General features: G+C 33.9%; 10 protein-coding genes and 1 pseudogene across 10 annotated transcripts; 4 read left to right on the forward strand and 7 right to left on the reverse strand.

Annotated features, from left to right (window-relative positions):
- Positions 1-5,532: 5,532 nt before the first annotated feature.
- On the reverse strand, positions 5,533-13,644 carry LOC122600880 (serine/threonine-protein kinase TOUSLED-like). Its single transcript, XM_043773656.1, has 16 exons — positions 13,202-13,644; positions 12,292-12,381; positions 11,913-12,101; positions 10,611-10,664; positions 9,978-10,085; positions 9,846-9,890; positions 9,627-9,739; positions 9,315-9,381; positions 8,705-8,771; positions 8,467-8,564; positions 8,209-8,388; positions 7,425-7,635; positions 7,081-7,345; positions 6,660-6,714; positions 6,285-6,446; positions 5,533-6,123 (listed from the first exon to the last, which is right to left on the reverse strand). The coding sequence occupies exons 1-16, from the start codon at positions 13,418-13,420 to the stop codon at positions 6,028-6,030; spliced, it is 2,019 nt and encodes a 672-aa protein (XP_043629591.1). The 5' UTR covers positions 13,421-13,644; the 3' UTR covers positions 5,533-6,027.
- A 1,893-nt stretch (positions 13,645-15,537) lies between these two features.
- On the forward strand, positions 15,538-21,308 carry LOC122600488 (J domain-containing protein spf31). The gene is made up of 9 exons (XM_043773210.1): positions 15,538-15,777; positions 15,995-16,085; positions 16,179-16,239; positions 16,860-16,937; positions 17,974-18,047; positions 19,651-19,764; positions 19,886-19,993; positions 20,565-20,603; positions 21,057-21,308. Exons 1-9 carry the CDS (start codon positions 15,680-15,682, stop codon positions 21,141-21,143), a joined length of 750 nt encoding a protein of 249 aa, XP_043629145.1. The 5' UTR covers positions 15,538-15,679; the 3' UTR covers positions 21,144-21,308.
- A 2,297-nt stretch (positions 21,309-23,605) lies between these two features.
- On the reverse strand, positions 23,606-26,679 carry LOC122601860. The gene is made up of 4 exons (XM_043774594.1): positions 26,018-26,679; positions 24,943-25,876; positions 24,430-24,827; positions 23,606-24,350 (listed from the first exon to the last, which is right to left on the reverse strand). Exons 1-4 carry the CDS (start codon positions 26,677-26,679, stop codon positions 23,606-23,608), a joined length of 2,739 nt encoding a protein of 912 aa, XP_043630529.1.
- Positions 26,680-29,894: 3,215 nt separating this feature from the next.
- Positions 29,895-31,358, forward strand: LOC122600477 (annotated as a pseudogene).
- Positions 31,359-32,415: 1,057 nt separating this feature from the next.
- LOC122600479 (40S ribosomal protein S11) lies at positions 32,416-34,394 on the reverse strand. The gene is made up of 6 exons (XM_043773196.1): positions 34,284-34,394; positions 34,145-34,185; positions 33,862-33,962; positions 33,214-33,358; positions 33,024-33,113; positions 32,416-32,668 (listed from the first exon to the last, which is right to left on the reverse strand). Exons 1-6 carry the CDS (start codon positions 34,293-34,295, stop codon positions 32,578-32,580), a joined length of 480 nt encoding a protein of 159 aa, XP_043629131.1. The 5' UTR covers positions 34,296-34,394; the 3' UTR covers positions 32,416-32,577.
- A 384-nt stretch (positions 34,395-34,778) lies between these two features.
- On the reverse strand, positions 34,779-40,229 carry LOC122599674 (protein IQ-DOMAIN 5-like). Its single transcript, XM_043772219.1, has 7 exons — positions 40,077-40,229; positions 39,098-39,222; positions 38,169-38,396; positions 37,184-37,408; positions 36,614-36,727; positions 35,571-36,039; positions 34,779-35,224 (listed from the first exon to the last, which is right to left on the reverse strand). Exons 2-7 carry the CDS (start codon positions 39,179-39,181, stop codon positions 35,175-35,177), a joined length of 1,170 nt encoding a protein of 389 aa, XP_043628154.1. The 5' UTR covers positions 39,182-39,222; positions 40,077-40,229; the 3' UTR covers positions 34,779-35,174.
- A 3,719-nt stretch (positions 40,230-43,948) lies between these two features.
- On the forward strand, positions 43,949-48,940 carry LOC122602293. The gene is made up of 7 exons (XM_043774996.1): positions 43,949-43,988; positions 45,477-45,665; positions 46,245-47,036; positions 47,550-47,587; positions 47,672-47,877; positions 48,642-48,696; positions 48,821-48,940. The coding sequence occupies exons 2-5, from the start codon at positions 45,582-45,584 to the stop codon at positions 47,859-47,861; spliced, it is 1,104 nt and encodes a 367-aa protein (XP_043630931.1). The 5' UTR covers positions 43,949-43,988; positions 45,477-45,581; the 3' UTR covers positions 47,862-47,877; positions 48,642-48,696; positions 48,821-48,940.
- A 6,378-nt stretch (positions 48,941-55,318) lies between these two features.
- LOC122602121 (serine/threonine-protein kinase-like protein ACR4) lies at positions 55,319-58,416 on the forward strand. The gene has a single exon (XM_043774848.1). The coding sequence runs from the start codon at positions 55,608-55,610 to the stop codon at positions 58,296-58,298; it is 2,691 nt and encodes an 896-aa protein (XP_043630783.1). The 5' UTR covers positions 55,319-55,607; the 3' UTR covers positions 58,299-58,416.
- A 4,192-nt stretch (positions 58,417-62,608) lies between these two features.
- Positions 62,609-63,166, reverse strand: LOC122601861 (F-box/LRR-repeat protein At5g02910-like). The gene has a single exon (XM_043774595.1). It carries the CDS (start codon positions 63,164-63,166, stop codon positions 62,609-62,611), a length of 558 nt encoding a protein of 185 aa, XP_043630530.1.
- A 13,020-nt stretch (positions 63,167-76,186) lies between these two features.
- LOC122600995 (eukaryotic translation initiation factor 2 subunit alpha homolog) lies at positions 76,187-80,479 on the reverse strand. The gene is made up of 7 exons (XM_043773773.1): positions 79,986-80,479; positions 77,501-77,557; positions 77,332-77,418; positions 77,093-77,239; positions 76,909-77,013; positions 76,695-76,793; positions 76,187-76,613 (listed from the first exon to the last, which is right to left on the reverse strand). The coding sequence occupies exons 1-7, from the start codon at positions 80,370-80,372 to the stop codon at positions 76,455-76,457; spliced, it is 1,041 nt and encodes a 346-aa protein (XP_043629708.1). The 5' UTR covers positions 80,373-80,479; the 3' UTR covers positions 76,187-76,454.
- Positions 80,480-82,481: 2,002 nt separating this feature from the next.
- On the reverse strand, positions 82,482-102,105 carry LOC122599985 (eIF-2-alpha kinase GCN2). The gene is made up of 29 exons (XM_043772616.1): positions 101,945-102,105; positions 101,797-101,865; positions 101,657-101,716; positions 101,457-101,562; positions 100,678-100,776; positions 99,463-99,801; positions 98,210-98,344; positions 98,049-98,135; positions 97,847-97,933; positions 97,433-97,547; positions 97,158-97,275; positions 96,721-96,775; positions 95,022-95,188; positions 94,675-94,859; positions 93,985-94,130; positions 93,052-93,301; positions 92,103-92,385; positions 91,844-91,937; positions 90,308-90,388; positions 90,165-90,221; positions 86,687-86,818; positions 86,516-86,599; positions 85,685-85,793; positions 85,460-85,596; positions 84,827-84,934; positions 84,594-84,682; positions 84,408-84,510; positions 83,824-83,946; positions 82,482-83,042 (listed from the first exon to the last, which is right to left on the reverse strand). Exons 1-29 carry the CDS (start codon positions 102,064-102,066, stop codon positions 82,932-82,934), a joined length of 3,651 nt encoding a protein of 1,216 aa, XP_043628551.1. The 5' UTR covers positions 102,067-102,105; the 3' UTR covers positions 82,482-82,931.
- Between the last annotated feature and the right edge of the window lie 1,485 nt (positions 102,106-103,590).

The raw sequence follows: 103,590 nt of genomic DNA on the forward strand, positions 1-103,590 counted from the left end.
GAGAAAGATGAATTCAATACTAACTTCTCATATCTCATTAAGTATAAAGTGAGTTATCCAAAAAGGATTTGGCTCTGCATTGGGCAGCTCTAGAGTAAAGCTCTTGGCAGTCATCCATTTCTTTCTTTTATGAACAATTCTATATTTTAGTCATTGTTTACCCACACATTAGATATCTCAAATTCAAGAAATCTGTAGAATTTTTATTTTAAGAAGTGAAAATGAGAGGCATTTAGAAAAAACAAAGGACATTCAGATTTTAAGATTTAAAACATACTCTAAAACATACACGTTTGACCAATACACTACTAAAGGGAAAGACAATAACAGACAAAAAAAACTAAAATATTATATGGGGTAAAATCAACTTAATCACTAGGCAGGATTTAAGATTTGCATAATCTTATTTTTGAAAAAAAAAAAAGAAAAAGATATAGATTAGCGGAGTCGTTATTGACACGGGGCTTTATCTTGGCATTGGCCGTTAAGGGTGAGTATGGTTCGGTTCGGTTCGGTTTTTGACTAAAGCTGAAACCGAACCGTTATAATTCAGTTTTTGTAAATTAAAACCATTGGGTTTCGGTTTTTTCAGTTTGGGTCAATTTCGGTTCGGTTTTTTGGTTTTAGTCGGTTTTTAACCACTTGTAGTTTACGTCAAATTGAGCTTTAAAGTTTATAAGTTTATACCTTATAATTACACCATAATTAATTTAACAAGTTTTCAAAACAATATTAGTAGCAATAACACTACAACAATGACAACAAATCCATAAAATTAATTTGTACAAACGTCAAACAAATTTTATATATAACTATTTATACGTTTTACGAGTTGTATAATTATACAACTATTAAAGCAAATCAATCTTGTTGTATATTTTCACTTAAAAAATATAAATGATATTATTATATACACCTAAGTTGCAAATATATTAACATATTTATCAAAAATTAATAATAAAGTGATATAAATATAAAATAAAGTAAACAATATATATTTTTGGTTCGGTTCAGTTTTTATGGTTCGGTATTTCATTAAAAACTAAAACCGAACCATAACTTTCGATTTTTAGAAAACCAAAACCAATGGTTTTTGGTTTTTCCGGTTTTTGGTTCGGTTTTTGCTCACCCCTATTGGTCGTTACCACCGCACAAGGATGAGTCCAAACAACTCCCCCAACCCAGTGGGACTCCCAAGAGACCAGGTTCGAACAAGAGAAATGTCATCTTAACAAGGCGCTCTTGAATCCATGCGATTTGAAAGTATGCGTACAGATTGATCTATGATCAATTAATTTTGCATATTCTTATTAACATGGAACCCTAACAATTGTATTGTAGAAGTATATTTATAATCATAAACCTTTATCAAAGTTAAGCGGTATACAAGAATAACTTTTTTGAGAAAAAATAGTCACAAAAAAACATAATTATATATTACACATTTATCTTTAATGAGGCCTCAAATTCGTTAGACTCAAAACCTTTGATACAGACTGATGCCTAAAATTTCTGATCATTTGTGGCATACCAAAATTTCAAGCCAATACTTAAGCAAAAATCAAATGGCGCGCGTCTAGTAGTTACTAGTTAAATGTCATGATTTTCTCATTAAAAATCTCAAGCTTGAACATTACTAGCTAAACATCTTACGATAATTAGGAAAAAGTCGGACGGTGCATGTACATAAGATACTTTAGTTAGACGGCGTACATCTGAGTAAAAGAAAAACTCAGTTTATCCAAATAACCCGAATATTTCAAAACTTATTACTCATATTTTCTTAACAAAATAAAACTACTCGTAATACATTACACACTTTGTAAAGTTAAGGTGTTCAAAAATAAGCCAAGATGTTATATAATATCATTGGTGATAGATAGATCTACTCTTATTTTTGATCATATACAACAATACAGACTTGGTATACAATTTCTAAAACATTGATCGTTATATAATATTAAAAAAATTGTTCTAAATTTATCATCACCCGCTATCCTTAAAAACAAAAATTGCATTTAAACCAAGAGCAGAATGGTACATAAGAAAAAGACAAAATAGACCAATTAAGTAACTGAAAATCTGAAATTCTGAAATTTAAAGTTAGACATAGAAAGTAGTCTACAAGAAAGAAACTACTATTATGATTCATTTGTTGCTGGTGCAGACGTCTACAGTTTCGGGCACAGGGTACATCACGCGAGAATGCAACCTATTGAATACAAAGACGTCTGTAGTACATACACTCCAACTTCTCATTGTTACAACAAACACAAAAGCAACAATTAATGTATACGGCTAAGTTAAGAGAGTTGTGTCAAAAGACCCATTGGGCGCACCCGGTGTATATACCGATGAAAGACGGGCCTGATCATAAGCCGCGGTTCCAAGCTAGCGTTGTTGTCAATGGGTCGACTTTCGATTCAACATCTTGGTTCACGAAATGTAAGGCTGCTTACAATGATGTTGCAGAGATTGCATTCAATCATTTTCTTACTCGTTCTGGTATGTTCATTCATAATCTCATACCATGCATACTACTACTTGCATTGTTATTAATATATTATTATTTTTCTAAGTACGAAAATTTCCAAATTATATGAATTTTATTACTTGTTCAGTTTTTGTATCTTTATGCATGTATAATGTATTATGTTGGGATAAAATGTTCTGTATGCTTAGTTTTACATTTACAATGTTAAGATAAAATGTTCTGTTTGATTTTTAGGTTGGCCTATTAACCATGAAGTTGTGGGTTCAAGTCTAGTTACAAACAAATTATAAATGTTTCTGTGAATGATCATTAGCTGCCTTTCCAAAATAAAAAATTAAAAAGTTGTTTGATTTATAGTTAAAATTGATTGATTCAAGTTGGAGATATGTTTTTAGGAAAAAAAAAAAAAAGAAGAAAAAGTTACATTCACACAAAACATTATTTGCTTTTTGGACATATATGTACAGGTTAGATGGTAAAATACTTCAAAGCTTACATTTTGGTGGTGTAGTTAATTTTTTGGTGTAAATATCATCTCTTAGTAGAGATTAGCTTTTATCCTGATATATAAAATTTGATTATGCTAAAATTAAAAAAATACAGCACATGAAAAACATATAATCAGTTCTTGCTAACTACTTCAAAGTGATTATTATGAGAACAGTTTGGGAAGCAAACACCCTCTTTGAACTAGGGATGGCAAAAAAAAAAAGTAAAAAAGAAATGCGTACCCAATTGGTAGATACTCCATAATTATATCGTTTACTCGTATGTGTTAAGCATGCAATTCGCCATATGAATCAACTCTCTTTGTTAGTGTTCCAGATTTAATGAGTGATTATTGATGTTTAAGACTTTGTTCAACTTTTAAGTAAAAAAAACATTACAGTAAAATCTGAAAGGATAAAAGGTAATAGTACTAACTTGTTGATCATAACTATGTTCTGTTATTTTGTGGCTGTAGAAATTGCCATTGAAGCCATGAAGAAGAAGAAGAAGAAGAAGACTAAGAAACGGAAAATTTCCTTCATGGGCGAGACTTCAGATCCTAAAACAGGTATGCACTCGGTAGTTCTTCTAAGTTTCTGACTTGAAAACTTATCTGTTTTTGATTGATCAACAACCTGTTATTCCCTCTGCAACTTTCATCCAAGAAATGCTACAAGCATGACATTTTGCTTATTTGTTAGAGATTAAACTTGTAAAGACATGGTGTTTAAAGTAGTGTACGATCAAGAAACACATAATAATTAACATATTTAGAGTTTGTGAAACTTACTGATAATGATGGATCAATGGTTGTCTATGAATCCCTTTTTGTTTACCTAACTTATTAATTCTTTATAACTTATATTAATTAGTGAAAGAAGATGTACCCGATGCTCTTTTCAGTATTTCGTCTTCAAATCTCAACGCAGGTATGGAGTCCATTTTTAAATTTTCAAGTCTAACGAAAGCTAAGTGAGTCGATAATAAAACTGAAAAGTACCATAGATTAGTATATACATGCTTGGTGGTTTAAACCTATGACCTCCTGTTTATAAACTTAATGGATGCAATGAACAGTCTGGCATAACTTAGTTTACAGTTCTTGTTATAACTAGTGATTACATGAAAATATATCACATCCGGCTCTATTTTATATACTCTATACTCAAGGACTATAAGTCACCTATCCATTTTCTATTCTGCTTATGCGCAAAAAATCAAAATCCCCTGTTCTATGTATATTAGGAAATGTATTAATTTGATCAAACTCAATTTTGTTATGTTTATAAGCTTTTTCCATTCTGGTTTAGGTGACGTAGATGTGATCAATGAGTCTTGTTTGCCTGTTTTGTCATCTAAGACCGCCACACAAATTGCACCTTCTGATCACTCCGCCCTCTCCAACAACAAGCTTGTTCCAAAGAAGTCTATGGTGGATTACATGCTACGCAACAAGGCCATCAAGGACATGTCGGAGAGTAATTCAAAGGAGCCTGTGCACCGTTACATGCTACGCAAAAGAGGAAACACGTCCAAGGGAACTGTGGTGCTACCCATTGCCAAGAAAAAATAGACCTTTATTAGCTTTGGAAAAGACTGACCTAATTTACCAAGTATCTGTATTAGTCTAGTGTGTTAACGTATCACTCCCCTTTAAACCTTCTGAACCAAGTTCTACATATAGACATGCTGCATGTAACTCATATGCTTACTTGCTATGATAGATTTAGGTATGATATTATATTATTAGTTTTAGGTATTTATGACTTTAAACCTACTGAGTTGGGTATGACATTGGTTCTTTCTTTTCCCTTTTTGAATCTACTATTTCTTGCTAGGGTGAAGAAAGAAAAGGAAAATACCAAATATAGTAAATACATGTTTAGGATCAACTTACTGAAATTCCATATATCTACCATGAAATAACTGTAAATGATGATTTATATCAGATAATACTAGTTGAACATTGGAAGGAACCTAGTGCTAGACTTGGTATAATGGAAACTTGACATATGGATAATGTATGTTGCGTTGAACATGGTTAGAGTCGAAGGCAGGCGCTACATGAGATGGTTTAGATTTTAGAGTACATCAGTGCACCTAGTATTCAAAGTAATGCCATTTAAACAAATGTCCCGAAAACTTCCATATATCTGTTGAACATATGTACCCATTTTCTTTGTTACTGCTAGAGTGCTAGTTAAATTGGTGAAGACGGACACTCTAGAATCTAGATGCTTGTCGAATATCAACTTTACTGCTTTAAGCAACAAAAAGAGCAAAGGTTAATGTCTCATCATCAAATAGTATTATTTTATAATTTAATTTTTCATCATAGAATTAAGGGAAAACTATCTGTATGTAATTTGTGACCAGCTACTATTATATGAAAGAAACTTTAGTCTGATTCATTGTATGTAAATAACATGTTAAAACTAAATAAATCATTTAAACAAGCTGATGTGGAGGTCTCTCATTGGGCCATTTATCAAATGCCTAGTGGTGCCACGTTGATTTCTTACACGATTCGTTCAGTTTTAGCAGGTTACTTACATACAATGAACTCGACTAATGTTTCTGCCATACAATAGTAGCTGATAACAAGTTACACACACAGCACTGGGTGGGGGGAACAGAGCTTTCATTGCCTTCCAAACACAAGAATAACTTGAGACATCGTTTGAATGCTCATACCAAATTCCCACTTCCCCATTAAGGTAAGGTCTCCCTTATCCTCATATTTACATCCAAAATGTTAACGAAACTCGTACAACAAAGAGTACAATTGTTTTGGTAGAGACTAAAGAAGAAGAAAAAACCCAACTTCTGGGTCAAAAAGAGAACTGAACACTTCACAATTTACTTGAGGAAATTTTCCATATTTGCTGTTCTTTGGACCTATGCCTAGGCTTTTTTGGATTCCTGTAGCTTTTTCAGCCAAAGATATTTAACTGCCACAACTTTTGGTAACTGATCATGGGGAAGATCAGCCAGTGGCTGCAAAAATCACTTATATCTATCAAGTGGCTGTTCTCCACTTGGAATCATTTCTTGGAGTATACAAGGTACGGCTCTTGAGCTATAGTTAGCACATCAGGTCTATCTTCCTGGTTATATGTTAAGCATCGCCGGATAAATTCCTGAAAGAAAAAAAAGGTTTTAGATATACAACAGAAATGCTTGTAACACCCCTGGTTAGTTTAGCTGTTACTTTTAAGGAACCCATATTTATGACTTGGGTACTGATGATATGAGTACAAATAAAGAAAACCACAAGGAGAACATTGGTTGAAGAGCTAACCTTTGCTTCATTTGACACAGAAGGTCTTGAAGGAAATTCAACTTTTCGGGCTTTGATTATAGTATCTTCACGCAATATCCGTTCTTGTGTCTGATCATGCCCGAAAGGACGTCTTCCAAAAAGCATTTGGTATAATAAAATACCAGCTGACCACACATCAACCTATTCTCAAAAGAAAACAGCTCATTGCTTAAACTAAAAACAAGTTAAAAGCAGTCTACAAAATAATTAAGCTATATGCCCCCCTTCGGACATATCACGCGTAAAAAGGCCTAAAATTGACCATTTTTTTCACAATTGAAAAGACAAGTCGATATTTGTTAAATGGTAACTTAACTAGTGTGAATAGAATAAAGTCAAATCTGTACCACTTACCTTTGACGAAATAAGGGGAATCTTGTTTAACTCAAAGCATTCTGGTGGGAGGTACCTGAGCATGATAGAAAGAAATCATCAATTGGCTGCCAGCCTGCCACCATAAAACATCAGTAGAATGCATGCCTTAAGTGAAGTACAATCATCAAGTCAACAAATGTTGATTGAGCTAACTAGATCATAGTCTAAACCCTCTGTTCAGCTTGTACTTTTGCAATATACAATCCAGAATGTCAAAGAAACCATATAACAAAGAACTTCAAAAATTCATGCACAACTGAACTTTATATTGATATATAAGGGAAATTATAAAATAGTAATGATTATGATAAAGATATAAAGAAAAGAATTCATATCAACTTCAAATTTTCCAACTTCATTGCAAAGGAATAGCTTATAAACCAACTAATCGATGGCTCACCAATATGTTCCAGCTCCCTGGGATGTGAGCTCCATGCCTTGAGAACCGACATCGTCCTCCACAATCTTGCTAAGACCAAAATCAGTAACTTTTGCAACACCAAATTCATCAAATAGTACATTCCCAGGTTTCAAATCATAATGAATAATCCTCTGGTTTCTTTTGTTCAAGTATACAAGTCCTTGAAATATCTGAAAAATAATTATCCTAGCTTCTTTTTCTGGTAGTATGGGGGTTGCTTTAAGAACAGCATCGAGATCTTTCCCTGTATACAGAACAAAAATAAATTTACAAAAGTTGAATGAACCAAGCCATATTGCAAAAAATGTTTAAAAAATGCATACCACTGCAATACTCCAAAATCGTGCAAAAGGTATTTTGATCTATCTCAAAGATGTCCCATAGACGAACAATGTGATGGTGTATCAAGGTTTTATGGATATTATATTCTCGTATAGCATGACGTATGTAACTTTGCTTCTTATCCTCACTCCATTGGGCGTTTAAGCCATGAAGCTTACATGCCACATACCTATACTCCACCAAATCGAATGCCTGATAAAGATAAGAGAAGTGATATTAGTACCACTTATTTTGATAGATTTACCACAACTATGCATTGCTCATCTGTACAGTCAGCTGTAAAATGTATACATTGTGGTACATCCATCAAAAATAGTGGTACAAATATCACCTCCCGAAACTAAAGAAAAAGGTTGCTTCAAATCACTGTAGATGGGTTAACTTACAAGCTTGTAGATAAGCGCAACAAATGAGACAAAGCAAGAGATGACAAATTGGGAGGGTTGGTGATAAGTTTGTTAAATTTTAGTATCCAAACTTATATATAATAAGCGTACCAAAAACTATATTAAAACTAGTGATAATCTAACTTTCTGAATTATATTTTTAAGCTTTACATAATACAATAATCAAACTTTGACCTATCTGGTCCATTGGAGATTTTATAAAAACCCAAATTGATCATTCATAAGCAAATGAGTCAATATTGCCACCTCTACATTTTTTTAATAGTTGGTGGTTTGTTGGAATGTGTAGCAATTGAATTACCATCCAAGCAGACTAAAGAAAATCAAAAGCATAGGAAAAAGGGAAGAAAAAAGAAACCTTGTACACCTCACTGAATCCTCCTTTCCCGAGAAGGTTCAAGAGGGCATATCGATGGTTTAGGATCTGGTAATTATTAAAACGAGAACCATCCTCATCTCTAATACGTTTCATTTCACGTATGAGGCGTCCCTTCTCTAATTCATATCGATCTCGTTCACGCACATAGGATTCCTCTTCCTGTTATATAAAACAATGAAATGAACACTTCCAAAACTAAAAAACATAGATTATCTGCTAACCAATGGGGGAACTTACACGCTTGATGCTGGCTAGACGGGATTTGTAAATTTCATCCTGGATGATGATATCTTCTTCTGAAGCTCCCGATTCAGCATCGCTTCCATCACCCTTATCTTTAGAGATAGATTCAAGGATTTTAAACTTGGTTAGAGCAAATATTCAAATTTTCATGATCGATATAACAAATAATTGCCACTCATAATTATAAAAATATCCAACTAAATCCGATATAAGGTATGGGAAGATTGTTTACCTGGCTGTTTTTTCTTTAATGACTTCCGCTGCCTCTCAACAGCCTCCCTCAACTCTAGCAAATGCCTCTAGAAAGCAGAAAACGATTGTAATGTGAATGTCAAAATCCACTTATGTATTATTTGATGCTTAAAGCATTATGCAAGAGGTCGCAATTGCAATTCTCAATTCTGATAGGTGTTGAATGATCCGAAAGTGGTAGATACTTAGTGGATGTACAGAACATATGTGTATGTTTTGCATCCATATTCTCTTACATGGAATAAAATGTGAGTGGTTTCTTTGTTTTCAATAAATAGTATTGCAGGTGTTACCATTCTAACCATATATTACAATTAAGTTTGATAATGTCCTGATTTCAGGCAATAGTTAAGATAGTTGCAATTAAAACGCTTAATTTAGGGAGTGGTTGCAATAGATATTAATTGATTCCTCAGCTACAGCTTTAAGTTCATTTAGCAATACCACTTTCCATTCTGTTATGGTTGATTTCTCATAAACTTTGGTCTCTATGTTATTTCTCAGTCGGCGGTGGGAAAAGCTTATGTCCAAGCTTCTATCAGCACAAAGGAAGCATAAAATTTTAGAATGAGTATCAAAATAGAACACACCTGCCGAGCATTAAGATCTTTAATGGCTTGTCCATCTTCCCATGTCTCAGATATGACTGTTCCAGCTCTGCAGTTTGACAAAAAAAAAAAGAAGAAGAAAGAATTATATATCAGATGCATTCCCAAAATACGAAAAGTAGAAGATATGCAGCATGTTGTTAGTCGAGAGATAACAGGCAAAAATTGCGATTTCCAAACTGTATGTTGGTCAACAAATAAGTCAACAGCTATTTGCCAACAAAAATTCTAATTTACATACACTTGTAACAATGCCGGCTGACTAGGCTGCAAAGATATCACCGGATGCTTTACCTGATAACTCCGACATTGCCAAGCCTCAATGAATCATGTCGTACTTTCATTCTTGCTTCTTGTCGCTCAGCTTTAGACACAGATATCAGCAGATCAGATATTACTTTCAGTCTCTGCGATAGAAAGAAGTTTAATGAACTTATTAGCAGAGTAATGAAAGGCATGTTCCTGTGGCAGTGCTACTTAATAAAAGTGAAAATACATCATACTGAAACTCACCTTTGGTTTAACCTGCTGTTCATTACTTTTTACCTCCTTAAGTTCCTGTACAAGAGAATAAAAGATGAATAGTGATGCTAAATTACTATATGGTTTCCGAATAGTTAATTAAGAAGCTGACAGCAACTAAACCTTTTCCAACTGTTGGCATAGATGTTGATATTCTGAGGCCTCTTGGCGTGCTTTACGTAAGTCATCCTCTAGGGTTGTTATCTTGGCGCGCAAGGATGTGATTTCCTCCTACATTGTTTATGATAAAGAATACTTAGGTGCGAAGAAGAATTATAGACGATAGTAAAAACAAAAAGCATGCTACTGCCTATAGTAAAAATTTAAAATATACAACTCATTTAGCCAGCAGTTAAGGGGCACTAATTTTTCCACTAAATAGTCCACATATTCATCCATTGAAAATATAACTCACTAGTCAAAAATCTTAAATAACATCGCTACTAATTCAACAACCTTCACACAAGAATAAAAATTGGCTTAATTTTTGCCCAGGAGATGATTAATCCACATAGATTTAAAAAATGGTTAATCTATACTTATACCTTATAGTTTATTTGGGGGTGTCTTGATTTCTGAAAATTTAAAGTTTCCTTCTTTACCTTATCATTTAATGTGTAAATTATTTATATACTAATTTAAATAATCATTTCTGTTTTTAAACATTCTATCAATAATAGGAAACACACTGCACAGGTAGACCTCTAGTTAAACATAAGACGTGCGTCTAGACAGGATGTAATTAAGAAAAAATACCTCTAACAAAGCACATTCATTTTGTCCAAAGTGTTCCTTCAGCTTGCTACTCTCCTGCAGTATTTTGAAGGGAGGGAGCGTCATTGACCAATCAAACAGAAAGGGAAAAGATCTAGAAGATATAAAAATAAGAATGACTAAGCACAATAAAACTAAAAAACTCAACGTGAATGGAGTTCTCAGTACTCTCCACCAACAACAAAAGTAACGCTGCAATCAATCCTATCATATCATAAATTTCTAAAGCATTTTAAACCATCATGGCTCAAAAACGTGATAAGTTAAATAGTTTATATGTTCACCATGCAAGTGTTAGTGAACTGTTACTCGTCTAACGTTTTATTATTGTCTCTTCTCAAATTTAAGTTCATTTCAAAAGGAAAAACAAAACTGTCAGATTAAGTTCAAAGATCATAAGAATTCATAACCATATACAACTGTTAAAGAACCCATTGAATCCTTACATGGAAAAGGCAAGAAGGGAGATAAATTTAACAGAATCATTTCAAATGTTCTCAATGTGATATACATGGATCTATTCATCTACTATTTCATTTCTTAGGGTACTGAAATAGTAGAAGTTATACTCCAGTTAGGTACCTGTTCTGTACTTTCAATGGCTTATCAAAATAATAACAATCTTTGGCCAGTAAACATCCTTGATTTCCAACTTATGCAAGATTAAGAGAAAAAAAAAGAGCACTCATCACCTTAAAATATCGTACGTATTATGAATTGGTATTTCTAACGTGGCCCTCTAAATATCTACAAAGTGGTTAGAACTTAGAACATATTATTTTTGTTGACAGTTTCCTAATGGAACTCAAACTCTACGTATTGTCAAAAAGACTTTTAACCACATGCACAGCATTGTGTCTGTCATTGATCTTTCTGAAGTATAGTATACAACCAAGCTTTAGGTTATCTTTTGGATTAGTCCTTTCCTTGCTAATCAAAAGGTTCCACATAAAACATAAACATAAAAATGAATTAACAAAAATGCCACCTAGACTTTCATTGTGATTGTAACAGGTGAGATGTGAAAAGTTTTGACACTTAATCTATCTAACAACCATTAAAAGGTACAAGTATACACAAACAGATAAGTAAAACACTAGATGGGATTAACAAAAATTATGTCCTTATTCATGGTTATCTTCTGTCAACAAACAAAAATGATGCACTTGCTAATGGCTATGCATTCTTGGATTACAATATATTAACGGAAACTAACTAGCTTTGGTGGTAAAGCTCTTAGAGCTTTTACAAGCAAAATCCAAGAACAGTACACAAAAAAGATACCTTCTGATGTGAGTTCTCGAGAAGGCCATTTGTGGCCGAGTTCTGTATTCTTGTCTGATCATTAACTACGGAAGCACGTCCTCTGGCTGGAGTAGAATTTCCCTTACTACGGATTTTTCTTCTATTTACATCTGAGCTGCTCTTAACCTCCACAGTTTCTGCAACCTTTTGCCTCACATCTGCCACTACCTAGATTTTTCAACAAGACAACAATAATGAATACCGAAACCGAATACATTTTGAAACCAATAGTAGGAGGATAAGGTTGCTTACAGGCGAAAAAAATAACATAAAGTTTAAGATATAATGTAATTGGACCGAGGGAAAGAAGTTTTGCATCACATAGATTGGTCACAAATTATTATAATAACAAATCAACCTTAGCTTGGTCAGATGCAGTTGAGTCAGCATCATCAGCGAGCTTTCTACGCTTCTGAAAGTTAGGTTGTATGAGAAACTCTCCCCCATTCTGAGAAAAAAAAATAATAATACATAAACAGAAGATTAGCTGACCGGTATGCTTATGATGTTCAAAAGAAAAGGCTTTCAAGAAGTCATTTCACATAAGAATAACTAGTCATTTTCCACTCCTATGAGGTTCACCTCTTAATGTTTGGTTTCTTTGTGACGGTGTAATTCATATTTAGCAGTAGTATCGAATTTCCAATGTTTTCAATTTTGTATAATATATATCACTTCTATTTCCTAAACTATTCATGCTTGGATATACTAGTATAAGAATTACATAAGAGAGGATTAAATGTGTACTTAGCATCTCTTGTAAACTTGTGGAGCTAGCTAGAAACATGCCCTGTACAACCCTATATGCTTAAAACCTTTTAATGCTCGTGTTTTTATCGTTAACACGTTGATCTGACAATTATCTAACTGAGCTTATTATTGCACCGAAGGGGAAATATTATTCTCAAATAATATCACATAAGAAGCCCCAAAAGCAAACGGCATAACTTTTTAGTTAAACTAAAAATATGCCAACCCCCCTAATTATACAACAATCGGAAATTCTAGCGCAAATACGTTAAATGCACTTGTTATGCTTAATTCCTCTAAAATTAAACTAGGGCTTCTAAAACTCGCACCCTAAAAACGCCTAAATGTATCAATAATCTAAAATTTGAGCTAAAAAACACATCAACATTGCTTCTAATACGATTCATTAACCTACATTGTTCTAAAATCACAAGCAGATATCATATAATAACTATATATATATGTGTGTGTGTGTGTGTGTGTGCTTGAGGAAAATAAAAGTATAGAGGATTTATTACAGAATCATCCTCTTCGGAATCGCTAGAATCTAACGACTCGGTGAAAACGGAAGCAGCGCCATTAGGTCCAAACTTAGCAGTGGCAACAGCAGAAGACGCGGAAACCGGCGTTGTTTTACCGACCATTCGAGCTTCAAGTTTGGCAATTTTGGATGGCAGTGATTGATCGGATTGATTTGATGAGTTTGATGTAAAGTGTAGTAGAACGTCTTCTGACATTTTTATTATTTTATTATTATATATCTTTGTATAATTTAGAATGATCGCATGTCAGAAAATAAGGGTTTCTGACAAGGATCGAAGGGAATGGAGGGAGTGTTTTTATTTGTGATGAATTTTAGGGTTTTTGTTTTGTTTTGAATTTTGAAAGAAAAAGAAGTGAGTTTTGGTTGGGGGTGTTGATGGAAGGAGGGAGAGGTCAGAATAGGTCGGAAATGAATCTTGAAAGGGGTCAATGGTTTGTTTAAGATGGTGAATGTTGTGACTTGTGAGGGTGCGTATTGAGTAAGCTATAGGATTGGTCCTTGAGGTTTGACTTACATTATAATTTTAGCTTTTAAGTTTTAACATTTCAAAACTATATACATAATGTCTTACTTTTGAAAGGCAAAATTATAAACTTTTATACTGCGTTCTTAACTTAAGATATAGAATAATAAAAGAGAAGATATGGAAGAGAGTTGATATATGAACAATTCTCAATTTTTACTGATATCGGATGTAGAAGTTTCAAATCGTACACAACCAATCCTTTTTTTCCTGATATCGGATGTAGAATATCAATAGCATTATGAACTAAAAGCATCAGACTCAATGAACTCATGAGTATATCATTTATAGTATATAATAAAACGACGATCAAGAAAAATTTCATACTGTAAAAAATAATTTTAAAAAATAAATCAAAATATTTAATCACAAACAATAACTACCGAATACCAAGACACCATTTCAACATTTGTTTCATTTAGGTAATAAAAGTGAAACATGATATTCTTTTTAAGTTTTCATTTGATCTGTAAAATGACTGAAATAATAAAAGGATGTGACATAATCTATAAAAACGGGTTAGTTTGGATTGATCTTAAACATTTTTTCTGCAAAAGAAACAAATCAATAACACAAAATAATATAAAAACTCTTTTAAATATGTATTACCAAAAAGAGGAACCCAATGGCAATAAGGAATGATTATAAATAACTTATCTATCTTTGATATTAATTATGTCTTAACCTCGTTACATAAGCTCATAGGCAAAATGATTTCCTTTTAATATCGACTCATAGATATCTCCGTTAAGTATGAAGTTAGTCTAATTAAAAATAAAATATAGAAAAATATAATTATAAAATATTAAAATAAAAAATTATTAATTGATTTGATATCTCCATAATTTTGTAAATGAGCAACTGAATAAAAAATTAAAAGATATAAATTATTATCTCATATAATTTGATATTTTATTAGATTTCATACTAAAAATCAGTAATCAAAAACATAATTGTTTAAGTTATATTTGATCAATACTAACATTTACTAATATGATGACGATATGAACAATGAAAACTTCAAATACAAAAATTCTCTCACCAGTCAAATACATTTGAGAATATGCAACAATACCCAAATTAGTAAAATCAAATCCATTTATCTCTTAAGTTAAACTTAATTATGTCATTCCATATCAGAAATATGAGATAAAGCTTATTCATTAATTAATTTTTTCAAAGATCTTAACTCTCTATATTTGTCAATATAAACAATCAAAATGACATTAAATGAAAATACAGTAATATATGCACTTTTGCTATATTGATGATGTATTTCTCCATTATAAATTTACATTCGAGAAAAATTAAATAACTCTATGATTTAATAGAAGAATCGTTGATTTAATAAAGTTGGGAAACTTGGGGTCGTCATCACTTATTGATGTATGTGTTCATCGAATAATTATTTTTTTATTTAAGAGATGGTATTTCAGTGTATTGTGCGGGTATACTGGTAATTTAAAAAAACGATACAACTATTATACTATTGTCTCATTGATAAATTAAAAGTTATATAATTTTAAGTTGACGAGCCACCTTGTTTAGCTAATCCCTAACTCAAACCCCTAGAAAATAAATTCGTTAGCTGGTTTGCAAGTCTACAAATCTTAACGTTGCTCCAATTTGACCTAGCTGGCGAACGATTCGCTGATTTCAAGTTGTGTCGAGATTATCGACACATACACAAAATACAAGGGCCAACCCTGGTAACTCCACTTCCCACAGGGTTTATCTAAAAACTTTTTACATCCAAACTACTAAAATCCCAATACCTCCGTTCGCCAAATATTAATCATCTATCTATATTCATCGGGTACCCGAAAACCCAACCAAAATCGCTGGAAACCCGATTATCACAGTCACTATAGAAATAAATAAATAATCAATTAAAAATTAGAAAAATTTGTGTGAGCAAATTGAAATACGATGGGAGAAGCCAATAATACATCAATCGAGGACGATTTGCTTCTTAAATCCTTCTACGCCGAAGTCAGCGAAGTTGAACGTGATAATGAAGTCGTCAGGTATCCTATCTTTCTTTAATTTTAATTTTATTTTTATTATTGCCCTAAATTAATTGAAAATTGATTTAAATTATTCATATTAGTTAGAGATAATAAATAATTCTAAGTATAAATAACTGGACACATATACTTATAAGATTCTAATTATTGTTATTATTACTCGTATTATCTAATTATTATCATATATTCTGGAATAATGATTCTATATATATAACAGGATTCTATCGTGCTTTAAGCTAAATGCGTTTGAGTATCTTAATCTACCGTTCGATTCTGCCCCGGAAGATGTGAAAAAGCAATATCGTAAGGTAATATCGTTATCCTTGTTGCGTGTATCGAATTATCGATTAGCATTTTTAATTTTTCGAGTTTGATCGACATGTTCTAATGTTGATACACAGTTATCCTTGCTGGTCCATCCTGATAAGTGTAAACATCCCATGGCGAAGGAAGCTTTTTCGGGTATGTAAAGTATCGTTTAACGTTAAGAGCCTCTGCATTTTCTTACTAGTGTTTTTTGTTTTGGTGTGAGAAGATTTTGGGTTATTGACAATACATATAGCTGACTGATTTTTTTATTTATTCATTATCATTATGCAATATATCTGGTTGTGAAAACTTAAAGTTACCAGTGGTTAGAGCTTCTGCCTTTTCAACCTAGAAGTTGGAGAATCGATATTTTCTGATGTAAATGTATGGTTTTGATTATTGATGTGATTTACATAAATTGGTTAAATAAACAGAGGGTCTAAAGGTTATAGCTAAGTACAATTTCACAGTTCATTGTAATAAACATCGAAAATCAGATTATTAAAAGTTTCTGATGCTTACATATCTCTGCAAAAGCTTACAAGGTTCTTAGGCCATGAGTTTTATTTTCAGTTGAAGGATGAAAAGTCAAACTTTGCTCTTCCGGTCGAAGTTACTTCGTATTGAGGCCATTAAAATTCACGACGATTTGATATGGGTTTACTGACTATGTGTTAGCATTTTGTTATTCTTTTTATGGTGTTATACATTTTAGAATTGCTTGTTATCATATCATTCACTGCTATAACAAACTGTGACGCTATTTTATGCAGCACTAGCAAAAGCCCAGCAGCTATTGCTCGATCCACAAGAAAGGGAGTATCTTGTAAACCAAATTAATGCAGCAAGAGGTTTGCACAAAAGCTAAATTATGTTTCTACTGTAGTAGCTCATTTCTGTATCTTATGATTACGTGACTCGTACTTAGTGTGTTCATGTATCATATTTGGTAATATGCTATTCTCATCTCAGACCGTATTACAACCGATATATATATATATATTCTGTGGTACTTTCTGTCATTAAGTTTTGAGGTCTAAAGAGTTATTTTTACTACATTTAGAACTAGAAAGCTTCATTGTAGTGAATAGGAATAAGGAGCGTTGTCGCGTGGAGTCTTAGAGTTTTCATAAGCTTGGTGGTCGTGGTGGAAGGATCTAGTCGAAACTTGAAAGTGTCTTGTGAGGCACATCATGTGCCTTTGTGGGTTTGGCGTATTGTGCAGTACATCTTTTACGTTGTCATTTAAAGCCACCATGTTTTGACGTTTTGTTTTACATAACATAATTGATAAAACATGTAATATGGATACCATTTGATGAATTGATACTGGATTTACGTATGAAACTTGGAACGTTACTAGATATTTTGATACTGAATTTTTTAAAGACTTGAAATACTGGAAGCAGTAGCATGCAGACAGATGTGTGTGCAAAAGTTGTTGTGTAAGTTAATACTGGAATACCTGGCCGAATTTGAAGTATGCATACTAGAGTCATAAGTCATTATTACAGATAAAGAAGATAACCATTAAAAATGGTAGACTAAACTGGATGCCGGAACTTTATTGGACCCTCATTCTGTACAACTTGAAAAGTAGTTAGAGCTCTAGAAAATTTGAATGCAGATTATGGATTCTATATCTTTATGGAGTTCATACAATCACCCTTGGGCTTTCACAGAAACTGGGATAGTCTTGACTGCTGGATACTAGATTGCATGTAGCAGTGTTGATTTCATAAATTAATGACTTGGTTCATGTTCGAGTATAGAAATGTATTGTGATGATAACTTTTTATGTCATACTGATATTCTTACTATGTTTGCTCCATATTATTTTGCTGTTCATTTAGTACGATAGTTTGAAATCTACTTAATCGTCTGCAGAGGAACTGCGGGCAATGAGGAAAAAGGAACTGAAGAAAGACATCGCATCTAAGCTGAAGTCACAAGTCGATGAGGTAAAACATACTTCTTTTTTGCATTTTAGGAACACTAATGATAATCCGAGAAAGAAGCAGTATTTTGTCACTTTTATGGCTAAGGTGCTTTTCGTTCATTCATGTTCGTGGTACACTTTTTATTCCAGGAAGCTGTATTCTTTTTGACATTTATCTGTAGATTAATTTCCTGAGTTTTGCTGTAAACCCTTGTGAAATTTGATATGGGCCGAATTTATTAGTTTTTTGTTCAGGTATACTAACAGTGACATTAGTAAGTTGGTAGATATAGGTTTACTAGTCTTGATTATCTACTACACTCCATATCTAAATGCTAATTATCAAATCCCAGAGTGTATCTTACTGTATTTAAACTTTTGAACTTATGCGAATTTTACACTCCATTATTCTTTTTGTATGTTGCTAGGATAGTGATATTGTGATACGAGTTCACGGGGTGTTTTCTCCATGTGTATGCATCTCGGAATCTATATAAAAACCTTTAAAACGAAAGATGTATTGTATAGTTTTACTAAATAAAAATTGGGAGACACGTACTACGTGTGAAACCTTACAACGTGTATACCTTTTGTGTTTTTTATTAGAAATGAAATACGTTATATGATTTGATATTGTTGACATGTAAGCTCTTTTATTTTAAAAAAGAGAAATGGAATATTTTTGGGATCAATCAAGTAGTATAAGATAACTCTACTAAAACTCAAACGTCTTTTGTGTTGCTTTCTTTACCAGTTATGGTTTATCTTTTATATAACAAAACTGGATTATTCCATATTTTGGATTACTTTAGTAGAAGTGTAAGTGCACTACTCTACATTAAGTTTGTGTTTCACCTTCAAGTTTATTTCTTTAGACAGTTGGACTTAAGTTACCCGTTGTGATTCTTCATTCTTTCCCTGGTTCCTTTCAGCATGGTGTGGTGCCGTGCTCCTTTATTTCCTTCATTTTTTCCCCTTCTTTTATCCAAGAACACCTTACTTCTTACTCTGCTTGTTACTATGATCTTACTACTTTCTGCAAATACATATTGTGATCCAGTTTTTCTGGTTACAACTTATTCAAATTTGAGTTAATTTCTTGTCATCCTCTGTTAATCTAATTATCTATACTTATATATAAAGCATTTCCATTACCCTTCTAGAAATTTTTAAGACTTCAATTGTAAGTTAAAGACAAAATTTTAAGTCATCCATTTTTATACTCATAGATCAAGACCATTCATCAAAACCATTCATTTTCAAGGACACTATGGTCATAACAAAAATGTACAAAATAAAAGACAAAAGGACAATATACAAAGGATATTGGACCATCCATTTACACATTCCTCTTTCCCCCTTACATTTTTCTCTATCACACGTCTAGCAATGCATCTCATATATCTCTCTTACTGTTCTGTAAAACAGCAATACGGTATTGAAAATCATAAAAAACTGATTACGAACAAGAAACTATTTGTTTCCGCCTCATTGTGCGGGTACCATGCTAGTATTCTTTGAAAGACAGCATCATGACTTTCTGAACTCGTTTCAACATCACTGCTATCTTAATGGAATTTTCCTGCAGAGTATGATATCATTCTTGTTCTTTGAGTTCCTTGCAGGGAAAATATGAGCAAGAATATGAAAAGTCAGATGAATATCAGCTTCAGCTAAAATTGAAGGTTCGGAAAATACTAACCGATCAAGAGTGGCGAAGGAGAAAAATGCAGATGAGAGTATGTTTGAAGATAACTTATTTTATTATATTTAATCTGTTTATACAATTATACCTAAGTGAATACAACACAAGATTCTCTAGTTTATGATTCTGACCTTCTTCCCGTGGTTTTTGTGTAGATTTCCGAAGAGGAAGGTAGATTAAAGAAGGACGAGGAAGAATCTAAAGAGAATTGGAAGCGGAAGCGTGAACATGAGGAGCAGTGGGAAGGAACTAGGGAAAACAGGGTTTGTATTCTTTCTCTATACTGTACTGTTAAAATGATGATCTACCTATGAACATCTTTAATGACAAGCCCTCAACCCATGCAGTAAGTTTGAAACTGACATTGTTTTTGTTGATTTAATCACATTAATGGCCTCTGTGTGTTACCAAAAATAATATAGTTTTAGTCCTTAGTTTGAACTCCTTCACACTCCATCCCTGACATGCTACTAATTACATGAATGTTCTCCCGCCAACCTAGAATAAATAAACTACCCTGGTGATTTGAAAACAAAATAAAACTTCAATTAGCTTTGTCATTTATATAGTTATATTTCTCATGTTATTTCGCCCGTTTTTATAATCACTATTATAACATAATAAAAACAGTCCCTAAAATTGCCTGCCGCCACCTAAGCAGCCACTCCAATTTTAAAAAATAATAAATATAGTTCTCATGAAATTAGTGCCAAGGAGATTTCTTGAAATGTATATTGTTTCATACTCAAATTTGTATCATTTTACATTCGACACACAGCTACATGAGTTTGTATTGATTCTGATCTCCCTGAGCCGACTTTCTATGTTAATCAGGTTTCTAGCTGGAGAGATTTTATGAAAGGGGGAAAGAAGGTATGATAATCATCTTGATTTTTCTTCCGTGTCTGTTTTGTTTTTTTTGGAAAATCCTAGCGGTGGAAGAATGGATTATTCGGGTAATGGGCTAAATGATTGGTTTATTAGTAATCCAATTTTTAAAATTAAATGATTTAGGAGGTTTTATGCATTAGAAGTATATTTTGAGCGGAGTTCGACCCTTTACACTCATTTGACTTTGTTAAAGATATAACAAAAGCTGAATCAGAGTGCAAATATAAGTAAGCGGATCGAAATCGTCACTTTTGGAATTAACTAAGTAGACTAGTAGAGTACAAATGGCTGATCACTGATGGATGCTGGATTGGTTAATCATGTGTGTAAATATAAGTAAGCAGATCGAAATCGTCACTTTTGGAATTAAGTAGACTAGTAGAGTACAAATGGCTGATCACTGATGGATGCTGGATTGGTTAATCATGTGTGTAGGTGAAGAAAGGCGAACTACGACCACCAAAGCTGAAAACAGAAGATCCCAACAAGTCGTATGTTCAAAGGCCTGTGAAGCGAGGTTAGGCGTGATTACAAATGATGTTATCTACTTAAGTATGTAACTTGAAAGAATCATCTAGTGGTTGAATACGATAACCTTGTAATTTCTTATTGTCATTTGTAACCCAGTATAAGAGCATTGTATATTGCATTTTATGCCTTCATAGTTACATTCCAATATTCCATCTACATTAGAACTTTTTACCTTTATTTCAAACTTCTTGATGTTTAATGCAAAGGGCAACTCCCCTTCTTTTAATCCCAACATATATGAATTGAAAAATGATAAATATGTCTAAATATAGACATATGCCAATGAATGTTTGACATTAGGTATATCCGTGTATGTCTTTTTCGATCTTGATCTTTGAAACTGTAATACATGTAGTCGATGTTGTATCATTGCTCTTACATGCAATAGGTGGTCTAATTGTTAGAGAAGAGAATGTTGCAAGTTGTTGATCCCACCGAGTATTAGATGCCAAATGAACATTAGTTGCTAGCAGCCCCCTTTACACCTGAAGTTTGACGGCAAATCATTTTACAAATCACAACCATCTTGAGTGTCATTTGTTGTCACGAAAGAAGTTGGTGTTCTTGAAATAAGTTATAGGGATAAATGCAGAAAATAGAAAGGACCTTTCACACAATTCACGATATTAGCAGTGACCTTTAAAACTTCACGTTATTAGAAACGACCTTTCATATATTCACGTATACAGCAACATTTGCCACGCGTCGCCTGTGACGTGGAAAATTTTAATGACGTGGCGAAAATTTACTGACGTGGAATATCATTATTATTTTTAATCCCTGAATTCGTTTTCCAGATCATTTCCCACCAAAACAAATCGTTTCCCCCCAACTATAAAATCCCCAAATCGATCCCAAAAACCAAATTAGGTTTTTTCTTACCCAAATCGATTACGGGTCATGTCTTCCTCCTCATCAGCATCGATCAAATTAGGGCTCCATGGAAGAAATCAAAATAGGGCTTCATCTTCACAACATCAATATTGTGAGTGTAACCCTCCGCTCCTAACAAAAGAGTGGACCTCTTGGACAAAGAAGAACCCAAATAGAAGATTCAAGAGATGTGCTAAATGGGTAAGTTTTGTATTTGATAATTCATTTATTTTTCTTGTTTTTTTGCTTATAAACGATCAATTCAGGGTACTGGAAGGATGAATTGTGATTTTTTTGCGTGGGTTGATCCTCCTCTTGATGAGAGATACAAGGAGGCAATGTATCAACTACATTTAATTACTAAAGAAAGCAGTCATGAAGATGATGAGAAGAAAGAATTAGTGGAGTCCATGGAAATAATGAAAAAAGAACTGGCAAAAACTAAAGCAAAATTAGTGTTTTATAAGGCATGTTTTGTTGGAATGTTGCTTTTGTTCTTGGTTTGCTTTGTTAGATAGGGTATTGTAATTCTCTAATGTATTTGCAGTTTATGATGAAATGAAATTGCATTTTATGGTTATAGGAAAATGGAGTTTATTTCTAGCAGTTTTGTACAAATATTTTGGAAAAATCACAAGAAAAACATGCTAAATAGGAAAACTTATAATCAGAATACATGAACTTTTAAACAGATGTTCATCTTTCAAAACAGACACATAATTCAAAATACATCATTTAGAATACATAAAGATGATAGCCACATTGTTCAAACAGACACATAATTCAAAATACATCATTCAATCCTGACAAATTATTTAAGCAGAGACTAAATTAAAAACAAACATCAAAATGCTTCAAAGAAGGGTAATTGGGTTATCTTCTTTTGCACCCTTTTCATGTGGAAGCAGTGGCTTACTAGGTCTGGGTCTAAGATTGTGCCTTTTTGGTGGTCGTCCATATAAACCAAACTTCCCTAACTTCTTATGATGGTCAAAGAAAGCCTTATGTCTTTTTTCAACATTTTTACCTTCCACAGCAGCTTTTGGAAATAACAATTCTTGCAAACCTATTTTAGTCTGCATCATAGCTTCAATTTTCTCTCTTGTCATTGTTTCTTCACCTTGTGGCTCTGCACCATCTTCACCTTGTGGCTCTTCACCATCTTCACCTTGTGGCTCTGCACCATCTTCACCTTGATTCAAACCTTGTGGTTCTGCACTTTTACATCCTTCCTGTTTCACCTTTTTAATAGTTTCCAAAATCCTGTCTGCATCTTCCATCATTGAGTCCTGACTCTCAAAAGCAGCTTCATTCATACAATCATCTACATTCAATGACTCTTGAGTGGCAGTGATATCCTCAACATGTGCAACATTTGGAGCATTTTCAGTAGCTTGTTGAGTGCCTATCTCCTCATTTGGAGCATTTTCAGTAGCTTGTGGCAAATCATTCACATCATTTGGAGCATTTTCAGTAGGTTGTGGCACTGGATTTGGTGAATGTTGTGGCCAAATTGGATGAAATTGGCCTCTTGCATCCTATTTACACATATATAAATAAGTAAATAATATATTTTAACACTAACATACAAAATAAAATAGAATGTAACTTACCCCTATGACTGTTTCACCAGTTTCAGGGTCAAATGTAACTCCAATTCCCTTGGGAATTTTGTGTCCTGCACCTCTACCAGTACCTCTTCCTGCACCTCTACCAATACCCCTTCCACCACTGCCAGAACCCCTTCCATTACCCCTTCCACCACTGCCAGAACCCCTTCCAATACCTCTTCCTGCACCTTCATTGAACTCACTTACTCTTGCCCTTCCAGCCTTTTTAAACTCCTTAGGTGGTGGCACCTTTGTTGCATTTTGGCAAGATCTAATGTTGTGACCATCCTCAAGACAGTTTGAGCATGTCATCACCAATCCAGTCCTCCTTGGCTTACCACTGGCCCTGTTACCTTTATCAGCATTCTCAATTGCATCTTTCCTTCTAGTGATCTTAGGCCTACTAGGCATCCTTCTTTCCATTGGTGGTAAAGGGTGAGGTCGATCAACCTTTGGCCAATCTCTTATGCCACTCATTGGATTAATGCAATAAGAATATGTACTTTGAAAAGTCCTAATTTTGTACCAGCTAGACACATAATTTTCTGGTGCCTTTCTAATGTAAAACAACATAGCAACAGAATGCGGACAAGGAATACCAGACAATTGCCACATTCTACATGTGCATTCTTGTTTCTTTTCATCAACTATGTAGCTTTCACATCCTTTAATTATCTCAAACTGAGCACCTCCACCTGGGACCACCTTCCAATTGCTGAAAATACAAATAAGGAAATACAAATAAGAGATAAGAAATAAGAAATTAGAAATTAGAAAAATAGATGGCAACTTACATCTGTTCATCCTTTGCTAGTTCCAATCTTTTCCTTATGGCTGGACAGATGTCATCATTCCATGTAGCCTGCAGTTTCCTTATTTCAACAATCAATGAGTTAAAACACTCACTAATCCCATTTTCTACAGCTTCACATGCTATTCCACTTCTAAAAAAGGCCCTACACCATGTTTTTGGTTCTCTTTTCATCAAATAATTGTAAGCATCAATGTGTGCCTCTTTCAACTGTTTCATGTTTTCATCAAATAAAGTAGGATGACTAGACTTGCAAATTCTCCAAAATAGATTCCTATACAAAACCCCATTAAATTTCTTCCTAAAGTTGGCATAAATATGCCTAGCACATTGTCTGTGCTCTGCATTGGGTAATATATCTTTCACAGATTCAATAAGACCCTGCATTGGGCAATATATCAATTATACTAAAAGATTGGCATAAATATGTACCTTATGGATTAAATGTACTAAAAGATTCCTATATAAGCAAATTGAAACACTAATAAGTATGTACCTTATGTTGATCTGACATCAATGCTATACCATTGCCACTGCCCAAGTCAAGATCATCTTTAAGCAAGTCAATGAACCATGCCCAGTTCTCTTTGTTCTCCACAGTAACAACAGCCCATGCAATTGGGAAAATATGGTTATTGGCATCCCTACCCACTGCTGACAATAATTCACCTTTGCAAACAGTTTTTAGAAAACAACCATCTAAATGTATGATTCTCCTACACCCAGCCTTCCAACCATCTTGCAACCCCTTAAAACACACATAAAAACCCTGAAAATATATTTTACCATCTGGATTTCTTGAAACATTCAACTTAACTGTACTCCCTGGATTTCTTTTGATCATTTCTGCTCCATAGTCCCTTAGTTTCTCATAATGCTTCTTCACTGACTCTTCATACTCATACTTTGCATGTAATCTAGCCCTGATAGCTTGATTTGCTGAAATACTACACTTAAACTTCTTCATGAATGCTTCTTGAATCTCTTTCAATTTAATATTGGGATTTTGCCTAATTCTGTTTGCAAACTTGTCTGCAACAAATCTGTAATTCACTGCAGAACAAGCCTCAAAATTTCTATAACATCTATGCTCATCAATAAGTGTCTTTATCTGAAATGAGCACTCTCCTTTCATCCAAGTAGCCCATAACCTAAATGGGCAGAATCTTTTACCAGTTGCCTCATCCTTCTTCCCACAAACAGCTAATATTCTTATGGTCACTATGCTCATTAAGATATGATATCCATTTGCCAAAGCATAGTTAGTCAAACACTGTTTGAGTTGCTTTGGGCTTTCATATCTTTCCAACAACACTGGTTTCATCACCTTCCAATGAACTTTAGGATTATGCCTAGGACCTTTCTCTGTATCATCTTCAATCCCTTCATCATTCTCTAAGTTTGCATTGTTTGTTTCCTCATTATTTAGCCTATGCAAATAACCTGAAAGATCAGTTAGAAACTCCTCATGTTCTTCAAACATGTCATCTGTTCCTGTATCTTTTGGATTTTGTTTTTGTTTCTTAGTGGCTTTCTTCTTTTTTTCATCAAAAAGAGCTTTTTGATGCAACATCCTTGCCTCAATTTTGGCCTCTTTATTTAGTCTCTTCTGCCTAGTCTCAATCACTTCTTCCACATCTGAGATATGATCTAAAGATGCAGTATCATCATCATCATCATCATCATCATCTGTTGAATAATCATGCCCAGAATCATCTCCTTCCTCACTTGACTCTTCAACATTTTCCATGTTTCCTTCTCCACCATTTTCTTCCTCAACAACATTTACTTCAATGTTATCTTGAATATTGTCCCCCAAATTTTCTTCAACTACATTTTCTTCAATATTAATCCCAAATTGTTCAATCAAATTAATATCCACTCTAATGAAATTACTCAAGTCATCCACAAATTGACTTAAAAAAACAGATACTCTTCTATTAGTATTCGACATATGATGAAGAAATATCTTCAAATCCACATCACCATTGATGATCCTAAGTCCTCCATTACTAAGGTCTTTACCAAGAACACAATAATAGATACTAGTACATTTTGTGGTTTTTGTTATTTTTAGGAAAGCCTCATTCAAAAATTTCATAGTGAGATTTCCTTTTATACAAAAATTATCGATTGTGTCGACCTTACCACCTACATATGATAAAGGGTGTTTCAGAAACATACCGGAATGATGAATGTCAAACGAGAAACCTTTTCTTGTAAAGGATGCCATTAGAACCCTTGATCACAGCCCAATCGCCCGTAATTGGTATTGGGTTTACAAACCCTAATTTTTATAGTTTAGGGGGAACGAGAAACGATTTGTTTTGGTGGGAAATGATCTGGAAAACGAATTCAGGGATTAAAAATAATAATGATATTCCACGTCAGTAAATTTTCGCCACATCATTAAAATTTTCCACGTCACAGGCGACGCGTGGCAAATGTTGTTGTATACGTGAATATATGAAAGGTCGTTTCTAATAACGTGAAGTTTTAAAGATCACTGCTAATATTGTGAATTGTGTGAAAGGTCCTTTCTATTTTCTGCATTTATCCCTAAGTCATATGCAGACCAATGTAATTTAAAACGACCTTCTCCCTAGAGATAAACCTGAACCTGAACATTGTTGAAAACAACGTCGTGTTTTTGCCGGTTGATTAGAAAAAGTGACTCAAAGTTAGACATATTATGATCTTTGGTACTACTTGGTTATCTCATCATATTAAATTAGTTTTCTATAATAATTTGATTACCTGGTGATCAAGTTAACCTTGACTTGATTTATATAGCTCGTTGTATTTCTTGTTTAAAAAATGAAGTCAAATAGAAATTTATTCTTTGTAGTTTGGTTGGTACTTAAAATGCAATAATTCAAAACTATTTTCGTGAACATTTGTGGGTTTTTCTTTAATTGTGATTTTATTAATTCTCATAAAATTACAACTCTTCTACAAAAATAAAACCTAGACATACCCAAGTTTACAATACATATATATATCCAATTCTAATCTATATCGTATCTAACATTTATAGTTTCATTTATACTGTATTCTTGAGTTTTTATTAAAAAAAAAAAAGAAAGGGGAAGATTGGATAGGGAAATAAAGGATAGAAAGTTATATAAGAAAAAGGCATTCTTGAGTTCAAAAGAAACCAAAATAAAATTATATAACTTTGATACTTTAGAACCATCCACACACCACCACCGATGGGAATCATCATCATCATCAGGTTTCTTTCTTTCTTTCCTATTATTCAATACTAATTATAATTAATTAAAAATTAATAAAATGGAATCATCATCATCACCACAACAAGAAGTCTGCTTTCACGATGGCAATATCACCGACTTCAATTCATTCATTAGTATTGAATAATATCACGATGGCAAGATCAAGAAAAAATCATACCTAATGATTGCAGATCGAAGGAGTCCAAAGTTAAAGTTCTAATAAACCCTTTCAATCAAGAATTAATTACTGAAAAGAATTGATACCTGATGAGTGATGATTAAGATCGAAGGAGGAGTCCAAACTAAGGAGTGAATATGGAGAAATTGTTGGTTCAAAGGGTGAGAAAACAATCATAGAAGTTTTCCATTCAAATATGACCAAAAATGGCCAGAAAGATTTTGGAGGAAAAAGCCCTAACTTTTCCTTCCTTACACTTTCTTTTCCATTAGAAAAAAATCTCAAGAATGCAAAAAGGTAAAATTTCTTATCTTTTCCTTTCTTTTCCTTAAAAAAAAAACTAAAGAATGCAGTGTTAGACTTAACATCGAGTCTAATAAATAATTGCATACATGAAAAGATCTATTGATACTTACAAAAAATTCATAAACTGTGATAACAAAAATATTTTATATTCTGGAAAATTACTAGTGGTTTGATTTTTTTAAAAACTAACTCCAAAAACTGTATTTACACCAAAATGCACCTTCCTGCATTGAACTCGTTTTCTCCTCCAAAGTGACATAGATCCGTTGCCAAACATTTCTGTGTACAGCAATAAAAAAGTGTTGATATTGCATTTAAAAAAAAACACAAACAAGATTTTAATGGTGACTTGAAATCGAGTAGGATCAGTGTTTGGAGCTCATGCCTCTGAAAACAGAGGTCATGGGTTCGATCCTCATGCCTAGCAAGGCTAGGCCCTTTTCTACCAATGGTAGAACCTGGAAGCAGTCTCTCTACTTTTGGTAAGGATAAGGTTGTCTACATATCAACATCCCCAGACACCGTCGAAGACGGTATTGAGACCCAAAACCCGTAGAAGACGTCATTGGGAGTTGCTTTTTGAAATCGTGTGATAAATGGCGAAATTGGTGAACCCAACAAATTGTTTCTTCAAGCTCAAAGGTATATCCGCTTCTTATATCCATCTTCTAATTTCTTCTGCTTCAACAAATACAATAACATCCGCTTAGTGCCGGCTTAACCTTTTTGGTGGCCTTAAGCGGTACTAATATAAGAGGCCTTTTTAAAAAAATTTTAACGAAACCCTTTTATTTTATTTGGACATGAAATCAACAAAAAGAAATTAAAAACTTATTAATAACGAAATTAATTGAGTAAAACAAATTTTTTAACAACACTATGTGTCTATATATATGCAAGTATATATAAAGTTATACTATCAAAATTTATAACATCTTTAAAAAGAAAAGATACGATTATTAGTATTAAAATTGTAAATTTTCACTCCATTACATAAACTATTACGGTGGGTCTAAATTGGTAAAAATAAAAGTAGAGGTGACTAAGTTAAATTTAGATATAGTAAAAGGACATTAAATAATGTAATCTAAGTACAAATGTATAACTGGTCAACTATACTGTATTGGGTCATCTTCAACCTCTATAATTTTCCTCCATTAAAACAAGATCTAAGTTTTTCATTTTTCTTCTATTTTGATTTCAGCAATCAACTTTTTAGCATAAAATACTTAGTTTATCTATCGAAAACATAATTACTAGCATCAAATTTTCGAAATGTAACATACCTATGCTCGAAAGCTAATAAAAGTTGGGGCCTTTAATATGTGGAGGCCTTAAACGATCGCCTAACCTTAATCTACTGTAGAGCCGGCTCTGCATCCGCTTTTCATTTTTCAAATCATTTTCATATGGATGAAATCAATTCCCTTTCTAAAAAAGTAAGTAACTCCCAATGCCGTCTTCCACGGGTTTTGGGTCCTAATACCGTCTTCGACAGTGTATGGGGGAGGTTGATATGTAGACAGCCTTACCCCTACCAAAGGTAGAGAGGCTGCTTCCAGGTTCTACCATAGGTAGAAAATGACCTCCAGCCTTGCTGGGCATGAGGATCGAATCCATGACCTTTGTTTTCAGAGGCATGAGCTCCAAACACTGATCCAACCCAGTTGGTTTTAAATCAATTCCCTTTCTAAATATCAAAAAGTTTCAAAGTTGGAAGATGCCTTGAACCTGTTCGATGAAATGACTCACAGAACCCCTCTTCCGTCTGTTGTTGATTTTACCTAGCTCTTGAATTCTGTCACCAAAATGAAACATTTTTCGCATTCGATTGATCTCTTCAATAGAATGTGTGCAATTGCTGTTCCTGTTAATCACTACACCACCGGTATTGCCATCAAGTGTTGTTGTCAGCTGCGTCAAACCAACGACGGTTTTGCACTCCTAGGCTTTTGCTTTAGACGATCTATTGTACCTGATGTCTACACTTTTAGTACACTTTTAGATGGGCTCATCCTTGAAGATAGAAATCTTGAGGCCGAAATCTTCTTCAAGAAACTCATCAGACTCAAACTCTGTGAACCTGATGCTGCTATGTACTCTACAATGATCAAGGGCCTTTGCAAGTTGGGTGATAATGTTACCGCCCTTTCTTTGCTTAGGCTCATGGATGAAAAAGGCTATAAACCTACTGTTGTTTCATATAATACTATCTTTGATAGTCTTTGCAAGGACCAAATGATTGATGATGCCTTCAAGCTGTTCAAAGAGATGGTCTTTCAAAAACGCATTGCACCTGATGTCGTCACATACTCCTCTTTGATTTCCGGCCTCTGTAAATTAAGTGAGTGAGATAAGGTGTATAAGTTGCTAAAAGAAATGGATGATTATAGGATCTCTCCAGATGTTTATATCTATAATATATTAGTTGATGCATTCTGCAAGGAAGGTAAGACGGAAGAAGCTGAGAGTATCATCAACATCATGGTTGACAAAGGCAAGAAGCCAGACATCATAACCTACAGCTCACTCATTGATGGTTATTGTCTGCGTGGTGAAATGACCAAAGCAAAGACAATTTTTGATTCATTACCGTTGAGAGGTCTCATCCCTACTGTTATTACTTATAACAGTTTATTGAATGGGTATTGCAAGAATTCAAACATAGACGAGGCCTTGCAAATGTTTAGTGAAATGACTAGAAATGGTTTGAAACCCAATATAATCACTTACAACACCATGATACAACGATTGTTTATGGCAAGACGTTGTGGCGCTGCACGTATGCTTATTGATGAAATGCGAGCACAAGGCCAAATCCCAAATGAATACACTTATAGGATAATTCTAGAGGGTCTTTACAGCAACCATCAAGTAGAGGAGGCTCTTTCTTTGTTCCATTTGATGGGTAATAACAAGCTAAATTCAGATGTCGTTGTGTACACTATCCTCATGGATGGGGCAAGCAAATGCTAAAAGTTCGATATTGCAAGGGGTCTTTTCCAAGACCTGATGGTTAAAGGTTTTCAACCTAATGTCCAGACATATACTGTCGTGATCGGTGGGCTGTGTCGGGAAGGCATGTTGGGGGATGCAAAGCAGTTGTTTCTTAAAAGGGAAGAGAGTGGTTGCCAACCAAATAGTGTTACTTACAATGTTCTTTTACAAAGTTATCTAAAGAACAAGAACTAGTTGAATGTGGGTGCTGCTAATATAATGCATACTAGTTGCATATTGTTTATGTAAACTTAGTATTGCTACAGGTTCTAGTAAAATATATAAAATATAAACTCAATTTGCCTTATTACTTTCGCACTCTTTTTAAAAGCAATTCCAAAAACAAAGTTATGAATACAGACTTAAATCCTAAGCACATTCAATCAAAGATTCAGTTAGTTTTATTCAAGGATTACAGCAAATCTTCATTTTATAGCAGATAAGCATATATTGAAGTCCCTGACCTACTATGAACAACATCACTAATGGTAAGCACATATTTTAGCCTGTATTAAAATTTTACTGACCATCCCATGAGCTAGGGGATCACAGAGACATCTCGGTTATCACAATAAAAAAATGAATATAAATAGATATAGTAACCATAGACACATTATAGGGACTCCAAAGTAAAGGTAAGAAGTAGAGGTGTTCATCGAAACCATCAAACCGCTTAACCCGGACCTAACCATGTTATTTGGTTTGGTTTGGTCGGATTGAATTGTTAAAGTCTGGTCCGGTGATTTAAGTTTTGCAAAACCGGGTTATTTGGTCCGGTTACAGTTTGAGCAAAGAAAAAACCCCGTAAAACCGGACCGGACAGTACTTTATACTTTCATAACTCGAAAAGAAAATTACTTTATCTAAAGTTATAAAGTTTAAACATTTTACGAAAACAAACACTTTTATGCTCCAAATTCCTTAGAGTTTCATTATAAAAACAAACTTATATTTTAAATATATAATTAATTATACATTTCTAACATAAACAAAAACTTTTTCAGGTGTTATACACTTCTAATTTTAAGTGTTTGTTATGGATCTTAACACAAATCTTGACATTTATATATAGAATTATATGAAAATAAATGAAAGAAAAAATCAACTTAAAAAACCGTCAAACCGTGGTTTGGTTAGGTTTGATAGACGTTAAAACCGTAATTGTCGGTTTGATTTGAGATTTAGTCATAAACCGGATCATTCCCCTAGTAAGAAGACAACGAACAGCAAGCAACACAACGAAACATAGACAGAAAACAAAGACGACAACAAATTTCTTAAGTAAACTCTCAAAAGTGCTGACATAATCCAAAAACAACTGCATGCATAATAATGTCGATGGAAAAATAAACTGCAGTTTGGTTCTTAAAAACTTTTACATGATCATGCAATAAAAGTTGAACACTACTATAATTTATATCCCTGTAAATGCTTTCTTCCCACCGCCTGAAGATCCTGCTGGGATCACCTTCAAGACATTGAACCTCACTGTCTTTGATAGAGGCCTGAAAAACAGACATTGGAAGGCTTTTGTCAGATCAAAATATCGCAACAAGTACCTTGGAATAATGGAAATATATTTATCAAAATAATGTCAAGGCTCCTTTCTGTTTTACACTAGGATATAGTTAGATTCAGTCATTATACTACAAACTTTACTACACAATCTATCAAGGAATAAATGTGATACTAAAAAGTTCTTTAAATGCCGAGCTGTTATCCAGGGTGGTTTTATTTGGGCCTTACTCGACCCTTCTCCCTCCAATGGTACCAGAACATAAAATCAAACTTACAGTTGCACACAGATGTACTATAACTCATGGAATAAAACAAGAGCAAGATTTTCAAATATAAACAAACCTGCATTGTCCAACAGTGACATGGTCGCCTTCCTTTACACGGAAACAAGGTGAGATGTGGGCAGGAATATTTGAGTGCCTCTTTTCATACCTGTAACAAATAAAAAACATATAACCAAACTTAGAAAAGCTAAACTAAAGCTGGAAAGGGTTAAAGATATGTCAAGTCGATTATGAATTTCCATCTATACCTTTGGTACTTCTTCACGTAATGAAGATAGTCCCTTCGAACAATGATGGTTCTAACCATCTTAGCACTGTGGCATGTACCAGCAAGAATTCGACCTCTAATGGATACATCACCAGTGAAAGGGCACTTCTTGTCAATGTAAGTCCCTAAAATCAACAAACCATACCAAATTGAGGCTATTACTTTCATTTATACAAGTACTAACTTTATTGAACTAAAACAATCCTAGAACAGTTACACACACATCAAGGTATCCAAAAAATGCTGTTTATCATCAGATATAAAAACATTTTACATTTCAAAAATATATAGCTATTTCCTTAAAAAGACTTGTATAGCTAACAAGCCAACGTTGGTTGAAGGCATGCTTTGAGGCTAAAAATACCCAATGATATACAGAGCATACTTCACCAAAACCAACATAACTTACTGTATGTGTATGTAATCTAATAACTTATTAAACCCATAAATCTAACCTCCCCCATACCTCATGGAAAACCGGAGTGGGTACAGTTGTTTTTTATTTAAAAACGCTATGAAATTGATCCACATTTACCAGTAACAGATAATAGCATCAAAATATCAACTCATTTCAATAATTCAAATAACAAAACTATTGATATACACGCAGATATGTTAAAGAAAATACCTTCAATAGCCTCTCTGGGGGTCTTGAATCCAAGACCAATGCTTTTCCAAAATCTGTTACCACCCTTTCCTGGTCGCTTTCCTTTGCCACTCTTCTTTGAGCTTTGTTCAATAACATAACAATAATAATGTTATAACAAAAACATTTACATTATATATATATGAAAATAGATATAATTAATCCATCATTTTTTCCAAATCAATTACATTTTAATCAATAATCAAACAAAAAACTTAAGAAACTAAATAGAAAATCGGAAGCAAATTTAGGTTTGATTTCTTACCAGAGAAACACTTTAGGTTGCTTCAAGAAAGCCTTTTCAGTCTGTAAACAAATTCAAATAAAAAATATATATATAAGAAAAGAATATATAAAATAATAACTAATGAAATAATAGAAGACGAAATGTGTGAAAGAAAAACCTGTTCAGCCATTGTTGATGAGGAGAGATTAGAAGTTTTGCAGGAGCAGCTGCAGCGGCGGATGTATAGATATAGAGATAGATAGATATAGATACAAACACACACAAACCCTAGTTCATAAGAGTTTTGCCCTTTATATAAACACGTCTTTATTTTAGTTCTTTTCCATACTGGGCCTTTGGGCTGGGCTGGTTATGTTGGATTGGGCTAGGGTTGGTCTTAGTTACAAATTGCATACTTGCATGTTTTCACAATGTTTTTACTTTTACTAAAACTTTGTCTATGTTTAGTAATCGATTTTCTTACGACTTACTAATATATGTTTGTTTTTCAGATAGTATCCCGGCTGACCGAATTGGGCTGGGCCTCCATCTTTTACTTAGTACTAGTTAGCAGTAACATATATTGGTTCATTATTTAGTCCCTACCAACTAGTTTGAGATGGTGCAAAAAAGGACCAACCACGACCCTAGATAAAATTACGTCCCATATCAATTGTAAATCAACTTGAAATGACATGTTACATACTTATGAGAAAAAGACAGCCTACAGATAAACAACATACAGTGAACGACCATTTTAACGCCTGTTATTTCTCCTCTTCATGTACCCGGACAAACTCGGGTGACGAAAGATACACATTTATAGTTACAAAACAATGAAGGAAAACCAACAATCACAACATTGCTACCAAAACACTACATAAATTATGACAACATGCTCAACTTATCGGCCTATAACGGTGCCAACACCACGATAGACTGGAAACAGGTGACTTGGTTCTAGCTCAATGTCACAAATAGCTCACGTATATACAAGCATCTGATGTTGCTTCACTTGAGAAGCAGCTGTCTCTATTTTGTCTTCATTTTGATTCGACTCCATAATAATTTATAAAGAAATCTTTCTGTTTGAGCTTCCAACACCTTTACCTGTTTTTCCTGATTAAATAGGCAAGAAAAGGTGAGAATCAGGTGTAAACTGAGTAGATTTTTATATATATATACAAATTGTTGCCAAAACTGTGCTATAGATAATGCACAATACTTCAAAAAATAAAAACGTATTGAAACCATACTGATCTTCTGTAATCATATTGACAAGCTAAGATTTTACAAAAATCTCAAAAAAGTTTGTACAATCGGGGCCAGGTAATTCCGACCCATTGACACAAACCCACCTTGGCCCGTTACTGCAAAAGACGAGTGCACGTGTATATAACTGACACTGTGTGTATATATATATAGAGAGAGAGAGAGAAAGAGAGAGAATGGACAATAGGCTAACCGTTAGAAGGCAGAGATAGGCGTTTCTTTCCTTGATTACCCAAAGTTGACGACCTCTCTCTAGGCTTGCTATGTGATCTTGACTGGATTGAATCCGAGAGCGGCTTTACCTTTGTCTTGACAGGCAATGATGTCAGAGTTTCTTGCATACTAACGGACTTAACAGGGGAAGAGCCGATGCCATCAGATTGAGATTGACTCCCTTTGTCATTTGCTAATTCTAAATGAAGATCTGATGCCACAAGTTTCTTGCCAACAGATTTCGACTGGTTCTTGATGCCATGTTCCTGCTCTTCTTTAGCAGCAGATCCGTTCTCCTGAATCTTCACTTCATCTCTAGTATTGACATCAAGAAAGCGATTTTCCCATGGACGAACTGCCATCCATCTCTCCAGCCAGTTCCAACCCCAGTTAGTTTTATCTGGTTCAAATCCAGAGGGAGCTACCTGTTGTTTGGATCCTGCTTGCCACTACAAGCATAAAAAAAGGTCACTTTTACAGGGTGGTCTAATAGCCGCCAAAAAAAAAAAATTGTTACTACAAGTGGCGGCAAAATAAAAGAATCAGGCAAGTTGGGTAACGCTCAGAACAAGTTCAGATCAAATTCAATCAACTCATGACTAAATGAGTCAAATTGTCATCTCTAGTTGTTACTCGTATACCTATAAAACCAAATTAGACATTTCCACTTCCTTTTCACCTTTGTGCTATCTATAAACTGATCCTCCTTTTGTCACACAAAAGTCCATGCTTGTTTAATACACAAAGTCCCCACTTCCTCTGCTTTTTGTTCCACCATATATCCAAGCATAAAAAAATAGTTGACTTTTTTAACAGTAGTTACCATACAACTGCTCTAGTGGCTCTAGAAATTGATAAACATTCACCGAAATAAGATGAGCTCATAACTTAAAATCCTTAAACGAAGAAATGGAAAGCAGTACAAGGCACTTGCAGCACAAATCTAGCACTTGAATAGAGTTAATACGGGATGATTTTTATGCATCTTTCATTTTCATGCAAGAACAAGATATTTCATATTACCTGGTGAGCAAGAGCATATGCCATAGCTCTTTCACGTTTGGCAGCAGCCTCCTGTTTCTTTATCAACTTTGCTTGGATTTGTTCAACGGATCCAACACTATCACACCAACCTTGCTGCGAATAAAAAATTTAGGGTAGAATCATAAATTAACAAAAAGTATGTGATAGGGAAAGATCTATACATTAGAAAAATTATAAGAGATCAATATTGGTAAATCATGATTCAATATGCCTTTAATAGTTTAATTATCCAGTGGGGGTATCAATAGATAACTGTTTGTACAAAAGACGGACAAACAATTCCGATATGCAGGGTAAGCGGGCTTCTTTTTATTGACATTTTCGGTTAGGCAAAGCAAAAGAAGAATCAACTCAGTTTTTCAGGTTCGCTTGTGGTACACGATTTTTGTTGCAGATGGTTAACCGAATATTTTACAATTCTATTTCTACATATTTAGGCCTATCAATCCTTCCATTAATGTAACTTAGCCCACATCAATTTATCAACAAACAATAGTTTATTACGAGTAGTTATTAACCCAAAGTAACTTATTAGCATACGATGTTCACCTCTATTTCTCGAACATGAGCTTCGTGTTGTTGTTGTTGAAGTTTCTGTTCGTCTGACTGACCTTCTAATGCAATGCGAACACGCCTAGCTCGAACACGTGCCTGAACCCTCACTAACGCTTGCATACAGCGAAGAGTAATTGCAGCTTGTTTTCTCACAGCATGGCCTCTCACAAGGGCCTGCAGTCTGACCAATCCCTTTAGAGCTCTTAGAGCTCGCCTAGCCTAGATATCATTATAAAGTAGTTCAAGGTCATATATAGCATCAAGCCATCAATGATGAATCATCGTAAGTAAAATTGCTAAAAGGTGGATACACAATCGCAACAAAATTTGATACTATTAGGCCAAATTTAACAAAATAACGAAGAAATTTACAACATATTTAAAGACTTAACAGTGAAAGAGATACAGTTTTAGCTTCAAACTAAGAGTATGCATGATGAATGAAGCCGATAAAAACCTGTCTGTCACAAATCACAACTATTTGTTGTTTCTCAGTTTTAATTTCATTATATATTTATCTAAATTAATCAACTCTGCTACACTCATTTTACGTGATTCTAGATAGCATCCGATTTGTAGGGTGAAATGTATGACTTAGAGCTGACAGGCAGCTTGAGTAAGCAGTCTAACTGGGTAATTTTATGTACGCTCCAGTTGTGTGACAGCCAATATTTCTTTGTCCCATGTTTTCTAAGCTTTAAAATATCATGTATTAATAAAGTATAGATCATAATCTAATGATTATACACCTTTGACCTTGGGCAACAATTAACCCGAAAGACCCATTTGACTAGTTTCATGAATAACCAAATTATGATATTTCACTCATTTGACCCCAATCCTAAACAGCTTAACCTAAACTGACATGTTCATATAAATGGGTTGAAATGAACACCTCTAGTAAACTAGTATTCTAAATATAAGTCTTTGAGCAACAAATGCAAAAACTATAAATCATTAATATTGTTGTAACTAATACCAAAAATCCTCGAAAAGCAGTTTGTATATGTGTAGCTGCCCACTCTTCTCTCATATGTTGCTCTATCTGAGATGAACCTTGCACTTGATGTGGAGTGGAAGAAGACTCAGCAACATCTTGGATTCCAGTGCTATTGCCATCTTCAACATTAAGCTTGTTTAGAAATATGTCACTATTTATCTCTATAGAACTATTTCTCCGGTGACGAAACTTTCCAGTGCTGACTTTCTGACATTAATAATGCAAAATGCAAGTGACGAGATATATAATGCCAACATGATACTATACATTCTATAAGATTAAAATGATAGTAAAGTATTTAATATATCATAACAAGATCATTCATTTACGTGCTGAGAACATTTCAAAAATAGTAGCAAATACATGTGGAAACAGTTGAAGATTAACGGTTACCTGATTATCAACTAAGCCCAACATAACTAATCAAGATTGTCCATGAACACATCGTAGGTCATAATAACTTAAATATCAAACTTCATATATAGGATGACCTCTAAAGCATCAAACATGAAAATCCCTGGCTACATAACTACACCTCAATTCATTACTTGAAAACAGGTGATATATATTTACCACCATAAGCATGGTTTGCCAAATTACAAATTAACCAGGCTTAGCTTTCCATTTTATTTCATCGGTAACTCCTAATAACAAGTACTTTGATAAACAAAGTATGTACAGATATCACTCGTGCACATTCTTTTCTTATCAGGCATAACTTTATTAAAAACCATAGATAAAAGACTTGACATTATTATAAAAGCAATTACAGTTTTTACCAACATGATGGATTGCCAATGTTTCATGAAGACGCGTTAGGTGGCAACATCTCTAATTCATAAAGAAAATGTGCATAACTTAGCTAAGTCATACAGTATTGAAAACAACAAAGCGATGGGAATACTCACATGTCCATCTTCTCCCGAACGTTGTGATTTTTCTTGTTTCTTCAAGCCAATAAGGGCTCTAATCCATTTTCCAGAAACACCCATGTTTGTAGAATTGTAGCCGATTCAACTTACCAGCTTTAAGCCTGACATGAAAATGTTTTTTAACTAATTTAATACCCGTAATATATAGCTTCAGAAATAAGATTAGTAAATGTTGCCATACCAAAATAAGTACTTCTGTGACTTATAACTTATTTCACTAAAACACTAAAAGCAAAATATCTTCTTCATGTTTTTTTATCTACCACCACCTTCCCTCTTAAACCCGAGCACTTCTCAACTTGCACACATTTCGGCAATTACCCCAATAAATGGAAAAAATAGAAATAATCTTTCTTACTTGGCAAAATTCCATTTTTCCATAAATTTTCAATAGCTAGATTTGCTAAACAGATACAACTACACAAAGTCATTATTGTGAGGGACACTTCACATCTCCAGACGTGTTTGGATGTTCGATTAAACTGATTATTAAGATAAATGCAAAATTACCTAACTTTATCAAATCGTCTACAATTCTGATTTTTCTAGCCACAATAAGTCCTTAAAAAATCATAACCAAACACCCTAAATCAACAATCTTTTATCATCCATCATGATACCCAATTAAGCCACTTTTTTACAGCTAATTAAACATATACTTATAATGAATATACATCCACAATCAATTATAAATACACATTCAAATTCCCTATAAAAGGCTCCTCTTTTTGATATTTTTATACAATGGCGAATAAAATAAAATAAAAAACTCAAATGGTGATGATTTCTGCAATGCATATATAATTAACCAAAAGATTAATAAGTGTAATTAATTATGTATCACTAAAAAAATGGATAAGAAAACTAAGAAAATATAATTAAAAAGATTCGGTACAAATATAAACCCTAAAAACACAATATATATATATATAGATATATGAGCAAGAAAAACAACCTGAGAAAAACAGAGAGGGGGCTTTAAAAGCTAATCATGGAATGTGTGAGTTTTTAGGATCTGAAATTCAGTGGTGGATTGAAGGAGAAGATGAAGATGGAATTTTTGTGTGGGGTTTGGATTTTGTTTCAAAGCTGTTGCATTTAATTTTTAATAATTACTGCAAGTGAAGTGAAAGTGTGTACAGAGATTTATTACATTTTACATTTACATTATTTAATTAATAAGGTTGACCACTAATTAATTAACTTTTGAGGTATGTTCAAAAAAAAACATCTATTTTTGAGGTCGGTGTGTGAAACTTTTAGACATACCAGCAACGCAGTACACTACACACATACATGGTACCACTTTTCTGAGTTTTTCTTTTATATATTTGACTATATCTGAAAAATAGAGTTACCGCAATATTTACACCACATATTTTAGTACTGTACAATTTATGATATTTGAATAAAATTTATAAGTGTTTAATATACAACTGAGGTATATTAATCAATATTAGTGCAAGATATCTTGAATAATTCTTGTAATGTAATGCAATTATTTATTGAACGAGTCATTCACTCATAATAACTAACCAAATACAAATTTAATAATTATGATGGAAAGATTTATACAGGTACAGGTAGCTCAATATTAGGATTGTAATATAATGTTTTATAAAAGCAGGTCGTAGTGGAGTATCGAACCCAAAATGACACAATAACAAACTAGATAGTGTTATAACTTTACATATGTATCATCAATTCATTTATACACATCCATTCAACTATATATCACTAAAAAATTATGCAAACAATATTAAACCAGTTAAACAATGAGCAAGAATCACACCAAACCAGAAAAATAGATTTTTGTTAGTATTTATAATGGGTTTAGCTTAGATGTAGTTAACTGCATCATTTATTGATGAAGTTACCTTGAAAATTAAGGGCAATTTTGTAATATATCAATTATTTATATAATATGTGTGTGTGACTGCATCTATGAACTTTTCAATCAACTGCATATTCAATTTTCATATTTGTAATTTGTAATAGCCAAATTTGTAGCAAACAAAGACAGGGGAAAAACATAACAAATCACCATATAAAACTTCAACTACGATAGGGGAAATGCATTAAACAACATTCGAATGTGACCGAATTGTAATTACATATTGCTCAAATGTCATATATATATAAGTCACTTAAAAGATTAATCGAACATAAATTTCTATCACACAAATGGGACATTAGTTCTACTTCAAAACTATTGACACAAAATCATTAGTTTTAAATCTGCAAAACAAGAATCACCCATAAATCCTTTGTTCTAAAAATCAACTTTTTAGTAACAATATTTTTTCAATATTTAATGCTACATTATAATATTAAATACACTATTAATTAGTCAAAACACATTCAAATTAGCTAAAATCATGAGATTAGGTCTCTTGGTTATTTATGATACAATGAGAAATGACATCTTATTTTGAGGGGCAAGGGTGAAAAGCTTTGATAAAATTTAGCAACAAATGTACCAATTGGAATATACCATGTGGTTGCAAACAAAAATTGCCAAAAGAAACCAAATATTAAATATAAATATATAAGGGTGCAGTGAGTTAAATGTTGCCAAAAAAAAAAAAAAACTCTAAACAAAAAGGAGAGAATCTTTGTGTGTTAATTTTGTTTGCCAATTTTTGCCACAATTGACTATATATGTTTGGTGGAAGAAGAAGCCAATGTATGTTGCCAATTTTTGTCAGCAGAGGGGGTACAAGGTTGTCAAAGAGCCAATGTTTATCAATAGAAGTTGTCAATCCATATTACCGACTGCATCCTTGCCTCTTGGATGATTAGTGTAAATTCATTATATAATATTTGTAACTCTTATATTGTAAACTCTTATAACGCTCTCTCCAAGTTTGCAGGAGAAGTTTGATAATAAAATTTACTTTTCAATATATATTATGGGTTTGACTTCTTGTACACCTTATGAAAGTTTTTCCTTGAGAATGTTATTCTGTGATAACCGAAATACTATAAAAATACTCACATAGTCACGTCCCGAAATAGTTATTGTTTTTCGAAATGAATCTTGTAAAAAAACTAAAGTATATATTAAATTAACATTATCAAGTAGAAAATTAACATGCTAATAATATCATTTTACTTATCTTTAACATAATTAACAAAGATCATTGTATAAAGTTGGTGCTTAATAAATATGGCACATTGTCACCCAAACTATTTATCCCATCATTATTTTTAATATTAAAAAATTTATTATTATTATTATTTCAATAAAACATAATAAGTCATTACATAAAAATAGAAAACAATCACTCAATAAAGTATGTTGCCAATTTTTTTATATAGCAAAACCGCAAATAAAGACATTTAAAACTATATTTATAGATCGTAAATCATAACATTACTATGCATGACTTATTGGATACTTCCAAGTAGTTCAGTCGTATCAGGTGCAAGAAAACCAAAGATATCAAATGCAAATGGTATAAACACGTGTAGTTGTCAAGACACACATTATCGTGTTTGGCCACACATGGTGCAACTTTTAAAGCAACATGACTTCTGTTAGTACCGCACACATGTTTCCGTTCAAGCCCTCAATAAAGCAAAAAACCAAAATGTTAGCTGGTACGAAAATAAGGGTGTTGGCATCCCACCTTCCTCACTTATCACTCACCTCCAACCAATCCTTTTATGTCCCTTCAACTCTACCGCTCACCCAAATTTTGTTGTAACCCACACTCACACCACACTATCCCTTACAAAAAAAAAGACAAAAACAAAAAGATGAAAAAAAAAGACAAGGGTAAGGAAAGGAAAAAGTTGTTCCACAAGTGGTTTGAATTAGTGGTAGAACCACTCAATACGTGGAAAAATGATGGCGGCGGTGTTTCACGAGTAGTGATCACTCACCCACCACCCATATAATGCTAACCTTAACACTGCATTCTTGAGTTTTTATTAAAAGAAAAGAGAAGATTGGATAGGGGAAGAAAGGATAGAATATCACATTAAAAAAGGGCATTATCGAGTTTGAAAGGAAACTAAAAAAGAAAAAGCTAACCAATTGGACCTTCACTTAACCACCACCTGCAACCACCACCTGAAACCTGCCTTTCATCACCTGTAACCAAATCGACTTAGATCTATAACGAAGTGTTCATAATAAGGAATCATTTACGAACAGGGCATCGTGTTCTTCATAAATATATATATGTTGGTTATTTGAGGACCTCTACTCAGATCTATATTTTATTCATCATTCAATGAGCATTTGCAGGTATTCATGTGCTTCCCATTATTCTTGGTTATATTGTGTGTGAAGACAGAGGGAGGGTTATAAAATTTTTGTAATTCTATACAAAGAATTTTGTTTTCCAATCTCAATCCGGCCAAAATTGGCAAAAAGATTTTAAGACAAAAAACCTCCAATATTTCTTATCATTTCCATTCTTTTCTTACAAAAAAAAAAACTCAAGAATGCAAAACATTTCCATTCTTTTCTTACACAAAAAAAAAACTCAAGAATGCAAAAGTAAAATTATTCCTATCATTTTTTTTTTATCCCTTCATTAAAAACTCAAGAATAAGTAGATATTACTTCCAACAGGTAGGTCAAAAAATTTACCAACATTTTTTTTAAGTAAAAGACTAAAATCTTAACACATCTAAAAATGTTTAAAAGAACTTTAAAAGTCACGCAATCGATCATGCTGACATAATTCTAGTATAACCTTAAAAGTTAAAGGGCTCTGGTGCAATTTTCTCTAAATTAAAATTTGGGGATTTGAATACCCAAATGAAAACTTTTGGCTCCTCTCAAAATTACTCTGTTTCACGGCCTCTTTTCCCGGCGAACAATCCCGTCGCCGGCAACAACTTCTTGTTTCCGGTATTAAGCACACTACTTCATTACTTACCCACTTCCATTTCCCATCCATCAATACTTACATACTTACTATTTTTAAACTGTGAATTTTTGTGAATATATAATTTTGTTTTTAAAAGTAAATGTTTGTATATATATGATATTGCTATGAAATAAGTCATGCAGGTAGCTTATATCTGATTTTTTTTTTTTTGTAATGTGAGTTGATATCTGTTGGCCAGATCCATATTTGGAATGATTTTGGTTTGAGGAAATTTATTTGAGTTAATATTTTATATGTGTGTGTGTGTATATATATATATATGGGAAAAGTGAATATGGTATTGTCTCACACCCAACTCAAGGTGATATGTTCTGAAGGTATGTTCACCTTTTGGTTCGAGCCTCATGTCCAGTAAGGCGGGAGGTCCTTTTCTACCTTTGGTATATGCTAGAAGCACCTCTTTACCTTAGGTAGGGGTAAGGCTGTCTACATCTTAGCCTCCCCATACACCGTCAAAGACGGTATTGGGACCCAAAACGTGTAAAAAACGGCATTGGGTGTTACTTACTTTTCTATTTTGGTTTTGGATGATTGTTGTATGCATATTCAAACACTTAACCCTAGTTTGTTTTAGTGTATGTTGTGTACTTGTGTTGCCGAAATGAAATCTTTGCTTTATCCAGTTTTCGTCATTTAGTCTATGTCCTGTTGCCTTTTCGTTATTTAATAACTTGTAGAAGTCTGCGTTACTTATATTACCATGTATGCAAGGGACATAAAAAGTAGAGTATATTATAACTTGTTCCGGAGATAGATTATTTGGTATATTACTATCAAGTATCAACTTTTAGTTTCTACTTTGCCATCCTTTAGATGAAGTTGTTTTTTAAGTTTGTAAGAGGTAGAAGTGTACATTGTAATACATGAGTACTGAAGTCTTTCAACTCCCAAATGATGAAGTCTTAAAAACCAAACTGAAATCATTATATGTGGTGACCTTTTATTTATATTGCAAAGTGAAATGTAGTTTAAGTAATATTTCTTGATTTTACCCGCTAGTTGAGTTTACTATGTCATAAATCGACAGGATTGCATCTATGTATGTTTCCGTTATTATTTAATGCTATGACTTTGATTATATGACAACATTTGTTGGCATGCGATTTTATATTGTGGACTATTGGGTGTGTTACAAGTGACCATGATTACTGTAGTAGGTATGTTTACGATTTACATTGTCATCAATCTCAGTAGGCCTTTTTGTTGGTAACTTGTTGACCAGTTACTCTACCCACCCATTTTCCACCTATAGCTCATAAGCTTAAGGCTGTATGCAGCATGCCAATCTAATGAAATGTCGTATATACCGGATTTCTCTGCATTACTTGTATCCGTTAAACCCCTAAATGCGCACCAGAGTACATATGATCTGTCTGAAAACTGATTATAATGCTATGATTGAGTCTGTGACAAACCTTGATAAACCACTAACTGCTTTAAGTTTATAGCAGGGTCAACCATAAGTAATGCGTTCAAAGCTTTAGTACTACAGTGGCACTACGTATTCTGATATATACTGGTTGAGGCATATCTATCAAAATATCAGCCAACTTATGGACAAGGATCACTTGCACGTTCAGTTTCAAACTGATAGCCACGGGCGAATATATCATATGGATAAGGAAGGCTATGTTGAGGTAGTTTCTCTTTCATTGTTCACTCTTTTTGAGTTTCTCTTTTGCCAATGACTGCTATATTTTATGATCAAGGCACTAAATATGCTATATATTTCTTTGTTAGAACTTAGAACCTTGTACATGTGAATTTTTGATGCATCAATATACTAATTGTTTTATTTTTTAGAAGCATATTTATGAGAGAGTCCTAGTACATGGATGTATAAGAATGTAAATGAGAGGGATAAAATGAGAAAAGTTATTGTCATAAATTTTTATGAAAGCTACTTAAATACTTGGATTAGTTTATATGCATCATAACTGAATAGTCATTTTTGTCTTTTCCACATATAGAGGCAATATTGAAGGAATATATCATTTGTCTAACATTTTCGACACTATTTATCAACTAAATGTTTTGAAATGTCGTTCAAAAGCGATGCAGGTCAACCCCACTTGACCCATTTTGACATGTTATGCAATTTGCCGACCTCCCTAGTTTGCCACCTTTAGGAAAATTACAAAGTCTCATGGTCATGCTAAATACAGTGATTAAAATGCAGGCCCTGTTTTATCCATTTGAGCTATCTGTAATTGCAGGTTCCGAGAGCTGAAGTTAAGACCTCTATCCGAAAATCACCGCGTTTACAAAGCAAAGAGAAATTATCACCATGCTTGCCAGAGGCTTATAAGTATACAGTTAAATCTTCCGTTTCTGAGTGCAAGATTCAGGAAGAAAATAGACCTTTATTTCAACATAAAAATGGTAATAGTGGTGTATTTTCATCTCACACTGCCTCCATGAAATCTTCTACAGTAGTGCCATTTTTTAAATATCAAGTTCATGCAAAAGATGGGATTCAGCTTGTTGTTGATCTGAATGTTAAACAATCCGATTGGTTGAAAAGTATGGAAAAAGAAGTTTGTACACGCCAAAATAATCTGAAGCCTGGATGTGAAAGCTTCCGGAAGGAGGTTGAATGTTTAGGATATAGAAACAATCTCAAGTTCAGCTCACCTGGCACTACCACTTTGGATACTAGCGTTTCTGTTGAAAACAAATTTTCACATAACCTAACAAGTATGAAAACAGGGAAATCTCTGACTTCAGCTATTGAAAAGGAAGTAACTAATGTAAGCGGTTGTTTGTCAAAGGTTGACCAGAGATCAGAGCTTGTAACTGAAAGTTCAAAAGTACATGAGATTGGCAGTCCTGAAGCAGAATGTCCAGAAATTGTAGTGTTTACCTCCGAGCAAGTTCAGTTTCCAGACTTTTCAAAACACCACAAAGGCTCGGTATGTTCTACAACCGGAAAGATATGTTCTGAAGCTTTGTTAACCAGCAATGCTGAGGTTGATCAAGTAACATGTGATAATCACAGGCATTCAAAGGTGAGTATATGCTCGACTAAATTGGGTGCAATGTGCATATTTTTGTTACAGTTGTAAGTATGTTGTGTTACGTTGCATATAGGTGAAAAGCAAACAGTATATTGCATTTTCTTCCAATTTTCTTTTCATGCCACTTGTGGATTTTCGAATTTCCGTGCTGAAAGTGTTTAGCAATAATTAGTTTCTTGCCTTCAGGTTATTTGGTCCATTCAGGCGTCAATACATAATTTAATTTTCAATGCGTCAAAATTGATTGTAAAAGGGGTACAATTAAACTACTTATATACCCTTATTCAAGTTATTGCCAAACACTACAACTTCATGCAGCTCACCATCCCCTGCATCAGATTTTGCTACATCAGATTATCTGATTATGATTATTCAATATCAGATATTATGTTTTTTCTATGCGTAAAATGGATACCATGGTCAGCATATCAAATATTCTGTTTTGAGTGTTGATATCTTATTTAGAAAGGATTATAAATTACATGACTACTATTTCATATGCAGGAAAGTACTAATTCTGCTGAAGGAATGCAAGTTTCTGGGTAACATATTTATCAGAATAGTTTTTGTTGTCATATATGTGTACCAAGTCTTTAGTAAATATGTTTTCTTTTTTTGTGTAACAGCAGAGACGAGATGGTATTTGTGACATCAGCATCTAATGATGGGCCTAAAAGAAAGAAATGTGACTACGAAAGCAATAACATTCATGGTCAGTCCCATGCAAGACGTTTGAGAAGCACAAAACTTTATGGTGGGCAAATCTTTGAAAGCGGTGGATGTCTAATTCGGCGATCCTCACGTCTACTTTCTTAGGTTTTTTCATTTCTTGGTATCACTACCCTCTTTATCATGCAAATTTATTATTCATGTTTATTTAAGTTAGTTATGCCAACAGTATTTATAATGTATTATTATAAAATTAACCACAATATCTAATTAAAAGGAGTCCAATTGAAGAGTACGATCACCCTTTGGTGTTAACAGTTTAAGCTAGTCAAATAGAAGAAGAAAGTAGAGATGTAGATCTGTATCTTTTTACTTATAATCCAATCAAATCGGGATATGGACTTATGGGTTATCCCTGGCAGGTCAAATAAATACCTATTTTGACCCATTAGTCCGTTACCCATCCTACATGTATTTCTATTTTATGTTCTTAGCTGTTGAGCCAGACTTTTTAAGTTATTAAACACCTGATCTATATTAAAGCTATGATTTTTGGATGTTAAACCCATCCTACATGTATTTCTATTTTATGTTCTTAGCCGTTGAGCCAGACTTTTTAAGTTATTGAACACCTGATCTATATTAAAGCTATGATTTTTGGGTGTTACACTTATCCTCATAATAAATCCAAATCCCTATGAAAGAAATCCTTTCGCTAGATGACCATCCGAATTTTATACATCCCTATAGTGCCAAAAATTGGCCATTATTGACTGAAAGCAGTCACAAAACATGATATTGTACTTGATTCAATCATCTTTCTTTAGTTGGTTAATACTTTGTGGAAGTTGTGTTTTTAGCAAGCCAGGTTTCTTTGTTATCTTAAGTTTTAAGCTGATTTATCTTTCATATTTCTTGTTTTTTCAGTGAGGAGGCTACATTTATAGATAACAATCTTTGCAGATATATACTCATGCTCCAGGTTAGGCTTGCAGATGTCATTTATAAGTTTTATAATATTGTACTTGCATTCTATGTTTGATGTTGTGTGCTAATACAGTGAAGAACTTCAATCAGCTTTCTAAATCTTGAATTTTGTTGTGCAGGCTTTTACACACACTGTAGATGGAATTTATTGAATTTTTGATGCTCAACTTATATTAGAGTGTTTTGTTACACCCTGAATGATAATGGCATGTTTCATACTTTCATCGCTTTTTTAATGATCTGCTTTGGAGTACTATTTGTGCTTGTTCAACTTTTATGTTTGGTTGGCAAAAGTATAAATTAAACATAGATGAGAGACTTATATTAGTCTTATGGTGTGTCAGATACTGATACAAAGTACATTCGACTTCTATCTACTCAAATAACTTGAGCTTTTTCCAAATAAGAAATACATATGGTTTGTTATGGAAAATGCTAGCATGTGGTTATATTATAAGGGCATGCTTGTTTGTATAGTTGTAGCCATGCGTTATTAAGTTTAAACTTTTCACACAATGTGACACTTTGAATGATTGTTGTTTTCAAATTTAGTAGGAATAGGATAAATTGACGTTCCAAAAAAAGAGATTATTGACGCTTCAAAATTTGGAAGGATATCGACATAATTATTAGACTTATACGAAACTTTCTTCGAAAAATAAAACGATTGATATGGTCTAGTACTTTAGTCGTCTAGTCGATACTCGATAGTGAACAAAACTAGGCCAAGTTTTAAAATAACATTTAGGATTTTAGGGCCGAGCCCAACAAATATAGTTGGTCCAGTCCAGTTTATTACGACTTATAAATTTTGTCAGCCCTTCAAATTTAGAATTCCATTCAAGCAAAACCTGTGAGGCTGTGACCTATAAAGTTTAAGTCCCAATTTAATTTCATTAATACCCATGTGACCAAATTAATAGTAGCAAAAAGTAGGACTTAAAACGCCATTCAGTTCGAATTTAATTCCAATAGTGTCAATGTTAAAGTTCATTAAAAGTATTCAGTCGTAAGGAAAATATTGAATTCAAGATCTTGTATAGCCGTACTGGTAATAAAGGAAACTAGAAAGTTTGAAATTCTCACATTATGGGCTTCCATTATCGTTTTTACACGTTTAATTTTTCAAAAATATAACCACAAACATAACATCGTAAATATATTTACTCTCATATTAATAATTTTGTAAAACATATTGTTTAAAATTCCCAAAAAAGATATAAAAATCATAAATATACTCCAAATAACCATTGGTAAACAAAAAAAGCCAAAAATCAAAGAAAAACCAAAAAATATATAAAAATAATGTTTAAAAACAAAGATGTTAAAAAATGTAAAGAAGGAAATAAAAAATTATTTTTATAAATGTAAAAATGAAGACCATACTTATAAATGGAATAGTGATATTGATATCATGATTTTTTATAAAATATAAGGCATAATCATTTTATATACATACCATATACAAGCACCTATTGTACTGATAAATATATGAAAATGAAACATGATAATATTGGTGCTCATATTTTCATCTCTAGAAGACAACAAACAAGACATGTGTCAAACCATGTGTAGATAGTCAAACTTCAAACATGTTTGACTCCAAGTCAAACCATTATTATGCGTAACAATACATCCATAACAATAACGTCTGTTTTACGACTACATGAGTCAAACCATTTCAAACATGTTGGTCGTTTAATCAAAGTGCCTGTAATAATATTATTAACTCACTTTTACTACTTTTATATTGTTTATAATTTATACTAATTAATAATAGGGTATATTAATATGATTGAAAAACAAATCAGAATTTGTCAATTATATCAATTAAGAATGACGAATACTTTGATTTAGACATACATGACAATCGCATTATCTTGACCGTTTTCTAAACTTTTTCTTAATCACTTCAAGATGATACCTGAAATTTCTTGTAAATACTGTATATCAAATCACTAAAACATCTTGAATATATTTATTGTTACGAGGTGACATGCATTAATTATTATAAAATAAAAATCCCTATGAAAATCAAACCTTTGAAAATGTTATGTTTTCCAACATTGTATCTATATAGATACCTGTTATTCATAAAACTATTCTTCATTCTTAACTTCTTGTTGATCTTGATTGTTTTTGTTTTTACAGTAATACTTTATCTGTACAAGTCTTACGATCACTAATAAATAAGATTTCAAACTTTTATCATAAAATTTAAAGTTTGAGCTTTTTATATAAAAATATATATAAAAAAAAGCAAGACACGCTAATGACTGCCCCTAGAGTTGTACTTATGCAAGCTAACGCCAAGATTTTTAATGAAGGATTATACCCAAATGTAGTAAAAGAATTATATATTCTTTATCATTATTCATATGACTTTTGTTTTCCACTAGATTTATCTAATATGATTTTTACGAGACATAATCTTTTAAATGGGAAAAGTGTTATAATAGAAATAGAATGAATGTTCATATTCTTTATTGAATTAATAAAAGATTAATTATTTGAAACATACTTTTTGTTTTCCGCTAGATTTATCTAATATGATTTTTACGAGACATAATCTTTTAAATAAAAAAAGTGTTATAAATAGCTAGAAATGGAATGAATGTTCATATTCTTTATTGAATTAATAAAAGATTAATTATTTGAAACATACTCCAACATTTTATCTACACTAGAGTTGTCCCTTTGCGTTGCAGCGATAACAGTCTATAGCGTTTCAGATGTCAGGTTACTTTCATAAGATGTGTCAATGCAACATCTAATCGTATCTATAATTAAAAAATAAGTCTCAGATTAGATTCAAGAACTAGTTAATAAAGTGCAAAAACTAGCCATAAAAATTAACCACTTACAATTGTATTCATACAATTGTAGGGGAAGAGGTCAGATCAATTAAAAAAAAAATAGTCAAAGATTAAAATTTAGTATGAATATAAAAAAGGATATAATTGGTTAGTAATTTAGTGAGTTATAAAAATGTAATTATTGTTTAAACATTTCATGATATAATCTATGACAATTAAGATGTTTTTTTCTTATCCATAGAAATACTTTCAACAATAATTTTAGAGTTGAATGTTTTTGTTTTTTAATCACAATGGGGTTTTTAGGTAATTGTGAAGGTTTTTTTTAAAGATAATTTCCAAATTTCAAGGATAATGTATGTGAAAGTAGTGCAATTTAGAAGGGTAAATTAGACAATTTAAAGGTAAATAGTTGAACGGGGGAGAGGGTAGTTTGCTTTAATATGGAGTATTGATAATAACTTCCAAATATTAGTGAAACCATTTTCCATTCTTGTTTATGTTATCTATTGTTTTATTTTATATTATTTTTACAGTTTGAAACAGTGGCGGAACCAGGATTCCTATTGACCCGTAGCACGAATTTTTTCCACTTGCTAGATACCCATGTAAAGTAACCTTAATGAATAAATTGTTACGATTTATAATCAATTTGTTAACAATATTTCGCTATTTTTAGCGTTTATAAGATTATTATCATTTTTGTTAGTTTTCGTTTCTAATTTAATGGCAAAATACAACTCTATAAGTTTTATTGTTATAAACGCTTTCAAAAGTTCAGAGTTATCCATATTAACGAGTACCCCAAATTTATTTGATCCGTGACACCATTAAAATATCTAACCTATATAAAAAAATTACACTAAATGGGTTAAACGGACTCGTAACCCGGACTACTTTTATTTGAAACTCTTTATTATTTTATCATTTATGATATTTTTTAGAAAATCTCGAACACAAAAAAGTAATTAGTTTTTTTGAACAAAAAAATAATTAATTAATTGATAAATATATCAGAATCATTATGTAGCTAGAAATAATATTTGATTATGAAATGCGAAAGAAAGCTATTGATCCATGTGGCACAATGCAAATAAATGTTGCCACATACTTTAAATAAAGGAAAAGAACAAATAATACCTATTCGAGATATTCAAGAAAGTGACATATTTGACAAATGTGTATGATGTTAAAAACCAATAGTGAACTGAGAAAAGGATATAGAACAATTTTATGAGCGAAGATATTTGAAAAAGATTAAGTCTAAATTTACGGTGGCTTCAAAGCTAGAGCCAAAATAATAATAATAATAATAATGTTCATGTAGATTTTTTCTAATTTTCTTTAATGGTTAAATATTATTCTTATTTTTTTTTCGACAATCATAAGTTTATGTCAAGTAGACTAATCTTACATTAATGTTAATCAATAGTCATAATAATGATAATACTTTTTTAACCTTGAAATTTTTATAGATAGATGATTTGAAATGATATGACATGTTTCTAAATCTTGTAAACTTTAAGTTAAATTTTCAAATTTTTACCTAGAAAAAATGTTTGAGACTTTGAGGTGGTCATATGCATCTAGTTTTCACTTATCAAATGAAATCAATACCCTTAATTCCAATTTTACTAAACATCCTTTTGAAAATATAGATACTCGAAGATGATTTACCTACGTTGACTATCACCTTTGTGGTATTTGAAGTCTGAATATTTTAACATATGATAGCTATCTCGCATATACCGTTATCATACTAATCTTAATGCAACGTACGTTTGTCCCGTTCAAAGATTGTTTTTAATAGATTACCAAATTAAGAAGTAGATCGAATACATGCGCGCGGTTGTCATTTTTGCTATTTGCTAATATTTAGGTGTTTTTTTTTTCTCCATAAGCCATCAATTACAGTGAGACTCGTTTTCATTATAATATAAGGTTAGATCAGTAGTAAATATTTTAACTTTTGTTTTTAGAGGTAATATTTTTATAGATAGATGATTTGAAATGATATGACATGTTTCTAAATCTTGTAAACTTTAAGGTAGGCACTGAAACAATACCTTGATTGGGTATTACGAGCATGGTACCCGCGCAATGCGGCGACGATGACATTAGTTGCGATGTGGTGATGTCGACGGATGGTGATGACGTCGGCGCTAAGTGGTGTAGGTACTTGATACAAAGATATTTTATTTTTATGGATAGTGAATATTTTTAAAAGACTATGGAATGATTGTATAAGTTAATTAATTAAGGGTATAATGTTAATTTGACATGTCCCAAAATTGTAAACTTTTCAACATAGGAACATAATTTTTATATAGTACTCCAGTATAGATGGGTAATGTATATTGATGTTACTAATCATGGACTAATCTTTTGTTTAAAATGGTCGGAGATTGTTTTCCTTGTAAAGATTATAACTTTTCCCAACACTTGAAAAAAAATAAAAATTCAATAATAGTATTTTTAAATCACATATTTCTGTATACCATCATTTGTTTAGTCACTAACAATATATGGTTGGCAATTCTGAGTCACATGCACACATGGAAAATAATTCGACTAGAAAGGTAAAAGTTTATAATATATGGTAATTTACATCAATCGTCTCTCTATTTTATCATTTTTCCACGAGCTACCACTTCAAGGAATAAGCTGAAAGACAAACCGTAAAGGTGTTTTTGAGAAAAAGGATGAATAAAAGACATAAATATCTTTCATGTGGCATCTAACGAAATATGTTAATATAGTTGGCTTTCGAGATGTTTTTAAGGAAAAAAAGACTATCATGAGGTCGTTTAATGTAATAAAAATTTCATATGATGGCTCGTAAAAAATGATAAACTAAAGGGTCAGTTGATAGAATTTACTTTTGATGAGTGAAAATGATTGAGTAGACCAATGAATCATCAATAATTTCAACTTATTGTAAATAATTTCAATTTATTGTAAATGGTAAGCATGTTTATCATAGATGAGTATTGATGCAATTGTAATTTGTTTGTCGTATTAATAAAACGAACAAGATATCGGCTACTTTTTAAGAAAAATAAAAATAAAAAGGGGAGTGATTAATCTTCCTAATTCGTTAGGCTAAAAATTCTCTTAACTAATTGGATGGTGACATGTGAAAATTCAAGAGAGAGATTAGGAAAGAGATTAAGGGGGTGTTTGGTTCAAACAGAGGAAATAGTAAGAATAAGAGAAATGTAATGAGTAAGGAATGCTATTATTATAAAAAGTTATTATATAATAATTAATAATAATAATAATAATGAGATGTGAGAAAAGAAGTGAGGTATTTTAGGAAGATCCATCATTTTTCAAATAAAAATCATGCATCGTTATAAGTATTAGTTTAAAAAGTTATACTCGTATTGATTAATAGAAAAAACCGAAAAGTTTGAATAGAGGAGGGGTGAAGGAGTATAAAATGAAGAGAGATTCAAGGACCAAAGCAGTGGACATGTGTGCAGAAATCCAGGCATGAAAAGATCAATTTTGCATTAACTTCAAACATTTAATGCATTCAACTACACTCTCTCTTTCTTTCCTTCCTTTGAAACTATTATCACCTCCTCCAATTACACACATTCATTCAATTCCGTTTCTACCACCACCACCCCACCCCCATTTGGTGTTTCCTTTTTCCAGTAAGTTGTTCACCACTCTCTCTCTTTCTCACTCTATATTTCTTGATATAAAAAATATATATATATATATACACACACAAACACGATACTTTACTAAAAAAGTTTTATTAAAGATTTGATCTTTTTCTTGTTGTAATGATATATTCCTAGCTGGTTTTGTATGATTCCATCTGGGTAATGGTTTTCTTGGAGAGTTTTTGAGATTTTAAAGAGTTATTTTGAGAATGTTTGAATGGGCTTGTTTGACTGTTTTCAGTCAACTGATGTTGGGTTTTTTTTATTTAATGGATGTTTGTGAAGTAAGATCTGATGAATGTGTTTTGGGGGAATTCTGATTAGCATTAGTGTTTTAGTATGTGGATTTGGAGGTGTTTTTGGTGGGAATTGATTATAGTTTTTATTTGACCTTAGTTAGTCAACTTTTGATAATGGGGATTTTAAGGTGTTTTGTTGAGGATTTGACACTACAAACTTTATTGTTTATAATTGTTGCATCTGATTTAAATGGTTTAGTGATTGGTCTTGGCTCAATGTCTTCCATTGCTATATCTTATGGTGAATATGGTACTGCATTTTGTGGTCTAAGATCAGATGGGTCTCACTTTGTGTCGTGTTATGGTTCGAATTCGGCTGTTACTAGCTCAACACCTTCACTTGTACAGTTTTCCGGGTTAACTGCTGGCAATGGGTTTGTTTGTGGGCTTTTGATGACTAACAGTCAGCCTTTCTGTTGGGGGAACAGTAGTTTTATAGCCATGGGTTTTCCTAGGCCCATGGCTATATCTGCTGAGTTCATAGAACTCAGCGCCGGAGACCACCATTTATGTGGTCTCCGGAAACCCCTGATGGGCATTCAAAGAAATATTTCGCTTGTTGATTGTTGGGGTTATAACATGACTAGAAGTCATGTTTTTGAAGGTCAGATCCAGTCTGTTTCTGCTGGCTCTGAATTCAACTGTGGACTGTTTTCACAAAACCGTAGTGCATTTTGTTGGGGTGATGAGACGAGCAGTGGCGTGATTAGCAGTGTGCCAAAGAATGCTAAGTTTCGGAAGATATCAGCTGGTGGTTATCATGTTTGTGGGATAATAGAAGGTATCGAGTCGAATGTTTTATGTTGGGGAACGAGCTGGGAGTCTCAAGAGGAAATTGCAATGGCATTGGCACGTCAGGGCCAAGTCAATGTTGACTTGGCCCCACTTGACCCGATGCTTTCTGTAGTTGGAGGAAGGTTTCATGCTTGTGGTATCATAAGCTATAGCCATGAGGTGGTTTGTTGGGGTTTTCGGGTTGATATGAGCACCCAACCTCCAAAAGGAGTTCGCCTTTATGAAATTGCTGCGGGGGACTACTTTTCTTGTGGCGTTGTGGCTGATAAATCGCTTTCTCCTGTTTGTTGGGGTGCTGGTTTTCCGACATCATTGCCGTTGGCTGTTTCTCCTGGAGTCTGCCGGTCAAATAGTTGTGAAGATGGTTTTTATGAGTATAATAACAGCAGCTCACCTTGTAAGTCACCTGGATCACGAATTTGTTTACCTTGTAGCCATGAATGCCCGTCTGAAATGTATCAAAAAACTGAATGCACAAAAGATGCTGACCGAGTTTGTGAGTATAACTGCTCAAATTGTACCTCAATCGAGTGTTCTTCACACTGTTCATATACCGACAAGAAAGCAGAAAGATTTTGGTCAATGCAGTTACCGGTAATCATTGGGGAAATTGTATTTGGGGTGTTATTAGTGATTGTGGTATCGTTGACTGCTGTTTTTTATGTACGTTACAAGTTAAGGAACTGTAAATGCTCTCCGAAAGGCATTAAATTCTTGAAAAGCAACGGGTTTCAGAAAGACGGTGGAAAGATTCAGCCCGATTTGGACGAGTTAAAGATCAGAAGAGCTCGAGTTTTTAGCTATGATGAACTTGACCGTGCTACTGGTGGTTTTACAGAAGAAGCGCAAGTCGGAAAAGGTAGTTTTTCATGCGTTTTTAAGGGTATTTTGAAAGATGGTGTTGTTGTTGCTGTTAAAAGAGCAATCCTTTCACCTGATATGAAGAAGAATTCAATGGAGTTTCATAATGAACTCGATTTGCTATCTAGATTGAATCATGCACATTTACTTAATTTGCTCGGATACTGTGAAGAAGGTGAACAACGGTTGTTGGTTTACGAGTTCATGGCTAATGGGTCATTGCATCAGCATCTTCATGGCAACCCAAAGGCATTGCGGGCACAGTTGGATTGGGTGAAACGGGTAACAATAGCTGTGCAAGCAGCTCGAGGAATCGAGTATTTACATGGTTACGCCTGCCCGCCAGTGATCCACCGCGACATAAAGTCATCAAATATTCTAATCGATGAAGAACACAATGCACGTGTGGCTGATTTTGGGCTTTCGTTGTTGGGACCAGCAAACAGCAGCTCGCCTTTAGCTGAGCTGCCAGCAGGAACTCTAGGGTATCTAGATCCGGAATACTACAGACTTCACTACCTCACAACGAAATCTGACGTGTACAGCTTTGGTGTGTTGCTTCTTGAGATCCTCAGTGGACGGAAAGCCATAGATATGCAATTTGAAGAAGGCAATATTGTTGAATGGGCGGTACCATTGATCAAAGCTGGTGAGATTCACGCAATTCTTGATACTGCCTTAGCACCACCATCAGATCTAGAGGCATTGAAAAGGATAGCGAATGTAGCATGTAAATGTGTGAGAATGAGAGGTAAAGAACGACCGTCTATGGATAAAGTGACCACAGCGCTAGAACGAGCATTAGCAATGTTAATGGGAAGTCCAAGCAATGATCAGCCAATCTTACCGACCGAAGTTGTTTTAGGTAGTAGTCGAATGCACAAAAAATCATCACAACGGTCATCAAACCGATCAGAACTTGAAGGTGATGAGACAGAGGATCAAAGGATCGAGTTCAGAGCTCCATCGTGGATCACATTTCCAAGTGTGGCGTCGTCTCAGAGGAGAAAGTCATCTGTTTCAGAGGTGGATGTGGTCGATCCAAAGATACCAGAAAACAAGAACATGGGTGATGGATTGAGGAGCTTGGAAGAAGAGATTGGACCAGCTTCACCACAAGAACACATGTTCTTGCAGCATAACTTTTGAGTCATTGTTGATGATGTATGTTGGAGGAAGGGATATATGAATTTGTGAAGTAATCATTTATTGAAACTTGTTTGTGAAATCTAAGATTTTGGTTCAATTTTATTGCGTTTAATCCGAATCCAGTGGTTTAACCATCAAATATGAGCTGACAACATGACAAACATTTCCAGATGTTAGTCCTATCTTTAGAGAATATGATTTTGGACATATTTTTCTGAAAATTTATTTAATATTACATGCATATTACAAGTGTATTTTATCAATTATTTTTCTCTTCTTTTTTTAATTTCTCCCAATATCATCTTATTTTTCTTTTACAAAAATATATTTATTATTGTTATCGTTACTTAAAAGAACAAATTATAATTTGCTAGTTAGAGCATAAATTATTTTAAGTACAAAAAGGGAGCATAAATTCAAAAAGCAAAAAAGGGAAATATCTATTTCAGTTTTTTGGACAAAAAAAGAACTTGAACTTTTAAACTTAGTTGGAAAACAAACACTTAGCAATGTGGTGTCGAATTAATCAGTGAAATAAGTAGCCTTCCTATGAGCATGTATAACTTGTGTGCACTACACATATATATATCACAACCATTCAAATCAAAATCTACTAAAACATAAATACCATCAAAACGAGAAGGCACACCATCACTACTAGTTCCTATTTAAACTTTGTCTACAACTTGCATCCTTCCGTAAGTTGCCATGAGATAAATACTTGTAACTAATACTTCTTTTGATCTAAACCTTGTATCTCCATATACTTGCATCACTCATCAAGAGCCACAATACTATTTGGAGGTAAGCCTTACCACCAATATTCCAATAACTAATTTTTAAGAACATAAAGAGCACATAATATAAACAAGAAATGGAAAACTTAAGGAATCATGATATCTTCATGATAATCAAGATCGGATCTCCTCACAATATGCCGATAACTAATTTTCCTCATATAATAACAATAATCCTTAATTTGTTATTTTTATCGTAAACTGAAGTGGGTGAAACAAAAACAAAAGAATCGATTCTATTGTTGATACCCATCTTAACCTTCCACTTGAAGTCTTGAACAAATACCTATCATGCTCATCATTATTATTATTACATGGAATTTGGATACATACAGATTTCACTCTTCTAAACTTGCTCATTGACTCCAACCAGCCCTAACATCTAACTGAATCTTTAACGGAACAAAACCCGCAAGTGGTGTCGACTTGATGGACGAGCACATAGAATCTTTTGGAAACGACTTGGCAAACACATAACCTTTTCATATCCATTACTTTGGTGAAGATTTCCAAAACTAGAAACAACTTATTGGTGAAAAACCAACATTACCAATTAAGTGTTTTCTTTTGATGAGATTTTTCCGTCATATTTGAATAATGTGATTTCGAAACCTTAAATTCGTAGCTCATCTGTTTTGTGCTCCTGCCTTTCAAAAGAAAAAAAAAAAACAGGTTCTCGGTGAAAATTTCACCGAGTAAAACCCTTTTCCAAACCTACTTCTTTTTGATATATTTAGGCCCACTATTTCACTCTCATATCAAAGCCCAAGTTTTTTAGGAAAAAACAAACACGTATATATGAAATCGAATAGACGAATATATATTTTTAATGCTCAGCATGATTGGCTCAGTTATAAACGTCTTGGGAGACAGAGGTCTGGGTTCGATTCTCATCTCATGTAAAGGTTGGAGGACCATTTTTATCATTTAGGTAGAGTATGGAAGCGGATTCTCTACTTAGTTAGAGATAAAGTCTGTCTACATCTTGACCTCCCCATACACCGTCGAGGTATTGAGACTCAAAACCTGTAGAAGCTGGCATTGAGCGGTTTCTTACTTTATTTATATTTTTAATGCTTTGAATCTACAATTAATAAACCTTTTGATAACACAATCTTTTATTAATCTACCATAATCATGCATTTGTTACTTTCTACCGTTTGTAATAGAAGTTATACAAAATATCTATATCACTTTCATAAAATAAAATTGATTGAGTGAGGCTATGCACACATCCACTACATTCCGGTAGCAGATACCCTTATACGCCATGCCCCAGATGTCATAGATCCCTCGAGAAGGAGAATCGTAGTTCAGTTCGATCAATTAAAACCTTCGATACACATCTCACGTTTGGTTATATGTAAGATCACCATTGCAATGTCTCATAGTGTAATAAGGGTTAATGCGAATGATAATTAATCTATAACACCTGTTTTGTAGGGCTAGAATTGAAGGGTGTTATTTTGATATATATTTTCAATCTGCACCACACATTTTCAGATGCGGACCTTCGGAATTGAACCTTTTAACGTTTGTGTTTAATTGTGTTTGATCATTAACAATGCAATACTCTTATGTTAAAAAAAAAACTCTGTTAAAACACGATTTACAAAAAAGGGTTACTTGAATACTTAATCTAAATCAACATGAACTCCTTTCAGTATTCATAATATCTCTCAATAAAAAAAGGGATAATTTACTCCTTTTTTGTATATTAATTTTGCGTATTAATGTTTAAAGTTACAGTTGTCACTCAAATCAAGAGTCCTAATTGTTATCAAAGAATATAAAAACAATCCTAATTGTTATCTAATTATCATAGGACAGATGATTGAAAATAAACTTATGCGTGTTATGGACCTGCATCATGATCAAATACATATACTTGAATGTCAAGTACAGGATCGCAAGTATTTTTATATTTTAATTCTTAATTATCTTTCATAATAATATCACATTATGAGTACAAGTGTACAACTGGTTTCAAAATATTCTATAATATTATAACATGTGCAATGTGAAATGACTACGATAAACAATTTCATCAATATGTCTCAGATAATAATGACAGTGACGAACCTATGATTATTGTACTACAACTTGCAAAATATGACACTTAGAACCGTATATCTTCAAAATTATAAAATTTTATGACCTAAATGTATGAAGATCTAATATTGATAATATCGTAAACCTCGTGTCCAGTGTTGGACACAGGTCTAAAATCTAGTAATTAATCTATAACACCTGTTTTGTAGGGCTAGAATTGAAGGGTGTTATTTTGATATATATTTTCAATCTGCACCACACATTTTCAGATGCGGACCTTCGGAATTGAACCTTTTAACGTTTGTGTTTAATTGTGTTTGATCATTAACAATGCAATACTCTTATGTTAAAAAAAAAAACTCTGTTAGTTAATATCAACATTTCCAGATCTAATATATCAACACAGAGCTAGTACATATGATGTTATACATATTTTTTGGTTTGCAAAATTTTAATTAAAATAGCTCGGGTTGATTAACTTGTATATATCTACCCATATATGAAAACATGATTCAAGAGGTTATTGAATGACATGTAGCACTTGGAGAGTTCTGAAGGAAGTAGTTTTTTATCTGAACGGGTAATGTTGCGATACGCTTATTTTGCTCCAACGACTTTGCAATGATCTTCAAAGACTTCAAGTTATTGAAGGGACATGGTTCACACGAAAGTCGGTCCAGGCATGAGTTTGAGAAATTCTGTACAAATTAAAGGATGCAAACAAATTACATAAGTAAGAGTTTATAAATTTGGATACATATATATGCACAAAGAATAAGATATGATAGAATCACTATATGATTAAAATCTCTAAGTATACTGAAAACAGAAAGGATTTTGGGTAGGAGGTACCCTGTGGGCAAAAGAAATAAATTGAAGCAAACACTTGTGTAGTTATGCATGTATAGCTTAATTAAGTTAATTGTTGGACAATCAAGTGAACTAAATTTGCACTAGCTTGCATTCTTCAATTGTTGAAGAATTTTAACTTTAAATTGCAAGTTGAGCCCATCTTAATCACCAAGACGCTGAAAATATATTTAAAGTAGCCATATATATAGCTCAATAAATCACGATGACAAAAATATTAACATAGTTGTACGTACCTCAATAATGTCCCCATCAAGATTCAGAAATTGGGCCTTGCAAATTATCCGGAACAGATTGAGTAGTTGGGAACCATGCCTCTGCTCTTTTTTACCGCCTCCAAAAGAGAGGTTCACTTTCTCCAGAGAATTGAAGCCGCATCTGTGGAGAGCGGCAGAAGGAGAGGTCCACCGTTCTTTAATTTATAAGGATATGCGGTGATTGATGCTGTCAGACTCTTTAGCCGAGGAGCAACTACATTGAAAACCTTCGGAAAGGCGACCGAATTTGTAATTGTGAGATTCAGGAGTTGCGGTGCACAAACGTTGAATATCCTCCTTCCATGCATATGAACCCGATCTAAAGTGAGATCCTTTAAGTTGACACACTTGGAGAGAAGATTGAAACTCTTGTTTCGGGATCATCTAACCTTGTTTTGCGTAATCTCAGAGTTTCTAAAGCCGGAAAATCCCATGCTAATTCTCGTAAATAATCCATGTGATACCTGGAATAGCGAGGGTCTTCCTCAAGTATGAAATTTTTAAGAGTGCCTGAACTAATAAAAAGATATGGGAACTCTCTTCTGCTTACGCATCTCATTGTCAATTTCCTAGCATTATGCAAGTTTGCATAGTTCATTATCTTTTCAACACACTCGTGATCGGTTTGCCTATCGAATCTGAGCTCAACCTCAGAAACTTCCATATAATCATTGCGGTGAGTTAGCATATGCTCCACAAACTCACGCTTAGGTTTAAACTTACGACAATCTAATTTGATATTCGACATTGAAGTCCAAGTATCCTTCCATCTACGAGACAATATACAAGTCCGGACAGCATATGTCATGTCAAGGAAGGACAGAATATGATGAATGATGTCGTCTGGCAAGTCGCTTATTCTATCTTGTTCCATACTTGCTCCATTATCCATCTTTTTTTTTTTTTCTTTTTTTTATATGCACGCGGCTTTTCGATCGATCTTGTTCAGAATTCCAAGTCCTGAATATTAAAACTAAGAATATATTTAATCTCATAAGAGTGAAACTACAAACTAACTCAACATATGCAGTTTACGTACTAAACAGCTCAAATATTCAAGTTGTCATTGTTTTGTTAGTACTATTAATTTTTAACATTATTTACACACACATATATAGATAACAACCAAATAACTCGAAAACAACTTTACCAATTACCTCAATTTGGATTAATATTGGTGCAATTGAACGACAGGCTGTTTAATTTGTTGATTCGATTCGAAATCTTCTTAAGGGCCAGGGGTTCTTAATTACGTAGTCTATATAAAACCGATTTTACGTTTATATATATGATGATGAAATAATTAGTATTGTTCGAGTATTATTTTGATATTGTTTCCTTATTCAACTATATTGGCATTGTTTCCTTATTTTAACTATTTGTCTATATCACCAATATATATCATAACCATAAATAAATACTTTTAATCATATAAAAATACTTTACATATAGGGAATAAAGAAAGATAAATATAACAATGGTACTTTGGAAAATTTTTACTTGCACTTTTTAAACATATCTTCCAAGGTTTAGGTAGTCGCTAATGCGCGGAATGGATGTTTGGAAAATATAAACGGGAGGTGGTGGTAAAGATCGAGGAGGGAGGCGGTGAAGAAAGAAGGCGGCGGTGGTGGGTGATAGAAGGTCGATGAAAGCGTGTAATGATTAGAGAGAATAGAGGAAAGGAGGGTATATAAAGGTTTATGTTTAAGTAGGTATATTTTAGGAATACTGAAAAATTGCTTAATTTCTAAAAATAAAAAAGCTAATATGCTTTATAGAGGAGTATAGAAGTATAAGAAATAAACATATACGAGTATTTGTTTTTTTAACCCGTGTAAGAGAGAAACTTATGACATTATCACTGTTTGCTCAATAATTAAATTGGGTTAGGCAAGCGCTTTAGACCTCCAAATTTAAAAGGCCTCAAATTTTAACCTAGATTTAGACACTTTTTTTTTTTTTTTTAACATAAGGTAGTAGTCACTAAGACACCACAAATATGTGTGTGTAGTGAATTAAGAAACAACTGCTCCAATCATAAGTCAATATATCTTTAATGAGATCATATTATTCTATCTTCTTATAACTGTATAATTTCTTGTAGACTATGAGTTAAAGACATTATCTTTTTATGTATTGGTTTTATTTTGATTAGTAATAATTTATCTCAACTCTCAAGCAAATTTCTTCATGTGTTTATACATCAACATTATTATTTTGGTTTGAATTTCAAACTTGCATCTTATGCCCGAATAGAAGAGGAGAATTTTGCTAGAGATTTTATAAAGAAGGCTCCAAAATCGATTTCGTTTAAGGACACAAAAAACCTTGAGCTGGCTCTGAACATTATATATGAAAATAAGATTAAGTGTTCAAATGTAAAAATATACTTAAATAATTGTGAGAAAGTCAAATGTAAATGTAAGCTAAAGTTCAAAAAATAAATATATCATATGTAGGTGTTCATCTTTTGCAATCCTTTGTTATTTTTATCGTAAACTGAAGTGGGTGAAACAAAAACAAAAGAATCGATTCTGTTGTTGATACCCATCCTAATCTTCCACTTGAACAAATAACTATCATGATCATCATCGTTATTATTACATGGAATCTTAATACATACAAATTTCACTCTTTTAAACTTGCTCATTGACTCCAACCAGCCCTCACATCTAACTGAATCTTTAACGGAACAAAACCCGCAGATGGTGTCGACTTGATGGACAAGCACGTAGAATCTTTTGAAAACGACTTGGTGTAGGGGATATGCAGTCAATAACGAACAAAACCGGATATTAAACAATCACTGAATGCGCGATACGCTTTCAGATTGAATCGATTTGGTGGTTTACCCCAAATTATTCAACCGGATACAATCAATGATCAAGAATTTTCTGTATGATTTGTGTTTGAGTACGTGTGTGAAAAACGAGAGAGAATTCTCAATGAATTCGTATGTCTATATCGAGAATGAGGGGCCATTAAGTAGGGGTGAGCAAAAATCGAACCGAGAATCCAAAAACAAAAAAAAACCGACAAAAACCGAACCAATCAAAAATCCAATGAATTCGGTTTTAGTTTTACAAAAACCGAACAAATCGGTTCGGTTTTCGGTTTTATATGAAAAACCGAACCAATCAAACCGAACCGAACCATAATTCTATATATCTCAATTAATCCTATATTATTTCTCTTTTAAATCTATGAATTATGCTTATTTGGCAATCATTAGTTTATTAATTTACTTTAGCATCCTAACTTTCTTCTCTTGGCTAGTGTATATATTTTGCTAGGTCTTACGAAATATATTTGTCCGTTTACTAATCTGGCCCATTTTTGTGTTTCTAAGTTACTATTCGTTATTTGATAACTTGTTTAATATAGCTGAACTTTATATTTAGTTTTTTTATTATAAGTTAAATGCTTAGAAGAAACTTAAAAAGAAAAAAAACAAAAAAAAAACACCGAAACCAAACCGAAAACCGACCCAAACCAAGCCAAAAACCGACAAACCGAACCATTGGTTTTGGATCGGTTTTTGGTTTCAAAAGATGAAACACCGAAACATTTGGTTTCGGTTTTAGGTAAAAACCGATCCAATCTCACCCCAACCATTAACTGCCTTTATGGCAGTTGAAATCGACTTTGCAAGATTGGCAAAATTAGTCCCTCAAGTTTTAAAAATTAATTTTTTGGGACGTTTTTGCCCAGCCAGAGGCTCTGCCCCTTGGACCCCGCTCCCGGGGGCGTTGCCCCCGGACCCCCATTTCTTAGAGGCTTGGCCCCTAAGATCATAAAAAATTAATATAAGCGTATACTCCGCACTATCATACTTATATGATGTCTTATTATGACTAAAATTACCAATTAACCCAATTACACTAAAATATCTAACACTTGCAAACGCATATTCATTTCCATTACTTTGTTGAAGATTTCCAAAACGAGTTCGTGTGATAAACAACTTATTGGTGAAAAACCTTTTCCAAAGCTACATCTTTTAGATATATATTTTGTAGGAAAAAACAAACACGTATAAAATTGAATATATATATTTTTAATGCTTTAAATTTACAAGTAAACCTTTTTTTACCACAATCTTTTATCTACATCTATATATCTACACTCCTTTTAAAAAAAAAAACAGAAAACTCTCCTACATGTTGAAAGTTATAGATGACGAAATTATACTTATACCCTGCTTATTCCTTACCCATTGAACACGCACAACCCACCACTTAAGAACGAAAACACACACAAAACACATCGTATTGTTTTAAATAAAAAAAGAACACAACACATAGTACTGTTGACGGTAACCACCATGACGTGGTGTCAATTGTATCCACCGCAATTGTATCCATCGCAACGTGGTGTTATAGTACTTTATTTTTGGAAGTGATGAAAAAATATGTAATATTTTCACTCAGCATCCCTTAAAATATTTTTACATACACTATCCTTTTAACATTATTGAAAAATTATATTATCAATTCTTTATCTTCTAAAATATTTTATTTTATTTTATTTTATTTTTTTTTGGGGGGGGGGGGACTGCATTCTATTCTACTACTAAATTACACGTATGCCTAGAAACCAAGATTCTTGAAAACCCCCCCAATTAGTCCATCCCCACAAATATAGAAAGTGAGACTCGAACCCAGGTGGATCCTCCCAGGGTCAAAGAGTGACCTTACTAATGGGCCACTAACCCCATTGGCCTTTTAAAATATTTTAGTTAACCCTTTACATCAATTATTTACACCACTCGACGCCTCATTTACTACCAACAGTCATCACCACAACCATTTCATCACGAGTAACATGCTTTCAACCATTTGCAATAAATGTTATACGAAGTATTCCATATAGTAAGAGTGACTGAGTGAGGCTATGCACACATCCACATTCTGGTAGCAAATACCCTTATACGCCATGCCCGTACGGGGATTATGCTAGAGGTGTTTATTTAGAAATGAAAAGTGTCCCTAGCAATAACCATTAACCAATAAATTAATAATAACTGGCTTTCTTCTAAACATTGTGCACATACATAGGTATGTATTCTCTAAATTAATAGTTAGTAGTAAACCGAATTTTCACTCTCATCATGAATCAATCACTTCGTTTGGAAAACTTAACAATCAATGACCAACATATTTGCACTCAGGATCAACGGCATTTTATTTTTGGAAAATACGCTATGCTCTTAAACTTAACACTCGTTTGGAAAACTTAACAATCAGTCATGATGGCGTATCCACCCTACGCTACGAAGGGCCTGCCAAACAAACGAGTGCTAACCCACAGCGCTACGAAAAAACCTGCGTGTGAAAGGCGCCCAGCTAGAAATAATACTCAAATAAAGAAGAGATTACCTAAATCTCTTCTTCCCTAGAATAAGGACGATCGGTTCCAACTAATTTAGGAAGTTAAATCTATTCCTAAAAACAGGGAAAACCTATCTACAAGGGAGTTTTTCCACCCTATGAACTCTCCGTCCTATATAAAGGAGACGGGACGAGATGAGAAAAACATATAACACTTCGGCTTTGATTGGCGTAAAGAGGCTTACACTCTACCTTCAGGGAATCGCTAATAATCAGAGCCACAAGCCTCCCCCATCCATCCCTAGCGCGATCCGCTGCACAAACATTGGCGCCATCCGTTGGACCCCGCATTTTGATCCTGCAAAAAAAAAAAACACCATATAAACCCGTTCTTTCTTGTACCGAATCAAGGCTAGGAAAATGGTTGACGTACCACCAGGTTTCGAATCACAAGTTCAGCGATCGACTGGAAACGAACCTGTTGGGAACACCCCACCCACTTCTGGCCCAGCAATTGCAACACCTGCTGGCGATAATTGACAAACAGGCTCCCTTGTTGAAGGCGGCGCAGAGCGCACTACCCAAACACCCGAAGGCCGCAGTAGATTTTCACAGGGATCCCCGACAAGAAACCCAATGCTGTTTGACCCTGATTATATCATCATAAATTACGGTCATATCCGACGAACTATTAGCCATCTTAGGAGAACTGGAGCATTGGGCAGCACCAGCAGGGTGCTAGATTTTGATGGCGAGACAGATGACAATTATGATGCAGAAACTCCACCAAGAGAACTTCGGAGATATTCCAGAAATTCAAGATCTCGAACCGAAGTCGGATACGACTTTGACCTAGGTAGCGGGGGCCTCTCACGCCAAGATTCTCGAAGTCACCCAGAAGGAGGAAGGCCCGAGGGCCCCGAACCCAGGGATTTGCCCCCAGAAGGGAGGATTCGAGACGACACCCGCACTAGGAGTACAGGACCTGAGGATGAACGTCCCGAAGTACCTAGGGGACAGCCCGTTCCAGATCGAAACTCGCAGTACACTACGGAAAATCCCGGAGATAACAACAATGGCCCATCACGAGGTGCACCTCAAAGTCATAACATCCCTTTGGGAGCAAACACAGGACCTTCGGGCCAAACCTACCAGGCACCTCCGGATTACACCTATCAGAGACCTCAGGGGCTAACCATCACAGGACCTTTGGATCAAACGTATAAAGGCTTATATAACCAAAGATACGTGGGGCAAGGTTATGGAAACACTAGCGGCCCACAGTATCATCCCCAGCCATATGGTAATCAGGCGGTGGGGCCCTTACATCAGTATTTTGCACCCCAATTTGCAACACAGACCTTCGGGTCGGCATCAATTCCAAGACCATATGGGCCCCAGAACTGGGGGCTACAACGTACCAAAATGCCCTAGAACTCAGCTTGGTTGGAGGGAGCGTCGAAAACTCACCCTTCGTCGCTTGGATACAAAGTTACCCCCTCCCAATAGACTTGAAATACCCTTCCTACCTTGGGACCTACAAAGGAAAAAGCGACCCGGATGATTTCCTGGAAACATTCGAGGGGGTGGCAGAGATGAAAGCATGGAACGTACCCATTGCGTGCCGAATGTTTAGGTACGCCCTCGAAGGGGATGCCAGAGAATGGTTAAAGAGCGTGACGAAAGGGTCAATTGTTAGCTTTGACGACCTCAAGGAAAAATTCAGAGCCCGATTCAGTCATCAGAAGAAACACAAGAAAATCCACGTGGCAGCCCACGGGATAAGACAAAGAGAGACAGAAAGCTGTAGGTCGTTCATCGACAGGTTTACCACGGAGACAGAGGATATTGTAGACCTCGCTGAGTCCCAAAGGATATCAGGACTAATTCACGGCCTTCGACACAAACCACTGGTAGAGTTCCTATATAGGGATCTTCCAAATACTTATGAGCAAGTCCAAAAAAGAACGCATGTATTCTTGGATGCGAGGGAAATAGCTTCTAAAGGGGACAATAGTCCCCCACATGACAAAGACGCTTCGGCAAAAAAGGGGAAATGGGGGAATGATAGAGAAAAACCTAAATATAGCCCGTACCAAAAGGAAGATAGGGGATTCCACAAGACTATTCTACCAGAACTGAATAAGACCCCAAAAGAAATCCTGCTCACCGAAAGCGTAGCAAAGAGTTTCTCCACACCACCCCGATTGAACCCAAGGAGCAGAAGAGACACTTCCAAATACTGTGAGTTCCACCAGGACTACGGTCACGATACTAACACCTGTTGTCAGCTAAAGAATGCCATAGAAGAAGCTATTAGTGAAGGAAAGCTGGCACACCTGGTTAAAAGTGTGAGGCACAAAACCCCAAAAAGGAGGATGAACAAGGAGAAAAGAAAAAAGGCCCAGAAAAAACTATCTATGCTATTTTGAAGAAAAAACCCGTGGAAGAGCGTCCGCTCCCAAAGATGTACCGGGGCGATGTAAGCAATATTTCATTTCCTTTGACATACAAGGTCTTCCGTGACCCACTGGTAATTACTGCCCTTTTGGAAATATCAAAAGTTAAGGAGATAATGGTAGACACAGGGAGTGAATGTAATGTGCTGTATGAAGAAGCGTTCTGGAAGTTACACCATGTGTCACGAATGAACCTCAAGAGGACAGACGCTTCGGTACAAGGGTATTCCGGAGAAACAGGTAACCCCATGGGAAAGCTATCAGTTAAGATGACTATTGGAGAGGGAAGGTGGAAGCGAACTGAGAAAATTAGTTTTCTGGTAGTCAATGGGACTTCCCCATTCCAGGCGATCCTAGGAAGACCTAGGATACAAAAGTTCGAAATGATCCCATCCGTTATCCACGGCATGATCAAGTACCAATCTGACAGAGGCATCGGAACCTTAGTAACAAAGAACAAAAAGCTATCTGAAGAAGGCCAGGATGGGCCACATTACCTGACATAGAGCGAAGGACCTTACCTAGGCCGCATGGATGGATACTAAACCACCTACCAAAGACAAGGCAATTTTAGTAAGGGAAAATCTTTTTAATCATTATCTTTTATTTTGAAAAGCCTAGAGGGTATGGTATGTAACCTCAAATGTGTTATTAAATAAAGGCTTATGTTCCTTTTATTTGTGTATCTCTCCTCGTATTTAAATAGAAGTGCATAGATTTGTGCATAAATTTAAAAACATACAAGGATAAAGAGATACGACATTAATTCATATACGATGAAAAAATGGGGACGCCCATAAATGCATAAAAAATCTCCGGGGAAATTTGCAAACGTCCGCCACAACGGACGTTGACATGTAAAGCATGCTAAGACGGTTCTCAAACCGCACGTAGCATAAAGTACCTTGCTACGCATAGGTGGTTCCCAAACCATTTATAGCAATATATAATTTGCTTACCGATAAAAAAGGGTTTTGGTTCTTAGACCATGTAAAAATAAAAATGGTTCCCAAACCATATAAGAAAATTTTTCTTTCATGAAAAATTATATAAAAGCAAATGGCTCTCAAACCATACAAAAATGGTATGTCACACCACACAGCGGTTCGCAGACAGTACAACGCAAACACAATCTGCTGCAAACAATTACGCAAAAAACTGTAGACATCAGTCATAACCACCCTGCGTTATATTCACAAATGCAGCACTATAGGAGCTGCACAAAATATCCATAAACACAGCCTTATAAGACTGTAGAAAGATGATAATTGTTTCAAATCCACAGGCACCATAGTTAAAAATGAAATTGTCTGAGTTGGCACATACGCCAAATACTAAGGCACGCAGGCCTGATCACTGGGGTCCTTCATTGTCTTCCGGTTGAATCACATCAGGGACGATCTTAAGCAAGTCTTCAACAGCAGCATGAGGGTCAGCAACAACCTTCTCCAAGAATGGAAAAACAGATTCCTTCCACTTGTGATCAGCTACCTCCAGCTCATGAGAGGCATTGGGGACGAAATCACCCCTGCAGGTCAGGTCACACTTTCCCTCGGCCGAGAACTCCTCCAACACAGTGGACCTCTCATCAGCCCTCTCAGCAGAGGTCAAATCACCCAAAAGCTGCCCAACCTCATCACTATAAAGCAAGGACTTGCTCACATATGGGATCACCGCGGTCACTACCCTTGCTCTGTCAACCTTCAGCAAATCAACCTGATTACGCAGCAAACTGTTATTTTCCTTTTCTTGATCGATTTCTTTTTGGAGTTTGGCCAAAGATTCTTCATGGACAACGGCATCTGCCTTCAACATGTTCAGTTGCTGTTTCAAAAAAGTGAGAAAGTTAGATGTATATAATGTAAGCTAATATTAAAAAAATATATATATCATACATCGGTGTTCATCTTTTGCAATACTTTTTTATATACAATGTTTGTTGTTTTGTTTTTGACTTATCATCTTTGTTGCACATCAACACCTTGAAACCTGATAGTGTACCATCCCGGTCATCAAATTCGTACATGGCTTGGTCAGCACTACACCTAATGGTATTCCGAAGATGGGTTAGCAGCCTCCAGACGAAGCCTGTCGATCCCTCTCCAGACGAAGCTGTCGAACCCTCTCCCGACTAAATACTTCAGCACTCAGCATGGGCTACCACTTTGACAAGATGACGCAAGGCAAAGCCAATCACCGCATAGGAAGTACGTGTTCAACGGGCTCTAGACCGTACCGATCATTCGCGGGAAAACAAGTACTCAAATCATGTCTCCAAGCCCTCTAGGTCACCGGTACTATCCCGGCGAAAATGATTGACACGAGCCACTTCCAGGTCGATCTTATGTTGTTTTCTATCATCACATCCCCCATAAACTAAAGGCTATGATATTAGTACCAAAGATTTTTATTCATCTACCACATCCATGCATTATTAATCTGTACAATGTGTTGTAATGCTAGTACAGTGTGATAGAATAATAAAAAAACTATGATACTAATATCATTTCTCATAAATTAACCAGTTGCATCACCCCGCAGCCAAGGGCTACATCCTTTTTCTAAAAATGACTCTCAATCCGGCATTGTTGAATCTCACCTGCTCTACACACTTACACAAAGTGATTTCCTCTCTAAGTTTCTGATTGCATAAATTGAAAACAAAACACTACGCTTACAAAAGTCAATAAAATAGAATGCATGACTCATGACTTACTCTAATTAACTAGCTACCCATGACTCCATGCTCCTATAAACTAGGACAACCCATAAAACATTAAGACTAGGTAAACTACTAAAAAAACATGAACTTGAGCTTTAAATACCAACGTGAAGAAGAAACATGATGCTATTAGGCTAAAAGGAGTGGGGCTAGTTGGAGAGGGGGGATAAAAGCCATGTGGCGCCATGTAAGCAAGAGAGTTTTGGTGGGAAAAGGGGGGAGTAAGGCAAGTTTGATATTGGGGGGAGTTGTGACACTTGTCACATTCCAAGTGAAAAGAAAAGAAAAAAAATAAATAAAAAAGTTGAAAACTATCCGTTGGGAGGAGGATGGCACGGAAAAAAACACAAAAGTCAAAGGGAAAGTGGGCGATGAAAATAATTCGCCAAAAGGGGGGAGGGCGCAATCGGATGAGGGGGGTGGTGTTCCAAGCAAGTTTTTGGGCGAAATGTAAGGAGATCCGCCCCACTCCGTATAGCCTTATTATCTAAATTTCGTATAGACGGGGGGTTTAGGACTAATTATTACTATTAAAACAAAATGTTTTTTTGGTCTCTGTGTTTTGAACCCCCGTCCACTTTATAAGTATGGAATTAAGTGACTAAGCCACAGAGTAAATTAATATCTCAGGACTTTGTTAATGCCTAAGAACTATCAATTCCATAGCTTCGATAGATTGCATACCTCATTGAAATCCATACTGAATGGATTGTATAATAAATATACCTCTTTGAAGTAATGAAGACACTCAAGAAGGGAGAAGACCCCAATCTTTAACTAGATTAATACCCGGTCGGTGACCGGATTACCAAGTTAACTATATATATATATATATATATATATATAGAGAGAGAGAGAGAGAGAGAGACGATTTGATATATATCAATGTTTTCAATAGTGGACCTTACCCAAATTCCACTTGAAACCCACCCAGGAAAAATGGGTTAGGGTTATAAAATCTTGACTCGATAATCTGTCAACTTAGTTTTTTTGGGTAGGGGTAGAATTCGGTGTCAGTGTCGGGTTGACCTCTTGGGTTAATAGGTCAACCCGTCAACCCAAAAATATTTTAAATTTATATAAATATTTTAAATAAGTCGACCCACTAACTCATTTGATCTGACAGCCTACAACCCATTTTGTTGGAAATTAATATGCCAACCCACCAACCATATGACCTGAAATCAACTCATCAAACCATTTAACCATCAACCTAATTTTTTTTTTGATTGGTGGTTCGGTTTGAGATGGCAGGTTTTGGTTTAGATTTTCAAGCCGATTTTGCTATTAGGTCGGGTTCGGGTTAAGTATTTTTAACCCGTCAACCCATTTACCCGAACTTGGTATAATTATATTATATTGATGGGTGGGGGTAGGTGTCGATGGCGATGTCGGTGTCGGGTTGACTTTTTGAGTTAATAAGGCACCGGCCAATCCAAAAACATTTTAAATTTTAAATATTTTAAATTAGTCAACCCACCAACTCATTTGATCTTACAACCCATGACCCAATTTACTTGAAATCAATCTGTCATTTGCACCAACCATATGACTCGAAATACCCACCAAACAATTTAACCCACCAACCCGATTTTTTATAGATAGGTGGTTCAGTTTAGGCTGACAAGTTTTAGTTGAGATTTTCAAGTCTATTTTGATATTAGGTTAACTTCGGGTTAAGTATTTTTAACCCGTCAACTTGTTCACCCAAATCTGATATAATTATATTATAGTTATAATTTAAAATTTAAATCTGTATGGATTAAAATACACTTTAAATATATATATATATATATATATATATATATATATATATATATATATTATCAATTAACAATAAGCTTGATACAAAATACATATTAAAGACTTTCAATTGTAAACTTAATAGACAAATATACAAGAATATAACCGTGAAAAGCTTTTCTAATTAAACATAACACAAATAATAATTGAGGAAGTTAAATTAAAAATTGAATTAAATATACAAGTTAGATGGAAAAAAAAAAAGAGGCGTCTTTTCCACTTTACCCACAATTAACGTGGACCTCACTTGGAACAAAAATTTTTTTTTCATAGAGTATGTATTATGCATATTTATTCATGGATATCCAATACAGATTGTGTAACATGATTACAAAAATAATACATTTAATAAAATTAAAAATGTTACCATATTTAAAATAGTCAAAGTTGACTTTTTATTTCAATGGTTAAGATTAAGTTGTGTTTTATTTTCAATGGTTTTGATTAAAAGTTATATTTATTTTTTTCTCTTAGTTCTACCAACAATATATATATATGTATATATATCATTATCAGTTAATGTAAAGCATGGTTTGTGTATTGTATCCATGTTTCTCTTCGATGCTTAAGCTTGATAGTATACTTTTAACATGTAAAATTAATAGAAACTCACATAAGAAATATTACATTAATGTTCAATAGTTCTTGGTAGTGGTAAACGTAGTTTGGACTTTGGAGTGATGGGTTGAAATCTAAAACGCGTTTTGGAAGTTTGGTTAAATAAAACGAAGTAATTATCAAGAAGTCTTGACATTAAAAGGTTACCATATATAGAATAGGCAAATTTGACTTTTAGTTTAGATGGTTGAGATTTATTTGTTTATTAATTTCAATGGCTAAGATCATGTTACAAATATATTTTTTTTCCAACGGAACCATAAATATATATAATATAATATAATTAGGTTCTCTACCATGAGACCTACACTCACTGAAATCCATCCAGAAATCATTACACCGACCTTTATTCCCTGTTACTCCCCCATCCAGACGTCATCCTTTTCTTCCTTTCTCTCTCTCTCTCTCAAATATATTTTTTGTTTTTTGAACAGATTTTTTGTATTCCTTTTTGAGTTATGCAACTACTTCAAATTTGCCTCTCGCACGTTTCGAACCCATTCCCCACAAAGCAGAAACCCAAATGGCAAATTTTCTCTTTCACGGTTCGAACAGATATTTTGATAGTGGGCCAGGCATCTGATAAGCCCACTCTATTTTTAATTTATGTAATTGGCCCAATACAGAAGATGATCAAAATTAACAAGAATGGATAAAAATAAAATAAAGAGCAACTTGATTCAGAGGTAAAAAAGATCGAGTATGATGCAAAAGTATTTGGAATTCATTGTTTTATATGGTAATAAAATTAAGGTTTCTTTTTAGCTTTTATAATTGCTATTCGAAAGAGACCACATGTACATCATAATTATTATTATATATGTCGAGGCCATTGTTGTGTTGTGGCACACAAACAAGTTACTAATCGAGCAGTAACTTTCATGGTGCAACCATTCGTGACATGCACCACAAGTTGGAATATGGTGCTGTCACATAATGATGTGGCTACTATTAAATCTGCATAAAATCACGTCTAACATATTACTAGCTACATGACTATGAAAGTACTCAAGAGTAAAACTGTTCAAGAAACAAAAACAACTCTAACCATAATCATGTAGTACCCAATAACAGCACATATCAATGATATTGCAAGTGCAAAATCCAGAATTCTACCAACGAAAACCTCAGTTTATACACAGATAACCAAATCCGCCAAGAATTACACGAACTAGGACAAAATTTAACAGATGCAAATCTTTGAACTCACCTATGTTGTCACCTGATCACGAATTTCCAACATCTCTAGTCTTCAATCCCAAAGGAACTTATGCTTTCCAAATCAACAAGGCCCATGCCTGTATCTTCTTCCCCCCCACTATCTTCATCACGACTAACCTCTGCCTTTTGAAGTTCAGAATAAGCTTTCTGTTCTGTAAGCAGTTTGTCCCCTTGTTCACTAACCTGAAACAACCAAACCATCATAACTTTTAGCCAAAAAAAAAAGTCAACCTGTATGTGGGATGAAAATGATTAAATGCGTACTGCTCGAGGTGACTCTTTTATGATAAGTTTGCCTCTATGCCCCTCTATTGAATTCATGCAAGCAGCAGCCGCTTGATTAAGAATTTTGATCCCTTGTTCCTGTACAAACCCACAAAAACTCCATCAACAATATCTGATAACACCGTATTGCAATACTAAAATGAAGCAGAGATTATAAGATTATTCATAAGATAATCCCATTGATGCTAGATACCTTGGCTAGAGTCAGAGTAATAATAACATATAAAGGTGCAGCAACCAATTTCATCTTCACTGGGCACTCCTTGGTGCTGACCGCTTCAGCTTTTCGCATGGCTTCCTGTTACCACAAACAACTCTTCAAACTTCGGCAGTTTTTATGTCAAGTACAACACAATTCCATATTTTGAGAATAAAACCTTAATGTGGAAGACGCCGTCATACTCAAAACATGTCATCTCGATATAAGCGCATAGATTTACTGGTTTTGGAGTCATTTGTCTTCTAATCTTTCTAACCAGAGCCTCTTTCACTTCCTCTGATATGGCAGGAACCACCTTAATCACCTACAAAATCAGAAAAAAAAAAAAAAAACTAGCTGGTTTACTATGATCACCATAGTCATTGGTCAATAGCCTCATCTTGCACAACTAACTACCTGCCTCCCATCTGCACCAATTGTTCTAAGTTCACGAGTCAATGGCTTAAGCACAGAATCAGGATCATTAACAATACATTTGAATGCCTGCAAACAGCAAGGGAAACTGTTAACGTACATAACTGTACACAAATAAGATCAAAGCTTTACAAGTCATAAGATATCTAACCTCAAATGCATGACCATACTTTCGGTATAAAGGCCAGCCAACATGAATGTACAAATCCTGTCATACATTATTTGTATTTTATAAGGCCTTGTGTCAAATAAAATAGCAACACGTATAGATATTAAATAAGCACAGAACCAGAAAACAGAGAGATAAAGTAATAAAACAAATAAAGGACTACGATATTTTCAACGGTGACCAATTCACAAAAACCAATAAACAGGGGAAAGAATATGAAAAAACATGCACCTCTCGTCCTCCCAAATGAAGAAGCATATTCTAATTAATTTTTTTAGGAAGGCAATTATCTCACACGATTCCAAAAATATTACATTTGTCCAACATTGGCCTAGAACCCACAACCTATTGGTTAATGGGTCATCAAGCCATATTCTGATAGTAACAAATCTGCTAAACTTTTCAAACATCGATTAACGATTCGTGTGAAAGGGAAACACTATCACGTATGACGCTGAAATTATTGGTCTTCAAAAAATTCTGATATGCTGTAAGTTCTACCTAATGGTTTGGGACGAGTATACTAGCATTTGGGATTATATGATATACACTGTACTTGGCATATAAAAAGGAAGCACGATCCCAACAGTTCAAGGTCCCTATGTTTGTATCTCATGGAGAATTGGAAGTTGGACTCTTGTACTCTTCACAAATGTGTTATACTAACATCAATAATGAAGATAAAAACATACAAGAGCCAAAAATAAATGAAGTAGTAAATTGTCAATTTAAAATTCTACTTCAAATTCTATATCAGGAGTTATTTTAATCATAGCCTCCCTGTTTTTCCCTGACATTTTATCGTTTCTTACCTTTTCTAACTTTAAGTCTGAACTACAGCAAATAATATACATGAGTAGCATATTAGCAACAACTAAAAGTATGGTGATTCTACGACACCCATAGTCACAATCTCCAGCCCTCACAAAGATCTATAGTTGCCAACAATGATGAAAACATCTCTTATAAACTTGTGCACCTACAATGCAGGAAGCAAATCCATAACATTAATCTCTCGATGCCACTCATGTGGTTGGTGTTTGAAACATCTATACAGATCCTTAATAGACCAAATATTATATCATTCAAGCAAAGGTTCACTGGATAAGATAACATTGATTCTTAGAAGTTAGAACCATATACATAAAGCCTCTTGAATTTGACTGACTGAAATGAAGAGCAAGGGGATATTCGCCGAATTTATTGAGAACTGATTCAACAAAATGAACTTGAACTGAATAAATTACTAAAACAGTAAAACATTACAGATCAAGTCAAACCCAATTTAGACCCAGCTGATTACACTCATAACTATTTGTGTTGTGCCAAACTGTCAACCTTTTTCTTCAAGTTTTATTAATCCAAACATCAACAAATTTTCGTCATATATTACTCACAATTAACATCTGTCAGCTATGCAATTTTTCGATACAAGCTAAATACTGATAATATTCTAGTAAGCATGATCATAAAATTTAACAAGTACATAAAAGATGGTAACACGAGTATCATACTACCACAAGCTTAATGCCCCCTACAACATTCACCGGCTATTGTATCGCAACATCGTTTCATACAGGCTAAATTTTAGGACCATAAACATAGAGACTCTTAAATCTCACTGGTCTAATTTGATAGAAAGGATATCTGTCCAACTTATCTCAGTAGAAATCACAAAATTACTGTCATGAATCTAAACAAGTTATCACTTGATGTATAAGACATTTATACAGATACTCCATAGTGCAACATCTCAATGCCAGAATCAACACTCGATATCATAAGTCACAACTCACAACATTTATTGAGATAACTTGTCACAACTCAAAACACTCGATATCACAACTCACAACTCACAACACTCGATAACCTGCTATAGCCTTTTAAATTTCATCGTCCTACATTCATGAAAACGCATACTTAACCGATTCAGTTCTTAAAACACAAAAAAAAACCGTCAGAAAATATGCAAAAGTTCAACAAACTAAACCTGATGCACTTTCGGTTACTAATACATCGTAGATCAAATGAGAAGTAATTGCATCATCATTACGTGTTCATCGAAAAATTCTCGTTACATCTTAGAAAAACCTGCTATCAACTATAAAACTATGCATCACAGCTTAAAGTTATCTATATAAATATCGATATAATAAGATTATAGTAAAGCAACTATGAATGTTGAATCGAGAATACGCAAAAGTTCAACAAACTAAACCTGATGCATTTTCAATTACTAACGCATCGATCGTAGATCAAATGTGAAACTAGCTTACATATGTGTTCAAATCAGAACTAATTGCATTATTAATATGTGTTCATCGATAAATTCTCGTAACATCTACTAATAACATGATAGCAACTACGAATCTATGCACCACAGCTTACACACACACACACACACACACACATATATATATATAAAGCATGATTATAATAAAGTGTAACTTTAGATCAGAAAACTTACCTCGAGATCAATTTTCATAGTTTCAGAAACGTGACGCATAATCGAATGCACTAGCTTGCTCTTAGCATATCTCTCTTCACAAACTTGTTTATCCTCTTCAGTTAATTGTTTTTTGCTCAAATCAATATAACCTTTGTCAGCATCAACACGAAGAACTATAGCAGGTTCGATACGACCGACTTTGAGTAGGCCTCCAACACTTCGAATACGGCGTCGCGAGAGATCCGATAACATGATCATACCTTCAATGTTGTTGTATTCCAGTAAAGCCACGTGAGTTGCTACATCGAGAATTTCTTTTACCTGAATCATCACCGGAATATCTACCTCCGGGAAACGAGCTTCATACATCCGACAACCGGAATTCGGAGGAGAGATTTTTGACATTTTTACATTTGAAAAAAGGAAAAAGAAGAATGCTTTAGCTCTCGAGTAGTGAAGGTGAGAGGTGAGTGTGAAATTCCTATTTATAGTGGCGATGAGATGAAAGTAAATTTGGGGGTAACATGGATGTATGAAAAAAAATATATAAAATATATATATAAAATACTCCGTAAGGAGCAAGTAATCAACATCAACTATCGTTCTTTTTTTTTTTTTTGTCAAGTCTATAAATTGGTTAAAAGGTAGACACTTTTATCTTTACTTGATTATTTTCAGATTTGTGACATGTCTCTCCTGGTAAAGTGAATGTTTCACAAAAGAGCGAAATTATCAAAAAATTCAAAACCATTCCAATATCTTGATGACGATAATATTAAGTATTGATTTCGACTACAAGATAATGTTTACTAACACCAGATGTTAATCTCTTACGAATCGAGTCGGATTATATAAAAAACCAACGACTCTTTGGGCGACTCTTATTTGCTCCCGACTTTTACGAGCCTGCGTCAAAACGAGTCGCAAACTTGTTCAAGTCATTAGAAAAACAATGAAACAATTATTGTTGTAGTTTATAGTTATGATGCCTATATATTATAAATTATTATTATTTTATTATTATATTATATATTTACTTATGGCTTCATCATTTTGAATATTTTATATGTAATTGTGATTCTTATTTTGAATATGGAAATAAATTGTAAGTCTATGGCTCAAGCTTATTGAATATAGAATATTTGGGACTTTGAGTAATGTATTAAGATAATCAATATATATATTGTTTTTAAATATATCACGTATATTTTAATTATATAATATAATATATTACTGTATATCATGTCACATATATAAATGTTTTGACTCTTACAAATCGGGTACGTTCCGAGTAAGAAGTCTAGCCAAAAATCACAAGTCAACAAGTATGACTAACACTGTAAATTTTGTAAACAATTTGTCTTCTTTAAAAACAAAAATAGTTTACTTTCCGTGCGACAACTATAGTAAATAATTTTAACTTCATGATAGTAAGATTTAAAACAAGAAATATATAAATGTTGGCTTTTCTTTATCGACTCATTGATGGGAGTTAGCCAAAATTTAGACCAAAATTTGATAATTTTAATTCATTTCAACAAAAATATACTCATTCCAAATGGTAACTAGCTTCTTTAAAAAGAAAAAAAATCTTACAAGTTTCCTTTAAAAAATCTATTATGCGCATGAACTCCTTATATATATTTGTTTATTTTAATCTTTTTTCCTAAAATAACTATTGTGGTTAATATTAAATCTAGCCAATTGCAAGAAAATAATTTTCCTATGGTAGAGTTTTTTTTTTATTATTTTTTTAACAGCAGTGGTGATTAAACTCAACGGCATGCCTCTTCATTGTCCGGTAAAGATCGACCACGTCACCAACATAGTCAATCCGAGGGCATAACTAAACTCTTGGATGAATCTTATCTTTGATTTAAAACCATTAGATCAACTTAATTATTTTATCTTTATAAATTACAATATTAATATTAGTACTTTCGTATGATTAGTCAAAACATATCATTCACATCTGTGGGTCTTCTAAATCAGTTTGATTTTAAGTTTAGAGGACTCTAAGCTATAAAATGGTATTAATTGTAGGTTACAAATAACTTCATTAAAAGCTCACATGGCCCATTTTCCACAATACAATTCATGTAAAACGAAATAAATTATTTCATTAGAAACTCATATGGCCCGTTTGGTTAACAGATTCTAAGAGAGCTGGATGAAAAAGAATAGAATTTCCTACCTTAACGGCTTAACCTAATGTGACAAAGAAAGAAATCCAAATTATTTTCAATCAAATTCTAATAATTTTTAAACCAAACGACTCCTTAGTCTACCAAAATTATATTAAAAGAAGTAAACAATATTTAGTGAACCCAAAGCAACCGAACCATATTGTTCCTATAACCATGACAACCGAACCAGTATGTTCGGTTATCAATACCATATTGTTATGGCTATCAAACTAGTAGACTTGTGAAGAGATCAATACCATTTTGTTCCCATACCCAGGACAACTGAACCCAAAGCAAGCCTCATCATACATGCTCAATTGCTCAAACATAGCTAAAAGTTTGACTTTTGGCTCCAGGTCAAACTACTTTTCTATTAACTTCTTTATCTGACCAAAAAAATCAAAACCAACTATGCAAAAGATTGTTGTATCATATGATCATGTACAATAACGAAACAAAATAAGTAGTATGGTCTAATAGTCAAAACTTGTTTGACTCGATACTGAGATCAAATGCATATCTAATATGATGAACATTACCAATAGACATTGGATCTTTCATCTGGCAATGCCTATCATCGCCCAGCACAACAGGGGTTGCATTTGTCATAAAACTACATGAGCAAGGATTGTAAACCTAAGAAAAAGTTTCATGATATCGTATTTACTGGATGTACAGCATTCTAAACTTTGATCCGAGCTCCTTGGGTACAGCAACTAAAAACTGGTTGCCAAAAACTGCAAAATGTTGGTAGCTGTGACGTTGATTATCAGACTTATCAGTTCCATATGGATGGGTTTCTAAACTGAGATGCCATTGCTTCCGATAAAAATTTGGTGAGTGATCCTCTGCTTACTTCCTTCTCCCTTTTAAGCTCAAGATGTCGAATCTAGTTGCATTAAATTAAACATTCATCATTAATATCACTGTTAGCATAAAGACAAATAGATAATCAACCATTCAAAAATTATAAACATATACTAGGTAATTTCAGACTGAAAAAGGTTATAATAATAATAAATATATAAATAAACAAACAAATTCAAATTTGAGCCGATCGCCAGGACCAGTTAACAGAACGATTTAGTTCCTTGGATTTAAACATTGGTGTTCGAGTCCCGCATTAGCCCCTTCCCCTTAACTGGTTCAGCGATCTTATTCAAAAAGATTCAATGATGTGATGAAATTTGAAAGAACTTTAGTTATAACGACAACAGAGTATTTGTACTTCTTCATAATGTTCATTTTTAATCATGTACTTTTTTGGCTAAATTGGGTCATTGTACTCTTAGTTTTAAAAAACCTATGATACATGTGTATAAATTTACATGGCTAAATTGGGTCATTGTACTCTTATTTTTAAAAAACCTATGATACATGTGTATAAATTTACATAAAATTTAATGTAAATCTACAAGGTTACAATTATCAAAATAATTAATTTTAAAAAGTGGAGTTACTATATAAAACCAATTGACACTATAGTGAGCCAAATGAACAAAAAAAAAATACATGATAAAAAATGAACATTTTGAAGAAGTATGTCATAATCTGACTTTTACCTGAGATTCTAACAGGAAAACTTTTCTCAATTTTGTAAGCAATGGAGTTTGATTCAACTTTTAACATTAAAACCTAACAGATAGCATATTTCATAAACTTAGAAATACCTTAATAGATCCTTTTTGAGAAACATCAGTGTCTGATATGATAATTAGACATTTAATGTCATGCTCATTGGCATACTCGTACTGTTCCGTAAGGCTTGGATCCAAAATTGGAACAAACTCTGCCTGATAGATACACAATCAAAGACATCATTCGAATGTATGGTAGTCCGGAAAAACTTTGAAATTCTTAGATATGGCGAACTCGAACCATTTACTTGTAAATGGGTCGAATTCAATTACGTTTAATACGTCAGGTTCCTTAAGCTAAAAAAAATTAAGGTCTGGTGGGTTGAATGAGTTAAAAGACTTACTAGTGATCCAAGTGTATTTAGATACACAACTTCATAAAACGCTTTAATAAGGAAGATTGTATCATTGTTTGATAATAATGAAGTTTTTAAACATATATACAATGTTCTATAAATCAGTGTAAAAATAAAGAATGAAAAACGTATTTGTGGGCCGAGCGAACCAACTGTTATGACCCTAGCTAAAAATTACCAATTTTTCCACATGAAAAATTATCTGATTTGACCATGCTGATTGATTGCCCATATTTCACTTCTAAGCATTCCACTACATACCTTTATATCCTCCTCCCATAGTTCAGAAACCAGCTCCATACGCTTCTCCAGTAAACCACCTCCCCCGCGTGAACAAACAAGAACACTTCTACTAAAATCACTTCTACATAAATCGTGCAAGGCTAATTAATAAATAAAAAGAAGAGTGGTAATTAAGGTGCAAACTCATGAGATAAATAGATGTACCTAACAGGTCTGTAAATCTCGACAGAAGAATGTTGAATGATGGTTTCTAAAGCAAGACTGGTCCCAACTGCTCCTGGAGGAATTGATTTCTAAAGCAGGACATTCATAAATTACGTAAAAAGAGTGAAATAGAATTTATAATTCTAGAGCACTTCACAAGTTCACAGCAAAAAACTACTAAGTTTATTAATGCCTTGGTACACTTAAAAAATAAACAAGATATCAGAACTTACATATTTAGATCGCCAGACATTGTGAAGGAGGTAATCATAGCGACCACCAACAGCAAGCAAGGTTCCTTCCGTAAGTGACCCAAGACTATTATCCTTCCTCAGATAAATCTGGTCCAAAATAAGGTGTGCCCATAAGGTATATTGTCAAGAACATGACATCCAAAAGGAATCTTGTCAAGAACATGACAGAAGATTAAGAAGCTGTTTGGATGTGCATTCAAAGTGATTATCAAATGTTTGCAGGATAAAAAATGGGAATGACAATTTTTCTGATTATTAAGGGTCAGAATAATCACATTTGAAGCAGTTAAAGCGTTGCTTTAAAAAAGTTGATTAACTGATTTATTGATATACATGTAATTGTCAATTACGAGCCATTTACTTATGACAAGATTAATTCAGGTTATGTTCTATCTCTAATAGGTCAATTGGGTAAATAACACGCTAAAGAAAAATGGGCCAACCGGTCAGAAGTAACCCAAGTGTATATCTGATGGATGCATCCTACTAACCAGTTTATTCAAAGAACTATATTATGAAAGTAATAATTATTACTGTAATTTTTAACCGTATTAACATAGAAAATAAAAAGATTAAAAAATCACATAACATATGTGTTAAAACTACATATACCTGGAAAAATGAATCCCTGTGATAACCCTCAGTGGGTGGCATAAGGGGATCAATAAAAACATGCTTATCGATTTTCCAGATTCGTAAATAGTTAAAAATCTGAGAAAGTTCATCAAGTGCCTTCCGTATAAGGGTATCTGCACTGTCATAAGTCCACACGGAAACAAAATTTAAATTCCTAAAAAAGATAGGACTTAAAAAAGATGCCGTTGATGACAAACATACCAGCCTGAAGGGCACCTCTCAATCTAGGAAGGGCCTGATCTGCAATTCCACAGAACCTCAACCCCACAGTCTGCAATTTATTAACGGCGCCTTCAGTAATATTAAGTTCCTGGAAGAAAAAAAGGGAACCTGTAAGGAATTAATTTCATAAGAAACATACACTATGGGGTCTGTTTCATTAATAAAAATTAAGCCGTTGTAATTCAGAACATTGTGAAAGATATACACATGAAAACAGTTGTATCAGGGCAAAAATAATATTGTAAACTTGGCATGTTGACATGAGTGACAATTACATCCAGTTTAATAATCAATGATAATAAGTAGATTATTTTCAGTATGGGACTCATTTAATTCAGAATCTCCCATCAATTACGACTGCCAGGCTATTCAAACCTTCTGGTTACGTTTTATCTATAATGGGTCAAGAAGGTAACCTAAAGAACTAAAAGGGAAGCGGGTCAAATGGGTTGAAAGTCGAACAAAAGAATTCCTAAATATCTTATTCAAATAAATAGAGTAGTTGTAAACTAATGCAACTTTTTTCATATTTTTACCAACTATTTTTCAAAACTAATAATATAAACTCCAACAAAAAGTTTTCAGGGTCAAACTTAACCTGACCTAGCCAGTTTCGGTCTTACCCCGAAAATTACCGTGTTAACACATTACCTATCCCACCCATTTGCTACCTCTACTATAGCCGTACCATCGCACAGAACTAGAAATACAAGTCGGGGGCTAACAATCGAACCTAGTATCTTGCCAGGTCTAATAATTTATATAATATTTATAATATATGCCTTTCATTAAAAATTATTTAAATCAAACCTGTCGAAGTTGTCGTCTTATTAGCACCCACTTAGTTTTCCTTTCAGAGGACTGGGGCCGCAACGAACACAAGAGTGACAGAAGCTTCAGAGGCAAAATCATTAAACTTATCAGGTATTCATGAAAAACCACAAACTAGTCATTTAATGGAAAGAGAGCATAAATATATACTTCGGCCACTTTTTGCCTATGGTCAGCCTTGATTCCAATCCAAGACCAGATAGCTTCTAACAAATCCCCGTGATTCAGATGTATATCACATGATTCAGGATGGAAAAAACGAGTTATGATGTCCATTGCCGCCTGCATATCAAGCAATGAAGATTTACATTCAAAATCATGACTCACGTCTGTAAGATTAATGAAGATGATAAGAATTGGGTAAACCAGATATAATTAAGCACTGCCCTTCTATGATAATTATCATGTGCTATTTAGAATTTGATACGAAATACTTCAGGATTAAAGAATGATATGAAACAATTAGAGCAATGAGTTTTTAGTATAACGTCAGACAACTACGGCCAAAAAAGCACAACGTAATTCTGCATCCTTCAATACTGATGAAAGGAGTCTCCAGCAAGTATATGAAACAACTTATTCACTTATAGTAGTAGCAATTAAATTCTAGAATTTTATAATATGAATACCTACATGTTCAAGCAATTAAACTATAGGATGTTATGATATGTAAAAGATATAAAAATATATAGTTATAATAGCTACATGTTCTAGGCACATTACTTAACATTAAATGAAGTACTTGTGGGCAGCAAACAAAATTTTTGGTGTGGTGATTCTATATGTGACCAAATTTCAAAGTTCAAAACACACATATGCATAATTTCTGCAAGGGACCTTTCAGATGTAATATCGTTACTGGTTAGTGCAATTAGTTACTGTTAGGAATAGCCTTAGCCTTAGCACAGCGGAAGCAATTACACAAGAAGATAAAACAAGAAAATATAGAGATAAACGACAACAATTTAACGTGGTCGGCCCCAGTGGGGGGCCTAATCCACCGGCTGCAAACTAGGTTATTTATTGATGCTCTGAACCATAAAAATTACAATTACAATTGATGGTATATATAGGAGGACAGCTAGGGTTTCTTGCTTGGTGAGCAAGGAAACCTAATGGGCTTCCTAAACAGCCAACTAAAACAGCCTTAAGGCCAAACACTGGCCCATAAGGCCTTCATACCCAACAATCTCCCACTTGAAGGCCTTGCGTAAAACTTTAACCTGCCATTCAAGCAAACAATATCTAGATCAAACTGTAACTCCAGTAATCTTAAGATACCAGAAATTCTTCAAGCCTTCAGTTCTAAGAACAAACTAAAACTTCAACAACGGAAGTTTCCCAAGTCTTCAGTTCTCCATGAACAAGCTAAGATTTCAATAAAAACAGCTAGGAGCCTAGGAACAGAAGTCTTCACAAGTCCAGCTCCCAAGAACAAACCAAACTTCAATCCATGCATCCCATGTGTACCTAGTTGCAGCGGCCCTTTTCATCAGTTACCTCGAAGGCCCATTGAAGCTGTAAACCGCTCCAATACAGTCAGGCAGAGTTACCACGAAGGCCCATTGAAGCTGTAAAGCGCTCCAATACAGTCAGGCACAGCTGACTCAATCATGGCAAAGTCCACCAATGACTCATCCTCAATCTCAACCGGCTCATAATGATTTAAAATACCGGCTCCAGAGACTCCAGAGGAATAACACTCTCCACTAGCGATAGTATCACATGAGAGATTTCATTCGGAACCCTGGTCTTCAGAACTCAACGTCGATTTCAACATATGTCAACACACTCCTCGTGCTCCCACTGTTACAAAATCCCATCCAAGTTCAAACCTCCCAATACGCTCAAACAGATTACCTGAAAGTCACAGAGTCCTCTACCGCGCACCAGACTCATATAACTCTCGAATCCGCAAGCCAAGACTTTTCTCCGAAAGTTGGTTCAATTCTTCCGGTAGTGCAGTAATCTGTATACTCCAAAAGTCTAAACTACATATTCACCAGTGCTTCACTACAGTAGGTAACACAAAATGAAGCAAACCAGAATCTGTAACAAGAGTCTTCACTACCTTCCAATGATCCTAATGCATTAACCCAGACACATTCTCATAAGCAGAATTCTATCAACCTCGGGCGATTCTAAAACCCTGAGCACCTCATGCAACCCCATAAGTCAACTACGCACAACTCTCACTGTCCCTGTTATTCCAACCCATGCTCAACCAGACTTCATGAGACGAACCTCCACTCGTATTCAACCAGTGAAAACCTTCACCCAATGGCCAATACCAGTACAAAGATCCACTCAAAAATCAAACCACTGATCAAAATTGAACAAGGAATAACATCCACAGTTCTAGACTAGTTAACAGCAAACGATCAATAACAATTGTAGAGAAAACAAGTGTTAGTTCCATGACTTGACTAACTTTTTCCACTCGTGTCGACACTAGCAAACCCCTGAAAAGAGAATACTCAAAATACAAAACACTCCAAACCTGCTAGTTCTATTTTCCCCATAAACGGTACCACATCCAACAGAAATCCAATCCAATCCAAAACACATTTATATACCCGGTCAAACAAAGGCTTAACCCTAATCAACCTACCTTGTTTCAATGGACAGACTTCAAACAAAGGTATGTATCTTCTTTTCTTTTCTAATCGATGAAGGTAATATCACAGCAACAAACTTGGTAACAACCACCCGCAAAAAAAACACCCTAATCGTGAATCGTGAATCAAAAAAATCCAGCAGCAGCAGCAGTTCCAACAGCAAAATCAGCAGATTTCAGCAGCAACCAGTGGCTAAACAGCAAATTACAGCAGCTGAACAGCAGATTTCAGCAGCAAACAGCAGCTGAACAACAGATTTCAGCAGCTGAACAGCAGCAGAAAACAGCAAACAGCAGTGAATAAGCAGCAAATATCAGCAAATCAGCGGCAGATAGCCACAAACAACAGCAAACGGCGACGAACAAGGGTGGAAGAAACCCTAATCATGACGACTGTAGATAGCAGCAGGCTGTGAGAGAAAACGGCGAACAAGAGACAAAACCGAAACCCTAATCGCGAATCACAGCACCTGGCTCTGATACCACTTGTTAGGAATAGCCTTAGCCTTAGCACAGCGGAAGCAATTACACTAGAAGATAAAACGAGAAAATATAGAGATAAACGACACAAGAATTTAACGTGGTTCGGCCCCAGTGGGGGGCCTAATCCACCGGCTGCAAACTAGGTTATTTATTGATGCTCTGAACCATTAACAAAAATTTACAATTGATGGTATATATAGGAGGACAGCTAGGGTTTCTTGCTTGGTGAACAAGGAAACCTAATGGGCTTCCTAATCAGCCAACTAAAACAGCCTTAAGGCCAAACACTGGCCCGTAAGGCCTTCATACCCAACAGTTACAAAACTACTTAAGGGGAATTTTATTTGGTCATTAGGAAGGTACATAGTCCATAATTACACAAGGCTGAAGCTATCTAGTTTTAAAATTTAGTAGTGTGGTGTTTGAATCATGGCATGACTGTATTCACAATGACAGCTGACCATTATTGCCAAGATGGGTATTAGTCTATCCATGTGTATGAAAATAAAATGAGAGGACGTAATATACCTTGATCACCTCAGCCTCTGTCAGTGCGGAAGCACCTCCAATAACATCAAAGTCTCCCTACAAATGAGGAAATCATGTTACAACGTTGAGTCACCTTAACATAATAAGTTTTGCCATCAAACTAATAAAGTAGCACAATTAACCTGAAGATATATATTTGGAGAGGAATGACCAATTGGTTTACGATATACATTACATATATCGAAACGTTTGAAAGAAGATTTCTGAAACAATTAAACAATCACTTCAGTGTCAGAATAAGAACAACTATAATTAAACAAGTATAAATGCCACAAATGACCATCATCAATGCCTAAGTCACTACTAGGCATCCACCCAAAAAAATCTAGCATCATACATAACATGTAATTCAATTAAATTGGGGCATAAATTGCACATTAAGGCCCAAAGTTTGTGGGCCATCTAACACTTGACTTCATCATACAGCATTGACCTTTCGGAAGTAGCCAGATTGTTGTTCCTGTCAACTTAAAGATGAGATGATTTGCAAATATTGACATTTAAATTCATAATACACATGTTCGACCTCCGACTTATAAGACACCTAGTATCATAATCTGTAATCATTCTGCATACCATTACTGTGTAATTTATACTCATATCCAAACATATATCAGCTATAGTACAGGTTGATATACAAAAAAATTCGAAAGAAACCTTACATGGTTAATTTTATCTTTAAACTAAACTTTCGCCGAACTTTATGGAAAGAACTGGTGATATCACCAGTGATATTGTGTAATTTGACCACAATATCCAACAAGGTAATTGGTTTTAATAATCTCCCCTGACATATGAAGTTTCTCTAGCTCAATCCACCTAGTATTAAAAGATATCTTTCACTTTTTATTTTTTGAACTGCTGAAAGTATCAAAAGATATTATACTGTTGAAACGAGTACAGACTCTAGTGTCATATAATAACTTGAAGATATTGTATAACTACATAACTTGCTTAATGTTGATGGTTACTTCCCAAGAAAACAAAGTATTTTCAAACCTATACACAAAGTCACAAAGGTGTAACCTTTTCGTAGCGTAGTAGAATGAAGGCTACGCACCGACACTCTTTTTTCTATTAGCCTAAGCGTCTTCGCTAACTCGCTGGCCTACTATACCACTTTTAGGGTAGGCTAGGCTAACTCAGCCGCTACTTCTACTAATGTAGGGCTAAATAGCGCCCTTTCTTTTTTAAATAACCAATTTTGAACTATTGCGAACCTATAGGTCCTTAGTAGCGTTGACAAAGAAGAACATAACAAAGTTGTGCAATCAATGCACCTAGGAATTACCAAAAAAAAACTACGTATATGTTATTCACTTTAGAATGGTATAAGTATTAGATCAAATTAATGACTATCACGTACATTTTAGATTGATTTAATGCATGTAATGCATTAGTTGATGTTCTTAGAAACTTTGTGTTCATAATGCACATTAGTTTGTGCCCCGGGTACAACTTAGCAAAACCCATATCAATTTAATAAAGGGTAAAATAAAGTAAATTTAAAACGTTAACCACATGAAGTAGCCTCATTCTCCTTTGTAAGTTCAAGAACTTTACAGAAGAAAATATTCATGATTCAATTTCCCACTAATATAATTATTATAAAATAATATATCACTAACTCATTCACATTATTAAGCATTGACCCATACCTGTTGCAAAACAACCCAATTTATAAAGGGCAAACGTAGCTCATGGCATAGTTCTATCATGTCTCCACCATTCGTCAAAAGCTTAACACTATTCCTTCACACACAAAATCAATTATGTAGTAAATATCACACCCAAAACTATATATGAATGAATGCAGAAACAAGAAATAAAATACCCACGAATGCATGAATACATACAAGCAATTAGGAATTAAACTAATTTAAATATACAGAAAGAGAATATAAAACATGCTCATACCTATTGAACAGCAAAGAATCTCCTAACAAGTGCATTGGAATTATCTCTAAACGTTTTGCACAGTGTAACCTAAACACTGCGGCAGATACTTCCCAAACTAGATCACGAACTTCAGTGTCTAACTCTGAATGCTGTACAGCTGAAGTATTGTTTCCATCCAACTTTGATATTTCAGATTGGTTATCTTTGTTTTTATTGCTTAGTATATCCTCACTGAAGATAGCATTCACAACTTTATCATAGATAGTGGTGTCCTCAGAATTATGCATTGTCCGTAATATATCTGCAAAATAATAGCAAACTTATTTATATTATACATGACCACACATAGAAGATGGAAAACGGAACATTGAACCATAATAGAAATAACTTTTGTTCAGAGAAACAAATATCAAAGCATTTAGAAACCAATGTCGCCTCATCTTCAACAGCATGATTGTTTATTGGTTGCATTTCTAAGCTGAAAAAAAGACTGGATTCTGATTTTGAATCATCGATTAAATAGCAACAAATACAATTCTTTGATTACTACTTTACTCCATTTTTCATTCTAGTCTTCAGTTTTCATAACATCTTTGAGAAACAATTGAACATTTTAAAACTATGAAAGATATAGCATTTGGAAACAACCTTTTGAAAAGAACAACAGTTTGACAATATTTTTACGGTTGTTTGATTCAGCAAATTTTTTGATAAAATAAAAAAATAAAAAGATGTGCAAATTTATGTTCATTTTAAGCAATCGTTAGATTAGGTGAGGTAATGGAGGGCCTAGCATATATGTTTTTTTTAGTGTACTATTAAGTCATCAAACAGAAAATAAAAGATTTACATTAACTATTTTTACAAATAAAAAGATTTACTTTCTCTCAAGTGTATAAAAAAAAGCTATACACATTAACAAATACATATATATGTATATATGAAGAGAAAGCAGCTAATTACGTACTGTCTAATAATTCAGACTCCATTCTTGGAGGAAAAGCATGTTGGAGTAGTTCTGTGGCTGATGGACGGTCGGATGGACTTGATGACATCAAGTGGCGTAATAATGAAGCCTGTTCTGGAAACTCAGCAAGCCAATCTGAAGGAAGCTCTCCCTTCTTTTTTAAGTCGGAAAGAACTATATGTCTTTCCATTCCCGTGCTAAAGGGATGCCAGAGCTCAAAGAATACAATTCCTAAGCTATACATATCCGCCTAGAGAGCAAGAAAAGACAAAAATTATTAGAGTTGCAAACCATACAAACACCAACGTTGGTCACTACCATTATAAGTGGAGGTGCAATATAGGAGAGCAAGGTGTGTTCAATAGCAAATCAAAACTGAGAAAAATCTTGGTAGGGTTTACCCGAAGCACTTTTTATCAAAAAGTTTTGATGTTTCAATATATTATGACTATCATGTCATACACAAAATACAAAAACCGTGTAAATTCAATGATATCAAATATTAGAACAAAATGAATTACGAGGTTTTATGCACTACAAATTACGATAAACTATGGGTGATTTATGCATTATAATACTGTTCCCTAGGCACAACTAGCAAAAGAGCAGACCCTCAAATCTGTCACGTAAACTAAATAAAAAATGGTAATTTCCCAATTGGAGAGCATTTGTTTTTTCTTTTCCCTGGGATACCGAGTTTTCGAAAACATAATAATGGAGTCTAACATGAAAAAACGGGATTTAATAATACATCAAAAAGATAAAGCCGATTTTCGCTTTCCCTGTCCGATTCTTAACCAACAATGGCTTAATGGTAAAATGAGCAAATATAAAAGCCTAATACATCAATTACATAGCAAACTATGGAAAATGAAAGTGGCTCAAGTACTAAACTTCGGCCTAAAAAACATGCATGAATTAGGATATACTCACTTTCTCATCAATTTTTGGCCAACGCTGCTCAATTTCTGGTGCGGTATAAAAATATGTACCGATCTGACCAGTACCATCTACTGACACTCCGGTTGCTTCCGCAGGATCAATATCCTGTTCCAACTGCTCTAGCTTCAAGAACTTGGCTGGCAGAAAAATCAATACAAGTTAGAAGAATATGTCGGACTCGGATAATGTTTAATCTCTAATGGGTAATATAGGTCAAATAACAAAACTTAAAGGAAAATTGACGAAATGAGTTCGCAGGGTATAGCAGGTCAAAAGCTTTCACTAAAGTGTATTTCAAATTCTTATATAAAAAAAATAAATAAATAATAATAAACAGACTACTATTGAAAAGATATTAGTCTAGTTAAGTAGTTATCAAACTTGACACAATAATCACTTAAAATCTTATAGTAACTTTGAGCAAAAACTGTTTATAGTCAACCTGACCCAAGTCATACCAAAAACTAACTATTCAGACATGAAAAGAAACTCGCCCAACCCTCCCTCTAATTAATCACAACAGACGCAACAGAGCTGCCACAACACTAGTTTTGCAAGGTAACGTGCAAAATATAAAGTTGATTAATGACATTTATAAGTATAAAGCACATCTCATAAGAAACTTTCATAAAGCCACACTAGATGCACTAACATGATGAAATACAAAGCGAAGTAGCTCACCAAGACCAAAGTCCCCAATTTTAATATCATTTCGAGCATCAAAAAATATATTATTTGGAGTCAAGTCACGGTGAATAATTCCTTGACCATGTATGTGTGCCAGGCCTTCTACAATTTGACGAAACAAGTGCCATGCCAACTTCTTGTCGAAGTGATTATAAGAATCAAACATGTGTCGAAGAGTCCTTTATATACACAACACACACATAATAATCAATAAGCTACAACAAGAAAATCAAAATTGAAGATATACATGATAAACATAGTAACAAACCAACACATCTTTTAAGTATATAACATTAACTAGATCTTAATAGTTTGAAACATTATGGAAACTTGGAGGTAACCTTGGACAGTATTCCATCTGAATGTACAAGTATGTTCCTACTTTGTTGTCTTGCCCTACCAAATCTGTTGAACTTTGATCTATGTAGCTGAAACTGGAGCTACCTGCAGTCCTAGAACTCCAAGTAGCATCACCATATGAACCAGCATCTCCTGTTTCAAACCATGCCTGAAAATTCAAAGTAAAAAAAAAAATACAATGAATAAGTGGTCGTTGATAACAGTTATATATACTTATATCTTACAGTATTAACTATTAAGCACTTGCAAAATACTATCATATCATACCACTATATTAATTTAAGGTAGCTATGCTTTTAAGTTAAAAAGAAAACAATATATGAGTGGTCATTGATAATAAGTATATATATATATATATATATTAGAATATTTTACTTAAGGTCAATTTGATGCATTTATATGATGTTGGTTTGTATGGTAATGCTACTTAAAGTTCCAACACTTAGTTCCAGTATCAATTACATAGATCAGAGTTAGCAGATGTGGTAGGGCAAGGCAATAAAATATGAACATACTTGTATATCCAAATAGAATATTGTCCAAGGTTACCTCCAAGTTTCCATAAGAGTTCAATTATTAACAATCTAGCTAATGTAATATACTTAAAGATATGTTGGTCAGCTACTAAGGGGGTGTTTGAGGTTGCATTTTTCAAATAGATTTTGCGTTTTGAAAAAGCATATCTCTACCTGCTTTTCTAAGAACTGCGTTTTCTCTGTATGAAGACGTAGATAATCACGTTTTCAGCCAAACATTTTCTCTGATTATTTGTATATTACAATCATAATAATCAGATAATTACTCCAAAACGCGATTCCAAACACTCCCCAAGCTTATCATATATTTCTTCAGTTATGATTTTCTTATAGTACTTCTATTGATTTTGTATATATAAAGGACTCTTCAACACATGTTTGATTCCTATAATCATCTTGAGAGAAACTAAGATGTCACTTGTTTCATCAAATAGTAGAAGGCGCGGCACAGATACATGGTCAAGGTATTATTCACCATGACTTCAATCCAAATATATTCTTTGACGCCCGAAATGATATTGAAATTAGGGACTTTGGTCTTGATGAAATACAAATTAATGTAGCTCATCATGACCAAAATCCCAAATTTTAGTCACAGTACATAGTCCTTTGACTATATATATGTGTCATGCCTTCTACATTTGACAAAAACAAGTGTCAAGTCCTTTATATACACAAGACACACAAAATCAATAAACTACTACAAAAAAATTAAAATTAAGGATATACATGATAAACTAGTACCAAACCAACACACCATTCATGTATACAACATTAGATAGATCTTAATAATTTGAAACATTATAAAACCTTGGAGGTAACCTTGGCAGTATTCCATCTGAATGACAAGCATGTTCCTACTTTGTTATCATCCCCTACTACACATTTGTTGAACTCTAATTTATGTATCTGAAACTGGAGCTAGCTGCAGTCCTCGAACTCCAAGTAGGATGACCACACGAACCAGCATCTCCTGTTTCAAACCATGCCTAAAGATTGACACACCAACTATTTATTTATTACATAAAGTGTTTTTGACACTACCTGTGCCTAATAAAAGGTTTTAAACTGTTACACATCCACCTGACCTATTTAGCCATTTCTAACAAAATGCAAAGAAAAAAAAGGGTAGATGAAACCTTGCCTGATAGTAACGTACAACGTGTTGGTGCTGCAATCGGGAAAGAGTGGCTACTTCTCTAATTACGTCAATGTAGGGGCAATAAAACATAAAGACTTAATTAATAAAACAACATGGTAAATATCTTAAGAATGTTCAACCACATGTCCTTATCTAGTATATTGCATGTAAAATCAAAAGTTGCAATTTGAAAGGAGACGCTACTTCTAACACTTGTTTGATCCACGAATTTTCAACCTTCAATATGATAAAATTTCCTAGTTCTCAATGTAAATGTTACAACTTTGCTTTCTGATTCACAATGAACAATTTGATGATGATGATGGTGATGATGATGATGATGTGGAGCTACCAAATTATATAGTGATGTACATCTCTGAAGGAATTTAGGCAACTTAAATGAATTTCTTTCTGTCAAAATGCTAATCAAGTTACCCTACCTCAAAATTCTGTCATCTAAAGGTGGACTTTTGTCCTTTAGTCGAATTTTCTTAACAGCATATTGTCTTCCATCTAGCTTATTCTTGCATAACACAACATGGCCGAATCCACCATGGCCTGTCACGTCAAAACACAAGGCATTAAAAGAGTCATACATCTACATAGTGATAGACTCGTATAGCCATAGTTGAATTAGATATTTCAGTAAACTGCATTTCAAACACATATCAGAATGGGCCAATGCGATATAGTCAAGATATCATTGATTGCTCACCAACAGGTTGAAGCTCCTCAAAATCATTCAAATATCGGGAGCTTAATATAGGTGAGGTATGTTGCCCTTTCGAATCAGAAGCGGCTTTCCAAAACTGAGATATCTTTGACGCTACCTGTATAGTGGCATAAGAAAAAGTTCATTCCATTAAACAGCAGCAACCAATGTGAAGATTAGAGGTGACAAAAAATGAGTGGCTTAAGTAACCAATAAGAATAGGACAAACTTTACTATAAGTTGGGTTGGGCCCACTAACTTTTGTCCAAAAGATTCAACTTTAGTTAAAGCTAATAAGCTATTAATATGTACCGTTTCACAACTTAGAGATAGACATAACAAAAAAATAACCAACATCCCATTTATAAGTAAATGGCCAAACAGGAAAATATCATAAACATAGCCAAAACCACTAACCATACGATGTCCAAAGGCTTGGTTGAAGCTTCTGTCAAAAAATGATGATGATTCGGTAGCTAAATCCGCCACACGATCCGAAACAATCTAAAAACACAACTAATCTAATATCAGGAATGCTTCGATATGATGAACCAAAAAAAAATATGCACAAATATAATATACAAATTTTATGATAATAGTTGATATGTAAACAACATACCCCTAGGTTAACCAGCTCTGATGCCACATCAGTCAATATATCACCAAGTGAACCTTTAGGTGTGCAAGCAAGTCGCAGTAAATGAGCCTGAAAGTTTTCAAGTGTTATCCTAATATTCATTTTATATGGTAGAACCAAAAAGAAATCAAGCAAGCTAATACCAGAATCAAATCTCTCTCCACAGCATGTGAAATCAGATTATGATCCATCGATGCAGATGATGGTGATTCTGAATGATCACTTATAGTATGCTCATAATCAGTTTCTTCTTCTGTATCCACTGCCGGAGGATAATCCTGCTTAACCTTTGCATTAGTGATGTAATGACCATTAAAAAGATAATTATATTCAAAATAACGACAGAGTACCCGTGATTAAGTTTTTGTAACTTCAATAAAAAAAAATTTAGAAGCAACTACCCATGATAATTTAAATGTCAAGATCATATTTGTAATAGCTATTGGAGCTAGAAGTCTACCTTGTAAAAGTAAAAGTAAAAGTTATCACAGATACATTAGTGAAACAGGAAAATTATTTCTACAGGCTTTGAGAAATAGAATCATTCTAGTGCGAGACACTTCAAAGTAACCTTAAAGGACAATTTTGGCCAATGGCCCAATACTTATAACTATGTCAATTTAGATTATGTTATATCTTTTATGAGTCAAACTTAAATTAAAATTACAAACTACTGTAACATAAAAGGATCATGATGGGTCAAATAATCTGAAAGTCTCCAAAGTGTACTATTAAAGCATAAAACTAAAAAGTAAGATTAGAATAGAAGTAATGGTATAGCCTCCTATTTAATAATGTTCAATTAAGATTTTGTTAATCTTAATTGACAAATCGTTTATTTATTCATATGAAAAGTGAAACACTTGAACAAAAGGTAATTTAAGTTAACCCAATCCAACCTGTTAAAACCCAAACCAAAAAATATCATGTAATGGCATGAAACCCACTCTGCCTCGCCTACCTATGTTTCCACCTCTAGAATTAAGATTGGCATTATAAAGCTTGCCCAAATTTAGAAAGGATGATGTCATAAAAGTAACAACGTACTTATCTCAATGTTCCACATATGTTGGATATTCATTTTTTTTCGGCTCCACATATGTTAATATAATTTGGTCTATACCAATTTAGTCAGAAAACTTAGTAAGCGGTGTGTGATTTTTCATCATTTTTATTTCATAAAATAGCAGCATACATTCATATATACTCCACAATGGTCAATTTATTTGTACAATCATTATAAGATGAATATAGAATATAAGATGATTATAGAATAGAATAGTGTCCAAAACTTAATGACATAATTGATTTGATACAGAAAGCTTTGGTCACCAATGTGGAACACTAACAAAAGAAGAGAAAGTTGAGAAATAAAGAGCACTTCATGTGATCTTACCCCAGCAATGCTAGCATCCTCCATTGATTCCTCAGATAGTGATGTAACAGGATCAGTACTCTTACTATCTCCTTCTAAACCTTTTCCTGTAGAACTAGGCACTTTACCCGGTGCACCGTCCTCATCCACCCCCATATTCATGTTTTGTTTAAAATTCTCCTGTGATGGTTGTCTACCATCATGCAGATTATCAAAGGCAGTGCTTGTATTGCTGCCCTCTTCAACTGAAAGTCCCCAGTGCCATGACTCCCCAGAACCTATGAAAAGATCTAGGAAACCATATACAAAAGGTCCCTTGGAAGGCCTATCACATGAAACTGCCACATTCTTCTGAGATACCTGACAAAATTAAAGGGAATTTAAAATCAACATTATTCCAAATACTGAATAGTTGGGTGAATGTAGATTGTGTAATCAAACAACATTTATTATCAGAGAACAAAATCATACAAGCCATCCAAGAAGCCCGACATGCGAATACCAACTCAATGCCAAGCAAACGATCAGGCAAAATAGTGAGCTATGGTTAAACAACATGTGAGATGGTGTGGACTCACGACTTTGTAGAGAAACTGTGGTACGCTTGTTTATTAATCCAATAGGCATGCGACACAATCGGATTAAATCGTGTCACTTGGGTAGACACAATTGTGTGTCTTCCCCGTATGCATAACCTTTTAAAGCTAGCAATTAAACTGAATTAGTTAATGCAAATGTTTAGGACCTTGCTATATAATAGTATGTTTGCATTTAAATCAAGTACCGTTGTGGTAGCAAATTTTACTCACTTTTATACTTGTTTTTAAGAAAAAAGGATTTTCATAATCATATTTCACCATCTATATTTTCTTATTTTCATGCTTACAATAACCCCCAGTGCATAAAAATGTTTTTATTAATTTCACATGTGATTTCTCAAACTATATGGTTAATTTCAAATAAAAAAAACTACCATGCACCATGACACTTAGCCCCAACCAAATTGATGTTGTTGTATGCTAAAGAAAAGGAAATGCAGCAAGATAAATTTCCACAAAAGCCTATCATAAACCACAGGCTTTTTACCAATCATGCATATTAGTAAATGCTTTCATCTGTTTTATAAAGTTTACCAGATCCTAGATTAGTATACAAATGCCAACGTCAAAACTTGTGTGATTGCTATAAATGCTAATCCACAAGCATTAACGAAAGACAAACGGCATTTAAACTTACGTGAGGTTGCTCCCATGAGATAACTTCTGACAAAAATTCTTGTGCAGCCTCTACCAAATTATAAATCATCACGCGTCCTTCTCGGGCATTTAAATTGGCCTGCATATGCATTCAATTGACTTCTTACTAACCAATACAGAACTTGTGACACAGAAAAGTTCAAAACTGTTCATCCATTTAGTGCAACAAGTTGAAATAATTAAAATTATAGATATGAAAGGATAAAAATGAGAGAAAGCCTCATACAATAAATTCAAGAGGACTAACTTGAATTATTATCCATACATTATGAATTAAGTTGAAAAACTAATACTTACATATCTGAAGCAATGAATGAAAAAGCATCAAATAATAAATTTTAAGTAAGGCTACATAGGCGGAACTACATACAACATAGGGTAGCCGGAGTTACGGGTCCGTCAAATCCAGCTAGTGTAAATTTATTTGAAAAATGATGTATGCTTCATAAGTGCTACGAATCAAACAAATATGGGATACGAGTCAATGTAAGTAATTCTAAACTTCAAAAAGATTATCCTAACAATACAGCTCATAAAAACATAGTATTTGTGGAACTAAATGAGAAATGAAAATTACCAAAATGTCAAACTCAAATCGTTAAAAATAGACCAACAACATTAAAAATCGATGAAAATTGTAACAATCTACTCATTATTGTGATAAAAAAACATTGTGCTACAGGTCACTTTAAATCCTGGTTCCGCCATGTCTACTTTAAAGATTACTACTTTTATAGTGCTATACTAGTCAACTCTTACTTGGTCATTAAGCAGGGACAAAAGTTTATCTGCATCAGACTTTGATAATCCATTTTCTGGAGCAATAAGCAGCTTTGGACATTTATACGGATATCCAGGTAAGAACCTAATATCCATAAGCATCACAAACACCAATAACGGGTCAATGTAGACTCACATCACATCAAAATATAAGAATAAATAAGAAAAAACTAGATAACCTTATTGAAAGAAGTGCAGAAACATCTAAATCCTCGTAACTTGAATCCTGTAAATACGGCCTATAAATTCATTTAGTGACAGCTTGAGATGATAAACAAAGGACATGAAGGGAGTTGGCTAGTTGTTATACATTACAGACCTTAGCTTAATCTTGATTCGGGGTGGAGATTCTGAAATAACATCACAATCTTCTTGGAATATAGCACGCCTAAAAAGCAAAACAAACTTATAAAATAATTATGAATTAGGTCAACAGAAACATAGCCGATATAGAAATAATAACTTACAGGGCGGTAAGCTCCTCGGACAGAAGTTCGCTGCCGAAGCCATCGATAGAAGAGTGATCGTTGTTTGACGACCTACGTCGCCCTGTACCACCGCGCTTCTTCTTTTTCGAACTATGTCCCATGTTGCTTTTGATTCTTTGAGGGTTGAATCTGTTCAATAAAACGGTAGCTCATGCCAATTGAGTGTATATGTATGTTGATACAGCATATATGATTTTTTAGAGTAAAAAAGGGTTTAGAAGTGGAGTTACTGTTTCTCTCTATTTACTGCAAAAATATCTCCCACATGTGACGGTAAATAGCGTGAATGGTTCTTTGTGGTTTAAGTTTTTACTTTTACTTTTTCATGTTGGTAAATTTAGGTGTCAGGATATAACCTTCGGCTTTAGATAAAGTGAAAATCAAACCATTTGTTTTTGTCTCCAAAGAATGTGAAAATCGAACCATTTGTTTTTGTTTCCAGAAATATGTTAAGTTGTTAACCACTTGATTCAGTTTTCATGATTTATAATTTGGTTAAATCAAAAAATCATTCTTATGATTAAAAACAGTTTAAACCAAAAAGAAAAATTCAAGTAAAATAATTATTCTTAAAGAATGAAGTTGTATAAAGTTTTAAGTAAAATCTTTTTTCTTTCATGTCCCATAAACAAAGTCTGACTTCAATGTATTCATGGGTCAAGCAACTGCTTTTTGGCCCCAAAGTTACAAGATCCATGATTTTTGTATAACGGACTTCAAAATTATAATATTTGGGCTACAAGTTTATGAACAGTGCACATTATATTGTTTAGTTTTTATATTACACATTACTAATTTGTGGACCGAACTTTTATTTTTTGTTCTTCTTTTAACTGCAAGCTACATTTTTGGTGACTAGCGAGAGGCAACAGCTAGCATACTAAGTGACCATTGCACCAGTGACGAGCAAGAGGTGTTAACACCATAACACAGTAGCAGTTGTGGTTATTCATCGTAGCAGTTAGTACTATTTTTTTTTTACTTTGTATGCTAATTGCTAAATAAATAGGCCTTCAGAATCGATCTCGTTTAAGACCACCAAAAAGCTTAAGCCGACTATGCCCATCAGCCCATGAGTATAGAGATCGTTAGTTTGATTTAGACATTAAAATGGGTTTTATTATTCTATAAACTAAAATAAAGCAAAAATCTAAAGAATTATAAAAATGAAACCCTGACCATGACATGTTCTTATTTGTCCACGTGTTGGATTTCGTGTATGCATTACATGTTACTTTTTTATTTGTAATCAGGACATATGACAGTATTAAATAGGCACAATTACTATTCATAACAATGCATATTAATAATCTTATACTATCTTATCATACCATTCTTATTATTTTTATGGAGAACTAATTCTTACTATATTACTATTCCTGCTATACTATTAACGGAAAACTAACGTTCACATAAGAAAAGTTTAACTATCAACCATCTAGGGCGACTAACGATGTTTTTCTTATATTTACTAACTAAAATTACAATCAATTATTATCATAATACTAAAAGTTCATGAATTCGTCCTTATAAATTATATTATTTATAATCTAGTTTCAAAATAATTACATATTAATTTAATGTTAATTATTTTATCTTATCGGATATACTAAAAACCTCACGTT

The sequence above is a fragment of the Erigeron canadensis genome, chromosome 5 (genome assembly GCF_010389155.1).
Source record: "Erigeron canadensis isolate Cc75 chromosome 5, C_canadensis_v1, whole genome shotgun sequence".
Lineage (NCBI taxonomy): Eukaryota > Viridiplantae > Streptophyta > Magnoliopsida > Asterales > Asteraceae > Erigeron > Erigeron canadensis.

Coding starts and splice junctions, on each gene's coding strand:
- LOC122602293 (XM_043774996.1), top strand. CDS start 45,582: ATGGACAAGGATCACTTGCACGTTCAGTTTCAAACTGATAGCCACGGG. Junction 45,666..46,244: donor ATAAGGAAGGCTATGTTGAG/GTAGTTTCTCTT, acceptor CTGTAATTGCAG/GTTCCGAGAGCTGAAGTTAA. Junction 47,588..47,671: donor GAAGGAATGCAAGTTTCTGG/GTAACATATTTA, acceptor TTTGTGTAACAG/CAGAGACGAGATGGTATTTG.
- LOC122602121 (XM_043774848.1), top strand. CDS start 55,608: ATGGGGATTTTAAGGTGTTTTGTTGAGGATTTGACACTACAAACTTTA.
- LOC122601861 (XM_043774595.1), bottom strand. CDS start 63,166: ATGGATAATGGAGCAAGTATGGAACAAGATAGAATAAGCGACTTGCCA.
- LOC122599985 (XM_043772616.1), bottom strand. CDS start 102,066: ATGGGACATAGTTCGAAAAAGAAGAAGCGCGGTGGTACAGGGCGACGT. Junction 98,345..99,462: donor AGGATGCTAGCATTGCTGGG/GTAAGATCACAT, acceptor AAGGTTAAGCAG/GATTATCCTCCGGCAGTGGA. Junction 84,511..84,593: donor GAGATTTACAGACCTGTTAG/GTACATCTATTT, acceptor CGATTTATGTAG/AAGTGATTTTAGTAGAAGTG.
- LOC122601860 (XM_043774594.1), bottom strand. CDS start 26,679: ATGGCATCCTTTACAAGAAAAGGTTTCTCGTTTGACATTCATCATTCC. Junction 25,877..26,017: donor GCCAAAATTGAGGCAAGGAT/GTTGCATCAAAA, acceptor TTATTTGCATAG/GCTAAATAATGAGGAAACAA. Junction 24,351..24,429: donor CTAGCAAAGGATGAACAGAT/GTAAGTTGCCAT, acceptor TTGTATTTTCAG/CAATTGGAAGGTGGTCCCAG.
- LOC122600880 (XM_043773656.1), bottom strand. CDS start 13,420: ATGTCAGAAGACGTTCTACTACACTTTACATCAAACTCATCAAATCAA. Junction 10,665..11,912: donor TCGAGAACTCACATCAGAAG/GTATCTTTTTTG, acceptor AAAATACTGCAG/GAGAGTAGCAAGCTGAAGGA. Junction 9,891..9,977: donor TATGCCAACAGTTGGAAAAG/GTTTAGTTGCTG, acceptor TCTCTTGTACAG/GAACTTAAGGAGGTAAAAAG.
- LOC122600488 (XM_043773210.1), top strand. CDS start 15,680: ATGGGAGAAGCCAATAATACATCAATCGAGGACGATTTGCTTCTTAAA. Junction 19,765..19,885: donor GGAGAAAAATGCAGATGAGA/GTATGTTTGAAG, acceptor GTTTTTGTGTAG/ATTTCCGAAGAGGAAGGTAG. Junction 19,994..20,564: donor AAGGAACTAGGGAAAACAGG/GTTTGTATTCTT, acceptor TATGTTAATCAG/GTTTCTAGCTGGAGAGATTT.
- LOC122600995 (XM_043773773.1), bottom strand. CDS start 80,372: ATGTCAAAAATCTCTCCTCCGAATTCCGGTTGTCGGATGTATGAAGCT. Junction 77,419..77,500: donor AGTATGGTCATGCATTTGAG/GTTAGATATCTT, acceptor TGCTGTTTGCAG/GCATTCAAATGTATTGTTAA. Junction 76,794..76,908: donor TTACTCTGACTCTAGCCAAG/GTATCTAGCATC, acceptor GGGTTTGTACAG/GAACAAGGGATCAAAATTCT.
- LOC122599674 (XM_043772219.1), bottom strand. CDS start 39,181: ATGGGTGTTTCTGGAAAATGGATTAGAGCCCTTATTGGCTTGAAGAAA. Junction 36,728..37,183: donor CTCATGTTCGAGAAATAGAG/GTGAACATCGTA, acceptor TTTTATTCGCAG/CAAGGTTGGTGTGATAGTGT. Junction 36,040..36,613: donor CATATGCTCTTGCTCACCAG/GTAATATGAAAT, acceptor TTATGCTTGTAG/TGGCAAGCAGGATCCAAACA.
- LOC122600479 (XM_043773196.1), bottom strand. Junction 33,114..33,213: donor TACGTGAAGAAGTACCAAAG/GTATAGATGGAA, acceptor TATTTGTTACAG/GTATGAAAAGAGGCACTCAA. Junction 32,669..33,023: donor GTCACTGTTGGACAATGCAG/GTTTGTTTATAT, acceptor TCTGTTTTTCAG/GCCTCTATCAAAGACAGTGA.